The sequence below is a fragment of the Chroicocephalus ridibundus genome, chromosome 7 (genome assembly GCF_963924245.1).
Source record: "Chroicocephalus ridibundus chromosome 7, bChrRid1.1, whole genome shotgun sequence".
Taxonomy (NCBI): Eukaryota; Metazoa; Chordata; class Aves; order Charadriiformes; family Laridae; genus Chroicocephalus; species Chroicocephalus ridibundus.
Genome location: NC_086290.1, coordinates 32,336,149 through 32,480,327, shown reverse-complemented (window position 1 = coordinate 32,480,327; position 144,179 = coordinate 32,336,149). Strand labels below are relative to the sequence as shown.

Sequence of the window (144,179 nt, the reverse complement as noted above, 5' to 3'; positions counted from 1 at the left end):
GTTGCAAAATCTTGTGGCCACTGAAACAAATTTATAGCTTTGTTACTTTTGCAATACTTGTGGAACCAACACAAGGTAGTTTGGTTTTTTTTTGCTGCCACCTTTCTTTGTGCTAGCATTTAACGCTACCAAAAAAAATGAAATACCTGTAACAATAGAAAACTTAGGTTAACTAACATTATCCTGAATCTATGCTCAATGCTGTTGAGATTCTTACTGTCTTGGTCTGACACCACAGCAGTTTGTGAATGACTGAATGGATCAACATGGGAAAAAGTGTGATTTACTCAGAATCAACTTGATCTGCTATACGAATTACACACTTTAAAGAGTCTCAATGCAATAAACATCCACTGAAAGAGACAATTTCTTCCACTTGATGATATTAAGGAACAAGAGTAAATATTAGAAAAAAATATTATCACGTTTTACCTTACTCATCCTTTCCCTACCTCCTCCTTCTCAAATGCTATGAAAGCAGGTTTAAGCCTAGAAGATGACTGAAACCACGGGAAAGCATTTGAAAATCATTGTTCTGAATGTCTCTGACATGAGACAGATATCTAAGTAGGTGACTTACGTATCCTGTCTTTAATGCTAGTAAGTAGCTTTGCTAAAGTAAATTAGGTTGTCTAATAAACCTCTAAAACAACTAAGCTAGCTGTAATGACCTGTCCTGATGATGGTCATCCCTATCCTGTATGAATGGGAAAAACTACTAAAATTCAGAGATACTACACAACATATCCAGTGAGACAGAACCCCAAAAGACTATGAGTAAGAACCATACTATGAAATAAAGTTATTTGATATAACAGACCAGTAAAGACTTAAGAATTTTAAAAAGAAAGCACCAAAAAACTGAGGTGATCTACTAATAATGAGCTAGCAGAATAACGTTTGGTATTAGCATAATTAAACCTATCCAGAAACTTGAGATAGGATGAAGGAAAGAATATTAGGTTTAAACAGGTTCCTATGGAAACCTACACCATTCCCAAATGAAAACAACTGATTCTATTCCCTAAATTAGTTACATAAATTTATGTTACTTACCCAAAAGTCCCATGAAGTTCCTGAAAAATGCCCAAAAAAAGCCCATAAGAATTTAGCTGACGTTGAGTGGTGGTTTTACTTTTAATTATGATTTCAAAATACACTATTACTACTGGATTTAGTCACAAATCCACATTCATGGAATCTGTCCTATCACGAAATCCACCTGCAATAGAGACCACTAATACAGGCTAAAATCTTGCCTAACAGTCTTAACAGCTTTCAAAGTTTAAGTTATGGCAAACCAAACTGACACACAAGTAAGCGGTACAGGCATATGACATCAAAAATTCCAAAGAAAGAATTCTGAGAACCTTCAAGATGGCTGCTTTTGCTCACCGTAGCTATAATATTGTAGTTAATGTTGTTTAACCACATTAAAAAATATCCACTTGAAAACATTTCCTTTTTTTTTTTTTATATACTACAGATTTTTCCTTTCCCACATTTTCACATTTCTGAAATGCAAGAGAGTCTTGTTATCCTGGTAGCAGAAACATGTTTTCCTCAAGTTCATTTTTTCTTGCAATGCTCTGGTCTTGGCCTAATCCACTAGCCTATCACATCAATTAATTACAGTTCTGATTAAGACTGCACAGTGTAGAACACCTTATTTTGTAAATGACCAAAGCCAGAAAAAGCTATATAAGAGCCTGTTATCAATCTAAAGGTCCACTGCAATGTGAAAACACACTTAATGTTGGTTAACTAATTACTTAAAGATGCAATAGAGATATTGCAAGAGCACTCATTATCATCACAGTCATCATCATTATTATTACTACTACTACTTCATTATTTATTTTTTTTCATCATAACCTGGGAACGTGGTCTTCCCAAGTGAAAGTCCAGGTAAGATTTTCCTTGCCCACTCACTTTTCTTTGGAAAGGCATTCTGGATTCAGGTCATTTTAGGGTGTCACAATTTGGAGTATTTCACAGGATTCACCCTTTTCTTAGGATTGATTTCCATTTGCTCTGTTTGAATGTTTTGATTCTCAAATTTCAAGCAGTTAGTATTTCCTGTAACTATACTAATAGAGGAATCCAGTGATGCAACATAAGAATTTACAGACTGTACTCTGGAGGTCTCTTTAGCTGACCTAAAATATGGGGAACCGGTACAGTATCTTCCAGAATACAGTGGCTGACTCACGCTCTCCTGGAGCTTCTTCTGAATCACGTAAAGCAGTCTCTGTTGCTTTTGAAAGATTCCAACATACAACCATGTTTGTATCTTCTTTGCTTACATAATTCTGAAGATATGTTACGCTAATTTGATCCTTGAAAAAATTTTAAAGGATGGCAGACATCAAAAACATTACATATTTTCTTAATTTATCAATAAAAAAAGAATATTCAGACTTCAAATTCAGACAATATACGTATGCCCAAACGTATTTTCTCTAAAATACTTTATCTAGAGCCTGTTGCTCTCTATCTGTCCACTTCTTGATATATCTCCTATCTTGCTAATCATGTTTATTCTATTATTAGTAGTAGTAATAAAATGTAACGAACTAACACACAATAAGGATAGGAAACACATTATTAACAGATTTTACAGGATTCCTGTTAAGCCATTAGAATATAGATAATGGCTACATACTCAGAAGAAGAGGAATCAGTAGGCACATTTTGTTCCAGGATCTCAGTCACCATTGCCCATTTCAGCAGCTCCTTTATCCACAACTTAATTCAACCTACCTCTGGAATATGAAGGGAAGATGAACAATTCTAACATGATAGTTTAGAGTAGAAAGCAAACAGTGTCATACAGGATGAAAATTACACGGAAAATGTACACCAGCATGAGCTAAACAACTTGTCCTGAAAAAGATTGATATCTCATCCCTTCAAAAGTTTGATCTGCGATGTTTACAATGAGAAGGGGGTAAAAAAAGGCTGATTGCAGAAGCCATGTGGAAGCAATATTTGAATCAAGAAAACATTGTAAACTATGGTTGGCAGCAGCACTTAAGAAGCAGTAACAGCAGATGAAACAACAAAATGAAAAAAGCACTCACAACTCAACTGACATGGTGTAGTCCAAAAACCTTAGGCATGTTTTCAGACAAGTTCATCTTTACTAGTGGAATTTCCTGCTATACACAGTAAGAATACTGTAAGCAGAATGCAAGAAACAGAGGGACTGCTGGCAGGGTACATACGTTTTCCCCTGTTTTATCAAAACTTACATGACATATCGGTTAAGAGTATCAATGCTGAGTTTATCTACTACAGTTTTTGTTTTAAAAGTTTGCTTAGTCTACATTCTGATATCAATTATCTTTCTAGTTCTCATATGTTCGATGTGATCAATTAAAAGAAAAATATTCTTACAGGCAGATTTCCTTTTGCCCATGTGAAATATGGAAAGCCACTTGTAGATGAGTCTTCTGTAAATGCTTTCATGGTTTGCGGTAGCCGTTGTTCTGCAGTAGCTGATGGAACCACCACAGACTTGAATGATTTATTTGGCTTGCTGTCATACTCTTTTTCCTGCTCCACTTTCTGATTCAAGTTTTCCTTATTGTGGGAGAACACAGATGATTTTGAATCCTTGGGCCCCACAGTGTGCAATGTTGAAAGAGCTGTTCCAGCATACTGTCCGTGGTTTTCCTTTGTAACATCACTAGATTTCCTTAAAGTAGTTTGGTTTTCCTTCTTAAATTGTGTACTTGTTAATATTTGACCCAAATGTTGTTGGCATGGCATGGCACATTTCTTAGGAGTCTTACTACATCACTTGTATTTGATTTCCAGTCAGGATTTCTGGTTGGCTTTTCTTTTTCCTCATGCTTGGCTTGTAGAAGGATACATTTTGGACAATTTGCTGGCAAGGAGAGCCATGGGCTACGAGGGTATTCTGGTTGAATAATAGCATCGCAAGCATTTAAAATGTAAGAATTTACTGTTTCAGGTATTTCTTCTTGCTCTTTTATCGTGAGACTTTTAACAGTTTCAAAATCTTGTATTGACTGCGTTCTTTCTTTTTTTGCCCTTTATTTTTTCAAAAGCTGTTGTTGGTTGTTTTGTTTGTTTTTGTGGTTTTTGGTTTGGGGTTTTGTTTGTTTGTTGGGGTGGGGTTTTTTTTTTGTTTCTTAGGGTTTTTTTCCACCCAAAAGTACATTAAACTGTTTTTCACTATGTAGGTTAACTACTACATCTATCAGTGGGAGTGGAAATTTATCCACAAGATCTTGTTTGTTTTTTTTTCTTGTCTCTGTATCATTAGCTGTCTGGAGCCTGTCTGTATCAATCTGAAAAGCCATGCTCTCTTCTTCCATTTTAGCGAATACAGTACAGCAAGTCAGCACACGAACCTGCCTTAGCTAGGGAGGACTCTAGCATTTTTTAAGTTTGAAGAAAAGACTTCCTGAATTTAAAATACAGAATTAAAGCAAGTTTTCGTATACAGTAACATATGGTAAGTTTTTTGCTCTTTGACTAGGTTTCCTGTTTCAATTGCAGCTCCTGAACAGGCACACATTGGCTGCCACTAGCAAATAAAGCAGAGGAATGCGGTGCTGGTCCCACTAAGAAAGAAGTCTTTTCATCCCCAGATAAGGCAGAGATGGAAACCAGTCTATTAAGCAGGCAGGCATCCCTCCTTGCTTCCCTTCCACAGGCACACCAGCCTGCAACGACACTCAGTAACAGGAAAGAAAGACCATGCCCACGGACAGCCGAGCGGGATAAAGCGGGACCCCGCTGCGGCCGCGTGGGCTGACAGGCCCAACCCGCCCATCGCCCCGGCTCATCCTCTCCCGCGGCGCCGCCCGCTCCTCGGAGGCCGGCTACCCGCCTTCTGCTCGGCCACCTCCTGCTTGAGGGGGAGGGACTGCAGCCACGGCCGCCCGGCACGCAGGAGGCAAAAGGCGGCGAGCAGCGCGACCCCTAAGGGTACGCGGCCAGCCCCGCCGCCTCCCTCAGGCCGACTCTGTGACATGGCGGCCCCGCCACCGCCCCCCAGCGGCCGTTACGCGCTCGGCGCGAGGGACGCCCCCTGCAGGCGCGGCGCGAGGGGACGGCGGGTAACGGCTGCGGCCTGAGGTCGATGAGGGGCGGTACGAAATGGTCAGGCTTCATCGGTTAATAAACGGACCGGGGAGGGGACAGAACATTCTTAACACCCAGGAAAAAAAAAGGAAAAAGAAAAAAATACTTTCTCTAAAGCTCTGTGGACTTACAGACGAAGTTCAAGCACAGTTGCACTGAGGAATACAACTTCCACAGCGCTATGAGGAAAAAGGAAGAGAAAGGTAAGGCTTAGCAATAAATACCTAACTTGATGATTTATTCTATTCTCCCACAGCCTTCAGTCATTTAAGTTAATCCTGCTGCACATACGCAAGTGAATATGTCTAACTTAACCATAACCCTCCTGAAGTTTACCTCAGCAATACCAAAAAAACTTTTTTTAAAAGATACTTTTCAAATTAATGCCACCTGGCTTCACATTGAGAAAGCTGAGTTGAGAGAGTAACAGTTAAAGGAAAAAAAAAAAAAACAACACTGGAATGTAACCAAACTTTAAATGTCTGCCTTTTAAGAATGAGAATAAGAACAGTGTAGCTTAGAAGGGGCTCTGGAGGCCCCTTGGGTCCAACCCCTGCTCAGGCTGCACAGGACGCTGTCCACCCAAATCGGAGCAGCCCCAGCCACGGAGCTCCCATAGACAGCCCCTATGGGCCACCTCCGTCCTGTGCCAAATCCTCACTGTCAAAACTCCTGTGTCAGCTAATGGTAATTTTCCTAATGCAGCCTGTGCCCATTTCCGCTCATCCTTTCACTGTGCAGCTTGAGAAGAGTCTGACTCCTGTCTTCTTTGTAATCACCCATTTGGTGGTTAAAGACGGCAATCAGATTCCCCTCTCAATATTCTTCTTTTTAAGCTAAACAAACCCCCTTAACTAATGAAATGCACTTGCTAGTTTTCAGGAGTTTACAGTACCATTTCTGACTGTGCAAAACACTAGCACAGCAGCAGGAATCTGATGGAGAGAAAGAAAAGCCATTATTTACAACACTACCCCAAATACAGAAAAAAGTTTTCCCATAATCACTTGTTCAGAGCTTGTATATTATACATAACATTATCATTGGGGAAAAAATTAGACAGACTGATCTATTTTCAACAGACTGGTCATTGGGAAACAGGACAAAGTAGTACAATAATTTCTAACTAGTTTAGAGCAGTTTTTTAATTGTTTCACATATGTAAAAACAAGAAATTGGCACTAACATATTTGTAATTTTTTCATTAACACAAAAATACTGCATTAAAAACAATGGTATGGAACACACAAAGGCATTTCAGTTAAGGCTTCTACCGATATTGCATTTTCTGTAATTAAACATCCATTTTGTAAACTCATTCTAAAACTTTCCAAGTGACTAAACAAAAAAGCTCAGTTAAACTCCCATGCCATCATGAGGCTTAATGGAATAAAAAGTACTTTGTAAAATAGATAGCTAGCCATAAAATTAAGCGTGATTTTAAATGTCAACCTCAAACCTCATTAATTTACATATGCATATGCTTAGACCCTCCCCAAAAGATACACTGGAAAGGCAAGCCTGGTTTGAAATATCGATCCCATTAAGTTCATTAACTTAATCCCTGCTCAGCCATCTAAACCAACCACTGTATTTCACAACGAGAATGAAGAATCTGACTCTCAGCTAGCATTGCTTTGTCCAAAGGATACTTGGAAGGCCAATTTCTAGCAATAATGTCAGAAATCAAGCAAAGATGTTACTCAAGTTTTTCCTGTACTGATTTGATGCCTTAGCACGGTTTTGCCTGAGCTCTGTACTTCATGAGCAAAATTACACTTCTTACCATTCTAAGATGACAGAAATGTCAAGCAGCAAAGAGAAGCCATTATTAATCTCATCTTCAGGAGCTCAACAATTCTGTAAATCAAACATACCACATCTGGAGAAAGTGTGCTGCCAACCTACACGTGAACGCTTAAGTAGTGCATATCTCCCATCTCCTACAGCCAAATCATGACAAGAACCTCCAGTGCAACACTGAAGGGGAGCGGCACCCTGAATCTCTCCATTTTAATGTACAATGCAGTACCAGCCATAATTTATCTCTACAGTTTTGCAAAGATACATACAAAAGAACCATAACAATTTACAAAAAAAGGTTAACAGCACCTTCCCACAACCAAGTGAATGCGCCTGAATGCAGTCAACAGGTGCAGAATGTCTTTTAATTCTCGTAGAACTTTTTTTTTTCTCCCTCTTTGAGATTACCACAGCAATTAAAAATGTCATGAACACTGAATTTTTGAATTACTTACATTTGCTGGATGGGCATAACAAAACTCAAGTCCTCAACAGGGCAGCAGCAGTCCTAGTTATTCATGTTCCTATTCTTGTTCTAAAGCAACTCGGGTAACAGCATAGGAAGTTACTGGCTCTTTAACATCTCCCTTCAAGTGTTTTATCTGGCTACTCTTAACTTCACTACTAGAAAATACAGTAATTTTCCAGGTAACTTTGACAACTGCATACCCTTTACAACCACACTTAGACACACACATTAAATAAAACAATGCAAAATCAATACATATTAAATAACATACAAATAGGTTTGGAGCTTTAGGTGATACTTTCTTGAGATATGGATTTAAAACTAGCTCTTTGTATGTCTACTAAGGAGATTGTTTCATCCTTCAATACATCTGTATTTACTCACATCTGCAATGCTTTCGTTTGGTCACTTCAGTATAAAGGAAAAAGAATGAAAAGAATATTGGCTATCATCATCAAAACCCACCAACTGCCACTATTACTCCTACATCACTACATAAAAGGTGGGTTGCTGCAGAGTTTTTGTTTTGCTTTAGTAAGCATTTTCTTGCAATTTTAAGGAAGAAGTTTCCCATTCCATCCTAACACAAAACAACAAACATGCTTTTGGGGGAAATCAATCTCCATCAAAATACGCAGAAGTAGGAACATTTTTAACATCTGTGAAATCCAAGTTTCTCTAGAAAGACCAGGGAATAACACTTTCTTGCCATACAAGAGAAGGAGAAATCTGAACGCTGCTCCTTTGAATGGCTTTGTAATAGTTATGCATCCTGACTGTCGAGAAATTACAGGACATACATATATCCTATTGGCAACACCAAAACACCCTGATTGATTAAAAGATGTATTTAGGTATTCATTAGCTGACCAAATTGTTGCAACATTAAACCTTCTGTTTCTTGTATCTATGTCAATTTGAAAGAACTTGTTATCATCAAGATCTTTGTCAAGAGAACTAAATGAAGATGAAGAAAAATAAAGTGTCCTCTTTTAAGGAATTATTAAACAAAATCCCTGACAATCTAATCCCCTATTCTAGCAAATACTTTATATGACAACTAAACCCAGATTATTTTATGCTTACTAACTTTGCGGTTTTTACATTTCTTGTTTTGTTATAATCTTTCTTAGACTACTTTCTTCATAAGATTTGTTTTAATCTCTAGAGAATATTTAGCCAGATCAGGTAAGCCAACTGCTATCAGCATTAGTAACAAAAGCAGGTTGTTGAAGACTGTACAGCAGTCAAAAAAGCAGTGAATACCTCATCTTCTGCATCCATCTAGTTTCCTTGGCTACACAGGTAGCAATATTTACAAAATCACCCTGACTTTATGCACTAGAGATAATCTACTTTGTAAAATAAAAAGCAAAAGTATAAAAGTTTTCAAAGACATTTGGAAATTGCAGCATACATAAAAAGATCAAAATAAAATATATAAAATATAAAAATACATTTTTTTCTTTATGAAAGTTATAATACATGGCTATAATACACAACACGTTGAGCCATCAGTCGCAGCTACAATATTTGCAGATGCTCGTTCCACACTACGGCTGGACTCTGGGTATGCTATCTCCCTGGGGAAATTCCTCAATTTCAGCATGAAACATCAGTTCTAAATGAGAAAGAAAAGAATTATGTTTTCTTTTAAAAGTTTCACCTGAATAAGATTTCATTATTCCTGAAAAGTGCTCTGGCATCCCTCAAGCCTCCTGCTTTTCTTCACAATCATAATACCAACAACTCAGCAACGGCAAGGGCCACCACTGTCTTTAGAAAACTATTGTCGACCCCCAAAATTAACAGAATTAGCAATGATGTTAGCAGCTGATCATATGCAGTATCATCCTGCATTCAACCTGGACACTGAAACAGAGCTCTAAAGAAGATTGAGGGATTGTTAAAGTTTTGAGAGTGTCAGACTCAAGAAAGAAGATTTCTGTTTAGAGACTCGTTCATTTATGGATATATCTGCTCTATGTATCACAGCAAAAGTTAGCAACACTAGAACCTGGGATAGGAAGAATTATGAATGATATTGCTCACAGCTAGTTGTCACCATGGCAAGTCAGGCACAGCCTAAGGTCAGCAGTGAAGAGCTTCTTGTGGAGAAATTCAGCCAGGCACACTAAGCAGTTGATGAGGTAGCCCTTACAAAGCTCTGTACTGCTGAGGGTAGAGTTTTCTCATAACTGGGTTCCGTTACATATCCATACTGCACCCTCAGCATAGGCGTACATTCTGTCTTGCTAACAGCACATGCAGCATATAGACCAGCATAGCTTCAAGTCACAAGCTGCATGCACTTAATAGGAAAGCTGAGTTACAATACATCTTTTGGATCCCAGTTGGAACAACAAAAGGAAAAAAAAGCCTAATCTCTAGCAAAGCTTCTTCTAAGAAAAGGGGATGACCTGCTTGCCCCCTCCTCCAGCCTGGACAATGAGGACAAGCAGTCCTCATTTGAAGTCCTGTTCTGCAAGTACAAATCTGACTTTTCAAGGCTCAGGAATTCCCCAAACTACTGCAATGTTCTATTGAAAATAATACTGAACTCAAAACACATTCAGCATTTGCAAAAGGAACATTAATAACATTAGGTATTTCTCTAAAACACAAGCAGAATAAATACATTTCAAATATTCAAAATACTGTTAAAGTAAAAAATATTTTTCCCTTCAATGAAGAAGAGACACACACACTCCCATGTTTCAAAATTCATGTTGCTTCAGCCAGGTCAAACAAGGCTTTTTCTTTTTCCGTTTTAAATTACTGATTTTTCTTTATAAAACCAAACAGAGACACCAGCATCTTAAGCATCACTTTCTTTGAAAAGTTGCTAGGAGATGCTTGTTTTTGCTTAGCCACAAAATTTCTCAGGACTAGTCTTGAATACCAAATTATAAAAGTCAGAACAAACATTTTGACTATTAATGTTTCCTACCTTCACTGTGGTCTAGCTCTGGTCGGTAAGACAAGAAGATCCAACTTGCCCCAACTAGAATTGACACTACCAGATTCACTACAATCCACGGCTGAACAATTTCTTCCTCTGTACCTGCCGTCCTGGGAAAAGCACATGAACCAATCAGTCAGGGGTTCGCTAGTGCATACAGCTTACAATAATAATTTCAACAAAGTCTCATAAAAACAAGCTAGCTAAGCAAGATGTGAAAATAGAACTATTTGTACCATCCTCACTGTCTTGCAAAGGCCTGGTAAAGAGAGTAACTACCAAAGACAGCAACTAGCTAAGAAACCCCATTATCTCACAGAGAACGTCCACTTGTAGATTTCAATAGCAAATTCCTTTTCTTGGCTAACAGACATAAGATAAAAATCAAAATGCATGGTCAGATTTTACTGTGGTGAAATACACCACACAATGTCATCAGTCAATCTTATTTTTAAGCACTTGCTTGTGAGGCAGCAAGGCAAGTGAACAGCAAGTCAGTAAAGTCTGTCTGGAAGCCAGTGCAACGACTTGTGTACAGATGCTGTGGTGTGGATGACATAGGGCTTTAAGAAGGTTATGATTTAAGTCAGCTGACACTGTTCTTACTGTCATAACAGCATCAGGCTGTCATTTTGTTACTAGAATTTAGTTTTTTTAATAAACAACTCAACAAACATTTATAGAAGCCCTAAAAAAATAAATAAATAAAAAAAAAACCCAAGAAGAAAAAATATCTAACTGCCCAAACCAGCAAATTTTCATATAAATGCTTTTGTTCTACTTCTCCTGGACTATTTAAAAAACTCGTGCTACTAGAGTTTAAGTCCATTAATATCTACTTCAGAAAGTAATGGTTTTGGATGGGATCTCCAAGCATGAAAGAATGCTTCATATTTAATGCCAGCTGTGTCTGCTAAGCCCTTGTATCCTGTGGCAGACATACCACTTACTTTGTAACACCATGACATTAATTTCTTGGGGCAGATTAGACCATGTCCTTCAAAACCAGCATTGAACCTCTACAGAATGTCCTGCCCTTGCACACAAAAGTGTTACCTCAGTAGGGCCCCATTTCTCCAGCAAAACAGATTCTTAAGATTCCTGCCAGATGACAGTTCCAGCATCACTGGAATCAACAGGCACTTGTTTGAGGTATAATGGATTTGTAACCAACATGACCAAACCCATCCTTGAATTCTCATTTTTCAGTGAAATTATCAAAGATTCAGGACAAGCTTAGACAAAGGCAGGTTTAGTAATAAATCCTTCATTAATACTTTCTTAAGTATGCAATAAAACCTTTTTAATCCACCAGTTTGACTAAGATCCCTAAATGGGCTAAGTTATAATTTACAGAAGTGATTTCTTAAGTTTCCTACCAGATGCTGCCATTTTCTGAAGGTGGTGTGTAGAGGTTAATTCTGTCACATGTCATCTGCTGGCTTAAGGATAAGATAAGAGCAGCAAAGTACACTGGAAGAAATGGAATTATAGTGTCAGATATAAAGCCCAAAAATGCTGTCTCATCATGACATGATAATTATCACAACTTTGTCTATCCTTTCACTCCACTGCCTCCAATGATAACTTCCTTTAATTCATTCTCTCTTCTTCAACATTCCTCTACCTATAAAAATCTGGTTTCTGCACTTTTGCAATTTATCAGCTACATCAAAAGTGGCATCTTGTGATTCTGGTTTTTGCTAGGTCTGTGTTCTGTATTCAGAAGTGTGAAAAGAACTATCTCACTAACAGCCCCACTAATGCTATTATTGCAAATGCTTTAAAAAATGCGTAGTGAAGTGTTCATAGCCTTTGAATACTATTTTCAACTACTTAGCAAGTCACTTATTCTAAAGCAGAAAATAACCAAGGAGGAAGATTTCACTGAAAACAGTACGTGGGATTTCTCTATTTACTGTCTTTTCTGGACAACTTCCTATCTGCTTCAGAATACTTACAGAAAGAGGATACTGCTGCTGGGTCTAGGGTAAGAAAGCCCCTCAGTGCAACTGATGCTTTCGCCAAATCAATCCTGATTACAAAAACAAGAGTCATTAACACAGACCAATATGATAATCATATTATTCCTCTAACAGTATTCTAACTGTCCTTTTACTTGTTGCAAGATACCTTTTTCTGCCTCTGTTACAGTGCCTTATCCAAGGCAAGAAAGATTGAAATAAGATATTTCAACCCAAGAAAGATTGAAACTAAGGAAGGTGTTCCATGAGGTTTGTAGTTTTCACACTGCAGTCCTGTCTGGAACGGAGAGAACGTGGACAGATCTGTCCCCTCTCTAATCCTTACTGTTCATTTCAGTATCCACACCATCAACTGATTTATGGTTGGTGGTATGGTAATATAACTGCTCTCATAGCTTACACTAGTATGGGAGCAATTAAGAATAACTTGGACCTCCTCCCTGCCACCACTCAATGAAAAAAAAAGTTACAATTTCTTCCGTAGAACAGACTTCTCCCCTGGCTTACCATGCTGCCACGGAAACTACCTGTTACTATAAGAAACATCTATGAATCTGCTTATGGTCTTTTTTTGTTCCTCTCTCTGCTCATTCACACTCTTTAAGCTGTAATACAGAAACCCCAGCTAAGACAGGAAAACTGTTTGCACAGCCATGCTGCACACTTGACTAGGGAACTGAGTCACATGAAAAGTAACCTGACAGAAACATCAGTTGTTCTCCACCACCCCTCTCACCCACAAAAAAAAAAAAACAAAACAGGTCAGCTCTCCTATCTGGTTCATCTCATAGTCACGCAAACAGCACCAGCACATTGAAGCAAGGCTGCAGACAATGGACAGAAATGAGTAACAAAGCTCTGAATGCAAAGGTACACCCTTTATCTGTATAGCCAGCCATGTGTAAAATCATTCTCTTAAGTATATCACATAAAATCATCAACAGCAGATCAAAATGTGCCAGAGGAAGGAGAATGGAACATATTGCACACAAATTAGGTACACCTTTCAAATACAAACATATTTTACCTGTCAAAGGCTGAGACTGTACTGATAGACAGCAACAAATAGAACAAACTTTGAGCTGGGTATGCTAGTGTCTTATACTGTTGGAGCAGATTAGAAACCGTGGAAAGTTGATTTCCTGCCAAAATGTAGATAACAATGATGTTCCATACAGCATACCCAGCAAGGAAACCATGGGTAAAGAGTCCAATCACCCTGAATGAAGAAAAGAATATTAGACAATATTAGAAAAGAATATTAGACACCTTGAATTAGCAGAGAACTACAGCTAGAAAAGGCCTATGAATCCATCTGTTCAACGCTGCTGCCATGACAGGATCCCAGCCTTTCACAGGTTGTTTCTGAATGCTTTTTTCTGATCTAGTTCTAAAAATTCTAAGCAACGGGACTTCTCCTTCTTCCCTTGACAGATTGCACCAGTACCTGAGCACTCAACAAAGAAAACCGAGATGTTTTGCCTGATCCTATCACTACTTCACTTAATTACTGCTACCATAATCAAATACTTCCACTTGCTGCACTCTCCCATTTTGTTTGTAGCTTCCCAAGACCACTGCTCGTTACACTTACACAGTGCTCTTAAACTTGTCGTCAGGTCAGTCTTTTCATTATCTTCATTGCTAAGAAAAAGCTGAGAAGGAAGCACAGGCTTCGAGATAAAATACACCAGAGAAGAAAATGCCTGTTATCTTCCCATTCTGTATCACTAATTTTTTGCTATTGTGTGCAAGCTGATGCCTCAGTCCAATTTCACTCCTCCCCCCTTTTCACTAACCATGATTTTCCTTTGAGAATTATCTGAATTCAGGTATTTTCCTTCTGGTCATATTATAGCTGATGGATGAATCTCATTTTTTAACACATTTTTTCTGTAGGTCTCTAGTATTTTGTTATCAGATCAATCTCTTGCTATTCAGATTTTGTCTTAATCTTTGCAATATGACTTCCTTAGTTATTCTTTTTGTAAATTGCATTTCACATGTGATGTCTAGACTAGGAATAGATATTCTTGACAATATCAGAGGACTGAGAAGCTTTATACCTGTTGCATCCCAAACCACTGTTTCTCAGGAATATCCAAAAGAAATAAAGAAACATCACTATGAGAGAGAAAAGGTGCTAGCTTTCAGGGAGAAGAAAAAACAGAAACCCTGATTTCTGCTTATTTACATTAAAACATTTATCTTTCACCTGAAACTTCGATGCACTGAGAGAGCGACATCTCTGGTAGTCCATGAAGCCTTCACATCCATAAGTACATTGATATTTTCAGTGGTTTTAATCAATTCTGCACGGTCAGCTGCCTGAAAACGCCCTGAAAGGATGAGAAAAGTAGTTTTAGAGAGTACTGTTACCTTCCATCATAATTTCTATGTTAATACTTATTAGTTGTAAAAAGCTGTAAGCATCAGGAGTTCCATCAGAAAATTTTGTCTCCCCACTTCCTGCCCTTTGTCAGCCTACACTCATATCAGGATGTGTCTGTCAGTGTGATGCACCCTGGTGGGTCAGGCTATGGGTTTAAGAATGTTGAAAGCACTTTGGGTAATCGCTCAGTGTTCCCTGGTACAAAAAAAAAAAAAAAACACCAAAAAAACAACCCAAACCAAAAACCTTCCACTTGAAAGATTTTTTGCAATATAGTAAATGATAACTTTCTTCTCAAGGTGCTGTGACAGTATTAGGTCAAATAAGCTCATTTGAGTACTATCAGACAGCCTTTTTCACCCACACCACAGAAATCAAATATTCAACCAAACATGCCAGCATGGCAACACTAACATTCACTGTTGAAAAATTATAATGTGTATTTGTTTTGAAATAATTTTTGTGCTGGAAAACTTCTTTTTCTTTAATTCTGCCCAACAACGCAGTATTTGGATTTTAAATACAATAATGCTTCCTTTATTTGCAATAATGTCCTTACTTAAATCACAAGATGTACTTACGATTTTTTTCAACAAACACTTTACTAACAGGCTGGCTAATTCCAGTGGGAGCAGCAAACACAGGCTGCTGATCTGGGCTCCTTCTGTGCTCATCTTCAATGATGTCCTCCTCCTCCACTTCCAACTCATTGGAACCATGTGTTTCGGCTGGCCGAGGTTTCCTATCAGCACGGAACATACAATGGGGCAGAGAAAGAACATGAAGTAGAATGTAAAAGCTTAAAGCTCCTATAAGCATTTAACATGTCTACCTTGATTGATAAGAACCAATCAGGCTACTGACCTGTATAATATTACCTCCATTTATAATTTTAAGGACTAAAGTTCTCATGGAGTTAGTTCATTAAAACCATAAAGCTAATTCTTGAATCTGGGGTTTTTCTCTTTATTTAAGTTCTTTCTTGTGTCAAAACACAATAAGGTAGGAAGAAATACATATCAAGAGATTAACACCAACCCAAACTAAATACAAGGCCAAGAAAGTGGATGCTTTTGGTAGAAAGGCAACTAAAATGATATAAAGGCATAGTTCTTGGCGAAAAGGCAAACAAAAAGGATGAGGAAGCAGTTTAGTTCCTCATAAAATTAAGAAAAAGATACTAAGAGTGGAAGAAAACAGTTATACGTTCTAATTTTTTCATGAATGTGACTGAAATATTAGGCTCATGTAAATATATTCAGAACTGTAATGCATCCATGTATGCATAAAATAATCACGTGAAGAAAGCTAGATCTTAACCCTGGAAAGAACCGCACGCATACTATTTATTGCGCAAGCTGAATTGTATCGTGGGCTTCAAGATTTTACATCTCTGTAATGTGACAATGTAAATTGCTACTCAGCCACATTGTCTACCACAGTTATTCTGAATTATGAGCTATACTAGTTTTGTCTCACTTTGTTTTTTTTCTCTGTTTGCGGATCACTGTTTCTTCAGCTTCAGGGACATCCATGCCATTTCCATTCTGAAATAAGGATGCAACATTTTGCTGGGTAAAAGAGGTCTCAGTATCTGAAGATTTAAAATAAACCACATGAAAGTTTCACAGCTTTCATAAAATGGAAGAACATTCACATAAATACATAAATAGTTATTACAGAAACACAGTGGCAATAAAGTGATGCTCCTCTGAGCTTTGATTGATATAAAGGATCTACTTTATCACTTCCAAAACTGTATTGCCATTATTTGCATAAGGGTTTGCATCCTATGGAATCCGAAATCAGAAACTGAAACTCTAAGCTACCATTTACTCAGAGATTACTTTCATCTGTTTTAAGTACAATACCACATTATTTGAAATGTTTTAAGTCAAAATACATGTTGGCCAATTGTATTTCTGCGTTACCAAGTTTTATTCAGTGCTCTTTCCAACCTAAAATTATTTCACGTACCAGCAGGTGTTTTCTTCTTCTTGCGTTTCCTCTGAGGAGGGGCATCATGAGGTTCAGGAGTTAGGGGCTCACTGCTTTCAGACTGCCGACGAACAGCTGCTTGGACAATGCCATCTGAAAGAAAAGATACAGAAACCTTAATTCAGAGCCACTGAGAAACAGACAAGAAAAAGCTGCCTTTTGCTACATCATGCAGAATGTCCATATTTGCCCATCTTACAGCTGAGATGAAAACGTATTGGCTAGAAAATAGAAGATTTGGGAAACAAATGTGATAAGTAAGAATATACAAGGTGATAACCAACAACTCGCCTTTCACCCTGACAGGAAATTTAAGTATCCAAGAAGCAGCACAATTCCTGTTTGGACATGCAACAGAGGGCTGACTGAAAGGAATCTACCACAGGAAAGATCTATACCTCTATGTTTTTCTTTTCTACATGCAAAGATTATAATGCAAGGAACAAAAAAAATTAACAGTTTGTTACAACTTGATTCACACAGATAAAATCGTGCAACATCAAAGGGAAATTTAAATGCTAAACAAAACCCACAAGAATAATGGAGGAGCAGAATAGAACAACACTGAAGGATGTTTATGCCAGTCTGAGAGATGAATTACTACACTTCGGAGGAACTACATTTCCATGAGAATTTAACATGTATTCCTCAAATATTTTAGCAGCAGCAGCATTGATTTGCACAATTAGAAGCAGAAAGACAAAGCTACTTCTCCATTTTACATCACATTTACCTTTTTATAGGTCTTCCAAGTACTGCAGTTTTGTGATAACAGCTGAATCTATCTTTGTTTTCACTTCAAGCACCAGTTTTCCCACCTTTTAGAAAGGTTTTCTGTGCTAAAATGCAAAATTAACCAGCAAACTAATGGCCAAAGCCAAGGTGTACTTTGCACCGTCAATCGGATCACTGAAAACAACAGTAAACAAAACATGATCCCTGCTAGCAACAGTTCTGCTTGGTGCATTTAAATGTCTTTCAGTGATTCCTCAACTGTACATTCTTTGAGCAAATAAAGGAGGTTTACTCATCAAAGTATCATACAGTCTCAAGTCAGCTGGTTTACACAAATCCACCAGATTCTATCAACACATTCGGCTTTATCAAAATAGATCAGACTTGTAATCTTGCTTAAGCCAAATCATTTGTTCTGCAGATCCACTTCTTGTAAAAATATAAAGCTCTGGTGTTAGTCATATTTTAGGCCCTTAACTCTTTGATGGCGATGGAATGATTAACTTGTGACTTTATTTGGCCAAGGACTGAAATTGAGCCAATTTGTTAATTGAGTTTTATCCTAGTTCATTCAAAAATGTAAGCACTTAACACATTCAACATAACAATGTTCAGTCTCACGACATGCTGTATTAGCAGTACTGGGAATGGATCTAGGGAGAAAGAGCAGAGGATGGAACAAGTAATTTCAGTTACAGACTTGATCTAAAATGTCACCACTTTGGGAAAAAGTCTGCAGTCATTCAATACCAAATCAATTGGAATAAATTAGCTGAGAACACTATTCAAAATAGAGTACAAGACCGAAAACTGTATCTGTCAGGAGCTCGGCTACAGCGCGGGTCTCACCCAGGATTACAAACAGAGTTTCCAGTCTTGGCATGACCTTACCTAATGGAGTCTTTCCTTTGGGCTTCCTTTTTTTGGGACGACTGAGTGGAATTTCATCTGCAGAACATAAAACAGAAATATAGGTGCACAGCATTGAGAAACCTCCATTTCCCTTTTTTAACAGCCACTCCATTGCTAATTAAGAAAGGGATTCCCTTTTAGAAGTGAAGACATCCCGCACCTTTTACAGTTCAGATAACAATTCACCAATTCACACAAGCAGGAGTACAGAAGATGGCAGGAAAATAGGATAGGAAATCTGTCTTAAGTGCAACAGAGGCTAAATATGCACATACACAAGCGTTATGTGAAAAACTGAAATACTCTGAATAATGTTCTGAAGAATAAGCTTCTTGTTTAGAGCACAGTGACTACCTTCCCATTACCTTCGATACAGAAATAGCAAACAGTAAAGAGAAAAAGAAAAACAACAGACAGTTCTAGCAATAGCAGCACAGGTATCCATGCAGTAAGGGCCTATCTTTAAAGACAGTATGAAGTGACACCAAAAGAGACTACCAATGTTTAGAATTCTTTTTAATGCTGGAATAACTCACCCTGGTTTCCACTTCACATTTAAGGAGAAAAGGTGTTGAAGAGCAGTGTAAAAGGAACAAAGATGAGAAGAAAGTTAGTTTTGAATCAATTACAATTCACAGCAGTGAACTTCAAACTGCTGCTTTTGTGATTAATTTCCTTATCCCCATTCCTAGTTCTCTTTATGAGCAGTTGCGTACCACAGGGTTAAGGGTACAAAGCAATCGTTGAGACTCAACACTTTGTTAGTGACTATGCAGAGTTTCTTTATTGGCTAGCTGTGGATCAGATTAAAAGCTTTAATCACCTGGCTAATTAAAACTTGTCTTACTGCCTGATATGTAACAAAACAACAAAAGTTATGAAACATCTGAGCGCTTACATTACTGAAACCACACTATCATTATGTCATCAATCATGAACACCACATTTGCTTTTGGGTACTTTAAAGGAATTCTGAAGTACCATGTCATAAAAACTATGTAATTGCCTTTTCTTCCATACTGCTCACTAGGGCACTGAAAGAAAGCCCAAATTTCACCCTATATTATGTCAAACTGGTATACACCTATACCCCTATTCAAGAATATCTAGTCTAATTTCAGAAATTCCTGTTCTGAAGGATCTGTGATTCAAATACACTAAATAACAGGAAACAAAACAAAGAGGGAAGGAAGAAGAGATTGAAAAGAGGGACATCTATAAAACTAAAGTAGATGTTAATAAAAACAAAGCAATTATTTGTCTGAAACTTTTTAAAGGGGTTATCTCTCAGAGTATTAAAACTGAGGTAATGTAGTCAAATTTCTTGGCCTCTGTAAAACTTTAAAATGCTTTGTATTCCTTGTAAGGGGTCCTGGGACAACAAATTAGCAAGAAAAGCAAGTATTTTTAAAGCTGTTATGACTACTGAGATGTTTATGAAACGTACTTCTCTTAATTTCTTTACTATTAAGAACACCGCAGTACAGAACCAATTCCATGGAATTAACTGATCTTACCTTGGCACTGGAGGGAGGGCACGAGGCGGGCACTGAAAGACAAGACAGGGACAAAAGTCAACTTTTGTAAGTCTGAAACCACCTCTTTTCTGAGCACCTGTTAAATCACTTCACAAAACCCAGCTATTTCCAGATACAGTCAGAATACGCTAAATATGTTTTGCTTCACATGACTCTCAGTGAGAGACTCCTGATAGAGAGGTTACATAAAAGTGCTCACCGCGACACAGGAATAATATGCTTTTACCAGGGTTCTGATGGGCGCTGTGTTAGGGACATGTACCTAACAGCTGTGTGCAAGGCATAGCTTGCATTTCAACTTCACTTGAATAATTTGCACTTTTCATATAAGGCACTGCTTTCCTTGGAAAGCTTATCAGTCATTTTATTTAAATATCAAAATACTGCAATAATTTATGCATTAAATATACACGGTATATAGCGTGACCTGAGTATTTTCTACTAATGAAGCTGTAAATTCAGAACAATATTAAGTAAAAGCAATAAAAGCAAAATAAGCTTATTTATGAAAAATATTTTAAAATATGATAAAACATTAACTTTCATATGATTTTGAAACTATTTACCAGCAGGCCAAACACAACTAAAATCTAAAAAATAAGTATCCTCTGTTAACAATCTGAAACTGAGCTCTTGCACTTTCTCTCATCTAGAAGGCAGCAGACAATTTACTTTCAGATTTTGTATTATATAACTATATTGAAAGAGTACACGGGAATAAATATTTCCCACTCTCCAAAAATTCAGTTGATATCAGAAATAAAAAAGGCTGTAAATCTGATAAGACTGCTAAGACTCAAGGATCCACAAACTTACCACTTGTTTCTTTCCCATATCATTTGATGCTGTTCCCTGAAAGAGGCACTGTGAACTGTTCCTCACTCCCTCATGCTGCTCGTGCTGAACCTCAGCTAATTCTAAACTAAAAATAAGCTTCTAGCAGCCAGGATTAGCTGGACGTGAACCTTCCTGTCCCTGGGTTAGGGCCCAGTACTACCCCTGTTTGAAACAACAGTGGTTTGTTCGGTGGCAGCAAATGTTACTTGCACTGAAAAAACCCCATAATTCCATATACTGGTACAGGCTCCAGTGAGCAAGTTTTACCCAAAACAAATGAGAGACGTGCAAGGAAGGGTTTGCAGGATTAGGCCTCAAATCTCCCACCTGGATTTTGGCCATGCTGAAGACTGACAGCATTTGCCACTTACACAGGTAGAGAACAGTGCACCCTAAGTGGCATCCAGCAAACTGGTCAGGACCGGTCACACCATCCAGGTGCACCACCGTAAGGGAGAAAAAATATTGATAACAGTCAGAGCTCATTACTTTTATTGTTTCCTGTGTTCCTGTGGCACTAATTATTAAATGTTTAGGATAGTTCATTTTTTAAAAAACTAAAACCTAAAAAAAATCCTAAAAACTAAAAAAAAAAAAAAAAGGCTTTTATACAGTATTCACTGCCTGTGCAGTAGTACACCTGTGTTCTGCTGTACCTCTTTTTTTACCATCTGTGAAACAACTGAAAAGTGAATTAATTTCTGTATTGTTTATTCCTTCCATTCCAACAAAGGAAATCACATGCAAGCAGGCAGGGGTGAATACTCATCTGTCCCATCTGCATCAAAGCCTTCAGCTCTGCCATACAAATACGGGCTTTACTCTATTAGTTTCCATTACTCAGAGCCTGAAGGCATTCACTCCAAGCCGCCATAGAAAGGCTCAGTTTGGGCACAGGTTTCCCAGGGACGTTTAGTTTCTGACAGAGGAGCTCCTGAGTGCTAACGCAGCCATAGTGCCCTGAAGCCAAGAGACTCCCACAAACCAGGCGGCCGCTGCCCTGTGTCTGTGCACATGAGCCAGGCCACGGGACGGCGGGACAAACTTGGGAACTCTCATGCAGGGGGAAAATGCCGCCGTCACTCCTAAGCGCGGCTCGTATGAAACGGCACCAGCAGATACATTTACCCCGCAAGTGCTGAGCTGAGCTGCCACCGCCAGGCCTCGGGGGCGGTACCCAGGGGGCAGTTCCGCACAGACTGGGAGATTTAAAAACACTTAACCAGCCTTTACAGATTTAAAGCTTTGCATACAGGATTTTTTTTTGATACACACACATATATATATATCTATATGAAAACGCTGAGGAGATACTTGCTTGCGCCCCACCAGCAAAGGATGATCAGAAGCGCGCAGCCGGCTACATCCCCCCACCCGCAGGCACCGCCGCCTCCGCGCCGAGCAGGGATGGAGGAGCCCCGCTGCCGCTTCGCCTCCGCTCTCCGGCAACAACCGCCGCCGCTGACAGCCCCCGTACAACTTCAGCAACAGCCCTCCCGGCGGACCCAGCTCCCGCCGCCGGTGCTCACAGCCGGGCGCGGCGGGCTGCAGCCCCGCGGGGCCGGCGCTGCCGTGGCCACATTGCCACCGGCACATTGCCGCCCGCTGCCCGCCCGCCCCGGCCCCGCCGCGCCCTCACCCCGCCAGGGCCCGCCCGCCGCGCCGCCATGCCGCGCCCGCCGCCGCCGCCGGTCTCCCAGGCGCCGCGGGGAGGAGCTGGCGCTCGCTTCCGCCCCGCGCCGGGGGGCGGTAGGCGGAGACTGCGGCCCCGCCGGCGGCGGAGCGGCTGGGGCTCCCTCGCCCACCTGACGCCCTGGCCGGCGCCTTCCTCAGCTGAGCGAGTCCGTGTCCTTCGGACTGCGGTCGAGGAAAATCAGATGCACGTTAGTGGCAAAACAAGGTTTCTAGCCTCCTGTTTAGCTCGTAACCATAGACGCAATTTGCAAAATGAAGTTATACGCAGTAAACGGAAAGGGAAAAAAAAAAGTAGAAAATAAAAGTGATAAAATTTTGTTCCAGCATAAATGGACACGAAGCAAACGCAACTAATGAGAGCATCTTTCTTCTCTAATAGTGAAAGCCAGTCTGTCTGTAAGCAAACGCATGAAAAACAGGCAAGGAGAAAGAATGGACAAATACTGGACTAGGCAGCAGAAGTGGACCAGCAGCACAGAGCTGACACTAGTCACCCTGCACTTGTACTTAGCCCACACTGGTAACATGTTGGGACTCTGGGCTCTCCAGTTCTACCTCTAAACAAGGAATACTAGGCCTGACTCTAGAACAAGCAGGCATGCAGGTAGCTACAATATTTGGCTTTGAATAATCTCTTTTTACACTATTTAAATTGCTTTTGTTGATTTTCTGCCAAGGTGAGGTAGGCCAACAGAATAATCATCTCTGTTCCTCAGGGGGCAAGACAGCTGCAATGCGAGGTGAGGAGAGTGAGGAACTTGTTTGCCACAGCACTGCACTGTTTGATGAGGAAAGCATCCTACCATAGACCAAACCAATAGGAAAAGGGGCTTCTGACTTTGTTTCCCTCTTTGGTAAGTCTATGTTCTGTCAGTTTACTGGAGTTGATGGAACAAAGGAAAAATGACATGCTACATGTATTGTGAAGACAACTGTGGTATCTAGAGTAATTTTTATTGTGACAATACCACTCTGCTCCTGTCTTAAAAGGTAAAAAGGATAAGCAGCAAACCAATACCTTCATAAAAAGCACTCTTTGCTCAAAGACAGCATGCTAAAAGAGCATGCTCAGGTCTGAATATCGTTTGTCAGTAAGGCTTCCAGAATGTACAGGGATCACAGTACCAGAATGACCATAATAAAAAGAAAGGAGAGGATTCTTCCATAGCTATGTACAAGTAAATTACGCAGATACATGCAACAAAATAGATTTTTCTTTATTCTTGTAATTGAGCGCTCACAATATTTCCTTTTTTGTACAAAAGTGGATGCAACTGTACCATAAAAAGCTGAAGAGCTACACAGAACATAGTATGATTACATCTCCTGCAGCAGCTTCTTTCCTAATCCTCTTCCAAATCCCTCACATACAAAGATAAATTCTTGCAATCCTGACATTAGGATTATTCTTGAAGTAAAACATAAGCTGTAATCTTTCTGAAGCCGCCTGCTGCTCAGAATTAGGGCTGGGTGTCTGAGCATATCCATATTGCAGGGACCCACTGGGGCTCATCCTGTGCACGATGGACTGCAGACAGCAGCTGTGCAGATGCTTCTTGTAAATTGTCATTCACAATCACTTGATCAAAGAACTGACCAAACTGAGCTTCTATTTTCTTAGCTGAATCTTCCATCTCCTGTAAATCTTCTTCCTGTGAGACACAAAGTAAGAAACTTTAGTGTTGTGAAGAGAAACATACCTGTGTGGCATCTGCAGAACACCTTTGGCCATGTAAATCAGAGGTGAATAGATAATGCCAGTGTACTTTATGTCATTTACAGTTTGTTATAGTAAATTACATCTGCTACAGTCCGTTCCAAGTCTCTGAAACAGAGCTGGCTGCCATATCCTTCCCAAGGAAATAACTTGTGTCTTGGTATGCTCCATTTGCCCCAAAAGGGTTATTCTACTGATGAGTGCTGGCAGAGGATGTAAGGGACTGGAAGGCAAATCCACTAACACTTGTGTTCTCATTCCACATTTTAGTTTATTTCCCCAATGTTCATGTTTCTTTCTGCCATAGCAATCATGATTCATTCTCATATACAAGTATGGATGGAGGTCTACAAAATTTTAAGATGCTAAACTTGATTATGATTTGCATCAAGACAATTGTGACAACGCATTAGACACATTATAAATACAAGATATGCATTTTCCTACAAGCAGAATTTGTGTTTTATCTTTAGAACTTAGTATAAATTTGTATTGATACTGTCATTAAACATACGTGAAATAACAATACATTCTTACAACTACACGAAAAAAATATTTGATTAAATTACTGAATGAAGCACATTCCAGATATTTCAGTGCAAACAGTAAATGTATGTGTTGACTCAAATCTTGACACAAGGCAGTTATTTTAAACAAAAATATACAAAATAGCCTCTCCTTTTAAGACATTTTGAAGCAAAATGCCTCAGTCCCCCAGGTACAAATTACAACTCTTTTGCTTCAAAGCAAATCTGGAGGGGGAAAAAATCCCAACAAACCAAACCAAAAAAAGACAAGAATAATTTAGATTTGATCTGAGACACAATAATCTTTTAAAGAGTTAACACAGTAACATAGCAGAATGCATTATGTTCTAAACACAGAATCACCGAATAATAAACTAAGTCTTTTCTATTCCCAAATCTCACCTTGAATTTCATGTTCACGTAATAATCCGTAATGATCCTGGCATTTTTACGAGTCTGCCTCATGCAGCTTATGCTGGATGGCTTGATGAATATAATGTAGGGCTTTAATTCATGAGTCCGGGCTACTTGTATGCCCTGCAAATTAAGAGTAAAAAAAAAGCTAAAGTATTTCAAGTGTATTCATCCCAGATTTACTCCCATAAAAAGCCAGTTGTTATCTCCAGACCTATCAGTAATCTTTTTCAGGAACACCTACTTTTAAATGACCTCACTAATAATCCCTGGACCAGACATTATTAAGCAACTGTAGCACACCAATCACTTAATTCTGCTTGGTAACCTTACTAGGAGATGTTTTCAACTCCAGTGAGTGACTGGACATTGTCATTAACAGATCTCTGCAATCAACAACATTCAAGATGGATCTGCAATCTTTTTTTTTTTTTTTAACTGCTGGGGGGCTACCTTTGGAAAAAATACACTGTTATTGCTCCATACTGGAAGAAAGTATCCTGCTTTCAGAAATCTTTGTGCTGTGTAACATTCTCTGATACTAATAAGCATTTTTAAACTACTGCAGAGCAGTGGAGGGAACTGGAAAAAATAAAAGAGAAACAAGAAAAAAAAAAAAGGCACAGCACGTAAAGTTGGCCAAGGCACCAGATTTAAAATACAAGTATGCAACTCGGCAGTAATTCTCCTACCTCATAGCAGTTACTGAAGAGTAGCTATGTGCCATTACTTCATATGTTTCCCAAAACTTGTCCTTTAAACTCACACCCTAAAAACCTGATACTTGGCACATCTGTTCAAGTAGGAAGACTACAAATGCATGATATAATTCCCTGCTTTTGCTTGATTACTGTAATAGTTGCTGCTTTTACAAAAGGTTGTTCAGAGATTGCCAACGGAAGGGCAGAACTCTCAAGTGACAGGGCTTGCAGGAGGAGGAAATCCCATGCAGCTGTCTCCACAGGAAACCCATTTCTGCACCATTCCACCTGGTAGTGCAGATGCTGACTTGGAAACAAATGAACTATACTGATCTGTACGCACTTGCCACTGTAGTATTCCCCCCCACCAAGACCCATGCAAAGAATAATCTATTATTAACAAGCACCATGAACTAAAGTGAAAAAACAAGACCGTTACAGTATCAAGAATGTACAGAGAATTATTCTTCCTTCCAGGATATACGAACTGTTGCCTCCCTGCCCCTTTACAGCTCACCTGTGGTTCTAAATCTATTACACAGATCTTCCCTTCATCAAGGACTGTTCGCACAGCATCAATACTGGTGCCATACAGGTACCCTTTGTATTCCCCATATTCCAGCATTCTGCAACAGTGGTGAAGAAGAAAGAGAATGAAAGAGTACTTGAATCTCAAAAAGTTTCCATGTAAGGGTGAAATCTTCAAATATGATCCAGTGATTAAGACTGAATGATCATAAAACACAGTGAACATTGATGAACAACCGCCACCTTTGCTCTTCCCCACTACACTAGGCACAAAATCAGACTCATTACAATTCACATCTCCAAAGCTCGCATTTTTTACTCATCTTGTTACAAATTACGTGTTTAGACATTGTGATTCTAATGATAATGATTTATATAGTACCACATAAATCAGAAGATGTCAAAGCACTTGGCACAGCTCAAGGAGTGTAGCTTCTGATGCTGAGCTGGTCTGTCTTAGAGGGATTACTGATGCCTAAAAAGGAGCAGACACTTTTGAAAGTTTGGCCCTTACAGTTCACCTGCTTACATGGAGATGTCATCACTGCAGAGATTCTTAGATGGAGTTGTAGGCCTGTCTCACTACTTAATTTTAGAAAGCAGACCAGTTTGCAGAAGAGTTAAACTCATAACTTACAAGTACATCACGTGAGCTCAGGACTGGACATCCCACCTTTCTTTTAGAAGGATTCTGAGATTAATTGCAGAGGAGTTTATTTGCAACCACACAAGCACAGTTTTTGAAGCAATGGGCTCAAGTAGTTTGACCAAAGTTTACACCAAACACGTGTAGTAAGAATAAGTATGCATAATCTCTGGAGGAGTCCAGACTTGGGACCTAACTACAACACTGTCTTTTCTTGGATCATATTGCATTTTAAATAACGAAAGTGTAATATGTTTCTCCTGCTTACTTGTGGCTATACACCATGTTTTCAAAAGTTTCCTTTGATACATAGTGATATTCACGACCATTCATTTCATAACTCTTCTGAACACGAGTGGTGTCTGAAAGGAGATACACACACACAAAAAAAATGAACTGCAAGTAAATTCTTGTAATTTTATAAATGAAAATGAGACAGCTTTCATGAAGGACTATAAATCATTATTTTCATAAGTAATAATGAGTTGCTTCCATTTGTTAATCCAGAGCAAAAACCTTGTCTACTCTACTGGTTGCTCAGTGGCAAGTCCTTGAAAATTAGCAAAGCACATCTGTATTTCTTGGAATGGAAGGAGAGCAGTTTAATCCAAATCTCTGTGACTCAAACCAACCAGGAGCTGCTTTGGAACTGGTTGCACAACTGTTTTTACTCCACTGAGGTCAAATGGATTGAAGTTAATTTGGAAACATCCCACAAGCCTTCCCACACTTGCACCTTACCCGTATCTGGGATCTTAAGCACAAAAGAATTACTGAATTTTCAACCAGCTTCAGATTCATACATTTCCTTTTGGTTATCCGAATCACAAGAGCCAAATAAGCACAGGTAGAAACAATTTCAGTTATTACGTCAGAAATTAAGCTGTGTAAGTCTCATCTGAGACTAGAAGGCTAATAAGGAAAGCTGCAAAGCCTATTAAGCACCAACTTCTGTTGCCTTCATTCTCATATCTGATCACTTAAACATGATGAACTTACAATATCCCTAAGAAACATTCTTATTTTTAAGTCCAGGAAAAGCAAACATCAAGAGTAAACAAAATAATGCAGATAATCTACGGCTACATAAAGGTTTAAGCGTTTCAGGAGCCATAACTTGTAAATACCCTTGGCTGATTTGCCAAAACAAGAAGATAGTATTTTAAATTAACCCTTATAAAAGCAAATGAGTCTGGCGTGCGGTAGAACTGAAAAAAACCAGCCATACAGCAAAGAGTGTACGAATACACAAAGGCAAGAGGGAGGCAACTTGAAATTTCCTAATCAGGGGGTTGTGGGGGAAAGATGAAGAACATTACATACGAGGTACAGCACTTTGAAACTCTCTTGGGTTACTTGCGATAAGCCTTCGCCTTAGTTCATTCACACCAACTCCTGCAGGACCTTAAAAGTTGGAAAAGCAACTAATATTACTGACAGAGGCACCTTTCACATACACATCCCTCATTTTCTAACACATGGCATACACATAAATTAAATGTAAATAAGTTCCCAAAAAATGTACCAGAAGTGACCAAAGGATCTTGATAGATTCAGGGTACAAATCACGTACTAGCAATATAGTCATACCCAGGAGGCAACTCAGCAATGCCATTTTAAAAGAAAAAAATATTATCAAATACTTCCAGACTTAGAAAGGACAATGGATTTGCCTTTACTCAGGTTGCTTTATCAGGATCATGGAACACTGCAGAACAGCAGCTTCCTTTCAGTCACTATCATTAAAGACTAACTGAGAGCCTGCAGCCCACTTATTACAATATTTCCTATAGCAAGCATTATTAAATGCATCTTTTTAGCCCTACTGCCCACGATTGAGATTTTTCTAGTCTGGAGTTCAAATATTGTTCTTACCATTGCCATATCCATGCATTTAACACTCAATGTGTGCATGTTTTCTAGTAAGTTACAGATATTTTCTCATTGCTTTCTGTACCAGTCCCAACTGAATATAAAACTTAACCATTTCCCTAATAAAATCCATTATCAATTAGCATTCATAACTATATGGCTTTTTCTGAGGACTTAATTTTTAATTCTTTTTAAACATTCACTGTCTCAAGCAAAGAAGACAATACACACATTAAACTTACTTTACAACCAACAACAGGGTCAAATTACAGACAATCGCTCTTCAAATGTTGCTTTGAGAGCTACTTGCACAGTCTACAACCTTAGCAGTCATCAACAGGAAACCTCGGTGGATCAGGCCATGACTGTTTCCTCCCCTCTGTTACAGGTTGTGAGATTTGCATGAGAAAGTAATTAACTTCTTACCAACTAGTATAATTAGTCTGTTCCGGTCAGCTGGGTGCCGCTGGTACCTAACCACCTCTTCATATGGAGCTGCAAGAGTGCTGTAACAGCTGCTGGGGCACCGAGCATAACATGACTGCTGGTTGGTCCGGGATTTCCTGCGACACAGACGCATACTTCTACGGAAACCAGCTGTAAGGAGCAAAGACATCAGTACTGGAAAATGCACCTGAGATGCCGGCAACTAGTGCTTTAGCCTAGAGTGTCTCTTTCTAAGCCACACAACATACTGTTTTTTTTGAGCTTTTTGCAGGGTGAAAGTTAATGAATTTCATTGCTGCACTTAGGTGCAGGTTGGTAGAACCTCTGAGCATTAAAAGACAGCTAAAGAAGAGGTCGAATCTCACTGAAAGTCACCTGAAAATTAGCCCAGAATTAAAGGCCCCCAAAAGATCCCCAAAACAAGCCAAAGGAGAAGTTTCGGGCCACATAAACATCACTAGGGTGAACTGTTTTTTGAAAGCGTAGTAGGTTCACTCCCCTAAAGCAAATCTGGAACATTTGCTCCAGCCTCCAGAATGAATCCAAATATTTTTGGTCACTATGATTTAGTAACAGGGATAGGTTTGTTGCTTCACCTTACCATCCAACTCTGAAAAGCTCACTTCTAAGTCTATTTTTGTAATGAAATCCCTCGTGATTATTCTTAATGGGTGACAGACAACAGAACATTAAGTTCTAGAAAAATTAATCGTGAAGTAAGGGAAATCTTAATAGCCAGTGAAGTTAAAATAGTGGTGGCCAGGACTCAGTAGAAACCTAACAGGAAGAGAGATTTAAATGGAGAGAACAAGTGTTAGAAGGAGGAAAGCAACTTCTTCAAGTTTGGAAGCAGAGCAAGTAGAATTCAATTCAGTAAGTCTTTAGTTGAAATAAACAACAAAGCATTTTATTTAATTTCAGACAGGCGCTTAATCTACAGGAAGGCCCAAACATCTTACTTATCTTTAGTCATTGCGTACCAATAAAGACTCGTTGACCAAATTCACCAAATTCTTCCTCTTCTAGAATATGAAGAACAAACACTCATGAAATAAAAAAAAAGAACAGTGAAAGTTTAAGAGCTAGAGGGCTAACACTTATTGCTGATCCCAAATGAGAAACAGCATTTCAGTAAACATATGGAAGTACCACGCCTAATCTCACCATCCAGAGGGACCTTGCCAGACTTGAGAGGTGGGCCCATGCAAACCTCATGGAGCTCAACAAGGCCAAGTGCAATGTCCTGCACACGGGTTGGTGCAATCCCAAGCACAAATACAGGCTGGAAATGGGTGGAGTATGGATTGAAAGCAGGCTGAGAAGGACTTGGGGGTCTTGGCTGATGAGAAGCTCAACATGACCTGGCACTGTGCACTCGCAGCCCAGAAAGCCAACTGCATCCTGGGCTGCATCAAAAGAAGCGTGGCCAGCAGGTCAAGGGAGGCAGTGCTGCCCCTCTGCTCTGGTGAGACCCCACCTGGAGTACTGCGTCCAGCTCTGGAGCCCTTAGCACAGGAAAGACATGGACCTGTTGGAGTCGGTCCAGAGGAAGGCCACAAAGAGGATCAGAGGGCTGGAGCACCTCTGCTATGAGGACAGGCTGAGAGAGTTGGGGTTGTCCAGCCTGGAGAAGAGAAGGGCCAGGGAGACCCTTTATAGCAGCCTAAAGGGGTATAGTACCTAAAGGCCTACAGGAAAGTTGGGGAGGGACTCTTTATGAGGGAGTGTAGCGATAGGACAAGGTGTAATGGTTTTAAACTGAAGGAGGGTAGATTTAGATTAGATATTAGGAAGAAATTCTTTACTATAAGGGTGATGAGACACTGGAACAGGTTGCCCAGGGAAGCTGTGGATGCCCCATCCCTGGAGGTGTTCAAGGCCAGGCTGGATGGGGCTTTGAGCAACCTGGTCTAGTGGGAGGTGTCCCTGCCCATGGCAGGGGGGTTGGAACTGGATGATCTTTAAAGTCCTTTCCAGCCCAAACCATTCTATGATTCTATGATAATAAAAAAAGCACAATATTCCATAATATGAAATTTTCAAATATTTCATATGACCAATTCAAAGGACCGCTATTTCTGTAAGAGAAAAATTAAACTTAGAAAGTCTTGGTATTTTCTAAATTAGATTTGAAACTCGACATTTTATTTGTTTCATTCCTAAGATAACTAGATGGCAGACAATGTTTGGAAATACTTATAGTGAAAAAACCTCCGCATAATTTAAGCTCCTCGGCTTACAAGAATTCTTTAGTTATTATAGCAACCAACATGTGATTAGCTCAAAATCAGAAATAAAAAAATTATAACTCAGTTGCTGCCCAATAGCATGCTTGGAAAATGCAACATGTATCTGCTCAGATCTTTCAGGCAGAATGAAGACCTGAATGTATTATTTCTTTTTAATCATCTTTGGATCAGTGATATCTGTGCTCGAACTTCCCAGACTAATCTGTTTCCTCCAATTCTTTTTGTCCCCATTCTCATGCTGTTCCTTGTGAAGGCTCAACTATTCAGGTGAGCCTTCTAAATCTCTACATGTATTTTTTTAAATTAAATCTCTCCTATTATCCTCTTATATAGTATGGAGTGCAGTATGGAATCCTACAGGGAGCAAGCAATTCAGCTTCTGGGTATTGTAAGAGGAGTGGTAGTTCCTAGTAATGCAATAAACACAACCAAATTCTGATAGATTACTGCTTACAGGAGACATGGAGAAAAAAGTCACTGTTACCTTCTTTAAGCTCCTCTGCAGGTTCAGATAGAGACAGACATAAAACAATTAGTTTTGAGAAGACAGCCTATACTAAGATTAAAAAAAAAAAAAATCCAACCAGCATTGTCCAATACATTTAAGAAATGCGGGAAACAGGTACCGCAGTGTTTAAATCTTAAAATATGCCTGTTCAAGCCTGAATTCTCAGTTTCCAAAGAATGAGAGACTCAGCTACAGCATCTGTGTCAGTATTGTACTTGCAAAACACATCTCATAGATGTTCAACTACTGATTAATTTAAAGTAAAATGTAGGATAGCAAATATTTGCACCTTTATTTCTCTGACTGTCTGGATACAGCAGAGAACTGACTCAGCACTGAGTAGTGAATGGGATTTGCAAGAGTAATCCTCAAGTGCAGTTATCAGAAACATAGCCTGAAAACAAAAGCCTGCCCTGTAGATCTGCCGGTTCTGTCCAAAAGCTTTGGGCATTGCTTGAGAGGTGGAAGAGAACAAACCACCTGTGATAAGAGAAGGCCCAACTGGCACTTAGGAACCTTGTGGAGAAGGGCAAGTGTAAGGTGGAACGACATTTTCTCTGCAGGATTACCAGGTATCTCAAACAAGAAATTTAGCAGTAGTAGATTTATTTTAGTGGAAAAATGATTTCTTTTAGAAGACTTCAGTTTTGTAGAACTCTGAATATGCTGTAAATAGGTAGCTGTTCCCTAAAAAAACCCACCAAAAAACAACAAACCCCAAACCAGCTTGCTTAAAAAATAAAAGCACTGGTTGATTGTATGTCTTATACATAAATCATTCATTTTATAAAAGCATTTCTGGTTTTTATGTGCCAGCCACACACATAATCAGTAATCCAGAACAGCTCTCCTCTTTACCGCATCAACTCCTACAGGCACTGGGGGTTCAGGCTTCCATTACTCTAAGGTAATCCAATTGTCTGCTGACATCAGTGCAGCCCCTGCTGTCACAGCTTGTATAACTGATTAGGATTTGATAAATAGATCTGGTACAGATGCACGAGAAGAAACACTCACACTTGTGGGATAACAGGACAAAAATCTTACTACTAAGGTAATCAGAGAGCAAGAGGAAGACTTAAGGCAACAGGATTTTACATAATGACTTTTCAAGTCAGAATGACTTCTAAAGCTAAAATGGCATTCTGTTTTTTGTCACCTGCTTGTTTTTAAGACAGTTGTTAGTCTCTGGACACCTGTCTCGCAGCAGAACAATAGCAAGGAATTTGTAGTTAGGTGAGAGGAACTTACCAGACTCAAATGTTTCTTCATCTTGTTTAGTAATCCAGATAGCAAAGATATTAAAATAAATTCAAAATTTAATTCTTTTCCTCCTATAGAATTTCAGAATCAGCAATCAGTTTTCCAGCTCCTATCCGTCTGTCTTACTTTCCCCACTTCCCTCTACACTGAGGTGGCAAAATACAGCTCAACCATGCTTGAATTAACTGTCTGGTCTCTCTCCACCCAGTTCTACAGGATCACATCCCTCCATGAGAGCTTTCTGAATTACTTTGGGAGAAGGAAGAATGAGGTGTGCTGCTTTAGGGACCAAGTCAAGCCAGCAGTCTTCATATGTACTATTTACATGTGAAAACATATTCTTGCTCAGTGCCTAAAAATGTATTCTCCTGAGATGAGTTTCTAACAATCAATTGTCTGGGTTCTCCAAGACTACAATCCTCTGTGGCATTAAATCTACAATAGGCAAAAACTGTGGTAACATTAGAGCCACAGTCCAAAACATGTATCAAAAAGGTTGGATCTCACTCAGGCAGATATTTTTGGGGTGGTCTCTCTTTTCGGCACAACACTTCACTATAAGCACTGTACACCATAACTGCAAATGGCTCATTTTAATACACTAGCATAGGATAAGATTTCCAGGGTATGAAAAGCAGAACGAGTAGTTAGTTTTATCTGGGAAACAAAACCAGGCTTTAACTAGCTACTGCCCTGAAGCAAACAGAAGAATCTCAAGTGAATTCAGTTACCTGTTTCCACACACTTCTCATCAATCTGCATGTCATCCTCTACAGATCAACACAAGGAAAAAAAATTCATCTGCATCAGAAAAACACTGCGGAGGGGAACCTTACAGATCTTAGAAGACTGAACTCAGACATCAGAAAGAAAATATTTGAAGCTCACATCAAGCTTTAGACATCTGTAAGGATTTTAACACTGTTAACTCCAACTAACTGATGTTCCCTGACTTTAGTGAGCAAGAGGCTCTTCTTAAACCAGTGCTCCGAAGGCCTTGTGGCAGAGGCAAACACGTCTAACTTGAATTCTCCTTTAGAAACAATAAAAGGTTTAACATGGCTGTCACTCTGTTTATCCTGTAGATACCTATTTATTAAGTATTACTGTGACAGAATATAATTTTCCACTCACTCTCTTCTCTCTTGTAGCTTTTATAAGTGTGTTTCTTTCCAATATGCTTCACTCAAGGGAACTGTTTTGTTTGGTTGATTTTACTATTTTTACAAGGAAGAAAAGGATAAGATTGATTCAGCTCCCTCTCCATCCCCAGACCACATCAATTCACGTTCCTGAAATGCAGTCTCATGGGCTCAGGCAATCTCATGGGATCACAACACTGCACTGTTCGTGTGTTCTGTTCTTGACTGCCCCTCCAGATAGGCCCAGTATGACCTATTTTCCAGTTACAGGGCAATTGTCAGGGCATCTGTCAACCATATTCTGCCCATATGTATCCTTTAAAGAAATACTCTCTTGGAACTGCTCAGGTCAGCTGTTGAAGAGGGGAGAGAAAGAAGGAAAGGAAAAGAAAAAGAGGAAAAAGTAGTCTTTCCTTCCTCCAATCAACCCATCCAAACTGTCAGTTCCCTACCAGATAATGCAGAGCTTAAGTTTCCACTTTAAGACAATGTAAGCTTCTACTATTTCAAGTGAAAAAAGACTTGATTTCAATTATGCTAAGCACACAAAATGCCAAGAACTTGGGTTTCTTTTGCATGCATTTACCAAACTGCCTGATTTCTGACAACTTTTAAAAAAGCCTATAAAACAATGTGCTATATTGATTCCAGGAACAGGAATGCAATGTTGTCCAGATATGATCTCCTACCTTCTTCCACAGTGCTTACTGCCCACAGCATATCCATTGAAGCAGTTAAAAGGCAATAAAATTATGGTGAAAGAGTGCTCCAGCTCTAACAAACAAAGCAGTAAGTGTGAGAAGAATCCTAGGCAATGAAACACACTCAATCTGGGAGTTATCAAAAGAGATATTTTATACTAATATAAAGAACCATGAAGAAAATGGAGAGAGAGAAAACAGGAAGAATGTTCTTTGTCTGGGAATAATTGCATGTTTACAGAAAGTTACAGTTGGCAGAGGATAATGTTTCTGGATTGTCACCATGAATAAACTCATGTGCAGCATAGGTTGTCTTAGACCTCAAGGAAAAAGTTCTGTCTTTCTCTCAGTAGTTTTGATGACAAAGAAACATTCTAAACATATTGCAGGCATCTTCCTATGCAGAACTGTTATCTGTGTTCCTCGAAAGCCAGGCTAGTACAATTGTCACCTCAGACTTATTCACACCCAATTCTCCTAGAGAGAACTGGCTCTCCTAGAGAGCTCCTAGATCTTACAGACTTCAGGAGTTGAATTCACATGTTCTCTCACAGTCAGATCCCAAGTACACTAGAAAAAACAACTACCTCCACCAGTACTTCAGGTACAACTACGATTAAGTATTTGTTTTCCTGGGGATAGTTAACACACTTCTGAGGTTACAATATAGCTCCAGAAACAATGTCTTTAAATTAAATTGAATTGTATGACCTTCTATTTCAGTATCCCTGGAAACAGAGACAAGACTGACCTTTCTTTCCTACTCTACCATTCAAATAACTTTTCACTCACACATTGATGATTTGAGACAGAGATGGGGCTGGAAAGGCTGAGACCACCAGAATTCTCGCTGCTTCCTACATAGAAATAAATTTATCACAGTTAAACAAAATAGTCCACAAGCACATTATGCTCCAGTCAGATTGACAGCTTACAAATAAGATCAATCAGTACTGAGCTGATAGAAGACACCGAGAATGGAAACATTACCTATGTTTTAGCCCACTGCAAAGTCCTCAAAGAAAGCCGACATGCTACCAGAACTATTTAAAGAAAATTTCCAAATCATCAGCCCAAAAGTATTTAGAGTATTTTGAGTTTATATATAAGGACAGGAAGATAAGCCATAATGTGGTACGGACTCCTGGAAGTAGGAAAGTGTGCTACTGCTATGGGTAGTAGTACTACTGCCGCTGTTACTACACAGAGCCTCTTGCTTGCAGCCCCAGTCACAACCTAGTTTGATTTCCACCTTCATTAGACAGACCACAGCTAGGTTTGGATATAGTACAAACCAAAGTTTATCATCTACAATTGCATGGCCTTATGTTTTCCTGAGGATAACACAGACAGGACACATGGTTAGGGGATCAAACTGAAAAGTGTCCTACAGGAGTTTTACCTACTCCATTTCTGAAAGCACGTAGTGTAAAAATAACAGACTATTTATGCAGAAAATAATAGGCAAGGGATCCTTGTTCTTCCTTCAGCATGTTTTTTTGTTTCTCTCTTTTCTTTTAATCTGGTCTGCTCAGTTTTAACCAAAGCTGAAGAGGTTGTTCATGCCACACAGGACATTGTTAAAAAAATAGTTTCTTGATACAGCCGTGCCCTTATACTATATGTTTAGTATCCCACTCTTCTCGGGTGTTTTCAAAAGCTCGTTCTCACATAGGCACTCTTAGGGGAAGGAAAGCAAGAAGTCAGAGAACAGAAAGGACAAAGACGTTTGTCAGATGTCACTCTGAATCATACTGCTATATAACTTCTGAAAGTTTTAAACAGCAAAGTCTGAATAACTGGCTACTTTTTGAACTGGAAATCAGAAAAATTAAGACTTCTTTACCTTTTAAGAAGATGATTTGAGGGTATAAGACCAGCACAGGCACTGAGATCTGAAACTTTCCTGGCCTGCCACCAGAGAGCATCATTCTGGTCCACAATCTGGAGTATTTCACCCTTCTTAAAAGGCAAACCTGCATCAGCACATGGTATAGCAGGATCTTGCAAGGGCCAGTAATCTGCCATTGCTCGCACATAGAGCTGGTAAAGAAAATATACATGAGTAAGTGGAAGCCATGTTTAGAACAGCTACAACATGAGCTTTATAATCACAGGGCCAGATATTGCTGCTACTTAAGTCTATTTGTGATGAGGCAAAGTTATAAAAACAAGATCCAAGTCCCAAACCCTATCTGTTCATTAAGGGAGAAAAGAAAAGAATCTTGTACATTGTGAAAAGAATTGACCTTCAGCCTGTAGGTCACTCTGAAAATGTCTTCATTACCTTTAACACAACTGTATTTCAGCTTACTATCTTTACTGTCTCAGCAGTAGCAATAGCATCCTGTTAGCTGAGAGGTAGCCATGAAGGCGAGTAATGCTTTAAGGATTGCAATAAAATTCTAAGTGACAGCATTTCTTTGTATCACACCATTAGACATTATGGGGGTAGCTGTTTGCAGTAACAATTCGGAAAAAAAGAATGTCTCTTACTGTTGTTTGGTTGCTGACAGGCCGATCAGAAACTGGAATTAATTTGAACATAATTGTCCCCTGAGACAGGGCCTAAATGATTAAAAAAGGATTGAAATATGACTGGTATTCAACTCAAATAACGAAACATCGGCAGCACAAACTTAACACAACATGGTTTTGAGGTTACTATAATGTCTATATTACAAATAGAATTTAGGCAGACAGGGTCAATATGATAATACTGTATTTTTTTCCAAAAGGAAACTCAAGAATGAAACTTCAAATTCTTGCTAAATATTTTTCATTCAATGAAATCTATGTTTCATTATAAATATATACAATTTCAACATTAATTGATACCAAACTTTTGTACTGAAATCTAATTTAAATTAGCGGCGGGGTCTGGTTAGACAAGTGATGTAAAGGGGGGAGGAAAAAAAATATTTAAGAATTAAGCTTTCCAATGCAGCTTATATTTCTTATACCTAGAAGTAGTACAATCAACGAAATAACACATAGAAAGACTTGATACTGGTTACATATAGCAATACCTTACTGACTGGCACTAACACTTTGCAGTGAAGAACCCTGAAAGACTGTGGGTAAAATGATGAGTAACAGGGACAGGTCAACAGATTTCTTCATGAGAATTCTGACAACAGTAATTATCACTGCCCTTTTTTTCAAGGCGAGGTATGTAGCTTACAAGCTTATTCACTCTGCTTTAGTGCATTTTGTAACATGGACTCTTATTAGAACACCACCTTTCCATGACTTTCTTGTGGAATATTAACTGAGTAGAACTTCCAGAAAAATTAGGAATCAGTACAGTCTGAATAAATTAATATTTTCCCCAGAAGCTGTAGGTGAAATTAAGGAATTAGGCCACAATTAAGTTAATTTCTGTGCAGAACAGGGGTTAGATTGAATTCTGGTTTCATACATTCTGATTTCATGAGCAATTGTGAACTTCACCCACAGTAAGGAATCTGAATTTTCTGTTAAAAACGTCAGACTTTCTCTTCTAAGAGTGTGAGTGAGTGAGTGAGTGTAAGAAAGAGAAACAGCATATAGTTACTCTTAAGGTACAAAGTAGAAAAAAGATTCAATACCAGAATATTAATAACTTGCTCAGGCTCAAGTCCCTCAACAGGAACTCCATTTACTTCTACCAGTTTGTCTCCAGCATACAGCAACCCTACAGTGAAAACAAAGATGAAAGCAGCAGCAGAGTTTCAGCCACAGCATGGATTATCTTGGGTAGGTGAGGCGGGGACACACAGATATACCACAGCTTTGGAAGTCAGCATTAAAAGTTTCCATACATCAGGTATGCAGGAAGACATTTTGGATTTAGGCTATATTGCCCCTGGATAGGACTGCAGACTTCTACGGGTCACAAGAAGCTTGCATGCTGCAGTTTTTTTATTTCCTCCCACCTCCCCCATACAACATGTTTACAATCTATTGATGATTTGCCTTAAAAGCAGCAGAAACATTTTAATATAGCTCCATTTCCCAAAGTAATTTCTGAACCTATTCTAGCTAAACCCATTATATTAATAGACCGTGAGACTTGCAGTCAGACCCTTAAAAATTCCAGACGCAGTGGGAGGCCTTGGGACTCCTCTCTGTCCTTTACAAAGTCTTTACAATATTGTTTACTTCTACATTTTCCTTCAGCTCAATTAAAACATTAATCAAACCAGGAAGTTAATCATCTATTGTCTACAGTTTGTGTTTTCTTCTTTATACAAAGGCCAGAAAATACTAAAAGGAACTATTTTATAATGATTACAGTTCAATTTTACTTCTGATGTTTTACATTTTAGTTATGTTACGTTTCCCAAGGAGTGTGGAACACCTTTAATCCTAGGATGACAAAGTAGTAACATTTCCAAGGAAACTCCTTGGAAGATTGCTTAGCAACTAGTGCTACCAAAGTGTTTAATAGACTCGTGCCCTGAGCAGACAAGGCACTGAAGAAGTAATACTACATATTCCTTATCTTACAGAATCAGACTACTGATGTTTTCCATTTCTCCATTAGGGAATGAGCTGCTGGTATTCATACTACACTGCAGTTTGGGATATTCCTGATCGATCTCATGATCTCATTTATCCAGGTATTGGTGCCAAGAATACATAATGAAAACTGGATTTGTACCTCAACTCAGTCTCAAATATAGCACATTCATATGAAAATTAATGAAACCAGAATCAAAGTCACTGCAATGTATCATTATTTACAGTGCTGTTCAATGTACACATCTTCTTGCTCTATGATGGAAGACTAATTGTAGAAGCGAAGCTATTATCTTACTTCAAATATCTTATTTCAAATTTAATTTTTTGTATTACTGTGTTTCAAATTATACGTACCACTTCTGTCTGCTAGCCCACCATGGATCACACGGGCAACCGTTATGTCACCTGTTATCTCATGGCGTTTAATGGTGGCACCCTGGCAAATAAAAACAAAGAAAAAACACACTGATCGCTGAAGAATGTCCCCACAAGTTTCCTTTCACATCACAAGTCTGACCTTCGCAATGATAAAAAGGCATTGGAAGATACAGCCTTTTTAACAGCACACAGATCTAGTGATAACGTATCATTATTAGTACTAAGTCCTTCAATGTCTTCAACTTCCATCATACTAAAATAACCTCATTGACCTACTGTAAGAAATCTTTTCTGTCTCAAATATTACAGCTATCTTTTCCTAAAACAGATTAGTTAAGCTGTACGATGTTTTCCGCCTATAAGCAAAAAGTATTTCTAAAGAACCTTTCAGAGTCTCTCCTCCCTTCCTTAGTACTTTGGCCAAGGGAGTAACTCTCAATCCTATTTGCATTTTCATGATATGAGATAAAAACATCTGCCAAATGTTCAAACCCTGAGCAGACAAGGGTTTGAACCTGCTCTAGTTGCCCCCACACTGAGCAGGGCTGCGTGGTCTGCTGAGGCCCTTTCCAAGCTCAACAATTCTTGTCATTCTATAAAACAATCTCTGCACACAATCTCTGCGACGTTTCTGGAAAGAAACCAATATGCATGTGATGCATTATCAATGCTTGTGTAAGTTAGTTAAGATAATTTGACAGACATAGAAAGCTCTCTCACCAGAGGCTGGTTGTTTTTCACTAAGCAGACAATCCTCATAGCTTCCTCATTTTCAGGTATGTTGTCTGGCAGTGGTGGAAGAGTTGGTTCAAAATCTTTCTGGGCCACAGTATCATGAGCAGATAGCAAGGCCTGTTACAAACAAAACCAAGCAAACCAACCAACCATAAGCCAAGATCACACAATAGAACAGCTTTAAATGGTGACTGGACAGAAAACAGAAACCAGTGAATAAGTTCCTATGTGAACATAGATCCCTTTCACACATTGACATTTTCTTCTTTCCACTTGGAAACTCAAACTGAAAAGTTTTAAGAACAGTTCCTCTCTCTGCTTCTGGAAAACTTACAAAAGATGAAACTTTTTACCCTACCCTTTTGGAGCTGTAGGGTAAAAAATGCAGATTTTGCAATTAGAAAGAAAATTTGGTTTTATATGTCTGCATCAACTGCTCAGAATTTAACTTTGTAAGAAAAATCTCTCTCAAACATAGCCCTTAAAATGCAGTCCACATCTGACTTCACAACTAGGTTAGCACATGACTAGGAAACTGTCTCTTGTGGCTCCTTTGCCATTTCTTGTGAGCAGCTGGCATCTGTTTCCATTCCCATTGCACACAGCTCTGTGAGCAAACCTTTTTCTTTCCTTAAGCAGGACTTGCCTTTAAGTGTGGAGCTCGCAGTAGTCGTCTTAGCTCTTTGATCTCTCCGGACTGAGGGGCTTCACGCAGTAACTCTACCACCTGATAAATGTAAGAGAGAAAGCATGGAGACTGGTTCTGGAGGACAATTAATTTAGAAAGCTCTAAATTGAATTTAGAGAAATATGCTATGGTGAGAGTATTAAGCCCCCCATGTTGTATGACTCAAAGCCTATCCATATGGTTTGCTCTAGAATTGGGCAGTATGACCACAGCTGCACAACACTCAGCTAGGCTTAATTTAGTTTGGGCACAGTACCATGTGCTCTAAATTAGTTTTTTTTCCTATGCCTCAACCAATTTCATCACTAGTCTCAGTTTCTCCACTTAGTCATTAACTCTCCCACTAATTCAGAAAATTAAGAATTAATCAGCTATTATGATTAGAAAAAAACAAAACGCTTTTCAAAATCCATATGGTTGTAGCCATAACACTGAACCACACCGTTACATGAGAAGAAAAATATATGACCAGTGGTTAAAAAAATGATGTATTCATCACACTGGGCAGGGCTCATGCAGTCTAGTGATCACAGCTGTAAGCATTTCTCACGCTCCCCTCTCAACACAGTAACAGTTATCAAGTAGTTTTCCAAACGTGTGAGGAGAGAATATGTCAAGTTTATATAGTGCACTCAGACCTGAGACACAAAACAAATACCAGAACACACAGTGCAGCTAAGCTGACTAATTTGGTATGGGTAAGTAAAGCAATACACTATTATACAGAGTCTTACCTCACGAGTCAATGCACGCGCCTGCAGCGTGACAGGAGCTGGCCTTTTTCCGAGGTAGTGTTGGAGGCATTCATAAATCTATTGCATGCCATGATAGACAAGAACATGATCCGTTCACATCATTATATAGATACATACATAATACACAACGGACAATATTGTATTTCTAGGAAATTGTGAGTCCAACTAGAGCCAAAGAGCTTGCAATCTCAATCTTTAATGCCTAATGCATCTGGAATCAAGTCTATAATTCATTGTCATTCATATTATCATCCAGCTAGCCCATTATGCTGTAGTTTTGAATTTTCCAATAAGAAACGCTGATTACATAGGACAATAGCCTGATACCATCAATTCTCTGACTTGTTTCCTTCCCCTAGTCGCAGGCCTGATTAACAAAGTAAATTTAACTTAAAACAAAATAAATTGCTCTATTTAAAATTGCTTTATGGACAGTCTTATCCACTGCAAGCTTTTCTTCTTTAAAATGTAAAGATTTAAAAAATCCTTGTTAGAGGAAAAGCAGAAATTGTACAGAATTTGTTTCATAGATACAATACTGCTCAAGAGAGAAACACCAGCTAAAACTCTGTTCTATAACAAAATAAAATCTTCAACTACACATCAGACCAGCGTGGGCAAAACCAAAAAATATAATTTCACAAGCATCCATGCCAAATAGTGGGCTGCATAGCCATACAGAGATTTAAGAATAGAAAAGACAGCTGAGCGGTGCTGTGTTCAGCCTGTCTCCATCTCCCTGGCCTTAATAAGGACGTGTAAAGTAGGAGAGCTTTAATGTCTAGGACGTTACGAAAGATAATACTTTTTTTTTTTCTTTAAAGCAAAGGTGGTTTTGTTCACCTTGACTGCTCACGTTAGGATTGAAATTAGGACTATCAGCACTTAGTGTAAATAAGCATTTATTGTCCTGATACGCCAAAAATAAAGTAGCTATCCCCCTACAGATTGTTCTCTAGGAAACCTTTGCCTGCACAGGTGAATATTACTTTACCTTTAAAAGTGCTTGCAGCCAGCGAGATCTGAGCAGGTCATATAACATGCCAACGCCATTGACATCTCTTTTACAGAGCAAACTCAGTTCTTGTAGCACTAGAGTCAGAACATGAGATACACCTGAGCCCAAGAAACAGAAAAGCGCAAGACATTTCAGTACAAACAGAAGACCAACCAAAGCCAAAGAGTGACCCAGGCCTCTGAAAAGCACCTTTCCTCAGTTTATACTTTGAAAAAACGCACCCATTTCCTGTCTGCTTTGCTTGTTTCCTGCAATCGACTCTGTTGCAGAAGAGCTTTATTTTATTATGTTATTAACCAGCAGGGTTAGGTAGCAACTTTCAACTGACCTGTGAGAAAAACACACAGGGAATCTCACACATATCAGTCTGGGTTCAAGCTCGTACCTCCTACTGAGAAGAGGTAAACATAAAAAGTTGCCTAGTTCATTTTATACGCTTTTCTTTTGGATGACCCACACAGCGGGAACCATCTCTTTTTCTTCACTCTTGAGAAATGCAGACATTTTGGAGAATATCACTATTGAAAATGCAAATTCCTGCCAAATGCATACCATTGTCACAGACACCCACAACACGTCCTAGGAAAGGGAAAGAACCGTTCTTACTATTAGAAGCAGCACTTGATCTGTTAGGAACAGTATTCTAACACAGTGGAAACCCGAAAAATCCAGTGTCTTTCTAAAATCTCAAGGAGGCAGAAACTGAGAGGTGACAAATAGATAAGATGTTACACAAAGTCAGGCCTAGATACAAACTGGAATTTTGTGAGTGCATGGAATTTAATTTTACCTCAGAAATGACAACAGATCATTCCTGGCATGTGGCAACTCTTCCCAAGAAATACAATGTTTATAACAGCACTAGTACAATACCATACCAAATGCTGGGAGTTGGATTCATTAAACTACATGGGTTCTTAAAAAGACCATAAGAGTTGGATGCCGGACTCCCACTGAATGTCAAGGGAAAGTTCGTTCTCAACTCCTGTGTATTTTGGTAAGCACAAGCTGTCTCTTTGTTTTTTAGTGCCAACGGAATCACACACTATGATTGTAACTGGAGACTTTCCTTTATATTTATTGGATACAACATTAAACTTGTCATGTTTCAGTGAGTAATATTATAATACAAGAAAAATGTTGAAATAAACCCAAGACACTAAGAGCTTCTAAAGTTACATCAGACAAAGTCGAAACAATAATTTCTTAAAATGAAAGCTCATCCAGCAGACCCAGAATAGCTGAGTACTCTCCACTGCTGGCACTATCATCAGCAGCTATCATCCAGTCACCACAGCTAACATAAACATGGAAGCCCTTCTTTACGTACTTCTCTCCTGAGAACAATATTTATAGGCATCAGCAGTCAATTGTTTCCTGTATCAGCTCTAGACCTCGATGTTACCAACGCTTACGTGAGATCTATCTTGAACTTTAGTTTCACTGAGGTATTTTCCTTATGCATGAATTTACACAGGTACTTGCCTGCTAAGTTTCTGCAGGTGGGACTTTTGCCTCAATCATCAGTCAGCATTATTGAGTATCCAAACTGGGAAAGCCTGGAAACGTACCTCATTATCAAAAGCAGCAGCTGTTTCTGGAAAGCAGACACCTAAGCACTTACAAAAATGATAAACTCGGTGAACCCTGATTGTGAGCCCCACAGGGAAATATCTCCCAAAACACTGTTAACTTAAAAGGATTTTATTCTACAGGAACTTCCTAGTGCCTAATAGAACATTACCTTTGGTAGAGACACTTTTTAAGATCTTTTCCACATTACTGGTTGCCTCTTTTTGAGATGACTTGTACTCACTATCTCCTGGAATGCTATCCCTACGTCAAACTGGGCTCAAATAGACCGAGATGTTCCATACAGAAGCACAAACCTTCAAAAAACAGCAAATCCTTTCCTTAAGCAAAAAAAGCCTTGCAGTTATTAGTAACTCTTGATACAGCTGCAGAGACCCTGGACTTTATAAGCCAGAAACAAACACCAGGTATTCTCTTCTGATGCTCTCTAAATTAACTGCATACCACCATTAAACATCAAGAATCATTCCAGTTATTAAGTAGTAATACTTCTAGATAAGTTAATCCCTCTCATGACTCAATGGAAGAAGAGTTACAAGGACCAAGGAATAAAACTTTATGTCAGTTTTCCTTCTCTTAAAAAAAGACGTAAAAGTTATGAGTACCATTATCTTGACTGCAGACTGCTGGCACCTCCATTTCTTCCTTTATTCAAGGAGATTCCACCCACTTCTTTGAGTACTGCATTCACACCAAGTAGGCTTCACAAAGATAGATGCTGAACTAGGGAAAAAAGCACACTCTCATCAGAATACTGTCAGGTATTTTAGATTGATAAGAAAGCAGAATTTAAAAGAAGGGGGCAACCATTCATATTTGAAGTGCACAGCTGGTTGCAAGCATAAGTTAAATACGAGTCCCAGCTGTAAATTCAGTCACCCACCAGCATCCAAAATGCAGCCAGACAAACCTCACCTGCAATGTGACATTTTATTTCCTTCATGGAATTGTCATCGGTTTGCTTCATTAAGCCATATAAAATAACAAGCTAGTTGGTACATCTTCTGTTCCCCAACTTTTTAAATGCGCTACCATGGAAATGTATAATTTTTTCCAAAGACTTTTAAAGCTTGTTTTATATAAATATAGCTTGGAAAATAATCACATTCAATAACATATTACATTTAATTCCTCTTGCTATTGACAAAATATTAAAATTGAAAAACACTGGAGTTTCTACTGAATTTTCATTGAGCAAGGACACGATTTTATCACTGTTTGTTAGAATATAAGGTCTTTGAAGGATTTGTTCCACAAAGATTTTGTATTTTCCTCTATTTCCTCACAGAATTAAAACACAAAAAAACTCAAATCCAAATAAAAACCCCCCACACCTTACCTTACTGGTATCATCATTTCTCTCAGGCAATTTATAGTTGGTTGTTACTTTTAAAGATAAGAGTCAAAGAAGTTATTTGCTAATCTGAAAAAAACCCTTCTATATTATGTTTCATTATAAAAAGCAGCATATACTGCCTTACTGGGTTTTTTTCAAATTTTAAATTTTAAAGTAGGAATTTTTAAGTAATGCAGGAAGCCAACACTTAACACTAATTAATCAGTAGCCATGTTGCACTGAACTTCTAAATTTTCTTCTAAATTCCTTCCCTCCCTTAAACTTCTGTGACAACCTGTCACTAACCTGTAATGTTCCCTTAAACTAAAAATGGAGGGAGATCTCCAATCTACTGCTAATAGGAAACAGTGCAGTGCAAGATTGCTTCAGAGAATTCTCAGAACGCTTCTCTGCAAACAAGTAGGGAAGTTCCCCAGGGAACACCGTATGGTGCATTTACACCCCAAAGCATCAGGATATATGAAAGATCTGAAGTAATTCAGAATCTTCATTACATCCTAGTTGATCTAACTTCAAATCACATTTGATACAAGTTTGAAGATACTGTCAGGATTACCAGTATTGTAAGATTACTCTTAAAAAGCTAAATACTTGAACTGGTCACCCAAGAGATGATTTAGGGTGCAAGTTAAAAAATCTGTAACATCAGGTACCTGAGCACCCAAGCCAAAAGGAACCACAGTGCGACACTGCATGCACAGTGAATGCCTTACCAAATTCTGTTAAATATACAGTAGTTTACCTCCTGGATTAGTAAAGCAAAAAGGCAGCCATTTCCCTCTAGGTTGTTCTGTGGGCAGAAAACATCAAAGGTACAAGCAGGAAAAGTATTATCTCGATCTGCTTATAAAAGCAGAAGGCGTTACTGTCACTTTTACTGCACTCCTTACTACTTATTTTTAGCACATGCTTCCTCTCTCCTGTTAAATCATAAAACTGCTTTCAAAAGGCAGTGGAAATTAAGGGGGGGGAATCAGAAGTTATGAGATTATGATTCAAACATTTTATTACTGTGTATTGCTAATTAATTTCAAATTACCTCTACAGGATACTCTTATTGAAATTCCAATCCAAAGATTCCTTTTAAAATTAGGTTTTCTTCTTTCAAACACTAACAAAAATATAACAAAAATATAGTTTGATCCTCCCCCAGTACCCAATGCAACATTTCCATTTCAGTGTCACATTACACTGCACATTCATTTTTCCACTGGGAACAACTATTTTTCATATTTTATGAATGTAACACTTATTCCTTCTACCACACATCCACTGGGAACTGGGGTTTGAGCTGCAATTACTTCATTTTTTTCAATAGTCTGAATTCTGTTCCTTTAAGAGTTTGCCTTCCCCTTTGTTAAGCTTAGTTGATCTGCCTAATGATGGATTTAAAGCAGGCCATATAAGTCTAGTCATGAATACCTGTTTCTTAATTACTGAAGACATTAGGAGCAGGACAGAAATCTTTACTGTGGGATGGTACAGACATGGAAAGAGGAATCCCTATGTTGCAAAGTACATTCAGGACAGTGGCGCTCCTCGTTTTCACTGAGTAAGAGGAATATGAGAACAAGAACCCCCCGTTTTGGTTGATCTCTGCCCTGCCTGCCCCTCTCCCCTTTTTGGAAACGAAGAGTCTATAGCTCCACATCCAGTTGCAGAAGCATTTACATAGAGATGGTTCTCAATCTGTGAGTTATGTCCAAAAGGAAGCTTCTTCTCACAGCTTATCTCATAAGCTATGCTTCAGAAGCCTATCATTATTACTAATTCTAGAGCTTCTCTGGCTTTTATAACTATTTTTTTCAGATTTTTCAAGAACTAAAGAGGGACCCTGCTGACGTCTGTGGGTTCCCAAGTACAATGGCTGTTTACTTTGCTTTATATTCCACACAGACACCCAACAGCATACTCCCAATGGAAAATTCTGATCACAGTTTTGTGGTAAAGGATGTTTGAAGACAAAAGAAAAGAGCATGTCGAAACATTTCAGATGGACTATATGGGAGGCAACTCCTGATTTATATGTTATATTTCACATACTGACCAAGTCCAGATTAAAAAAATCTCATCAGATACATCCCTCAAAAAAAAACCCAAAATAGCCCAACTTTTTTCCCCTTAAAAAAGAATAAATGAGTAAAATCCCTGTTATAATACAGCTGGGCTTTCTGGGACAACTCCCCTAACCCTAGGTGAATTTGTTTGGCCAACTCACATCTACAAATATATTCTGGTTGTCAACTGTGATCAACTTTACTTATTACTATGCATCTGTTACCAGATGTATGATTTCATAGCAGTTGGTTCACTCAAAGCACATACAACTTTTATCTATAAAAATACTCAGCCAGCCAGAAGGCTCCCAAGACATTGTACTTACAGCACCTTCCCATTCAACAAAGACCAGTTCTCTCCAGAATAAAACTCCAGTTATTTTAAGCCTAGATCAGGCTTTTCCTATGTTTTGTCCTATTTAGCTTCAAAGCATCAGACTGCGTGCCCTTAAAGTAGGGTGGGATCCTGCAAACACATATAGGGAAACGTGAAAGACTTTTTGGTTTAACTAGTTAAAAGAAAGTTTAGAAGATCCCTTAACCTCAAAATAGACAAGCAAAGCCCCTCAATTTTTCTAGAAGACTCCTCAGATGCATACTGAAAACTAAATCTCATGTGATAACTGTAGTGAAATTACCATAATCTTAAAACCTGCTTTGTTCAAGTAGTGTTTTCTACCATTCCAGCATGTCACCATATTGACAATTAGCATTGCTTATATTCTGTTACAAAACAGAGAAGTTTAAAGGAAAAGAGAAAAAAAAAAATAACCACCACCGTCTGCAGTGTAGCCTTAGGAATACCTTAATCAAGGTCCCTTTTAGCCTTTGGGAGCTGGATCATATTTATTTCTTCTTAGCTAGGACAGATCTTCCCCAGCACAGTGACTTGGAATGGGAAAGACATAAACGAAAGCAAGCAAGTCACCCTGTTGCTGTCAAAGGAGTAGTATTCTACAGTCTTCTACTGAACAGTTATTTCATTTTTAAATACACCACTGAAAATCATTCTGCAACCAGGGACAAAGAAGAACGTTTCTAGAGATGCTAAAATACTTCCAGTTCTGCTAAAATACTAACCAATATTGTTACCGCTTTAAAATACTCGTGAGATTAATTTATTTTTTTTTCCACAGAGCTTCGTAGCTCCCGGTATCGCTACAACTTCTGTAGAGAAGAGATGTGGGATTAACTTGAGAGTGTTTAGAAGTTTTAGACACACTGTTTGTTGTGAAGGTTGACCTCAGATTTCCAAGAAAACCTGGGAAAGCTACTGAATGCTGATAGCTTGCCTTTTGGGGTGAAATCCTTGGAAATAACTATCAGAGAGCCTCTAGGGTTAATAATAAACACAGAGTTAGAATTCCATCCATTGTTGCCTTTTTAAGCTACAGAGTTTATGCTCACACTGACAGAAGCAGCATTTCAATGTGAAAATCTGTCAAGTTATTAGCAAACACAGCTCACCTCATTCATAAAGTAGTAGCTGTTTCATGTTTTCACACAACAAAAGGAAAGCCACTTCCAACCGTGAAGCCTGGTTTCAGCAGCTGTCAGCAACAGATGATGAATAAGTCCTTACCAGAAGAGAGTAAGAATAATATCTTGCTTCTGTGCAGTTCTTTAGAGAAAGACCTACTAAATTGCTTGCTCAGGGGGAAAGGTCAGAGTTCAAACAAACTTATAACTACTACTGTGCCTTCATTTCCCAAGACACATATCTACACAGACTATAAGGCCAGAGCCCAGGGTCTCCTCATCCCAGGGATCTAAATAAATTAGATGGAAGTTCTTACTAAAAGGCTTACTTGACTAATCTCCCGGCCAGCGTAAGGTCCTTCCCATTCACATGTGTTGCACACAATTACAGACGCTCATTAGTAGAAGACGTTTCTCTTTGCCCGTTATTAGGGGCAGAACTGGATACCCATGCTGAGCGTGCCAGAATTCAGAGTCAAAAGGAGTCTGTCACCTCATGTCTACAAACATCAGTCATCCCAAATTTGGGCTACGGGGCTTACTTCCTTAAGCAGTAGAATATGAAATTCCTTGAGCCTATTTGTCAGACAGACCAGAAGGTCTTATTGATAGAAGGCTAGAGCTGCAAGGGAACCCAAGCCCTGCGTTTAATACAGTTCTCAGAATTGTCTTCAAATGGACAATTTTGGATGCTGTCAAGCCTCTGAAGGGGACAACACCACAGAACCCGACATTCAGAACATCAACCCTCCTGCTGTTATAAGCTTCTTTGGTTAAGATGCTTGGCAAGGTTATTGAGCATTTTTAACAAGGAAAACTACTTGTATCTTTAAATTTATCAAAATTAATGATTTGGCTTATTGAAGACTGGGAATTAGCTTGAGGGCAGGGAACACTCTGAGGAAGCTTTTATTGCAAATTAGCCACTATAAATCAGCAAACCGAGTAGGCAAAAAATAGTACTGAGACATTCAGCATCTCTTGAATGACATGCCCCATTCAGCACTTTTTTGTTCTGCATTAAATAAACTTAATTAGGTTTGTCTCATCACCGAAGTCTGTCAGCTTCTTTTTCTAGTCCATCTTGCTTTTTGTATACTTTTTGAGACTTGAAAGTGTTTTCATTAAAAAAGCAAGCCTAAATATTAGGGGAATAAAATGACACATTTTAAGCAAAGGTTGAGACGTATCCTTTGAAACCATAGATCCTTATCTTGACCCAAGAACCACTTACTGCAAGTCTGAGGTGGTACAGGTTAAAAAAAGACTGATTAAATTTTATGTTCGTGTAAGGCATTCTGTGACATTTGGATAATCACACCTGCATATGTAAGGTTGCCGATGGAACAAGTTATGCTATTACTCTTTGTAATCAGATATATTCAGCGATGATTCATTCTGCCTCCTGCTAAAACAAAAGCGTACAGCTCCAGTGGTGGTGCGAGTATCTTATTTACACAGGGGTAACTGCCACTAGCATGTCGCCTCCTAAAAGAGCAGCGCATTCCAAGAGAATGGCCAAGAGACGAACACTTGGGAGCAGCGCACCAGTCATGTGAGGCAGCCAGCTTTACTTCCAGCTGTTTATTGCCAACAGCTTGGGCTTACTAAAAAAAACAAAAAAAGATCCAAACAACAACCACCTGACAACATCAACACATTGACACTAAATCAACTTAGAAGTACATGGCTAGGCGGTTCAAAGAAAGGATTTATTTTACAGTCCCAGATCAGTCACGTATCTTTCTTCAACGTTATCTCTCACCATACCAGAACAGGTAGATCCCTAAACTGCTTCTAACAAGTACAGTTAGAAAGTTAATGTACTTTCGGCACAATAAGTCAATAATGTATAGCATCTGGCATTCAAGTCAGAATACTTTGTGAAGATTAGGAGTGAGGAAAAAATTCTCGTTTGAGCTCCTGCTCCCCATTCATACATCTCTCTAATATTTAGCTAATGGGAATTAAACAGGTAACACAAGTTGAATTAGCTTTGCCATGGCTATTAGAAGAAACTAAATTTCGCAGTTGCATGGGGGAAATGCATCCGTGCAGTACAATGGTTTCAGTAGGGTGCGTATTTTCTTACCTGCAAACACTGCAGAATACACCATGTTCAGCTCCTGCAGGATTTCCAGAGGGAAAGAGTATTTGTGGGATGTTAGTAAGCAAGTAACCTCACTGCCCGAGCTAATCTATGCACATCCTCTCCTTTCTAATCCGCAGAAACCTAACCTTAGAACTACTCATTACCAGGGAGAAGAGAACAAATCCCCTTAACCCTTTTCTTGCATAAAAAGCCTACTTTAAGTTGTCTCCCACTTAAGTAGTTTCTTATTCTCAGCAACTTTCCCAGTCAATAGGGCGCTCAGCTCTTAGGGTCTGTCTTCAGCTACCACGGCTGCAATTCCAATGAGAATCGGTAATACCATGACATTGATCTTCCGCTGCTGGGTACGGGATTTCTGCTGCACCACAAGAAATATCCGGCTTTCAATTTCAGGAAAAAAAAGAGGTAAAGATGAGAAAAAAGTAATTACCATGAAGCGATACAGACAGAGGAGTCCTGCAGGTTAACTAATTTCTTTGTTAGCTACAGAAATCAAAGCTGGTCTGTACTGATTTCCTAATGCATCACAGCCCACGTAGGCTGTAAAGTGGAATCTGTGTCAGAAGCACATTTAATCCTAGGATTCTCTTCAGCTAATAACTGCGCTATATATCAGAAAGGCCAAAAATAATCCAGGCCAGGCTGCCTGCTTCCATTAATCAGCAAGCTAAATTTATATGCTATATCACTATTTTTATGAGAGGTTGCGTGTGTTTATATATACATATCTATATAAAAATATGTAAAAGCTGTCGTATTCTTTTAGTTCTCAACTTTGCAATATTCAGTGAATGAAATGAAACATTTGAAGTTGCTACATATCAGGTAGATACACTTCCTTCTTGAAAGGCAGAAAGATTATAGAAAAACTTCCCATCTCTAGGACATTCTCAGTTGAAGGCACAGAATCTGTGTGGGAGTAAGGTCATATGAAACAAAGCTTTTGGCATATCAAAGCTGAGGATTAAAATCGTTCCTTTCTCCCAAAACATCTGAAGACAACAAACACTGACCCTGAACAGTTGCAGGAGAAAAAAAAAATAGTTAAAAAAAAATAAACCTGTTTTTACTGATTACACTTCTACAAAAGGTGAAATAAATCCTGAATTCAGATCTTTGCAGATGAAAATGATTGCCACTGATTTACTCAGCTGTTCAGCATCGCTCCTTTTCAAAGAGCAGTTCTGCTCCTACGCGTTTCAGTTAAATATGTTTTGTACATTGACTTTTAAGAGACGATTGCACAGAAAGGCTGCATCTAGCACAAAAGAGCAACTGTTCGAATGTTGGGAAGCGTCAAAAATATTAAGTGTTGGAATGTTGGAAGTTCCAAGTGTTGGAATGGAAGGATACAGACTCTTCAGGAAGGACAGGCAGGGGAAACAAGGAGGGGTGTCACCTTCTATGTCAATGACCAGCTGGAGTGCATGGAGCTCCTTCTGGCGATGGACGAGGAGCCCACCGAGAGCTTATGGGTCTGGATTAAAGGGAGAGATGAGGTTACGGTGGGGGTCTGCTACAGGCCACCTGATCAGGAAGACCAAGTGGATGAGGCCCTCTATAGACAGATAGGAGCAGCCTCACGTTCACAAGCCCTGGTCCTTATGGGGGACTTCATATTGGAGGGACAACACAGGAGGGCATAAGCAATCCAGGAGATTCCTGGAATGCATTGATGATAACTTCCTTCTCCAAGTGATAGAGCAGCTAACGAGGAGAGGTACCATGCTGGACCTTATTCTCATCAAGGAGGGACTGGTGGGGAACGTGAATGGACCACTTGGTGGATAAGGAATCAGCTGGATGGTTGCACTTAAAGAGTTGTGGTCAATGGCTTGATGTCCAAGTGGAACCAGTGACAAGTAGCGTTCCTCAGGGGTCAGAATGGGGACTGGTGCTGTTTAACATCTTTGTTGGTGACATGAACAGTGGGACTGAGTGCACCCTCAGCAAGTTTGCCAATGACACCAAGCTGTGTGGAGGGGTCAACACAGTGGAGGGAAGGGATGCCGTCCAGACAGACCTGGACAGGCTTGAGAGGTGGGCCCATGCAAACCTCATGGAGCTCAACAAGGCCAAGGTCCTGCAAGTGGGTTGGTGCAAGCCCAAGCACAAATACAGGCTGGGAGGAGAATGGATTGAGAGCAGCCCTGAGGAGAAGGACTTGGGGATCTTGGCTGATGAGAAGCTCAACATGACCTGGCACTGTGCACTCGCAGCCCAGAAAGCCAACTGCATCCTGGGCTGCATCAAAAGAAGCGTGGCCAGCAGGTCATGGGAGGTGATTCTGCCCCTCTGCTCTGGTGAGACCCCACCTGGAGTACTGCATCCAGCTCTGGAGCCCCCAACATAAGGAGGACATGGACCTGTCGGGAACAGGTCCAGAGGAGGGCCACAAAGATGGTCAGAGGGCTGGAGCACCTCTGCTATGAGGACAGGCTGAGAGAGTTGGGGTTGTTCAGCCTGGAGAAGAGAAGGCTCCAGGGACACCTCACAGCAGCCTTCTGGTACCTGAAGGGGGCCTACAGGAAGGATGGGGAGGGACTCTTTATGACAGAGTGTAGCGATAGGACGAGGGGTAACAGTTTTAAACTGAAGGAGGGGAGATTTAGATTAGATATTAGGAAGAAATTCTGGTGAGGCACTGGAACAGGTTGCCCAGAGAAGCTGTGGGTGCCCCATTCCTGGAGGTGTTCAAGGCCAGGCTGGATGGGGCTTTGAGCAGCCTGGTCTCGTGGGAGGTGTCCCTGCCCAGGGCAGGGGGGATGGACCTAGATGATCTTTAAGGTCCCTTCCACCTCTAACCATTCTATGAATTCCTGCCTTATTCTTCGTTATACTCCCCAGCATTAGTTGTACTTTTTTCCCCTCCTTCTCAAATTAACTTCTTGTTATAGCTTCCCTTTTATTCATACTATTGCTTCTCTCTCCTGAAATTATTCAGTGTAATTTAAAAAATTTAAAAAATAAGCTAACAAAAATTGTTTGCAAACACAAAGTCTCTTATCTCTGTTTTCTATTCTCTCTACAGTCTGTTGTGAGTATAACAAGTACAGCAAGTTTTAAACCATCTTGTTGCCAGAATTACTTTCCCCTTCTCTGATAAAGCTAAAAACAATTTCAGAAAGACCAGTCTTTTTTCCTTTATTATGAAAATTGCTACATTACAGTCACTGTTTAAAACAGTATTTTGACATATGGTTTCTTTCCATTTAGGTGCCGATACACAAGCCATGATTACTATTTCAAAAATATTAGCATTATCTATAGTAGTTTGATGTAACTTAAGCCGTTATAACATTCTATAGTCTGTTTCTCCCTCCCCCTTTTTTGAGTCAGCCATGGTAAAGAACAGCACCTACAATACCCAAATTATCCATGAGTGTTATTGATATAAATAAAGTTAACCATAAACCACAGAAGAACACACACACGAAAATCCTCCAGGGAAATTACTTGTTCTCTACATGATCAAAAATACAACAAGGTTAGTTTTTTTTCACTCGGACAATAAGTTCACAGGCAAAAGTCCCAAACCTGATTCATTGTCAGCTTGTTCAAGAGCACATTCCCCCTTCTCCTGTCACATGGGCTTCCAGAGAAAGTGCCTGTCCTCAGACCTCAGGGCAGTGCAACTGAACACTACAGATTTTGAGCATTTAATTCAGTGCCAAAATGTGAAGCGTCAGTGCCATTTATTTACTTCATAAACAGAAAGAATGGTGACTGCCTTTATATTTATAATTCTAGTAAACAGGGAAGCCCACAACAGTGTGATTATTTCCACAGCAGCACATTAATACTGCATTCAGCAATTCTGTTCAACAAAGACGCCTCAAAACCTTTACAGCCAAACACACTACAGGTTACCCATTATAAATACAAACAATTTTCTATTTTTTAAATAAACAAACATAATAGCTTAATTCAGGAAGACTGAATGGTTCTGTGGTGCAATTAATTCTCTTTAAATGTCTCTGTTGACAAACCAGGAATAATAAAAACAAACCCACTGCTTTAGAAGCCATGCGGTCCAGACTTTCACATGTACTTTATGTAGATGCCATGCCTTTTTGCAGCATTTTTAACTGGAAAGTAGTAAATAATCTTTCTGTTAGAATAGGAAATTATTTCTTCTTGGCAAATACTTGACAAACCAAGTCTCTTGCTTCATCACCACTTTGTAGATAGCTGCTGGATGCAGTTTTCCAATCTTAAAACTGTCAGTTCAGAAGAAACTGAGTATTTTCATCCGTAACAACAGACCTGTAATAGAGTATTTTCTAAGTGCCATTTCAGGGAAGAAAGTGGGTATTAGTGAAGTTCCACTGAGTAGATTATCCCGCAGAGCCAGGTCATAAACGATGGTCTAGGTAAGCTTTTCATGTTGAATCTGGTAGTAACATGCCTGAATTAAAACAAAGTTCAGTTTAGCACACATACCAGTTCTCAGCAAGGTGATAAAGCATCATACAGAAAAAAGGTTGATTTTTTTTTTTTCCTGTCCAAGAAAACAGGCTAGGCTTTCTACAAGCAGTGATGGTACAGTGACACTCAACACATGAGAGCCTTCTGATATGTGAACTAGCAAAAACAACAACAGGAGATTTTATGTCAAATTTTTACAAATTATGTCCACCTCTTAATGAAGCAAGACAGCGTGATTTGGCACACTGAATAGTCTTTTTTTGCCCTTAGACAGAAGGGCTCAAAAAAGAAAGCATTTTCTTCCAGGATAAGGATGCAGGGATCAAGCATTTCAAAAGCACTCAGACTGAAAAAGCAAAGGTTTCTACCATCTGGATAAATACCCTGACCTGCTGCTTGATAGCTCTTCACTCCTTAATGCTAGTTCAAATATGCATTGGGTCAGCCATGACCAGAAACTTAATATAAATGTCTCTGACAACACTTGCACTCATGGAAAATAAGATTCTGCTTCTACTACATAGGTTCTTTGATAAATTTTAACCAACTCAAACCTTCCCTTTCTGCAGCACTATACAAACAGCAGCTATGAAAAAACCTCTGCACCCAGCTATTTCCAGTTTGCACAGGCAGAAAATACAATCATGTTCACCTGGCAGCTCAGTTTGAGATTTTTAAGTTTCAGGTTATCAGCCTCCCTCCAAAAAAACCCCACAGAAAAGCTCCACACAACTCTAAGTTTCCTTGCTCATCCTAGGTAGAAACTTCAATAAAAGCGTCAAAGTAGTTACAAACTGATGTTCACACAATTGTCCTAATCTGATCATCACTGCCCAAAGCTGATCGATTTCCAAAGAAAGCTTTTAATAACACTGAAAAATTTTCATACCTTCAAGGTAGTGAACATGATTCCTTGCTCCCCATGCTGCAGATAAGGATCCATCAGGTCTTCAATTAAGTGCACCTCAGACCCCAAATTCCTTATCCTGTCACATGGGGGAAAGAGAAAGAAAACAGGTGAGAAAAAGATACCATTATAATGGTTTTGCTTTCTGTACACGGCGTTATGCAAAACCCATGCTTTTCCCTAACCTCATTCCAACGTCACAGCCATTTCACAGGTTACTGTTCAAACATTTTTCAGGCCAAAGCAAACAGGCAAAACAGAAAGTTTAGTAAGTTACAAAAAGCCAGCAACGAGAAGCAGGAGCGTTTAATGAGGTAAACGCGCTCATACTGCCTATGCTCAGCTTATGAGTGATGCCACTCATAGTGCCTACCTGGCTCGTAGCACCACATAGAGAAAAACAGGAAATAAGTCATCCATGGACCACAGGAAATCTTCCTGAAGAGTCTCAAGAACATTCTGAGAAATCTCTTCGAAAGTCTGCTGGATCACCTTCAACTTGTCAGCTGGGGTAAATGTGGTACTGTTTGGAGAGCAAGAGCAAACCCGGATAACAATAACAAGTTACATATCTGCTTTTTGCTGTGACATTTTGAAGACAATTTGCTCGTTAGTGTGTCCCCCTGCCCAAGAAGATAAGCCAGGTTGTTCACACCACAACAAGGCACGCTACTGCAAGCGCGACTGTCTTCACAGTTTTAAGATGTTTTAACACAGTGGTAAAGGGGGAAAAATTCCTTTCTAAAACCCTTTTAATTTCTACTTATATTCTTACTGCAGAATTCCTTATGTCAGCTAACAGACACAGAAAAGATCCCCATACACAGGCCATTTTGCCGTAACTGTTTAGAAATTCACATGCATATTTGATTAACCATCCTCACACTTTTGATTCTAAATAGTGTCCTATGGACCCATCTCTCAGCCACATCTGTGAGGCTGTATTTCATTCCTCTTTGGGAGAATTTGCTGATGTTTTTAGTAGGAACTCGGAAACTTCTTGGTGACTTCTCTTACGAAGGTGAACAATGAAAATGTGACAGGTAAAGGATTATAATCAAGTAAACAAGATGCAACTATAGCAGGAACAGTAAAACACTAAAAGACAAATTTCAGAGAGTTACCTGATTTGCTGTAAACATTCAACTGCAGAGGCAAAGCAGGCATCTTTTGTATTTGATGATACCTGTGTAATCACAAGAGGATTCATCTGCAGGTTTAACAACCTCGCTACGCAGCAGCAGCAGAAAGGCAGTGTATCATGCAACACTGGCATAAAAGACTTTTCTTTCCAGTTTTCCAGTGCAAAGAAGTGTGCTTAGATGCAAAAGTAATCTAGGAAATCGGCCTACATATAATTTGTATGAGTTTCACTTAAAATTCAGAAAAGCCTGTACTGAATTCCTCAGTATGTTATGAGAATCAGTGAGGGGTCTGGATATCTTCCAGGTCAAGTAAAACTAAGAATCGTTAAATCTTAATGGTTAACAATCAAGAGGGAACCGTAAGACTGAAATGGCTGAAACCTAGAAAAGTCATAGCCGTCAATAATCAGAGACCCAGGTTTGGAGCAAACAGAAAAGAACAAATATTTAGCTCTTAATACACAACTGAGCCCAAGTCTTTCTGAATGGAGCAGGTGGATCCACAGAAATGAGGAAACTGGACAGATGAAAGAAACAGATAAACATTATGTCTTGGCTAAAAAAATCTGTTTAATTGAAAGAATGACCCAGCAAATAAGGGAAATGGCTGCAGAGAGCATCATACACTGCATAATTCAGAGAAGACACATGCCACATAGTACTTCACAGTGGAGGGGCTCTACCCTATAATCAAAGAAACCAGTTGGAAGTATGAAGGATTCAGACAGCTGTTAAGAATTTTGCCCAGTACTTGAAAATACAGAAGATCTGAAGTAACTCAAGAAACATTATTGCTGGATTTTCTAACATTTGAAGTCTGAGTGGAGGTTTGTATCATGTAAATCATTTGAATCTTCAACCTCATGATTTGGGAAAAAGGAGACTTGTCTTGCTGGGGACCCATGGCCTTAGGGGTGGGGTTCAGCAGCAGCTTTGGTTACGATTACAACCTTGTAACCCTCAATCTCTATCACGGAATATCAGCTTGTCCATGTGCAGCAACTACTGTGATGAAAGCCACGCTTCCGACTATTACAGACTTTGCACAAGCCACAGTTATAAGCAGGGAAGAGGTGATTGTAAGGCAGGAGTATCTAAATAACTCGAAGAAATTGAAAGTTTCAAAAAAGTGTACTCATTCATAAACAGACATGATTTAAAGTATACTGTAAACATTCAGATTGTTCAAAGTTATGATTATTAAACCACTATTACTGGAGCACAGAGACTGAGTGCTACACTATTACCATCCAAGACCAGTGTTCAGCCACTTTCAGCAAGATAATGATTAAGAATAAAAACTATACAATTATTCTCCTAATCAGAAAGTACACAATGCTATGACCCTCTTAAGCAACCAGCTTGAAAATTTCCTTGGTAGACTTTTATTCTCCCACTGTCATAATTGGAGACCAAGCAAATGTCCTTCTGAATTAGAATTCATTACAGAGTAAGACAGCAAGTGACAAAGCTGGACTGACAGCTATTGTAAGAAATCACTAATGTAGCTTTTAATTAGCTGGCAGATTTTAGGGAAACAAGATAGTATAGCATCTCTTAAGCAAAAAGCCTGGTCAAAAATTCTTTGACCGTTTCTTCATGATTTCAGCTTCTTGAAAGAAGCACTGGGCAAAGTATACTAAGTAAAGGCCCAATGAACATACCTTTCTACTCTCTCCAAGGATGGATACAGTTCCTGGCCAAAATTTCCTGGAAGAAACCCAACATAAGTCTATTGAGAGAGCAGAGCCTTAACTTCACTTTCATAAAGTGAAAAATGCTTTATCATGTTCTTCTATGAGATACAGCAGCTTTTTCTACAGGATCAACTACATCTAGCACAAATAGCTGGAAAACAGCCTAGTTTGAAATGCCTCACTCTGGTTTTTGTACCAATGCCAATCTTTTTTTCCTCCGCCCCCCCCTCCCCCTTTTTGGAAGAGGGAAGTTTTGATTCACTCTCTCAACCATACTAGCGAGCTCAAAGATATGTTTGGATGCATTTTAATCAAAGAAAAGCACTTTAGACAATAGGGGTTTTTTAGCTGCTTTATCTAATTACATGCCATAATCTTTTTCTAAGTTGTGTTTTATTGTTGAAGCATACTCACGCTTGCACTCCAAGAAAACTTAGAAGAGCCATATCAGTTTGTTTGTTTAAACGTAAAACACATTCCCAGTAAATATCTTCCTCACGCTCGTTGTCTAAGGCATACAACATAAATAGAGGAGGATAGAGTCGTGGCAGTAATACAGGGAGCAGCAAGCCAAAACTGGTCACCACATAGCTATTAAAAAAAAAAAAGAGAGGGGGTGGTTTGAAGAGGAAGACATTTTAAAAACCTGTCTATAAAAATTGAATAAAAAAGAAATCATTGGAACAAAACTTTAATTTAGCATAAGCCTGTTCTATGAGGGAGAATAATAATAAAGTAAGTACAAATCCATCAAACAGCATCTGTGCTAAGAAATATTTAGGAGTAATTTTCCTTTACAATCCACATACAAGTGGGTTTGGGGCAGGGGTTGTGGTACAGGCTTTTTGTAGTTTATGTGTTTTAAACAGAAGGTTAACGTTCTTCCTTGTATAATGTAAAAGCTGAATGCTGTACTATATTATAGTTCAAGTTTTACTTGTATCTTCATGCTAATCATTTAGCCCCCATTCTGAGCCACTCTGCTGACAGCTGAGCTTTATCTTCAAAGCACAAGCTAGAAAAAAGGCTAAAACCCATGAAGTTACCTGACCTATCTCCACACACTGCCGGCTTCACAAAGTCGGCAGTTGCTTGGCATCAAGCTATAATCCTAATAGGGAAAGCTGAACTCAAGGTGCCTCCTAATACCATCTGCGCAGGCCACCGGAGCCTGTCTCAGAAGGATCTCTCTACTGGTCCCTCTTCCTTGTTTTGACCACACCTGAGGCTGCTGCGGACAGGACAATGATGGACTCAGGGGTGAGCTCCATGTGACTGTCTATTTGCAGTACACGTGCACCAGATCTGCATTACTGCCGTGCTCATATGCCAAACAGTTTTCTGAAGCCCAGGCCCAAGCCTGAACTTGTTTACCCACAACAGACAAAAGCAAGTCTGGGTTAAAGTAACGAATCATTGCATGGAACAGGGATGAAATGCTTATTGCAACCATCATGTGGAAGTTTGCTTATCAGAATCTGTCATCAGAACCAAAGGAAAAAAAAATAATCTGCTTATATCCATCAGTTAAACACCTGCTTATCTTTCATACCCCACCCAAGAAAAAACTCAACAGAAATAAAATGAAGCCTTCCTTAGTTCAGTTTTTTTCCTTCATGTACCCCGGCTCAGGAGATTCTGATCTGGAGTCAGATTTCCCACTGCAAAATGATCGCCTTCCCTTTGTCTCTGTTGCCAGAAATGGAATTGTGCTGCCCTCTTCCGGAAGATCAGGAAACAAGAACCTAAATGGCAATACACATAAATAACATATGATTTCATTTCATGCAGTTTCTACAAGTCACAGCATTAGAAGGCAAGATTGGAGAGAAAAGAAAAGTCAGCTGAAATAATACACGGTGGACTAAGACAGCATAGCTGACAGATGTACAATACGATCTACCTGAAGGGAAGCTTATGAAGGCCAATTCCTCCAAAGCCAAAGATACCCTTCCTACCTTGACATCACTTCCCTCCAGACAAGGCTTCTAATGGTTAACAATTTGGAGTACTCCTGCTTTCAGATTGGCAGGACTCAATTAAAGCTGTAATTGCTCTCAAGAATCTATGCAAATACTTCATAAGAACATTGCTCATCCGTGTTGGTAAGAACTTCAATGGAATACACTGGGAGTCCCCGTCCTTGCTATTATTCTACACCCTTTGAACACCGCCTTTGCACAGCATGGATACCCAGAGACACTAAATTGGAAATTCACATCGAAGGCGAGCTTCTTACAGCCATATTTTAAAGTACAATGTAAGATGCGTGGTGAAGATTTTAATTTTTCTATTTTGACAGAATATTCAAGGACTCCTTAAAAAGGTTAAGGAAATAAAAGCAATTCCCAAAACAGAGTAAAGATACTAGTGCACTTGGACTGCATAAATACTAGACAGTTTCAGTAGATGAGACATCTTTAATTAACCCAGCAGTAGTTTGACTTGAAAAGTAAAGTCTCCTTACCTAACCAACTGGAAGATGCGTTTGAGGTAGGACTTTATCTCTCTTACAGCCTCCTGCAGTAATCGTCGATTAGCTCCTACTCCAACATAAGTCATTCTGTAGACGGCTACTAGTGTTTCCACCAGCTTGCCCAATGGATGGAGAGGAGTATCACAAGCCTGAGGTGAAAGTTATTAATTGGTCAGTCAGATAGGTCAATGTCAGACATACACAAAAAAATGGAATTCAAGAGAGATGGGTCAGAGATCCAACAACAGGCTTTGAAAAAAAATATTACAAATACATCAAAAAGTGAGCTATATTAACAAATTGCCATTTGGATTATAAAATCTATGTATTAGCTGCATACGGCTCAGAGGAGTCAAACAGTACAAGAACTTGCACTACTACTAAGACAAGTCATCTGTCCAGTACTATTAAAATCAACAAGCAATAATTGGTAAGTATTTCAAGATGCTTTGCTGTGATCCAGTGTATACGAACTAAAGCAGTAACTAAGCAGAAACTGACTGTAAGGCAGTATCCATTAGGTATATAATGATTCTGGTCTTACCTGTGGATTTTAATTCAATAGATTAGTAAATTATGAGCAAATATGAACGATTACAACATGGATTATAAGAACGCAAATACGGAAGGAATTAAGGAAAGCTATTACAAAGTGACATTGATATCATACCTTACCAACAAGCTATGTGAGCATTTGAGAGTGACAATACCTTTATCAAATATTTTTTTATATTTTCATATTTTTCCAGGGTGAAGGCACCAATGTGTTGTGGAATGAACTCCAAACTTTCCAGTGTCTGAGTATGCGAGCGGCTCAATAATTCTGGACTGTAGTTATAAAAAGGACAAAGACATTGTACAGATTATTTATTAAGACATACAGTAGGAAAAAAACTTGATGCTAACAACTTAACTAACTCTAGATATCAGTATGTTGCCAAACGGGTTTATAGTGCAGAGTATTACGAGTTCTGATTTTGTTTAGGATTTGTTGTTGTTTTAACTGAACTTTTACAGTTAGAGTTACTAGTCTAGAGTAGAGTGAGATTCCAGGTTCTTTCTCAATACTTTCTTCATCTTGCTGACGACATTGTCTGGGAACCAACCTGTCTCTGTGTTGCCGTCGGTTGGTGGTCAGAGCCACCGCAATGTTGTCCCAAGCCTTCCATCTGTCCCCCTGGCCCGGGGTCTCACAACCTAGCTGGTTCCAGCACTCTTCAAATACTGCCTTCCATTTCTCATCAGGAGGCACTGCCAGGATCCCCAGTTTCCGCCTAATAAAATGACCCGTTAGTCAAAAATCGAACAGTCATGAAACAACACATTCAACTCTGAAAACCACCCATGGCTTATATCAATCTAATCTCTCATCCTATTTTACCAAAAGCTGATATACTTAACAGTCTCTACTGTGAATCAAGTTTATCACTATGAATAAATCTAGAATCTATTTTATTAACGCCTTGACTTTCAAAACCTTTTAAAAAAGAACTTACAAAAAGTTGTACTGATCCTTAAATTTTTCTTCCTTGCTAACTAACATACATTAATCCATGTAAAATATTATGATGTCACAAGATTAAAATGTTTTTAATACCTACATGTGGTAACAACTATGAACCTTATTACATTAGACAAGTCAGTCTTACTCTTTTTGTAGTATTCCAAGAAACGTATTTGTTTAAACACAAAAAGGACTGGTTTGATTTCCAAGAAAACAGAACATATTGCACTTAACTGGGCTTATCTTCACCACTGGTATTCATTCAGAAGGCTCAGGACACATTCATATAACAAATACATAGTGCGAAAATGCCCCAAATATCTCACTCTCCTGGAATGTACAAATAGCATAGCTACACAGTAAATACCAAGAATGGATATATAGCTTCTGTCCCTGAAGTAGAAACTACCTCTGATGTTGCATGCCATGTTTGGGATGTACTAGTAGAGAGTAAAACCAGCTCAGGCATCTTTTCACTGACAGCCAGTGCTCAGGCATCCTCTATAGCCAAAAGGAAAACCAAGAACTGTCGTCCTCCCCACGTATATACAGATGTCTCAGACATATAACAAAATTTGGGGCTTTGAAAAGATTTCATAAAGCAAATAAATGCTGTCAGGGTTAACAATTCTATCTTGATTTAAATCAAGTGTCAGAAATTGTCAGACCTTTCATTAATATTTTTCCACCATGTTTGAGATGAGCGCTAGCAACACTGATATTTCCCCATGTTTCCAATTTCACAAAGCAGAAAAAGTAGGCTCTAAGCCTTTTCACAAATTTTACCAGAAGATTTTCAACTTCAAGAGAGCCTGAAAAGGGTAGATGAAACCCTTATTTCACAAGCAATCTTCACAAATACGTACATACATTTATTCATAGACTCCCTACTGGGGTAAAAAGCAGACAGCTGCTAAGGTTGCAAGTGTTCAGTTCAGCAGGGAGGCCTGCTTAACTTTACATCCTGTTGTAGGTGTCAGCACTGTCAAAGCAAATTACCAGTGAATGCTTCAGGAAGCATACTAAGAAGTAATCTAGGTAAAAACATTAGAGCTGTGTTTCCCATTTTAATCTGAAATTTGAGAGTATGCTTCAAAGATACTGAATCCTGTACAAGAATTACTACTATTGTAAATCGGTATATAGTGCTACCAAATAGTGAAATTTCACTAACTCATTAAATTTACTTAAGTTTCTTCTACTCAAAGATATCTCAATTATGACTTAAATAAAACAAATATGTTTTTTCCTCCCAGAGATAATTACGCAAATTGACCCAATGCATCTGCTATAAATAAGGTTATATGGGTACTTTTCAACATTATCTTTGCCAAGGTGTTGAAATGCTCTCTTTTGCCATTCAGCAGATTTTTCTACTATTTTCTTATGAATTGTTTGGAAGAGGTGTGATAACTAGCTAATTCTGTCCAAAGGTACTCCTACTGGCATTATTAAATGACACATTAAAGGAATTAATTTACCAACAGAATAACTGGCAGAAGGCAGGGAGGTCTGCGATTTGACTTTATCACTCAAATGTAACTCAGTCCTCCTCCGCATCTCAAACGTCATCAGCAGCTGAGAACTCAGGTTCTAATAGTCAGATATAAATACAAAAATCTGAGACTGCTACAGGACAGTAGCAGCATGTCAGCTATCCTGGAATTTCATGCTGTTACTTGCATATTCGAGTAGTAGTTAAAGCAAGAACAGCCATAAAGAAGATTTTTATCTTATTTTTTTTTCCTATGCAGGAGGGAAGAGAAATGAAAAAGAAAAAAATACTTTCAAAATCTCACTGTTTCTTTGGAAAAAGTATTTTTAACTGGCCTTTGAAAAAAGACAATAGTTATGTTCCGAAGTATTATTGAACCATATGAGAAATTATTTCTTATTCAACACTCACAATGCTTTAGGTTTGTCCTTCTCATTCTCATACAAGCTAGGTTTGAAGTAGGTTCCTGTGATTTTTATCCCAGATCCCCATTCTCCACTGAAGATACCTTCAATATAATCTCCATTTGGCAAGGTCAGCGTTCCCTTAAGAGAAGATAGTAAAAAATTTTAAACTGAAATCCATTGGGAACCAAATTACAAGGAAAGAGACTCTTTTTTTTTTTTTAGATGTGAAGAGTTTACAAGCAACAACTGTAATACCAACCTTTCCACTCAGGGTCCAGTTATCTGAAAATTCCCCTTCATAGACTGTATCATCCTCAGAAAGCAGAATTCCAGTCCCCTATAAAGAGAATCATAAAGAACACAAAACAGTAATTATAACAGAAGGCCAGACCGTAGATTTAAAGATACACTGAAAAACCTGCTACTAATTCTTAGCTAATAATAATTTTTTTTAAAAGCAGTTTCTGAAGTAGTCCTAGGTGAAACAGAGCAGGGATTATAAAGACAGTTTAAAAAGCCAGGACAACAGGAGGTTAGAAGAACAGAGGGTTTACACAGCCTAAGGTACACTCAATCTACCCCAGGAAGCTACCACACTTAGAGGCAAAGTCACTATAGCAGAGTCTGGTGTCAACTCACCATCATTTTGTTGGTGCTGAAGGCTCCTTCGTAATACAGTCCAAACTGAGTAACCACAACACCATTGCCTTGGCAAAGATCGTCTTGCCACATTCCCATATACTTTTCTCCTCTGAAGAAAAATGAAATAGGAAGAATATAGTCCAAGTAGTACATTTATATCCTTTCTTTGGCTTTGCTGCAATATTTGACCATTACAGATACCATTAGGAAAAGAGTTATAGAGCACTTGCTTCAGGTCTGTCAATCTAGTTTCATAGAAATAATCTTTTTGATAGAAATAAGCCATAATGAACTTCCTTTCACAATTCACATTACAAATTGGCCACATCCAAGCAAACTGTTCCTGATAATCTGAAACAATGCTGAAACCTAGTTAAGACCAATTCCTATCCAAAGGAACCCGAGCAGTAGCTGTAGCACATAAGAAACAGGGAAACTTGTTAGCTGATCTGCACCAGCTTTATCTAAGATGTAAATTGCATATGAAAGGATGAAAGGGGATCTTTGGCTTCATCAGACATCTGATGTATTTAATAGTTTAGAACAGAGGTAAGAAACTTATTTTAGGCTTTTTTTTTTTTTTGCTAAAGCTTTTAATTTCTTTAGCTAAACTCAGATGACTCAAATTGAGAGGATAATAACTGAAAGAAACCAAACTGTTCTACTTGGGGGATAGGAAGGAGACCTATGAAGTCATACATGACATTCTGAAAACATTAGAGTGCAAAAATTGTAAAGAAACAGATCATGTTGTTGAAAGTTTCTGGATAATAGCCAAACAAAGATCATACCACAAAAAAATTATTAGACAATTAAAGCTTTCTCCTAAGTAAACATCAGCCTCTTTAAGACTACTATTTAAAATACTTTTTTGTGAGTCTAAGTCCACAGAGGTCAGGCTAGAGTGCTTTAAACCAAGTGCAAGTATCAAATATTTTGAAACTATTTTCCCAGTTTTTCTGAAAAAGAACATGATGTTTTCACCATACAAGTAATAAAAAAAATCCCTTTAACTTGTCAAGGACTTTTTTGTTTTCTTTTAGAGGGAAACTAGCATTTCATTTATTAGAACTCTGCTTATTACACAGCGTTTTCCTTCTAGTACCTAAGAGAAATTATGGTCATAGTAAAGAGAGCAAGCCCAGCCATTAGTCTAAATTCAGGGGTATCTTCCAGCTGATGGACCCATAACCTAGCAGGATGCTGGTCTGATTCTTCATACCAGCTACAGGGGACTCTGGTGGGTGAAGCGTTCTTGAAGAGACAGATGCACCATACTCAGTTACCAGGATGGAAACATAACAGTAAAGTCACATTTGCTCAAATAACTTGTTTGGAAATAACAACAGCAAGTTATAAAGAATGTCTGCAGCTATTCCTTATTTGTCTGGGATGAAGAATAAGACGTGAAGAAAATGAATCCTTAGGCCACAAACGTATGTACATATCCTTCCCTAAGATCAGAAAGAAAACTACCATGACGGCAGCTCACTCATATTTGAGTAACTCTGGAATAGAAAGTAAATGTCACACTCCTCCCCAACCATGAATGCCACTGCCTTTACAAACGTTGGAGGTGAGAGGATCTGTGAGGAGAGCTGCCATCTCTTTAGTTTGTCCTAGGTAAATAAATTAATAAAGTATGTGGTGACATGCTGACACTAGAGTATAACAACCACCACCACTGAGCAAGACAAGATGCAAAACCTACATCAGGAAATACCTAGAGATGCTACAGTAGCTCTGTTTCAGAAAAATATCTGCATACACACTCCCAAACACACACCCCCTTCACCTCCAGACTTTTTACTATTCTCCTTTATAAGTGGGATTTCAGTTCAGTTAAACCAAACCCAGTTTTCTTGGGCTCTCGACAAAAGCTCTCTTTTTCAGGAAAAAACAGCATAAAATCGGTGACTGAAAAAAACCACTGCTCTGTGCTCAGACAGGATTTATTTAGTGCACATATCTAGCACAGTGCTGTTTCTGAGACCATCATTTTGCTAATCTGCCCTGAGAGAAAGCATCTTCCCTCCGCCACATTTACAGAATAAGTCAATGGAAAACATGAGCACGAGCTGAAATTTAGCTAGTCCTGTATAGCTGATCACTGAACAACGCAGCCTCATAAGCCTGAGATGAAAGAATACTCCCCACATGACATTCATAAAACTTTGAGCACTCGCACAACAAGATACCTCAATAACATACCATATTCAGTGCTAGTTTTCAGGCAGGAGTATGATAGGAAAGCAAGGAAGACAAAAAACAAAGCACAACAAAACCCCCCACATTTACTCCAGAAGCAGTACCAAAAAGCAGTCTCTAGACCCAATTCTTTAGATCATTAACCCAGAAAGCTTAGTATAAAGACAACAACAAAAAAAAAAAAAAGGAGGATATTCATTACTGCTGCTACTAACAGATCAAATCCTTTCCTGCTCTTTTTGCAATTGTACGTCATACCAGTGTCTAAGGATTTGTGGAACTGAAGCATTACCTTGTGATATCATCAAAAACTCCATAACCACTCTTCTTATCCATTGTCCACTGTCCAATGAACATACTGGGAGAGGAAGAGGTCAGCTTCCCACTGCGTAGCAGACCGTGCCCATGACGCATGTTATCCTGAAAACACCCTTCATAGACCTCACCAGTAGCATAGCTATAGCGAAAAAGAGAATAAGTAAGATTCCTATAATTGACTTTTCTGTTGTGGATTTGTGAGGGGATTTTTGGTTGGTTTTGGGTTTTTGGTTGGTTGTTTCGTTAGGTGTGGGTTTTGTTTTTATGTTGTTTTTTGGTTGTTTTTTTTTTCTTTAGAACAGATCAATCCTCTATTTTTCCTTCTAGGAATTACAACATTACAGCCACACCAAGCAGGAACTATAGTAAAAGTATCTCTGGGATAAAAGTGAGCCTTTATTACGCATCTTTTGATACTTTGTTGTTTTAAAGCTACTCTCTCCACAACAAGCAAGGCCATTTAGAGGTTATGTTTATTTCTCAGAATCCTCTATTATTGAAAGGTGTTAGCAACATTAGAATATTTATTAATAATAGAACACTGTACAAGTAAGCATTGTGAGCAATTCACCAAAAGCAAAGCAGAAAATAAGCCATGCTAACTATAATCACAAGTCTAAAATGTAACAAGCAAGCTACATACAGAGGCTTGGTAAGCAGCCTGCCAGAGCGTCAGCCCTGCTCTCCCTTCTGCAATGACAGCAATGCAAATGCTACATGTTACCTGTAGACTCCATGCCCACACATTTTGCCTTCCTTCCAGTACCCCACGTAATGGTCATCCTTATTCAATGCTTTGTTTGGCGCTCGGTATTCACCATACCTGTCAACGCACAGAAATGGAACGCAAGCAGCTATAATGCTAATACATTTCATTAAAAACAGCAGCAAGTACGTATCACAGACCCATTCTAAAATCAGAATGCTATACATAATTTTTAGCACATCTCTTCAACTACAGCAGTTACAGATACTTTTTTTATTATTATTCTAAAGAGAAAGCAGGAATTCCAGCATCACTAGGTCAATTTAATCTGTACTGCTTTTTTCCTGTTTGATTGTGGCATGTTGTTAAGTCTGCCTCTCTCTCACACTATAGCATTTTTCTCAGCTTTCTAAAGGCCACAAGTCTTCTCACATCCTAAGACTGCTTCTACCTTTGTTGTCTTCTTTAGGTCTTGATAATTCAAGCACACCTTTATTCCAGGGAAAGATGAGAACATAGATTGCTACAGAGAATATTTTTTTAAAAGATGCTAGCTTCCAATTATGCTCAAGCAGTGGCATAGAATTGTTCACAATTTAAGTATGCCTGAAAAGAACGAGACACACAACTTCTGTTTATTGATTTTAAACTTCTGAGGAGATTAAAATACAGTTATGGAGGTTTTCCCAAGAGCATGTCTACCCCAAGACGACATTGCTATTGTTAACTGTTGAGACTATAGCATGCATGCTGAAATACAAATATACGCATTTGGTAATCCTAGCAATTACAGCTAAATACCAATCCATTTATTTCTGGTGGGGATTTGTTTGCAATATTTCCAACAACTCTAAAATCACCAGTGTAGGTTACAAATGACCAAAGCGCTAATCTAGTTTTATAGTTTGACATTATACCAATAGCTAAGGTGCATTTTAAAAAGCTGCCTGCAGCTAGACTATATTTCAATTTCCCCTCCAACTCAGTACTTTGAAAACAGATTTGGAAACCAATAGGACTCTTCATATATTTTTATCCTGCCCAGTACCAACATGTCCGCTCACAAGATTCATACAAAAATGCCTTTGGAAAAAAGTTAACCTCTTAGCCTCAATAGCGCCCTAAGCAGATTCTTAGCAATGAAATCCATAGATTAATTCAAAGCTGTGTAATAAATTACAAAGTTACTTTCAAGTGGTCTTACTTGTTTCACCAGATAACTTTGTCATGTCTAGGACTTCCGTTCATCCTATTTTTAAACTCCTCTGTACTAGTTATCTCAATCATCAGGATCACATACTCTCATTAGTTTTATTTTAATCACCTAAACCCTGAAGTCTTGATTCAAGATTTTGTTGTCTCCTTCCTGAATTATTAAACCTTTGCTCTACCAGAAATACAGCAAGGAAAACATTAGAGAAGATGCATCATTACATTGTATGAAAGGCATTGTGTTTTCTAGAAAGATTAAAAAAACCCAAAACACAATAGCAGAGCTTTTGAAAGAGCACTGCAACACATAAATTTAATAGTTAACTCTATAGCAGAAAGTTGACTGCAGATTTGGCTTTCTCTGCTTAGGAGTTCACACCCACCCACCCAATCTTTCTTCTCAGCTGTTTTACCATTTCCTTCCTCCATCCTACAGCTGATTGCCCCAATTAGTTTCAGTTTTTATGAAAGAGCAAGTTTTTAATCACACAGTTGCAGAGTCTGTTGTGAAGACAACTAGTGTACCTCTGGATAAATGAGAGATTATCTGTATATCAACATACAGATATAATCTTGTTAACACACATAACCCTGAGTCAGTAAAATTCACTGCAATACCTTTTAATTAAAAGGTTTTTGTTCTTATCTCCTACAACAAAAGGTATTTCTTGCCCTCTGGCTCCATAAGAAGCAAGAGGATCTTACCCATCCTCCAGCCCAGTCCGGAAAGTCCCAGAGTACATTCTTCCATCTGGCCACTTTAGGATCCCTCTGGAAAAAATACAAAGCCGTACATGTGTGTAAGATAATCAGTTCACTTCGCACTTCCCAAATAACTTCTGTGAGTGAGCCTGCTTATTGATACAGCAACCACCTCATTTTGTTTTCGACTGTTACGTTCAAATGCTTTTACCTGCCATGGGGTTTTCCTGAAAGCCATCTCCCATCATAAACAGCATCCTTAAATCGAGGGTCCTTATAGAAGGTGTATTTGGCACTGCGAGAAATAGGAGGCTCCTGTCTTGGCACATTCCCACCAGTTCCATATAGAATTAAGTCAGAAGTCCCTTTAAGGGCCTGATCCACTGCTTGGCTTATTGCCCTCAGCCACTTGGTCTGAAACAGAAAGTATTTCATCACAAAATTTAGTTAACGTCTGCCTTCACATTGAATCTCACCTTTACAGCAATTATAATGATCTCCTTTGCACTCCTCAGTACAGTGCTGTAAATTGGAGCACTGCTACAATCAAGCACAGTGTACAGTCAGCCTGCGTACCAAGTTGTAGGAATGCTTAATTCTTGGTGAATACTTAAGGTAATACTTCTCCCTATTTGGTTTGACAGTAGAAGATAAAACGTCATTCCTATCACTGAAGCCATGCAAAATTTGTAGATATGCATACCTTTTCCTGTGGTGTTGAAGAAACAAGAACAAACTGTTCTTCTGGTGTTGTAATCTTCAATCCATTCCTACATGGGGGGCAAAAGTATGTTAATCTAGTGAAATTTCAACCTGAAAAAGGCAAGGCTTCTTAGAGCATGAATATTGTATCTTCCCTCCCCCAACCCAGCTAGCATTCACTTTAAGTCAGCAGTGAAAAGAAGCAGCAGGAAAGACTACTCACTTTCCTCTTGACTACCTTATTCTTTCTGATGTTTATACAACTTTTTTTTTTTAGGACAGAAATACATTAAGTTTTCTGAACCAAGACAGACATGATTGCATCCAGCCTATTCTGCTCATAGTTTACAGTAATTAGTTACAAAATGCTCATCCTCCCTCCCAAGATATCTGACTATTTCAGCATCACAAGCAAGAATACTCACACATTACCAGCTTCTTCTGAAAGAGCTTCTACCCACAGTGTAGACAAGGGAAAAATATGGTGCGTTGAGAACTGCAGGCAAGGAGAAGGAGAAGGGAAACTTCACCGGGTACTGATCCATTACCCCTGCCCCATGCTTTTTCTGAACAGCTTTTTTCCTTTCTTTGAGGACTAGGGAAAACTGAGCATTACAGGCTCCTTATATGCACCTTGCTCCAAGAAATAGCCGACAGAAACCATACCAACCACAGGGCAACAGCAATTAAACATTAAAAAAACAACAAAACAAGAAGTACATAATTTCAAATTTATTTGTAAACATGAAAAAAAAAATATCACTTTTAAGTGTTCAAGGAGCATCGGAGTGAGTGGTGCAAAAAAGTGACCTTCACGATATGAAAAATATGTCATGTTGTTTAAAGCAGAAAAAAGGTTTTTTTCCTGGATACAAGCTGGCTTACCTGAGCATGTACCAGAGCATCGTTAAAGAGGATGAACCAATTTACAGAGAATCTTCCAGCATGCTGGAGGGACAACCCCCGATTGCTGCTTTCACAAATTAAACGACGCTCTGGCTTCCGCAAGGAATCCTACAGGAAGGGTTAAAAATAAAATTACAGAAGCTTACTTCTCACTGATTGTGCCTTAAGGTCAGTCCTATTTGTCTTTCATAGTAAAGGCCCAACCTTTCTAAAGTTTAGAGTTCTACAGTGTCCTGGTTTGAGGTAAAACAGAACCAACTTTCTGGTCAGTAATTTTATTTCTTAGCCAGGCCTCTTCTACCTCTCTGAAATTAACAGCATGTTGTGTCTAAAACGGTCGTTCAGAGTGATAAGACAGTTTGTGCCAAGGAATGGTATGCAGAAAGGCTCTTGCTTATACTTATTGCTATAACAACCAAGGTCAGCTAATGTCATTATTTGCCCTGTTGGAGGGTCAGAAGCAGAAAAGTGTAGAGGGGTCCCACCTGCAGGGAGGAGCGGACAGGACAGGTGACCCAAAATTGACCAACAGGGGTATTCCATCCCATCTGCCCCATGCTCAGTATAAAAGCTGAGGGATCAAAGGGTCAATTCTCTTCCTCCAATGGCTGATGTCTGAGGAGGACCCTGTCTGTTCATCTGCCTTTGATCCCGATCTGTGTGTTCCTGACTCCAACTCTGGAACCTGGTTCCCGCTCGTCGCTGAGTCCGATCTGGGACCTCCCCAGCGCCTGCTGGTGATGTCATCCTGGGAGCTTAATACGGTTTTGTATATCCTGTATCTATTTCATTATTTTCGTTTTTATTTTGTTATTAATATTTCATTGAAGTAGTTTAGTTTCTTCTAAACTCGTAAATCTCTCTCCTCCTCCTCTCTGTGCACGAGAGGCTGAGGGAAGCATCTGTCACTGGCCATTGGCCAATTTGGCCAAAACTATGACATACAGCAACACAAATTAGAAAAACGAGAAGTGCAGCCAGACAGTAGCATCAGTAATAGATAAGATTATAATGTGAACAGCAAGAGATTCAAGCTGCTAATGGACTGACAATTGTCATTATACCGTCATTTTCCCAGGAAAGGTCTTCCAGAAGCCAAGCGTGTATTCTGCTTCTTTCCTTTTTCTGCTAAGATGGACAGCAAGGCTCTCATAACAAGAGCTACAGTCATGTAGCTTCTGGTATTCTGGAGATGCCTGTAGGGCAACAAGGTAAGACAGACCTGAGAGTGTTTCTGAACACCTGTGCCAACAACATTAACCAAGCTGCAACGCAACAGCTCATTCTATTCAATCAGCACCAAACGCATGACAGTTGGTCTGGTTAATAAAGTAACAGGGATAGTTAAGTTATTTTCTTGGTCACATGTTCTGTTGGTGTGCTGGGAGTTTTTGAAATCACAAAAGTTCCGTGAATGTTAAGAGGAGAATGATTAATATACAGTTACATGATCTTGCATCTTAACAAGCTGTAGCAAAAGTAGTGCTAATAATTGCAGGAATAATACTTTAAATTACTATATTGGAATAAACATGCAAGTAGTTGTTCCTGTTTAGTCATCTTTTATTTCAAAAGAATGCAATTATTATATCTAAATGGGTGGTAAAAGTCTACCTAATATATATGTAGTATTTTTAGTAGAGTATTACAGCCAAGGATAGCTACAGTAATGATGCCAGATGGAACTGAAAAGCAAAAGGCAAACATCAAAATAATATATTTGCAGTTAAGCATTCGGGCACACAAACAAGTTCTGGCAGGGTAACAAGTTTCTACCTGTCATGTGATCTGTGCAGGTGTGGAATAAGATTGCGCAAATAAATGTGCATGATCTTCCCTGCAGCAAATACAAGTCCAAGGTAGCTTCTCTGAGGACTTAAGCTATTTCTAATTACCTGGCATTTGCTTCACACGGTTACTTCTGAGCCGTAAGTTTCATGTGTATATTTATTCAGATAGAGATATCAAAGCCAGCTTACCACTTCAAAACATGTAGCAAGCTTTAGCAAAGTTCTAGCATAATTATGAAGTCGTCCAAATGGCATGAAAAACAGAGCATTCAGAACTTCCACTAGCTGGAGGTTTTCCTCATTCTTCTCAGACAGTTTCTGTAACAGCTCCTGGTTTTTACTCAAGAAGTCTCTAAATGATGGGATCATTGGGGAACAGAGGGAGGAGAAAAGAAAATAAGAGAGCAAGACATCAGTGATGTCTTCTATAAATGAGCTCAGAATGCCCATTTTTGGATTATCATAAACCAATAAAAATTATAAAGGGAAATGCATGCCGGTTATTAATCCATTCCCAATTTAGTTTAAGGAAGTACAGTAATACAGACATGTAGCTCTCTAACAACCACAACACAGGACTTTTTTTACTTCTACACTCTCACATACTCAGTCATTGAACTGGTTGAACAAAGTTGACTGAGTTGCCCCCACTTGGAGAGTAACCAATTGCCTTCTTCCCCTTTAACACTTGATTAGTAAAAGAGCTAACAGGTGGAATGACTTCCCCATTACTGTTAGAGTAGTAATTTTCTAACACTGTCGATTCATACAAGAAGGCCTGAAAGAATCTTATCTTTGGCTCCAGTGCACTTCCCTAAATAGATTCAAATATATTCTTCCCCACCCCTGCTGTTCAAGGCAACTGACCAGGTCTTCCCCTAACTAGAAAAATTACATCCTACCTCACAGAAAGGCAGGAAATCTGTTCAATCCTCAGTCTGATTTCCAAGAGGGAGAACTAATCTAGTTCAGAGAAGAAGAGGGAAATGACTCTGAAGACAATGCATTAGAACACAAACCCAGGATTTCTTCATTAAAAGGAAAACAAACCTACTTTTCCCTCTCCTTCACCATATCTGTGTGCACATGTGTACTGGCACATATGACACATCTGCATTAAAACACATCCAGCTGGGAAGCACTGAAACCACAAGCTGCAACAATCAGGTGAGGCTGAGAAAGCAGGTCCCAGGGACAGCAAAACAGATCAGAGATTTGCACAGCAGGGTCCCTAAGAATTCTATGTGATTAGTGAGATGACGTTTCACATCAAAATAACGTACCTTGCTCAAGTCTGCTAATGATGTTTAAGAAATCTTTTGTTCAACAAGCCTTAGGAATAAAGTCTTCTTTATAGAGAAGACCATATTTCTTAATTTTGAATTTAACCATCTGGATGGCCTGCATTTTTAAAGTGCCTTGAGATCCTCACGTGGAGGTGTCTCTGTAGAAAAGTGTCAAATAATAACAGATTCATCACACTGATATAGCTCATCTACTCTTTCAGAGGAAATGCTCAAAAAACTGCCAACAATGGAGACTTTGACTGAAGCTAGCTCTTTTTTTAAAGTTAGAACTACTTCTAATGCATCCATATTGCAGAATATCCATAAAAGACAGGCTGACATTGTTAACCACTGACTTAAGACAGTATCCCTCAGGGAGGGAGCAGGGGGGAAATTCATCATTATCAGCAAAGATATTCTTGAGTTCCCTTTGCAAGTAGCGGGACAAAACTAAGACTCACTGAAGTTTCAGAACCTGAAAAAGTATTATTCACCTAATGAGACCCTGGTTGCAGTAGGAGAAACTGTCACACCTGTCAGTGACAATTGATGTGAAGAATTCAGTACCAGTAATTTCATCATCCAAAACTTTTTAGTACTAATTATAAATAAGCTTAGACTTCAATTAAGATTTCCTGTAAGTCGCCCTAAAAATCTTGACCAATGCAGAAAGATTCTCAGTGTCTCTCTGCAGTGGGATTTTGTCTTAGTCTGTGCTACTGGTCCTCAGGTGCAGACTTCTTGCATTAGGTACCCTGGTCTTTCAAAGAACTTCCAATACCATCATTTATACTACATTCAAAGTACTCCATAAATAGCTGTAACAGAACACTCCCAGATTACAGAATTTAGGAAGAAAGGAAAGCTGGCAACTTCTCAGATGAGTTAAAAAGATACCCTCATTGCAACAACTTCTTCACAACACTAGAGTGAAAGATGCACTTTATTTCCTAGACAAAAATACTATTGAACCAAGAAAAAAGCTCTACTTTATAAACCTCAAAAATACTGTCTCAGGCCTTAAGGTACAATTCTTTCCTCACATTCCAGAGTGCAACCTTGAGAGGCAGAGAAGATACACGCGCAGAAGTGTTGTTTACTTTTGCATCATTTTAAAGTGCTTCCATAAACTTAAAGAAGTCAAATGAAAGTGAATTCACATTACCTATTCTTACTAATTCTTAAAGTTTGCTGTTCTTTATTTTCCTGACATCAACATTTGAAAGAATGAGATACTAACAAATACTGAGCAGATGAAATTTAATCTCAAGACTAAGCTTTCAAAAAAATCGTTATCTGAAATATATTCATGTTTCTTTCAAGGAATTTACAGCAATTTATGCTTTTGTCCTCCTTTCTCCATCTTCAAGATAAAGTAACTGAACACATTCAGCAGCATTTTAACCTAAGCTTTTATCACAGCTGAAAGGAAGAAACTTTTTCTTCATCTGATGGAAAAAGAATTAGGGTACTCAAGCAAGCTGAGAAAAAGTCTCTGCACGCTCATTACTACACACATACACACACACTACTTTAAAGTACAGTTCTTTACTAGTTGATCAAAAACTCCAGAAAATGGTAAAGGTTTGCTTACATTGCTGGCTTTGCAAGGAGCATAAATCCTCCCATTACGAGGAAATTTGTCACTGAAGCACAATACCTAAATGGGGAAGAGAGAGAGCTTCAGTTACAAAATAAGAACAACCTTGGAAACAGCAACTGTTGCAATTTCCAACAGTTTACCAATGAGATCTGTAATATCTTTTATTATACAAGTAATCTAAGTAATTGAGAAAGTATTAAACAGTGAAATACTCAATATTACTGGAATACAATATGCATTGCTGTTGCACATTTTTGCTGCCATCAGCACAATGCAGAGGGCTTACTTCACAAACAAAATTATTTTTTTTTGTTTGTTTCCCCCAAATTTGGGCATGTACAGAATAGGCCATCGGTTTCAATAGTGTAATACTGCTAGCTTCTAATTATATTCAAGATGGAAATTTCAAGATAGGAGTTTCTCTTTTCCTGCTACCATTCTACCTTTCACTTCTCCCCTACCAAAAAAAGAAAACCATTCAAAAAGACCATGTTTCTTAGACGGAAGAGGCCTCACCTTAGCCCAATTAACAGATAATACTTATGTTGCCTTATAGATCCTTGGAAGATGCTCAAGGCATTATGCTGAGGAGCATGCAGCTTCTGATGCCATACACAGAAAAACATATAAAGCATCAGAAAGCAAACAGGGAGAGCAGAAGACAGGCAGTAACAACAATAACAGAAATTAAGTATTTCAGTCTTTGACAGGGAAGAAGAACAAATTAAGAAACTCTTCTAATCTGAGTAATGAGAACCAATTCTGGAAATCCAGCTTACAAGAAAAGCCTGAAGTCAAGAACTCAGAAAGAAAGGGAGAAAATACATATTTACAATTATGAACAACCTATTTGATAAACTGAGAAGAAAGCTTCTTTTAGGGTGATATGGCTTAAATTTATCACTGACCCAGTAAAAGTGGTAACTGTTGTGCTTGCGTTAGAATGAAGTGCAACTTGCTGCACATTCAAAATGCTACTGCATAACAACTGAAGTTGATGATCTTGGAATTTTGTTCCCTTAGAGACCTTCAGATGTCTGGTAACCAAGACTACATTCAGCGAGGACATTTTTAGACTCTCTCCTCTGTCAAGTCAGTATTTTTCACAAAAGCCTATAAGTATTACGTATGATGAGACTTCTGCTACATTTGGATGAAATTATCCAGCAACTACTAAAGTTATTGAGGAGAAAGACAGCAAAGAGTGTGACTGCATAGACTTACTCTCCCCAAAAGCATCGAGCTAATAAAAATAATAACCAGGATAATTCAGACTTAATTTTGAGCACTAAAGCAGCTCTGTCTTTTGGGTGAAAGTTGTAATGCTAGCTATTTAGCAGCTATCAGGACAGAAGCATTGTTCCTCTGGGAGACAGTTAATGACTACTGAAAAGGCATTTTGTAGCTACAGTAAACTCCCAAAGGTAGCTTTACTTAGTAGCCTAGCCATGGTAACTCGATTACATTATATTACAAGATCCTTACTATTAAGTAAGGAACATGTTGCTTTTCAATAGGTATATACACAGCAACCAAAGAGGAGTTTGTATGTAGAATTTTACATTAAGGAAGCTGAAGCTGTCCAGTGTTCTCCACTGGTGAAGACCTTGAAATCTATAGCTCACTACAAAGCGAATTAGTTTGTGTAAAACTCTCCATACATTTTAAATTGCAAGAATGCAATTTGCACAACAGTTATTTATGTAACTTCCCTTATGATCTACTTTGCCTATCTCAGGGCTTGTTGTGGTCAGTAGATTAAGCCTGCAGAGACTCAAGATGAGAGGGAATCGGATACTTGCTCAGTGTAACTATCCAAAAAGAGACTGGAATGCTTCAGGATGGCCAAGCTTCTGGCTTCTTTTACTCCATGAAGAAAGCTACTTAAAGAAGCTCCATGTTGACCGATGAGATAGCATAGCTTGCTGAACCTGCTTGCCATTTCCTGCAACAACTGGATTGTATTTGCATTGCCCAAATTATCTGGAACAGACCAGAAAGCAATTTAGCTTACCTTACAGCACCTGTTAATAAAGAGAATTACCAGAAGGTGCTGTTTAGATATTTTATGAGCAATTTCACCTCATGGATACATTACCCAGAATCAGGAATTCAACAATTTTAGACTAAATACAGCTCAAATAATTAAGTTATTTCAGGTGAAACAGTCAGGAAAAGTGCAAATACTAATAACATAATGCAGATGTCAAAATGCAGCTATATTTCACCAGTTCATCCAAACAGGGGAGAAGGGTAAGACTTTAGCTTTATCTAAAAATATATAACAACTTTTAGATTTTGCATAAAGAAATTTGTTGTAGAATGTAGGGGAAATAGCAAAGCAAATATTAAAGCGAGTTCTTACCTAAACCTAAGAGAGGTCTAAGAACCTGAGATTTGATCTCACTCAGTCTGAAATAAAACCTTCTCTCAGTAGAAGCCAACTCATGCAAACTGGCGATATATCCCATTACGTTTTTGTCTACTAAGACCAAACAGTTGTCACCACCAGCTATCACATTGCTTATGTACCCTACCTGAAAGGGGCAAAAGAGAAAAGAAAAAACAGCAGCTTTAATATTTTTTCTTTTTACACTCCAATTTAAAAACAGGGTGATGCAGAATAAAGCGTATCTTTAGGAGTACTAAATGACAGTAAGTATTAATTACCTACAGTGACAAACAATCCATTCAATACTGGCTTAATACAGGAATGATAAAACTAGAATAAACATTTACAGTCAATGCTGTTCATTTTCCTGGTACTGACAGAGCCTAAAAGACAATAAACAGACCATCTTTTAAGGTCTTTAAAGGAACAATGACCTTAAGTTCAGTCACTTTTAGAATTGCAGAGCACTACATGCTTATATCAACAATGTTGATATTAAATAGTATCATTACATCAGCTATTTCTCCTATTAATTAGGAAGTGAGAATAACAAGGCTTTAATATTATGACTGTGCTCTGAACTATAGTCCTTTATGGATCTGAAAGATGTTTATTTATTGATAGAAGTAATATTACAGTACTGGACTAATACTAATAACTACACTAACACAAGTGGTATTAGTAGTTGTTAGCTTTCCACAGTAGTTGGAAGCAAAATTCTTCTCCAAGGTCAGCACAAGTAGCCCTGATGCATTGTGGCTCCTCACTAATTCTGGTTCACATGCAATACTGTGTAGTAAAAAGTAGAGCTCAAACACTTAATATTTCCTTTGTTGTTAAGTAGAGGATTCCTTAGACACATTGAGCCAGAGTTGTTCAACAAGCAACTCACAGGCCAATTCTGATATGCAAGAGCCTACAAGTCACCCTACAAGAAAAGAGAAGAGAATGGCTAGCAACAATCTTACAGAAGGAATACAGGTGTGTGTGTGTGCACACACATACATGTGTGCACATCCGTGCACACACATGGACCCAGTGTCTAAATCCCTGTCCCTCCTCAAAACCCTCTCCAACTGCTATTCTGCTCAATCTAGGGAAGTAGCAATGAGACACAGAAGAGCTGAGACAAACAGCTGCTTTCTACCCTCAACCACATCTCCCACTAGTAATGAGCCTAGGGATAAAGGGCCAAGGATGGGGGTGAAATCAGTAGCCCAGCTCAAGTGTGTCTACACGAATGCACATAGCATGGGCAACAAACGGGATGAGCTGGAAGCCATTGTGCAGCAGGACAGCTATGATGTAGTTGCCATCACGGAAATGTGGTGGGATGACTGTCATGACTGGAATGCTGTGATGAAAGGCTATAAGCTCTTCAGAAGGGATAGGCAAGGGAGAACAGGTGGGGGTGTGACTCTGTACATTAGGGAGTGTTTTGATTGTATAGAGCTAGATTCCAGTGATGATAAAGTCGAGTGTTTATGGGTAAGGATGAAGGGGAGGGCAAATAAGGGAGATGTTGTGCTGGAAGTATGCTACAGGCCACCTGGCCAGGATGAGGAGACGGATAAGGTATTCTATAAGTGGCTGGCTGAAGCCTCACAATCGCCAGCCCTTGTTCTGGTTGGGGACTTCAACCTGCCAGGTATCTGCTGGAAATATAACACAGCAGAGAGCAGGCAGGCTAGGAGTTTCCTCGAGTGAATGGAAGATAACTTCCTGACACAACTGGTAGGTGAGCCTACCAGGGGAGGTGCCTTGCTAGACCTACTGTTCACAGAGAAGGACTAGTGGGAGATGTGGTGGTCAGAGGTCGTCTTGGGTTTAGTGATCATGAAATGGTCAAGTTTTCAATTCGTAGTGATGTAAGGAGGGGGGTTAGCAAAACCTCCACCTTGGACTTCCAGGGGGCGGACTTTGACTTGTTCAGGACACTGGTTGAGAGAGTCCCTTGGGAGACAGTCCTGAAGGGCAAAGGGGTCCAGGAGGGCTGGACGCTCTTCAAGAAGGAAATCTTAAAGGCCCAAGAGCAGGCTGTCCCCAAGTGTCTCAAGTCTAAAGGGTGGGGAAAATGGCCAGTCTGGATGAATAAGGAACTTCACATGAGATTTAGGAATAAAAGGAGGGTTTGTCACCTTTGGAAAAAGGGACAGGCTACTCAGGAGGAGTATAGAGATCTCGTTAGGTTATACAGAGAGAAAATTAGGAAGGCAAAAGCCCAGCTGGAGCTAAACTTGGCCACTAACATTAAGGACAACACAAAAAGCTTTTATAAATACATCAACAAAAAGAAAGCCAGGGAGAATCTCCATCCCTTACTGGATGTGGGGGGGAAAGCTGCAACCAATGACGAGGTGAAGGCTGAGATACTTAATGCCTTCTTTGCCTCCATCTTCAATAGTCAGACCAGCTATCCCCAGGGTGCTCAGCCTCCTGAGCTGGAAGATAAGGATGGAGAGCAGAACAACCCACCCATAATCCATGAGGAAGTAGTCAGTGATCTGCTTCTGCACCTAGACGTACATAAGTCTATGGGGCCGGATGGGATTGACCCAAGAGTACTCAGGGAGCTGGCAGGAGAGCTCACCAAGCCTCTCTCCATCATTTATCAACAATCCTGGTCAACGGGGCAGGTGCCAGATGACTGGAGGGTGGCTAATGTGACACCCATCTACAAGAAGGGTTGGAAGGAGGACCCAGGGAACTACAGACCTGTCAGCCTGACCTCGGTACCAGGAAAGATCACGGAGAGGAACATCTCGAATGAGCTCTCACGGCAAATGCAGGACAGCCAAGGGATCAGGGCCAGCCAGCATGGGTTTAGGAAGGGGAGGTTCTGCTTAACCAACCTGATCTCTTTCTATGACCATGTGACCCGCCTTCTGGATGCGGGGAAGGCTGTGGACGTTATCTATCTGGACTTTGGTAAGGCCTTTGACACCATCCCCCACAGCATTCTCCTGAGAAGCTGACAAATCATGGCATAGACAAGTGTACTCTTCGCTGGGTAAAAAACTGGCTGGATGGCCGTGCCCAGAGAGTTGTGATTAATGGGGTGAAATCCTCTTGGTGGCTGGTCACCAGTGGTGTCCCTCAGGGCTCAGTTTTGGGGCCAGTTTTGTTTAGTATCTTTATCAAGGATCTGGATGAGGGGATTGAGTGCACCCTCAGTAAGTTTGCAGACGACACCAAACTAGGTGGGAGTGTTGATCTGCTTGAGGGTAGGAAGGCTCTACAGAGGGACCTGGACAGGCTGGATCAATGGGCCAAGGCCAACTGTATGAGGTTTAACAAGGCCAAGTGCTGGGTCCTGCATTTCGGTCACAACAACCCCAAGCAGCGCTACAGGCTTGGGGAAGAGTGGCTGGAAAGCTGCCTGGCAGAAAAGGACCTGGGGGTGCTGGTGGATGGCCAGCTTAACATGAGCCAGCAGCGTGCCCAGGTGGCCAAGACAGCCAACAGCATTCTGGCTTGTATCAGGAATAGCGTGGCCAGCAGAAGCAGGGAAGTGACCGTGCCTCTGTACTCGGCACTGGTGAGGCCTCACCTCGAGTACTGTGTTCAGTTCTGGGCCCCTCTGTACAAGAGGGACATTGAAGTGCTGGAGCGTGTCCAGAGGAGAGCTACCAGGCTGGTGAGGGGTCTGGAGACCAGGTCATATGAGGAGAGGCTTCAGGAGCTGGGCAAGTTTAGCTTGAAGGAGACCGAGGGGAGACCTCATGGCCCTCTACAACTACCTGAAAGGAGGTTGTAGAGAGGTGGGGGTTGGCCTCTTCTCCCAGGTGAATAATGACAGGACCAGAGGAAATGGTCTGAAGTTGAGGCAGGGGAGGTTTAGATTAGATATTAGGAAGAATTACTTTACTGAAAGAGTGGTCAGGCACTGGACCAGCCTGCCCAGGGAGGTGGATGAGTCACCATCCCTAGAGGTATTTAAGAAATGTCTAGATTTGGCACTTCAGGGCATGCTCTAGTGGCAGAGATTGTAGGTTGTTTGGTTGGAGTCGATCTTAAGGGTCCTTTCCAACCATGAAGATGAAGATTCTGTAAGTTGCCCTGCATTGAAGGGTTTACAACCTTATGTATATTTGATTTTTTTGTTACCTTAAACTGAGGTTGATCTGAAATCATACAAACAACTTGGAAGAGGATGTGCAATCAGAGTACACACTCCCCCCACCTCATGCCAACTTCAAGGCAGATATGAGATTCAGCTTGATGAAGAAAATTGAATAGGAGCAACTTCTTTCTCTCTCCCATAAACATGCAAATGCACATTTTGGTGCCTTTGCTCAGTTCCTCACTTCACACCCATGACAAAGGGAGGGGAAGGGAAGGAGATCATGCAGAGCTCAGGGGGACCTTCTGCCCACTCACAACCAAGATGCATAGGAAGCAGAATGGAATCGAGCAGGCAGTGCCCTCAATCACTTAAGAAACAACAGGAAAATGAAGAACAATAGCAGCGAAGAATAAACACATGAATACTGTGTTGAAAACAGAGCACAATATAAGGCTGCACTTCTGCAACGTGCACACATGCAAGGAAATGGATTAGACACGCTGGAAACACCTCCTTGTCCCTCAAGCAGAAAGAAAGACCAAGAAACAGGCACGGAAGAGAACAATACTAATTAAGCCTCCTCTCTGCCCTCCATAATTTTACTGCTCCTGATTTTACTGCTAGGAACCAGTTACTTGACTTGACACCCTTAAAGCTAGTTGAACAACCGGCACTGTGCTATTTCCAAAAAGCATCAGTGTGATTTGCGCTAACTTAAAGGAAATACCACTCACCTTACTACAGGATAGTAACAAAACTGGACTCTTAGTACAGCTATTTTCATACAAATTTTTTTCTGTAGTTGTCTCCTGGCCACTGTAATATAATCCAGGTTGGAAGTCTTCCTCATCTGCTAAGAAGAGGGAGTAATCTAGTCCTGCTGCTGTACTCCAAACACCATCACCACACACCTGAAATTCATAAGGAAGGAAAAGACGTTAGAAATTATCATCTGAAGCTGGAAGAAGAGAATACTTAATTCTTCTAGCCACACATGCACATAATATACTTGCCAAGAAAAAGTATTGCAATAACTGGTAATTTTTCAACTTCAGTGTCTCATAACAAATACATTTCTTGCATGTATACTGATAATTTTCTTTCTTTCCAGTCTTCTAATGGCCGATTTTTTTTGCCTTTAAAGTATAAATCAGTTTTATTTTTAAATGGATATCAGGTGAGCTTGATTTAAATTGGGATATGGGATACTATTCTCCCCTCTTCATTTATCTGGGAAATCTACAAATTTGGGATAGTTAACATGCTGTACATTAATTTGTATAAGTCCTAAGCAGGAAAACCCTGCAGCTAGTTTTCCCACTAAGACAAGCACCAGAGAACATAAGCAAGCATCTGGTCTAATCCAAAAATCATTATTTGGCTATTCCCTCAGTGTGATGAAACATGCAAAACAAACAGAAAACCCTTGCTAAACCAGCTCTGCAAACACAGAAATGGTCATGGTCTAGCAAAGCTAAAAATGGTAGAAGAAAGTTTACAATAAAAACAGTGTTCCAATGTATTTAAAAGTTTCAGCACTGCAACACTGATATCAGAGAAACCAAATATAAAGTAGAAGTGAAATTTAAGAAGACACAACCAGTCACATTTCTCAGTTTTACAACTTCCATGTGGTCAAAAACCAGTGGAAGTCTGTGTAAAGGATTTCTTGGGTAGATTTTCACAAGCTCATCTAAGGATCACATTCACAGTAAAAGTCAAAGAAATCAAAGGCTCTATTAGTATACAGCACACAGATATGTAAACAAGGTCAGTTTTTAGAAATTACTTTTCACTCACTTGTATAAGAGACCCTAAACTAAAAGAGAAATACAGAAAACAGAAAATACCTTTGTGAGACGAGGGACTGTTGTTGGGGAGTTCAAGTGACCAAGCTGGCCAGAGGTATTACTGCCCCATGAATACACCTGTAAGAAACATAGCTAACCATGAGAATATAAGTTTATATACATGGACACATACTGAATTGCAGTGGTACAACACATCAAGTATGCAAACACACACAAGTCAGCGGTACAAGATCGATGTACCAAGAAGCACTTCCCTAATTTCCAGTCGTCTTATGTTCTCAAATTGTCTTCTCACATAAAGAAATGGAATGCACCAAATCAGGTCATTGCAATCTTTAAATATAATGTTGATGCATGCAGAACTTTGGCAGAAATAGAATTAAGATTCCACACTGCTTCCAAGTTGCCTCCCACAAATGGAAACAAAAGTTTAGCAGCAAAAGAAATAAAAACCTAGGAAACACCAAACATGACTTATGTCACAGATAAGCAACAAATAATAACAATCACTTACCTGGGATTTGGCAGTGAGTGCTAAGGAATGATGGCCACCAGCAGAGAGGTGAATCACTTCTTTACCATCTAGGCTTTTCACACATAGTGGCTGAAGCCTGTCAATCCCCAGAACCCAGGGAAGATGGGGGTGAGGCGGAAGAGATTAAAAAAAAAAAATTATCAAAGGTATTCTTAAGACAAAAATAAATACTAAGTTTTATTTTTTCCCCAAAACAAATTAGAGAAAACGAACATACACAGAGTCTTTTGGCAATAAACCAGCTTAGTCAAAAAGGACATGAAGGGTGAAAGTTTATGATAAATTTCTCCCCAATTTGGACAAAGTCAAAATACCACCAAAACTCTTAGTGAATACAAGGGGAAAAGTCATAACTTATTGATGTTCAGTAACAATACAGCATAAAACACGTAACTTGGAGGAAATTAGGTCACAACACAAAAGAACAAGAACACAATGCAAGGCAGTTGACCAAATCTGAGAAAGTTGAATACTCGAGATTTCCTAGTGACCTACTAAAAACCTTTATCAAAGAAATCTCACCTTGGCAGAACATCACCATGTCCTAGCTGTCCTTCCTTCCCCTTTCCCCAGCTCCATACCTCTGTTCTTAGAGAGGGTAAGAGGGCATCAGCCTCACCACTGTAGGTTGGAGTCAAAGCTACAGTCCTCATTTTTGCACGCCCTACCTTCCGTAAAAGCCTAGGAGAAACTGAAAACAGGCCAAGAAATAGAAAAATTGTTCATCATTTTAGGTAAATATATCACTCAGACTGTGTGTTACACAGTAACAGTACCATTTGAGATAATTAAGACCTCTTTAAGAAGTCTTGATCAGTTAAGATTGAGAGCAAAGGCTCAACACATAAGAAGATAGGATACTGAGACACCGAAGTAACATATGTGCTAAGAGTAGACAGATCCCAACTAATTTTTACTAGCTATTAAAGGATAACAGGCATATGAGAACTATGCAGTTATATTGCAGCAAATAAATCAAAACAAACTACACATTTTTAAGAAGTATGTTTTGAAAGAAAATATATCCTTGCAGTGAACAAAAGATTTCAATGCTTCCTAAAAATCTCCCCTCAGATCCAACGTCAATATAGAACTAAACCATGTACCCACCCACTCACAACAACTAACAACACTAAAATCTATCAGGGAAGGTCATTAACTTCGACATTTGGCAGTGGGAACTGGAATATTTCTAGGTCCCTGGCTCAAAACCAGGTCAGTGCAGTAGGGATTACAGGTCACAGAGATTTTTATCTGCTATGCAACCTGTATGAAAGACAGGTTGCCACCACCTTGCAATAAGATGCCCAGACTACTACAATGTGCCTGCTTTACCTTACTTTACCAATAAAGAGCATCCCTAAACTCACTATGCTCTTGGTTTTCTTAGGACGCAGTATCTGCTTGTTTTAACTCCCCTCACTGCCTTCAAGTCCTAAGATACAGTTTAAAACTCATAAAGACCTTTGGTAGACGATTAGATTTATATTAAATAAATATGGTTTATTTTCAGTTATAAAGCTCCACATTATTATAACTTTTCCAGTCTCTTGGTTTTTCTCAACGTTCTTTTTTACCTTGTGACAACAAGCCAGGCAGGGAAAGTCTTCGACTCCCTCCTTCAGATTCCTCCTCTCTAATGTCTACTAAACTGGAACTCTTCTTCCCCTGCATGGATTCCAGTTTGACCTGCTCTTCCCGACTGTCTTTCAGAGCTTCAGGCCCTGGGGAACCACCACCAGACTGAGAACCCGGTTCACTTGAAGGTGTGCCATAGAAGTTCATTACTTTCTTCAGAGACAATGCTCCAGCTTCATATGTAGCAGCTACTCTCACACCAACTGCTGACGCACAAGAGGCCACCAAGCTGTTCAAGGCAGATGTGCTAGTACCTGGAGGGCCAGGGATACAAGCACTGAGTTGTTGTTCTTCTTGAGAAGGCTAAAACCAAAGAAAAATTGAAGACTATCATACCAGACAGTAAGTAACAGCTGGATGATGATATACACATTCATTATTCAAACTAGGTGCTATACTGAACAAGACATTATGAAGAAGCTTTTTATACTTAGGTGTACATCTATTCCTCAGAACCACATTTTTTTAAAGGTGGGACCAAGAACCATTTCTACATGGACTGGGCTTTGTCTCTTGCACTTGTCTTGTAGCTCATCCATAAGAGACCGTGGGTCTGGTGTTTTCTTTTGTTTTGGTTTTTTTTTTTTTTTGTTTTGTTTTTTTGGGGGTTTTTGTTTGTTTGTTTTTTGTTTCTTAAAACCAAAAAAAAGGATCTTTGCAAACAAATATAAAAAGGGATTTAATTTTAGGCTTATTACCAACTTTGCCACCAATTAGAATGCATCAGTGAGCATGCTGTATTTACAGAGAGATAAGTTCTCCCTTTGATATGTTAAAAGGAAAACAGTTATTCATGGATTCCTTTTGCAAGGTCTATCTTAAGACCATTCTGGGCTGTGTGTCCCCTTACACTACTGTTTTATCCATATAAAGCTTCATTAATAATCAAGTCACACCAGGGGCAAACTGACTGAAGGCAATTATTAATACCAGCACATGATTACCTATAATAGCAATCAATTTACCCACTAAATAAGAAATAATGCACAAGATATTTGCCAAATAGTTTGAATGTTAGAACAAAGACAGCAAAGTCCCATTTTCACACCTAATACATAGTGGAAAATAATATTTTTATAAAGATTATAGCTCATTTTATCCTGCCAGAAGGAAAACTGTCTTTGACTTCTCTTTTTGCTGAAAAATTAGGCTAAAGAATTGGGATTGGTCCTATTTGCTTGTACTTCATTCCTATTTATAAAAGCCATGCCTCGCATTACAGAAAAGCAAACTCAATTTGTGCAGGAAAGCAGAGAGAAAAGGGATTTTACTCACAGTGAAAAATTATTTTAGAGTCCTCATCTGCTCATCACGTGTATGCTCAATTGTGTTAAAAGTCAGTGAACAAGTTCCAGGCTTGTTTATTCCTGGAACTGTGTGAGGGGAACAGTACTCTGGAAATATTCCAGGAACAAGGATTTGAGAAAGGGAGCATGAAACTACGCGTTTCAGTCATTTCCTAACAGCAGGAGGTCTTGCACGAGTCTGAGAGGCCCGCAACTGCTACAATGCATATGCATTCGCAAAAAGCAAAAGGAAGGACAACTGTGTTCACACAATGTTTATTTCTCCGAAATAAGTTTCTCTCAGAATAGGAAAACATAACTTGCTGAATCACCGAGTTACTGGACATTTTGTTTTGGTTTTAAAGTATTCCCCCGTCCCCCTTCTTCCAATCAGAGTTGATAAAAAAAATCAACTACTTATTAGGCACCGTGGAATTTATCTCCCAGAACCATTGTGGAAAAACTTCTTACTGACCAATAAAAACAGATTGAAAAAATTGTTATCTACACAACGCTTGAAATGACAAGAGAAATTTTCAGAATTCTGCTCTGAATTTTGTGTATAGGGCCACAGAGTGGCAGCTTTTCTTACAGACGTTACCTTTACCATAAACCATCCAGTAGGACAGCACTTACATAGGGACTGCCAGACCACACTGCAAGATTTTTGATTAGCTTTCTGTCTAATAGCTTTTGGGTTGTATCTTCTTCCCCCCGACCCCAAATAAGATTTTTTTCAAAACAGTGGAAAACATAGTATTTGGCAGGGAGCTGGGAACAGATCTTGAACTTTCATATCAAGCATTTACTGATGCTTATTAAGAAATTATTACTTTTCTGTTTTGCCATAGCATCAAAACAGTAGTGTTGAACCATTTTCCACGTCACACAAAACAGATTAGTACTTATGTATTTCCCATCCCTGTTTATAAGTTTATGCAACGCCTACATGATTAACATTAGAAGCCTTTGGGCCAACGCTTTAACATTCCCTTTACAATCTTTACTTGCAGTCCAGAATTTTTAACTGATTGAGAAATTATCTGGTAATAATCTGACAGCCTTCTACGATGGCATGACTGGATGGATAGATGAGGGGAGGGCAGTAGATGTGGTCTACCTTGACTTAAGCATGGCGTTCGACACAGTCTCCCACAGCATCCTCACAGGGAAGCTTAGGAAGTGTGGGCTTGATGAATGGACAGTGGGGTGGACAGAAAACTGGTTGAAAGACAGAGCTCAGCGGGTAGTGATTAGGGGCACAGAGTCTAGTTGGAGGTCAGTGACAAGTGGTGTTCCCCAGGGGTCAGTACGGGGTCCAGTCCTGTTCAATATATTCATCAATGACCTGGATGAGGGGATAGAGTGCACCCTCAGCAAGTTTGCTGATGACACAAAGCTGGGGGGGGCGTGGCTGAAACACCAGAAGGCTGTGCCACCATACAGAGAGACCTGGACAGGCTAGAGATCTGGGCAAAGAGGAACCTTATGAAATTCAATAAGGGCAAGTGTAGGGTGCTGCACCTGGGGAGAAATAACCCCATGCACCAGAACAGGTTGGGGGCTGACCTGCTGGAGAGCAGCTCGGTGGAAAGAGACCTGGGAGTCCTGGTGGACTACAGGATGACCATGAGCCAGCAATGTGCCCTTGTGGCCAAAAAGGCCAATGGCACCCTGGGGTGCATCAAGAAGAGCGTGGCCAGCAGGTCGAGGGAGGTCATCCTCCCCCTCTACTCTGCCTTGGGGAGGCCGCACCTGGAGTACTGTGTCCACTTCTGGGCTCCCCGGTTCAAGAAGGACAGGGAACTGCTGGAGAGGGTGCAGCAAAGGGCTACCAAGATGATTAGGGGACTGGAAGACCTCTCTTATGAAGAAAGACTGAGGGATTTGGGTCTCTTCAGACTGGAAAAAAAGACGGCTGAGGGGGGATCTTATCAACACTTACAAATAATTACAGGGTGGGTGTCAGGAGGATGGGGCCAGGCTCTTTTCAGTGGTGACCAGCGACAGGACAAGAGGTAATGGGCACAAACTTGAGCATAGGAAGTTCCACCTAAAAATGAGGAGGAACTTCTTTACCCTGAGGGTGGCAGAGCACTGGAAGAGGCTGCCCAGAGAGATGGTGGACTCTCCGTCTCTGGAGACATTCAAAATGCGCCTGGATGCGTTCCTGTGCAACCTGCTCTAAGGTGAGCCTGCTCTGGCAGGGGGGTTGGACTAGTGATCTCCAGAGGTCCCTTTCCAACCTTATGATTCTATTAGATTTGCGAGGGATTCATTCCACATATAGAAAAGAAAGTTTTACCTTAAAGGTAAATTAGAGAAGTACCAGCTACTGCCCCACACAAATGGGAAACCCGTGCTTCATAAACAGCTAGAGAATGGGAAACTGGCTTATATGGTTCTGGTACTGCGGACCACAAGAGAAGAGACTACACCACTGTCAAGGCCGCTCACATTAAAGGCTTACAATTGAACAAGGATGGAGGACAAAAACTCCTCCACTTAAAAGTTGAGAACCATCACAGAGAAGAAACACTTCGAAACTCCAGAAACATCACAGCTACATTAAACTAACAGAATTTTTCATTTCTGAAAAGAGTAACATTGACACATATACAAGAGGAGTTGTAGCAAATTGAGAGCTAGTGACTAGGTACCAACCTGCTCAGGTTCCGTGCAGATGTTTTTCTCCAGGCTCTCATTTAATGAGTTATCTGCTAAACTGATTAAGTACTCTTTCACTTCTTTTTTGTCTGGGAACAGAATATTTCCAGGACTGGAAATTCCACTGTCTTCCTGTCCATCATTGCTGGAAAGCATACTTGCTCCATCAGATTCTAAAGCAACAACCGTATGTTCTTCCACAAGTGGTTTCTGACAGTCTTCACTTTGGCTACCTGTTATACTTTTTCCTTCTAGAGTCTCCAACGAGGGACAGAAGACATGGTTTTCTGGCTGGTTATCAGACAGGGTTACACCCAGTGGGCAACAGTGACTATCTGAAATGATTACATGATCTTCCTTGTCCGTCATGGTAATGAGAAGTTGACTGCAATGATTGCACCTCTCTGGGATAGGCTTCATTTCCTGCACAGGGAGACATTGTACCAGAGCCAGGCTGTGGTAGGCTCCACAAGCAATCTGGAGCACAATACGTCCTGCCAGGTGCTCTACCTTCTGTGGCTTTGTCACTGGGAACGTTGTTGTTATGAGACCGAGCTGGCAGCCGCTCCCCCAAGCCCATATCTCTCTGCTTAGTGACAGTGCCAGCGTGTGTTCCTCTCCACATGCCAGCTGCAAAATCCTTACTGATAACAGAGGACTTGTTTCAGAATCAGAAATGCTGATGGGTTGTGGCTCTGGCACACATGGCTGATTAGCAACTGCACACTGGCCAGCAGAATTGTTGCCCCACATGTACACCACACCACTTTCTGTCACGGCTCCATTATGAAAGCTGCCAGCTGCCACTGTAATAACATGATGCCCAAGCAAAGTATTTTCTAAGATAGGACTATTAGCACATGACTCCTCTGGTCCTGATTTCCACGGCAGTTTTCCAAAACTGTAGACCTCTCCACCTGGTGGGGGGGGCGGGGGGGGAAACAAAACCAAAAACAAAAACCTAGCATGAGTCTAATGAAGTTAAACCAATACAAAAATTTGAAGACAGATTCAGATAAACACATACTAATTTTTAGTTTGCTCCAGGCTTAGCAAAACTGTGACTATTGATACATGACGACTGCTGGTTGCTCTCTGCTACTGCTGCTATTAAGTTCTATACCTCATGCTAATGTTACCCTGTGCATGCACACGTTGTTGAACCAAGTAATGCTAAAAATTCTACTATATTCAAGTGTATTTATTGGTCCTTTCTATTTTAAGAACATACAACATACTAAGGACATACAACCATACTTAAAGAGCATGACAAAGTACAGACCTCATCTTAACATACAGAGATCTAGGATCAAACTGTACCGTCTGCCACCCTACAGTAAAACAGGATTGACCTAGGAGGTGGAAAGTGGGAGGGGTGGACAAATCTATCTTGCCACTGGTTTGATGTTATACTGCAGCATCTCCAAAATTTCATTACCTTTACCTGAAAAGACTGCAGCAATGCCAGGTCAAGTTATTTTGCTAATTCTAAAGAAAAGCAGAAATCTATTTTTAAAAGGAACAGTTGTTCTCACAGTGACAGAAAAATAGTAAATCATACCCACAAACAACATGCTTCAGGGTGCAAGGACACACGTGCAAAAAGTGCTTTTAATTATGAAAGAAACATGTTCTAAAAAAAAAAAAACCAAAAAACCAAAAAAAACCAAAACACTGGAGCTCCATGACTCCAATAGACAAAGAGGTGCTTATAGCAGGCTCACCAATAACCTGGAATCTTTCTTTCAAAAACATCAGAGAAAAATCAAAGGAGCAACTTCCAATTTAGTCTTTACAACTGTACGCCCATTGATCAGTACAAGTAAGGAGCAAGCTATGCAAACACTTAAATGGACTGGCTTTTAGAAATACTTTGATTCACAGTGCCAAACTGCTCACAAATCAAGACTCACTCTAATGCATCTATTAGCTACACGTACTTCCAGAAGCACACAGAAACTAACGCTCTTACACATTAAGAGAACCTCTTGCTGTATTGTCTTTTTTGAATGAAAAAATATCACAAGAAATGTCATTGTCAGTTAACATAGTTCAGATTACATTACCATCTTTAAACAGGAAATCCAGAGCCATTGTTAAAAGATGAAAAAGTATGAAAGAATACACTATGCATATAATTTCTATTCCAACACAGTTAAGTAACTTATAACTAAGAAGGAAATACTGGCAAAGTTAAACATCTAACTGTTTAAAAGCTGTATACGAAACACAGATTGAAAGGAAAAAAAATTCTAAAAGAAGAAAACTTGACAATAACTAAAGTTTGTTATTGGCTCAAATCTTTACAATTAAGGTGCTTATTACCTTCTGTTAGAAGTAACCCATGATGTATTCCCAGGGCTGCCTGTAATACAGTTTTTCCACTGAGGCCTGGAAGCCTTTCTGGAGTTACAGAGCAGGAACCAGCCTTCCAAACATAGACCAGGCCTCTCTCTTTGGCTCCTTCTGCCTCTTCTGAGCTACAAAAAGATTGGAGGAAATAGAGAATCAGCTTGAAGTTTTCTGTGCTTCAGTAATGCATAGTTTGCTTTTCACATATGTAGAAAAGATTTAGTAGTTTGGGCATTAGTTTTAATTTCAGGAAATCAACATATTTCATTCGCAATTTGATAACCTTAATTTAAATGTTATTTAAATGAAAAACAAGTATCTTCTATTTGAAATCATTAGCTTTCTTTTTCATTTGTACTTTACTGCCTGAAAAGCAGCTGATCTTGTCACTAGTAAACTTAAATACACATTTATTCACAACTGATATAGCCTTTATATTATATATTATATTTGTTTCTCACAGCAAGGACATCAAATTCATACACAACTCTGCCACTGTATGCTAAGGGAGATCATGGCATCAGTTCTACACACATTTAAGCAACTCTGTCCCCATCTGAACAGTGATATTTATAATGTTAACTCTTCCTGTGTTAGAAAGCAGAAGGAATATTTCTGATTTATTAGGTTTTATTCATGTTTTGATTACTCAGCTTTTGGAAATGAAAATGCAGGGAAAAAAAGCCTTATAACCATGTTTTTATTAGTTACGTAGGACATCAAGTATACTGGAAATACACATAAACATCTCAACATTTGCTTTAAAAGTAATTAAGCAAAGGATGTGTTGTGTGCAGATTTTACTGAGAACTGATTGCTCCCATTCACAGTGTCTTCAAAACATTATACCTGTAAGAACTCATCCTTTATACTCTCACTTCTACCTTTAGAGAGAAAAATGAAGTTCTGGTTGGGTTATTTTTCCACTTTTAATTGTTAATGAGTTTCTTAGATTCAAATGAGCCAGTCATTCAAATCAATTGAACCAAGAAAAAAAAGGAAAAAAAAAAAAACCCAAAACCAAAGATCCTGAAACACAATAGCAGTATCTGGGCTTGCAGAAGTGACTGGAACTATCCAAAGCTGGTTTAACACTTCCAACACATTCTGGTTTAAATGCTCAGTCAGAAACTGCTCCCATTCAGCACAAAGAAATTCCTCAGAAGTTTGACAACAAGCACAATTTTAACAATTTGTGGAATCACTTGATTGAAACAAACACAAAAACTACTTTTAAACATCAATATAGACTGACAGCATTTCAAGTTAAGTTAAGAGTTTTCTTTAAATTGATTTAAAACTTTATATAGAATAGATTGTTATCCACCCTGCAGGAAAAAAGGAGGTTTAGCTCCTCATTTCTCACCAATCAAATAATTTACTCCCCATATAAATCAGTTCTTGCAGCTTTGCACGAACCTGTGAAGCTAAATACGTAAGGTAGCAAGAAGAGCTTTTGACAAAATGGCAATCTTTGTCTAGAAGAAAGGGCACAAAACCCCAAATGCATTCCCATACTGAAGCAAACCCAGAAAAAGCTGGTCCGATAGGCTGCATTGTGGACAACTTATGCAAGTAGCAGCTTCAAAAGCCATAAGGCCCTATTCATGCAGACTCATTTTTAAACTAAAAGTTTTGCTAGTTTTGGTGTGTAGGACAAACAATACCTTTGCACTATCTGCCTCTGAAACATTCAAAATGCAAATAACTAAGTGATGGAATTATGTGTGTCTCAGCTCCTGTGCTCATCCCCAATCTCTCTTCTTTTCCCACATAACAGAAGAAAAACACAACAAAAAGGTGACAGTCAAGAACTCTTATATAATTCACAGAAGTAATTTAATCCAAACAACATATATAATATTAAAACACAGGGTCAATCTTGCATTTTAAATACAAAGAACTTGTGTTTAGAATAGAAGTAAATTAAAAAGAAACCAAATGAGTAATATATAGGCCAGGAAAAAAAAGTTAGAAAAATCCAACATCATAGGTAGGACATTTAGCTAAAAATCAAAATACAGATTTTACTCAGATGGGCAAAGCACACCAAAGAACACAACCTGATAACATACTGTGCCTTAAATTAAGTCCAAATCCTAATAAGTCTTCAGAGAACCGTGGAAGACAAATTTGGACAGTGCATATCTGGATTTATTACAAGACATTAATTTTCCACCTCCAAAATATGTGACCTCTGTCAGGTATCTTAGTGGAAGAAATAAGGAGCAAAAGAACAGTCTACTGCAGGGCTATTGGTCCAGAATCAAAATTCACAGGTGCAGGTAACAGATATGACTTACTGTTTACCAGAGAACGTTACTTTCGAGTTTACAGCCTACAGCTATCCCTCCACAAGTTTAAACAATCAACTTTAAAAAAAAGTTGCTGTTGTATTAAGCTGAGTGTTCCAGACATAAATGAAACTCAAGCTAAGTTACTCCTCTTCCCTTTAGTGTAAGTTACATAAAGATTATGCTGAAACTACTTAATCATTTTACAGGATGATCATGAGCTGGCATATTTCAGGGAGCCTCTGTGGCTTCACCTAGCTGCTCATTCTCACCTTCTTTCCTGTGAGTCCATCTGTCAGTGGCAGCACTCCATCACCACAAAATCATTCCTCTTTCAAAGGGAACAATATAACTTCCACAAACTGTAAAACAGAAAAAACAGCTACTTAATTACAAATAATGTTAAGCCTAAAAAAAAAAAATCAATAAACAAGCGGCAAAGCTTTAGATCCCATGTTAAATAAATAAGCAGTTCCGCAACACTAAAATGGTTGAAATACTTAGTGTACTCACACTGAGTTGGCAGACAAAAGCTAAACAGCCAGACTTGCCCTACCTACTCATCTGACAATAGGTCTATTGTAAGGACAGACTGAACAAAACCTAGTTCAAAGGCAGAAATTAACATCGATCTCTCTCTCTAATTCTCAGTACACCACTCAAGAAACATCAAAGCAGGATAACTGATCCATTGTCAGTCTAATATAAGATAGAATTCTACGCTCAAGCTAAATCTATAAGGTAAACAGATTTGTATGAGCAGAAAATGGTTGAGTTGAATTCATAACCGTATTCCTGAACCAAAGCGTGTATTACCGTTAACAGGTACAGTTCTATTAAAGCCGGTGCAGAAATGCAAAAAGCCAATTAAGAGTTCAAAACATTTCTTCATCAAACTGGTAGCAGAGTATATATGAAAATATGTTAAGACCACAGAAGGCAAGGAGAAAGAAAAGTGGCTGCTCTATTTCTGCTTTTATCCTTTCAGATTTTGAATTTTGCAAGTTCACTTTCACAGCTTTCCATCTTCATGAAGATACCTTTGTATTACTTTTCTTGTAATAAAACAAAACTACATTTAATCTTTGTTTCTTATAATTGGTTTGGCTTTTTACTATTGAAATAATTCTAATTTTTCTTGATATACTGCCTTACTAGATGAAGTATTAAAAATTTTAGTTACATTAATGTATGCATGTAATCATACTTATCAAAATAAAATAAGTTTCATGGATAAATTCTTTAGACACTTTTGCTTTATTATAGTTGCTGTCCGATATCCACTGTAATAAAATCAGGAAATAAATTACTTAATAATGGTCTTTTAAAACAATATATCTCCAAGAAAATATCCAGAATGAGTAGACTGAAGCTCTTACATACAGAAAATAGAAATAAAACATAGCTGGTCTTGATTACGAGAGACAATATATGCAAACCTGTAAATTGCATGCGGAAGTTTCAAATCGCACGTGGAAATAGTAATCAAGTTGATAGATAATTGAAATAACTAACACAAATTCCAACACTTTCACTAGACTGCTCTGAATAATGAAGTACCAAGCAGACCTTTATAGACAGAAACAGCAACACATCACACCAAATGTTTTCAGTTTTCCAAATACAGGACACTAAAAATAAGTCATTTGGGCTTCAGGGTTGGCAAAGAACTTATCACAAAAAGATAAAGAGCCACAAAAATATGAAATCAAATTAATATGATAGAATAGTATTGTGATAAGTCATATGTACCTTGCTCTTAAAAAAAAAAAAAAAATCAGAGCATACTTTCTAGGACCAGATATACACGAAGCCGCAGTTGTCACCAGAAAGATATTGTTTTGAAGACACTTCTGTCTCTCCTTCCTCAACTAAAAAAGAAAAAAAACCACAAAACAAAACACCACACAACTAAAAAAACCCACCTACAGCTATAAAAGTTAACTTTTAAAATATTAACAGAGGAAGTCTCACTAATAGAAGGAAACTGCCATGCAACACTTCAGTAACAGAGGTGTTGATGGAACATCAAAGGAAAATGGAAGCATATTTTTGGAACTTCTAACTTTGTGATGTGTTCTTTCTTGGAGTAAGTATATTTGAGCGGTTTTTTTAACCTACTCAAAACCACCTAACCCTACAATTCATTTTCTTGAAAATGCTGGCACTTCTCTGTGAAGAACTGCAGCTTCACATATAAATATCCAATGGATCGGTGAATCAGACAAAGAGATGGGAGTGTTGATAGAGTCATCAAAGTATTAAACATATTTACATCATATATACTTATTTAAGATCAGGGAAGTGAGGCTTAAAGTTCTTGACTTCTATAATGTAGGGATTTTAAAAATAATTTTTATTATTTTTTTAAGGGCTCAAAGAATTTCTTACGTTTTCATGAGCTTCGACCGCACAAAAATTCACTGTAATTCTCATGAAAACTTCTGATTATAACAAAACAATGTTAAAGGCAGGCATCTGATAAGCTGTTCTGCAAGATCTTCCTTGAAGGCCCAATTGAAAAATTAGTGGTGTAATTATCAAGTAAGAAACCTGCAATACTGGTGGACTAGAAACTAAGAGAGTGATATGATAACGGAGACATTTTCTTTACAAAAATCACACTTAAGGTTGCATTGCTAAGCATTTATGTATATGAGGGAAAATGATAGTCAAACTGTTTTCTTTTCAAACTGTTTTTTTTTCAAGTTCAGTGCAAGTTTCCATTCACTCCTAGGACAGCACAATATTACTTTCATTCACAGCTAATACAGGTCATTTGGTCACAGCTACAAACGAAGTACTTAGAAATAGAAAGTTTCTTCCTCCCAATAGGAATATTTCCTTTTCCTTCACGATCTTCACCTAATTTCATATTTATATAATATTACATTGCAGCATTACATATATGTTATTTCTTTTCCACTAAGATTACCTGAATTCTTTTTAGGTTTAATGTTCATAAGAAGTGAACAGCCAGGCAAGATACATCATTCTCGTGGTATGGAAGATCAGCATGATAACAACAGCTGCACTGCATTTACTTTCTACACGCATACATTTACTTTCTACATTTTTGCTTCAACACTGCAAGAGGAAAAAAGCAAAGAGTGCCAATAGTGCCAAATTATGAAACGGATTTGTGTTACAGACAGATGGTCACTAGCATGACGCTGATGTCATACTTTCCACTTACAGAGTAGAATGCTAAATCAAATTCTCCAGAAATCAAATACTACCACACCATAATAACTGCTATGGCAGGGAATAAAGTGGAGTAAACATTACTCTTATTACTATGGGACTGTGTCCTTCACTGGACATTGACCAGTCAGTAATAAGCATCATAGGTATAAAAGTAATCTTACATTCAATACCGAACAGGAACAACTGGCGTGCCTCTGGTTTTCAGAAATACTAGAACTCCCACCAGCCTCATGTGCTTATTTACCTGCTACAGTTAATAAATGCTACAAATACTTCTACAACATGTTTACTTAAATATTTAGAAACACATTTTTCCTAAATTTGTTGCACCGTATTTAGCAATAACTTACACTACCAACACCGCAAGTTTGTTATACAAGTTATCTATTCAGGTTCTGAAGGAGGTTACTTCCAAACTTCCTAATTCAAAACAGGTGTCAACATTAGTCTTGTCTACTACATACATATCATCATTTATTATTACTAACTATGGTTCACCCGTTCAAGAAGACCTTGTGTTTTGGTCAGCAGTGACTAGGTACAACCACTGTTTGATTAAGATCTGTTCAGAGCAGAACAAAACAACTTGCTACTGAAAGACAGCAGCAATCCCTTCAGGTGAGGCCTCAAAGCTTTTAATTCCAGTTCCACTAGATGAGTGACAGTAGCAAACAAAATATAATAGTAAAGGAGTCGGGAAAAAGGGCTTAGTATCAGCTAAAAGAACACAGCTGAAAACTATCTGCTATAGCATGTAATTAATAATTTAAAATCTACCAAAGTTGTAAGAGATTAAAAAATTTCTTAATATTCCTTCCTCCTTTTTCTTTTGAAATTACATCTTCTCAATTTAGCACATATCCAGGTGCTTCCCCTTCTGAAAACAGTTAACTCCACAGAAACTGAGAGATGATAAGTATAGCTTCTGTAAGTTGCTGCACTACAACAGCAGCAGCAGCAAACTCTTGACAGCAGAGATCAACTACCAGTCATCTACCACTACTCTAGTTGCTCCCCAGCATCTCACCAAAACACATTTGTGCTGGAAGAGGAAGTCTGCGAGAGTGACAGCATGCTACGTCATCTGTAAACAACATTGCAACCACGCTAGGATTTTCACTCAATAGACTCCAAAAGTTGAAACAGCATTTGCTCACGAGCAACCAAGTCATGCAAAGAGAAAGGACTTTGAAACAAAAATGGAAGGAGATTAAGGGCATACTATTTAAAGTTCAGGTGGTCTCTTCCCATCAAAAGGGAGGAGTCCTTTAGGAACCTACAGAAATAAACCTCAACATCTCTGCCCTACCAGGCTCTCGGAGAATGAGAGGAGTCGGACAGCCAGCACCTTCAGAGCTGTCCTTTAGCCTCTCCCTAGCTCGTCAAGCCCAGCCCCTAGGCGAGAAGAGGCCTGTTCCCTGATCACCAGCGCGGCACAACCGCACACCCCCTCCCGCCACAAAGCTCAGGTGTGGGAGGCGCAAGGGCCGCGACGGGCCGGCCCAGAGCTCTCCGACCAGCCAGCTTCCCGCCACGGCGCTGCGCCCCCCGTTTCCCGTCAGGGCAGGGCAGCCACTTCCCCCGCTGCTCCCCTTAACACCCCCCCCCAAACTTTCCCCACCTGTTGCCCTGCAGCCAGGGCAGCCCCTGCCCTGCCCGAGCGGCTCCCAGCGGGGAGGCCTGAGGGGAGGGATGCCCCAAGCAGGAGCCGGGGCGGGGGGAAGCTGTGAGAGGCCGTTGGCGGGCTGAGGGAGCGCGCGGGTGACTAACGGCTGCGCGGGGCCGCTGCGGGTCGGCGGAGGGTAACGCGTCCCCGCGACACACACCCCCCGCACGGGTCGACGCACCGCGTGACTCATGCTCCGTGCTGCCCCTGCCTACCCACACACCGCCCTGCTCACCCCTGGGCCACCATCCGCCTCACCCGGCACCGCACAGGATCCCGCCGCCGGGGCGCAGATCAGCTGATTCACGCGGGGGCGCGGGGCGGGGCCTGGGCCCTGCAGGGGGCGGAGCCCAGCGCCTGCCAGTGCGCGCGCGCGCGGGGGCCTCAGGTAGAGAGGCCGCTGCGCCCGGGGGGGCGGGTCCGACGCCGGCGCCGACGGGTCCCTGCCCGGGACAAAACAGGGCGAGACCCGCCCGCGGGGAGCGGAGCGGGACTGCCCGGCCCAATCCGCTGGCCCAAAAGGCGCTTGGTCGGCGGTGGCTGTTCCCGGCGCCTTGAGGCCAGTAAACAGGAGGGCGGGGAGGCTGGTTGTGCGCTAGCGCCAAAAGTGCAGGAAAGGCCTCATGAACTTCGTGAAATTCAACCAGGCCATGGCAATCCCTGGCACAAATACAGGTTGGGCGGAGAATGGCTTGAGAGCAGCCCTGAGGGGAAGGGCTTGGGGTGCTGGTGGACGAGAAGCTCAACATGGGCCAGCAATGTGCACTTGCAGCCCAGAGAGCCAACCACATCCTGGGCTGCATCAGAAGAAGCGTGGCCAGCAGGTCGAGGGAGGAGATTCTGCCCCTCTACTCCGTGCTGGTGAGACCCCCCCTGGAGTACTGCATCCAGCTCTGGAGTCCTCAGCACAAGAAGGACATGGACCTGTTGGAACAGGTCCAGAGGAGGGCCACAAAGAGGATCAGAGGGCTAGAGCACCTCTGCTATGAGGACAGGCTGAGAGAGTTGGGGCTGTTCAGCCTGGAGAAGAGAAGGCTCTGGGGAGACCTTACAGCAGCCTTCCAGTACCTGAAGGGGGCCTACAGGAAAGCTGGGGAGGGACTCTTTATCAGGGAGTGGAGCAATAGGACACGGGGTAACGGCCTCAAGTTGAGAGAGGGTAGATTTAGATTGGATGTCAGGAAAAAATTCATTACTGTGAGGCTGGTGAGGCACTGGAACAGGTTGCCCAGAGAAGTTGTCCATGCCCCATCCCTGGAAGTGTTCGAGGCCAGGCTGGATGGGGCTTTGAGCAGCCTGGTCTAGTGGGAGGTGTCCCTGCCCATGGCAGGGGGGCTGGAACTAGATGATCTTTAAGGTCCCTTCCAACCTGAACCATTCTGTGTGTGAAAGGCACCTGAAGATAGATTTTTAAAACATTGGAGGCACAAGTAAAGAAGGAGGCTGTGACCTACACAGGAAGCCTGACCAATAACTAGCAATAATACCCAGCTGGCCTTTCTTGCTCCATAAACACACCGAGGTCGGGTGCTGGTTTAAATGGGAGCACCATGGCTTTCTGAGAGGCTAATCCAGAGCTTTCCCACAGGACAAGCCACCTCTAAATCTAGAGTTATGAACATGGACATGTACATACAAATGGCACACACACACATTTTATACATGCATAAATTTTACAAAATGTGTTTACAATATGTAAATATATGTTTACAATACGTAGATAGACCTCTATCTGTATATGTATATACACACTATATATGCTTCCACGTGAACAAATTTTGCAAAATGCACTTCCTGTGTTATGTCAGCAATGAGTAGACTATTTCTTACCTTGCCGGAAGCTTTCCTTTAAGAACTGTGGTTCCAAAGACAGGTATAGACTCTCCTTTATAAACTCTTACATTAAACATTTACAGTATTAAACATTTCTATTGTAGCATTTCCTCTGCTAACTGAAATGAATGCTTTTTTTCATATTTTTTTTTTCAATTAGCATGCTTTCTTCATTTACCAGCTCTTGCTAACTAGGAAAAGTTGGATGATTTTTCTTTGTAACGGAGTAATTCCCTCCTACTCCCTGACACAGAATGTACCTATGATAATAATCTTCATAAGAATTAAAATGTAAAATTTTATTTTGTGTACTTCTTGTGCATTTATCTTTCCATTCCTTTAAAATGCAAGTGTTATTTATGCTTAAACACATTTTTAAAGTCCATTTGTATAGATATGGTCATAACAATAAAAAATATTTTCCAGAATAAGAAACTTTGTACAGATGTTCAAACGATGCTTGCAAAACCAGTTTATTACCAAGTATGTGGCATCTAGACGACCTTTCTCATGCCTGGGCAGCACATCCAAATTCCTGCTGTATTCTGATGGCTCAAAGAATACATGGAAAATAAATAGAAGACTGAAGTCCATGGTGATAGATATATAACAAATTATGGCTAACTGGGCACTGCAAAAGAAAATCACATAAAAGAAATCAAGCCTTTCGGGTATGTTAGCTCCTTCTTGCCATGCAAAGGCTGCGTAATTTGCTTGCAATAAAACAGAGGAATTGTTCCTGCCTTCCCAGCACATTTTTGCTTAAAAAATCCCTTTGCTCAAAGAGTATTATTCTTAGCCACCAAAACAGTGAAGCAAAGGGAAGGTTTCACCGTCATGCATTCAAATGACAACTAAAGCACCTCAGGGGTCAGTATAAAAACTCCACAGTACAACGCTTGTTCCCTCACCCCTTGCCAGCATTTTCCTCAGCCCTTTCACAATTACACTAGTGTGAGTTGGGTGTTAGTCCTAGGAAGCTGCTCAGCGAGTCCCACTCATGGGGGATTGAAAGGAGGGGACTTTTATCTGTCCACATTGGCACAAGCCCATTGTGTGTTGCCTAGCCAGTAGATAATTGATGAAATCTATTTTGGGCTGGATTCATCAGATGGCTCTGGCTATTTTGACCTGGCGACAAGACTACTTTCTATCAGCCTCAACTCACCGCATCCCTTAGAGAAGTGATTGAGCAGGGACAGAGGGCTCCCCACGCTGACACTGCCACCACATCATGGCTAAGGATGTAAATGCTGAAGCAAGGACAGTCAGTGTACAGCTCCAGCTCCTGCAGAAAGCATGACTCAGCCACGCTCGGACAGCTCAACTTAAAGCCTAATGGCATATAGAATAGTAACTGCTATAGGCACGGAGGGAACTCAAGGTCTGTTTCTGTATGAAACCTATCACTTCATTACCTAACATCTTACACCAAGAGTTGCTTAACTGAAAGAAATCTGTACGCGCAGAAAGTTTGGATTTATTGCTTAATTCTCCATCTTTAGGTATGAAAAAATGCTGCCTGTTTTTGGAGGGCACGTGCGAAATGAGCTGAAATCAATGGAGCTGCTCCAGAGGTGAATTTGGATCACTGCGTGTTGGACTTTCAAAGAAAAACTGTAGAAATCACAAGACTGCTTGAGGCAGAGACCTCATGCAAGTCATATGAACTGTTATTACAGACAGAGGGATGAGGAGGAGCAAAGGAGAGAAGAAGAGATAGATTTTAATCAAAACAGGACAACATGGGAGACATGTTGTGCGTATGTGCTGTCAGACCAGAAAGCTGCAGCAGCTGTTCAGAGAGAAGGGGATCCCAACATATCCTTCAGCACACGGAAGCGGCATCTACAGCAGAGGTATTTAATATCACAGCATGATACTTCTGCATTGAGGCAGGTTAAACCTGGGTTCTTCCACTTCGTGCGGGAGTGCAAAACATTCATATTTGCTTCTAACCAGAGAGCATCAAACTTTGCAGCTTCAGGCTTGTGCAGCTACTGAAAGAGGACTCGGTGCCTTAGATAACAATAAATGCCTTTGATGTGATGAACAGGGAGAAGATTGCACTCTAGCGAGCTCTATGCCAATGAAGGATTGTAAAACAGGGAGGGAGCCAACTACCTACAGTTCTGGAGGAGGCAGAATGCCATAGATTGCAAATCCTGTTACATTTGGGTCAAATGATAATGCAGGCACCCATCCAACGTAGCTGCTCAGGAGGAGCTTGCAGGCTGCCTGCCATTCATTACTACTATTTTTATAGTTTATGGCACCGTTATGCTCTATGGGCCAAATTAACAGGCTGTGTAAATTAACAGTGGTGAGGAAGGGGGGAGGGGGGGTTAAGGAGGAGAAGATATAAATTTAAGCTCCCTGAAGTTTCACTCCTGCATTTGGTTTTTAGTCCCTGCCCTAACAGATTGCTATCTAGAGATGAATAAATCAACGGTAAGAGAGAGTAACGTGCACTTAGAATTATACCGGTAGAAGCATCCTCTGCAGTTAGGGCAGTTTTATCTTCACTTCTTCAGAGTGAGCGCTACCATTTGCCAAGACAGGAACATACAGACAGTTGCTCCCCTCACAGACAGAGCTGAGAAACTGTACTGGACATCCATCACTGGTGGGGAGGTAGATGAAAATGATGTGAAGTGCCCAAAGGCAGGACGGTCAAGGAGAGAGGAAAGAATCACATCAGTAAAATGGTGGTTTGCCAGTGAAATAGTTTGCCTTCTTTCCCTGTGCCAGCCGTTGGGTGTAACCAGAGCATCCCTTCCTCTACCCTCACTGCAGCCCCCGCGTCTCCACACCCTTCGGAGCTGGAGGCCTTGGAGTTATGCTGATCCTTTGCAGGAGCAGGATGGTGTGGAGAGGTTCAAATGGGTGAGTGTGCAGCAGCCATAGAGGCAGACAGGAGACATTTCATCCTATGATTATTCCAGCCATGAATCAGTATTTAATTACTGAATGACATGCCAGTAGCTTCTTGTTCTACCCAGCAATCTAAAATACATATAAATTTCTCCATGAAGCAGAGACGAGGCATCCCGTTTGGAGCTGCCACATCCTATGTACATCTGGAGAAGCTGTGTGAAGGATCCTGTGCAACTGTGTACAAGGGAATCAGCAGGTGAGCAAGTACCACCGGTGCCATTATTGCCTTCCCAGTGCCTGCTGAAAACACCCCTTACAGGAATCCAGAAGAATGAGCTTGAAACTGGGCAATTCAGAGTACTTACAGAAAGATAAAGGCAAATCAAAACCCCAGTTTTGTCTTTAGCCAGGATATTCACAAAGCTCCATCCAGGTTTTTCAGGGAACTCCCCCACTACAGCCATGGAGGCTCCACAAAGACACTTTGCTCCACATCAGCATGCCATGAGATTGTCTGCACCAGCGAGGGAGTGAGGGTTTTCCTTGGAATGAGGGATTGCTGCATGATGGAAAAATTGGAGGTGAGGCCATGCTGCCGTCACATGGGGGCAGGAAAGCTGTGAGAGGGCAGGGTGGGAACACTGCCCAAAGCCATGCTCTAGCAATACCTGGTCAACAGAACCATGCTACTCTGTCCAGGCGGGCTGGCTCCTGTTTCCCTGCTTATGAAGACAAGGTGGAGGTGGTTTGCAATTCCTTTCTGAGCTTGGCCTGGGTGGGGTGTGAGCCCTAGAAATTTTGCTTGGGTAAGTGTGGAGCACCCCAGGAGACTGTTAATGTTGTTGTCGTGCCAAGCACTGAGGTGCTTTGTGTGACCTTCCACTCTGACCTGACAGGATCAATGGCCAGTTGGTGGCATTGAAAGTGATCAGGCTGGAGGCAGAGGAGGGAGTGCCCTTTACAGCCATTCGTGAAGGTAAGCCATAAAGAGCTTCTTCAAACATTGGTGAAGAGCAAGGGACATGACTCTTGAAGAGCGTTTGTTTAAACCTGAAAAAGCTCCATGTGATGTCTTCCTAAGTCCTTTCTTGCCTGCTTAATGTGCCAGCTGTCCTTCTCCCAAAACTCTTGGTTTCCTTATCCCTTCATGAAGGAGATCTTTGTGCTGGGCTGGGTGAGCATCTGATGGGCAGAGGGTGAACCTGCTGCCTGGTGTATTCCCTAGTGACAGATGCATCCGAGTTTGTGATAAGGAGAATGCCGTCTGCAGCCAGAGCACGTCCTTTCTAGCAGTGCAGGACCCTCTTACACTTCCTGCCTGCCGCCAGCTCTGTGGTTGCTTTCTCACTCCCGTTTCTATGCACTAGCCCCGCACCACAGTTTTTGCTGCTGTTGCATCGGGCAGTTGTGGACTGGAAGTGCCCTTTGCACCAGGGTGTCTGCTTGCTGTTATTACAAACAGTGACACTTTCCTGTGTGATGGCAGCTGATACCTGAGCATCACAGATCCCAGCCTGAAAAGAAACACTTTTGATAAAACTGGTGTTTCATACCATCTATCATTGCAGTCCAGTGAGAAATTCTTTCTATTGGTCGACTTTGTAGAGCACTGGGCAAAATGTCTGCAGCTTTCTCAGTTTCTTTGAGAAAGAAATGTTTTTGTTTAAGTTCTTGATTTTGGCTGAATGTATTTATATGTCCCTACAGACTGAGTTCACAAACTGCCTGGTTTATTAAGGCTTCTATTTTTGTCTGCTCTACAATCCCAAGAGGATCGTAATCTGGTTTCTCCCTTACACAGAAATATGCAACCTTTGTGCCAGTCTGTTGTCTGGTATTTGTGAGAGCTATCAATGTAGGAGGTCACACATATTTTGTTTTCTACTTCTTACTGCAGTTCAAAACTAGGGTTGATTTTGTCACCACGGGGATGGAGTGTCAGGGACCAGATGTGCCAGCTTTCACAGAGCAGCCCTAGCACACGAGGACTCTCATACCCGTCAACTCAGAATAACGAGAGAGGGCAGTGGATCAACTCCAGGTTTATAACAGTGTAATAAAGATAACAGAGTTTACAAAGTCCTTAGTCCAATTCTGGGTGAAAGCAGAGAGATACCTAAATATGCCTATCTACAGAATGGCTTGTGTTACAGTTTCCTATACACTCATTTGCTGTGGTGCTTTTGCTCTGCATTTACATTTGTAGCCCACCAGTAAAATAAGCCTTAAAAGCTTTATCTGCATAGAACTAATGATGCTCTAAAGATCAGCACCCCTTTAACATGCTCTACTGGACAGGCTGAGAGCCTTAACTTCATTCATTCTGGGAGAAAACAAGAGTGATCCTATGAAGGGTCTACTTTAAATAGATCTTTTGTGTACTGCTGCTCTTTGCAGCATCTGACACCTCAAATTTACAATGTAAGTCAGTAGCACAAACAAAGCACAAGATTTATTAACGCAGCACATTCTCTGCTACCCTGGAGGAATGGAACTCCCCTGACAAAGAGCCACTTCACTCCAGGAAGCGCCACAGAGATGAAATGCGTTTAAAGCTCAGTTCTGGCTGTAGCACCTGACACCCCAGCAGGGGGTCGTAGAAGCAACCAAGTGAGGAGCAGTTCCCAGAAGCCTGATTCGGGCACAGGGGCTGAATTCTCCATTATTACTGTGGACCCTCTGTACTACTCCTCTGGAGCAACAGCTCTGGTCATATGGGATTTCTGAGGTATCACAAAGACAGGTCAGCAGCCCCTTTCCATAACAGATGGGATCTAGCCAGAGCATCTTTACTGGGTTCACAGGCCATTAGGTGCAATGCGGAGCATGTTTAAAGTTCATACTGCCATGGACCGGAAACATACTGGTGGGAGCTAAATGGACTAGCATCAGTACTAGAGGGAGTTTAGCTGCAGCAGCACCAAGCTCTGTGCAAGAACTAATTTACAATTTGTGCTGTTTCCAGTAGTTATGCTGAATTGGGCATCGCTTACTGCTCAGCAGTCTCAGTATTGACATACGCTTAGGCCATGGCTGTGTAATACAGCATATCTGGCTGTAGGTCTTTTAGAACCAGGTGAAATTGTTATGGTCACAACAGGCAAAGTGCTAATCCAGTATAAATTTGCTTTGCCAGCACGAAACTCTTCAAATATCTTTTGCAGATTGTTTGAAAAACAAAAAGCAGCTTTTATCCAGGACCAAAACTCATTTGGCCTCCCACGGCCAGCGCAAGCTCTGTATTGTGTGCTTTGGCTAATTCAGCAAAAACAAGATTGTATGGTATCTGAATGAAATTTGTAGCATTGTGTGGTCTGACAGTAAACTAATTTGGTTTTAATCAGCAGGGAAAGGCGAGTCTGGAGCAGCTCTGAGGCTATTCTGCTGTCAGAAGATGAACTAAAATCTGGAGTCAGGGACCCCTGTTTTTGTTGAGCTTTGGGGCTTCAATCTGTGCACGGTTTCGGTGTAACAGCTGGCTTGGATTCTTCAGTAGTGCCAGGGATCTACAAGCAGAGCAATCCCAGCTCCACCACTTCCTTGCGTCCCTCCTCTGTACGGAGCTATGGCAACTATTGTCTCGAACCTATGGTAGTAAATGATGAAGCTGTGCAGGCTCTTCCCCCATAAAGGCTGTCTTTGAGTCCTTCTGCTGAGAAGCTACCTTCATGAACGTGCTGGTGGAGCCTGCTCTATCATGAGAAACCTAACACAAGGCTGAAAGGCTCAGAAAGCTGTAGCTTTTGCCTTCGCATCAGTCAGCGCTCTGTGGTCTATATGGAGGCAAAGACTCTTCTATGTGCTGGCCCCTCCATTATCACGCTCTAGATGTGCTGAGGCTTGGCGAAGGCCCGTCAGCACCTAAGGACCAGGGCCACACAGTTGCAATTATGCTTTTAGATGCTTAGGCTGAAAGAAAAAATGTGCCAAAGTTGTATAAATACAAACAAGTTACTGTTCACTCAGTAACTTCATCATCTCTGGTCTTTGAGTTTTAAACTGGAGAAAGTAAGCAATATGCTTTATCCAAGCTAAAAGCAGAGAGCTAAATTCAGAATTCAGCTTAGCATCTAGAGTGTTTTCTTTTGGCAAATTTTTACATCCTGATATTGTGAAGCTGGGAGCTGACAGAAAACTCAGCTTTCCCCAGAAGTCCCCTAAGGGCTTTGCTGAGGGCAGGTGCCAGGAGGTGGACGGGAGAAGGATGGAAAGCTCAGTGACAGGCCAGGGGTTGCTGCATTCTGGCTCTGGGAGCTCTTGCCTCTCGGCATTTGCCTTGAAGAAATTATTTCTCCTCAGTTGAGAAGCTGACAGCTGGGAACTGTGAACTGCTATTTCTGACAGAGGCAAGATCCCACTTCTGAGAGATGGACGGGTTCCTGCCAAGCCCGGAGCACTGATGCTTGCTTCTCTAAGGAGCTGTTCCATCCTCCTCGACTCGTAGCTGCTGCTTCTTACAGGACTGCCAAGTTTGGACTATTTCTCCCCAGTTTTTATTTTCACTGCCTTGCTGTGTGCGCTGTCTCCTTCCACTTCCAGCAGCAGCAGCAAAGTTAATCTTCCTTTTGTGTTTCCTCAGCTTCTCTTCTCAAGCATTTGAAACATGCCAACATCGTACTGCTTCATGACATTATCCAGACCAAGGAGACACTAACATTTGTCTTTGAGTACATGGTGAGTTGATCTTTTTCTAGCTCCTGTGGAGCTAGTACTGGGAAGGAGTGGGAAGTGGCTGCATAACAAATTTACTTCATTATGAGACATCTACAAAGAAAAGAAGTTGTAATCCTTTAGTGTAATGATTTATTTTCCTTCTTGATCTTCTGCTGTCTAGCCACACAGCCTTACTCTTTTCTTTCTGTATCTGCAACAGCTGTATGCAAAAATGATTTCACATCTTTTCTCCACTAGGGTGGCAGACGCTCTTTACTGCCATTTCTGCCTTGACAACACAATCAAAGTACTGTTCTTGAGCCACAGCAAGGATAGGAAATAATGATATGAGCTCACATCCCAGTTGGGGTCAGATTTGGCACTGACCCCAGTGGCTCACCATGACCAAGCTGTGCGTTGCTCTCATGGGGAGGGCAGGATGCCAGTAAAACACCTCTCAGCATGAGTCTTGCTACTTCTGTTGCTTTTGCTGATAGCTATCAACCAAATTATAAGGAAAATAGAGGGGCTGTGTTTTCTTAATGCAGCTTTATGATTAATTCTGGCACAAGTACGAATTCTGTTAACTATCAGCTTCGGGTCATAAACTACTAGGGTGAGATAACAGGTCAGCCAGGTCCCTGATTGGACCCAGCACATAAGCACATCCTTGTGCACTGCATCAGATGAGATGTTCGCCAAGGTGAGAGACATCTTGGTAGTGGTTGCACATTTTTTCCATTTACAGAAAAGGTGTTGTTGGTAGTAACATTTTACACTAGTAGCTTCGCCTCAAGTTCTCCTCTTTTGTTTAGCACACAGATTTAGCACAGTACATGGGCCAGCATCCTGGAGGACTTCATTCATGCAATGTTATGGTGAGTTCCTTAGAAGCCTAGAATCCCTTAGTTATTTTCCACTATGTATGGTCACTGTAAATTGCTTACAAATATTTTTTTGTTCCATATATGAAAGACACTTTGGAGAAAAGCTGCCTTTGATAAATATGTAACAACCTCCCTCTCAGCCTGCAAAACCTTTTTTCAGTTAGTCCCTCTTCCCATTTTCTGAGCCCACAAGAGGACATTCAGCTTTTGTGAACAATGACATCTTGTGGCAAACAAATCTGTCTCTACACAAATTTGTATCCTGTTGTCATTGGAATACATTATTCATCTCTCTAGTTAAAAACTCTCAAATCTCACTCTCTCCTCATCTGGAACTAGCTTCATATTTGCAGTCACTTAAATCCCTTTTGTTTCTACTGCAGCTTTTTGGGATTGACTGGACCTCAGCACAGCTGAAGATGTACCCTTACTTGATAGACTGATGTTCTAATAGTCTTCTACTCTTCTTTGTACACATCTTCACATTTAATTAACTTTCAGGATTGTTGCTGCACACTGACTTAAGGTTTCAGTGCAGATGTCCTCTGTGAATGCCTGGGTCCTTTTCCTGAGCAGCTTCAGTTAATTTATCTTACAGCTGTCAACAATAACTTTGTATCTTATCAACCCGCCTATTCATCTGACTTTGTCAGATCTCTCTGAAGTTCCTCACTGTCACTTCCTATCACGGCTAATCTAAATACTTCTGTCATCTTCAAATGCTGCCACCTTGTTCACATCTTTTTCCAGATAGTTGTTAAGCAACACCAATTCTAATGAAGTTTCTTGGGGGCCCAGATTTTAAACATCTTTAAAGCTCAGATATGTCCAAGATGCAGTGTTGTAGTCTTGGCACAGATCTCAAGGGCTCTGCTACCAGGCGGGCTTGTAAAGCACATGGAGCACATGGCTCTAACATGTACTCACTGGCATTTCTGTGAGTAAACGCTGGCCAGCTGCTCCGCTTTCCTGTCTGAAATCCTCCTTGTCAGCAGGAACTGAACTGCAAAATGATTTACTGCTCCTTTAGGAGGGTCATCTAGCTTGCTTCATTTTTGCTGGCAAACGTTTGTTTTTTCTCTGAGTGATTCCTATCGAATGTGATGCAAGTACGCAGAATATTACAGGGACACTTTTCTGGTACAAAAATGACCTATGGGTGTCACTGTTTTTCCTCCTCTTCAGATTAAGTTTCTGGTGAAAAATATCTTTTCTCTGGTGAAGTCTGATTGCTTTTGCTGTGTTTTGTTTCTATCCACTGTCCGATTTCATACCTTGTTTCAGCCCAATTTATTTTACCCCAGGCTTATTTACACTGCCATGGTGGTGGACATCAGGTATTTCTTTCTTGCTTGCTTCATTCATCATATCTTATTTGCTGTATCTGTTCAAATCAGGTCCTTGTGTTTTCTCCCAGCTTGAAGATAACTCTTCCCATTGTCAAGTAAGTCAGTTCACTGGTCCAGTTCACACTGGTGGTGTGTACAGCGGCCGCAGAACTCCCTCTGCTGGTGTCAGCTGGCTCAAATGGGAAAAACTTCCAGCTCCTTAAACCTTCATTTTGCTGGGCTAGGCTGTATGTCTTTGTCTTGAACACTGAAATCAGAATACCTGCTGTTCTGAAAGGTGGGTCTGTGTTTTGACAAGTTGCGCTTGCTCCTGCAATCAATAGTCCATTTCTAAAGAAAAGTTAAATTTCCAAAATGCACACTGAGGGACTGCACTATAACTGCCCTCATGGCGAAATATTCCACCCCAAAAACCTCAGAAAGCTGCAGGGCAGTCATACCCCACTGCAGTTTTTCTCAGCCAGCATTACTCATTTTTTGGATTTTTACTGGCTTCTTACTCGCTTTGTCTCTGCTTTGTTCCAGGAGTTCTCCTGAAGGTCAGAGTTAATGTGTCAATGCAAAGTCACACAAAATCATTTCAGTTTTTTGCTGGCTTTTTCTAGCTTTTCATGTTCCAGCTTTTGCGCGGCCTGGCTTACATCCACCAACAACACATTCTTCACCGTGATCTGAACCCCCAGAACTTGCTCATCAGTTGCCTTGGTGAGCTCAAATTAGCTGACTTTGGTGAGTCACAGTTTGGATACTGCTAATATATCTGCTCAGACCGAAGCTTTAGCGTGCATATAGATCTGTATCCTCAGCCAATTAAGGCATAAAAGCAAAACCTCTAACTGAACTTCAGGAAACTATTTCTGTGGTGAGTACAGCCTTTCTTGCCTTTATACTGATAGGTGCAGGGAGTAACCTCATTTAAGTCAAAGCAATTACTGCCACATAAAACTGGTTCAAGAGAATTGAGAATCAGCCCCTCCCTCTCAGAAAATAATGTAACATGCCGAGTCCACAGCAATGTGCTGAACCAAAAGGCTTTCTTGGCATTGCTTCGGGATGGCTGCTTCAGTCACAAATGGCTAAGCCCTGCAAAACATAGCATATTGCTTTATCTCATCTGCCCCAGAGGTATATTCCAGACCCACTTTCTTTGTCAATTGCTTTTAAACTGCATTGGGATTGCTTGTGTTTAAAGATCCAAGATAATATAATGTCTTGTTTCCAATTATTATCATCTATGCATTGTACAGGTAGAAGAACTATCCTAATATAGCAGTCTTCTTTTTTTTTTTTTTTTTTGCAGGCCTTGCTCGTGCCAAGTCCATCCCCAGACAGACATACTCCTCTGAAGTGGTGGCACTCTGGTACCGTCCTCCTGATGTGTTGCTTGGAGCTACAGATTATTCTTCTGGTCTAGATATCTGGTACTGACCAATTTCAAAGCATCTGGGGTCCCGTGGGAAAAATCATCTTTATCTGAATTAAATTAAGTCAACCAAGTTACAGCAGATACAGTTGTAAGTAGAGGAATTAACACCTGAGCAGTGGGGAATTTTGTACTCCTGGGTTCACAGAAGTTTTTATGAATGATGTCACTACATCTCAGATACAGATTTATATAAACTTCATCTGATAATATTTATGAGATATGTACATCTCATTTGGTAACATTTATTAAGCATTTTCAGGTCTTGCAACAGACCACCTTTGCTTAATGCACTTACTATTTTGGATCTATGTGGTCAGCTGAGTCAGTGGTAGCTCTCTACAGCAATGGCTTTGTGATGAAACAATGGATCCAGTCACAACTGCACCAACAATGACTTTGGCCTTGGTAACAAAAGGTGGCACTAAAGGGTTTCTGAATGGGTCTGGAAATAGAAAGGTGTCGGAGACTTTCATTATTTCTGTGATACTTTGCCCTTCTTCTCAAAGAACATGTCTCAGATGCACTCTGCATTTCATACAGGAGAAGGGCTGTGTTCTGATAAAGCCTTCTTACCTTACGAGCTCTATCCCATAGAACCATAGAACCATAGGGTTGGAAGGGACCTCTGGAGATCATCTAGTCCAAGCCCCCTGCCAGAGCAGGCTCACCTTAGAGCAGGTTGCACAGGAACGCGTCCAGGCGCATTTTGAATGTCTCCAGAGACGGAGAGTCCACCACCTCTCTGGGCAGCCTCTTCCAGTGCTCTGCCACCCTCAGGGTAAAGAAGTTCCTCCTCATGTTTAGGTGGAACTTCCTATGCTCAAGTTTGTGCCCATTACCTCTTGTCCTGTCGCTGGGCACCACTGAAAAGAGCCTGGCCCCATCCTCCTGACACCCACCCTGTAATTATTTGTAAGTGTTGATAAGATCCCCCCTCAGCCGTCTTTTTTTCCAGTCTGAAGAGACCCAAATCCCTCAGTCTTTCTTCATAAGAGAGGTCTTCCAGTCCCCTAATCATCTTGGTAGCCCTTTGCTGCACCTTCTCCAGCAGTTCCCTGTCCTTCTTGAACCGGGGAGCCCAGAACTGGACACAGTACTCCAGGTGCGGCCTCCCCAAGGCAGAGTAGAGGGGGAGGATGACCTCCCTCGACCTGCTGGCCACGCTCTTCTTGATGCACCCCAGGGTGCCATTGGCCTTCTTGGCCACAAGGGCACATTGCTGGCTCATGGTCATCCTGTTGTCCACCAGGACTCCCAGGTCTCTTTCCACCGAGCTGCTCTCCAGCAGGTCAGCCCCCAACCTGTTCTGGTGCATGGGGTTATTCCTCCCCAGGTGCAGCACCCTACACTTGCCCTTAATGAATTTCATAAGGTTCCTCTTTGCCCAAATCTCCAGCCTGTCCAGGTCTCTCTGTATGGTGGCACAGCCTTCTGGTGTGTCAGCCACCCCCACCCCCCCTGCCAAATCTTAACATGTCTGGGGACCACAGGAAACAAGACGCATTTTGGCAGAGCTGAAGGGAGAGGGGTCTCTCAGACCAGGCAAAAAGCAGGAGAGAACGAGGGCTTCACAGGGGTCCCACTGCTACTTTTGGGCTGGGCCCTAGGGTTCATTCACCTTCTGGCTCACTTCTGCACCAGCCTGAGCCCACTTCAGGAACACAGTCCAGACTTACTCATGGACAACATGAAGCTCATGAAGTTGCAGGAGACCACCCTTATTCTGGGCAATTTTATGTGTGTAGATAGCATTGCTGCTTCACCCCTTCTTCAGATCAGTTAATTTTCTGCCTGTGCCTGTCATACCAGGACTTTTCTTAACTGCTCTGCAGAGTCAAAGGCTGGGAAAGGGTGGGAGCACAGCAGGCTGAAGAAAGTGCAAGAAGAGGGCTGGGTAAATTGACAAACAGCAAAGCTCCAGATCTTCTCACGTTGTATCCCCCTCCAGAGATCTGCGGCTTATCAGAGACTCCGATGGCCTAAGTCTGGAGGGCAGTTCAGGGAAACAGGAGTTTTTAGTTTGTTTACTTCCCTAGACCTGCTGCTAATTTAATTGCATAAAGATTTCTCCAAGGAGGAAAACCTTGCTAAATTCTAATGGCTTCCAGCTGCTAAGCCAGTCTAAATAGTCCTGTCTTCTCTCCCACAATACCTGTCACCTCTCCCCTCCAGACAGTCTCTCAGGAACGTCTGCTGAGTTTGAAGAAGATGCCTGCCTAGCAGATTGGACAGTCTGTATTAGGCAGATGCTGGTATAAGCCTGTGGATTTTTTTTTCCTGAAAGCTGACCTCTGTCCAAAGCCCCAGCTACGCACAGACAGCCTCGCATTTCTGCCTGTGCAAAACCAACATCCCCACTACATAACTCTGCTCTAATGTAATGAATGGCAACATAGGAGTAGTATACAAAGATCCCATCCAGCATTCTGACCAGCTCTAACAGCACAGTACCCTCAGTCCCACTGAACTACATTCACACTATAGGCACCTTTGTTATAACACCTCCTTATAATAACATTCAAAGTGTTTGCCCTAAAGAAAGATGTCACGCTGAGAGAATAGAGAGTACTTCAGTGAGCTCTATTCAGTAACTTCCTCTAACAAGAGTCATTTATTATCTTGATGTACACTGCATTTAAGTTCAATTTTTGTCTATTAGGAAATAATGTGAATTCACACAGATGTTACTTGTCTATTGGGAAGAAAGGAAAAAAAAACCCTGTGTCTTTTGGATGCTGCAATTTACATGAAGGCAGGTCAGAATGCCCTTGGTAATGGCATGAGACAGTGGGTGTTAAAGCCTTGGTTTAAAGAAACCAATTATAACAAAATAAAACATTATGGCAATTCATGCATAGTGTGCTTGAGCTGCAATACTGTCAGTGGGAGGCACATGGGAAGTGAATGAGGTCTTGAATAGATGAAGAAAGAGATATAGAAGGAGACCGACTTGCTCTTGGACTAACTAGAAAAGCTGCTTTAATCTCTCTGTATCTTTTTTCTTCCTCTTTCTCCCTCACTATCTCTTCAGGACTTTAAAAGATTCAATTAAGGGATTTCAGGGAGACTAACATTTCAGGGAGATTACACTGCATATCAGAAAGACTTTTTTTTTTTTAAACACCAAGTGTTCTATGCACGTGCCGCACTAGTAGCTGCTAACATCATGAGGGCCTTAAGTCACGTCTTCTTTTCAGTCAGGCTTTCCTTGTATAATCTTCCATTAAAAAAAAAAAGTCACAGGAGTCTTCCCAGGTAGATTCAGGAGTTCTTGTGCAGTCATTTAACGTGGACCTGCCAGGCCCACTACAGCCTTCGCCCCAGCCTGGTTTGCACTGCACCACTGTGCCAAACTGGGAGATATAAGCTAAGGGCTTCATTATACAGACCACGCTTGGTGAGGATCAAGAGAAAGGATGTATTTCTGGTTAAATATAAAATTGCAATCTCCTAATGCCAGAAAAACTGTCGAGAGGGAACTCTGGGATTCCGCAGAGTCATCTTAGATCTTAATCCTGATGAAGCCGTCTCTCCACTGTGTGATGCAGGACTGCAAGCTGAGGAGCAAGAGCAGTGTTCAAACCTGCCGCAGGGATTGCAGGCAGAGGCAACTGTGCTGTCTGAACCAGATCACTGAAACTAAATATCCTCTAACCAGTTACACCTCTCCTATTTAGCAGTCACTGCCTTGCTTCACGTGCACATCTGGCACGTGCTGAAACATCATGGCTGGGCCTCGTCCTGAGAGAGCCCTCCCTCTGCGCTGGCTCTTCCCAAGGCAGCTATATGGGACTGAAACCCTCGGAGAAACTTGTGGACTTGAAGGGCTAAAAGGACCTCAGAAATGAATACCAGCGGGGTAAGAAGGAAAAGGGGAAAGCGAAAACAACACTAGGTCTAAATCTTTGGAAATATTCAAAAGTAAATGTTTTTGAATCATCCTCATTAACAGAAGTACCCTTGTAATGCTGTCAGAGCAGTAACTAAATCCCGTATCTTGGAAGGAAAGCTGAGGCCTCTACTGAAAGGCTGATATGATGACTAGCACTAGTTTCTAAAGTCCTGCTTTAACAGGTAGACAAAAATACCTGGGAAAAAAGGGGGGTGCCAATACATCAGTTTTTCTAGCTACTTCTGGCCTTTTTTTTGTCAAGAAAAGCGTATTTCATCTGGAAACATACAGAGATATAAACAGTTGTAATTGCCACTGGTGAATCAATACAGTATCAAGCAGGCATTAAAGGCAGCTGATCAGCTGAGTCTCCCTCTCTACAGGAAACAAAAAGCCCTTTCTTTCCAGCAGTTGTGGTTGCTCTGATAGTTTTGTCTTTATTAGAGACACTGAGGTTTAAAGGCTTCTAGAGATAATGAGAATAAATCAGGAATACAAAAGAGTGCTCTCCCAAAGGTGCATTTATGACAACAACCCACAAGTTGTTCCTCTCCTCAAACCGACAGCTTGTCCACTAGTGAAAAGACTGTTTCATTAGATTTGAATTTTTGAACTCTTTGCTCATGAGTAATTCTTAGCAAGTGCTAGCTGAATCTAGGAAAAAACCCAGCTTTCTCATTCTTACTTTCATTTATTGCTCTGTCTGGATTTCAAGCCTTCTCAGCAGTAACAGAAACCACAGCAGATCTGGTTTTCTGTCTGCCATGAACTCCGTTGCCTTAGACCTTTGTAGCAGAGCAGTTATGTCACAAGGACCATGTTTATAGGGCACTTTCACTGTTACTAGCCCCTTTTCCTTAGTAACTGCTGTGTACCTCCAGTCCCCAAATCCTCAGTGTCTTAAATTCAATTTAGGAATCAGCACAGCCAGCACTGTTCATTAGAAAGAATCTCTGTAGAAGGTCTAGTTGCATCCGTCTCGTTTGGGGGCTGTAGGGAGTTCATACGAAGTTTCTGCTGTTGCCAGTTTAATGTCCATTCCTAGCTAGGATATCAGAACCCAAACTGTGGGTGAATGTTAGGATCATTTGCTCCAAAACCACATAGAACTGATTCTCTTCTCCCTACAAACCAAGAGTACCTAAATCGCTTTGACCACATACAGTTAAACTTGTGCAATGGAATCAGTGGATTATAGCAATCCCTGTGATTGCAAAATAGGGTGAGCCAATTGGGCACATACATGGGCTGTGAAAACAGAGGGTTGGTATGACACCGGTCTCAGCAGAATCAATCTGTGGGCACCAGAATAATATCTAGTGATGTGGTAGTGCGATGAAACACAAAAAATCTAAGTTGCAAAAGCTGTGGTTTAAGTTTCATGATGCCTGGACCCTGTAAGAACATACTAAACAACTAAACAAGCTCACAAGACCCAAGGTTAGGGTACAGGACGCTAAGGGAAAGTGCAGCATAGATGTTTGTGAAAACAGCATTAGATATGGATCTGCAAACAGGCTTGGCGTCACCTGATGCGCAAGGATGACCAAAAGGAATACCGCAGATTAGTTGCACGTCAGGCTTACAGCTGACCACAGCCAGGTGGGAAAAGCATGTACAGTATTGCAAAAACAAGGTGCAAGGCGCAACATAGCAGTACAGATGACCAGAAGAGATTACTAGTTGCAGCTTGGCAAGTGAAAATAATACTTTCAGAGTCTGTTAGACAAAGCTGGATTTTCAACACTTGAGCTAGAGGACTCAAATTTACTATAACCAAAGAAGACTGAGACTGAAACCTAAAAAGTTGGAATGGGGCGTACAGGGAAGACATGAAACCTAGAAAAAATCTGGAGGAAAAAGATTAAAAAGTAAATGAGCAGAGTTTTACACCATACAATAAGAGATGGAAATACTTGCAGATAGGTATATCTACCCTGACCACAACTATCTCATCATTATTGCCAGCAGGACTAATCCATCTTAGTAAAATTAAGCATTTTTTACAGAGTTTGGTGGAGGTTTTTAAGCTGGCTGGTTTGCTTTGGCACAAATGCAAAGCAGGGGATGGCATAAAAATAAGAATACTTGCCATTGTCACCAAGTTCTTTATGCTATGAAACCTTGCCTTCAGTTTTCCAGTGAAGAGCTAATGGCTTCTGAAGGAAAAACTGCTCCAGTGGTTAGTGCCACAGTGTTCTTTCTGCATCTACTGTATCCTTCAACTACTGTATAGTAGTTCCCTGTTTATCTTCCCTACTGTTATCACTCAAAATTTGCACCTTTTTCTCAGGGAAAACAACCTAGTATTCCACAAGCTTCTGCCACAACTATCTTTTTTAGATGGATTTGTAATGGGATAAATTGAAAGAGACCTGAAACAAATTGTTTGATGCTGGAAAAAAAGATGGTGCCTAGTGAGTTTATTTTTCAAGGATATCACCTGTCTTGTCTTGCTTGTGAAGGGTGGGGTTTTTTAGTGGATGGAACTGATGAGAAAAGGAGATGGGAACAGACTTGTATGGAGTTTTGACTGCTTTATTTTTTTCTAAAATCCTGGAGGGATGCAAATGTCACAAATCTCTAGTCTGCTCCCACCTTATTGGACATGTCAGCTTTTTAATTCAAGTGTTTCAATCTGTAGAACTTGGATAAGGTTAATGATATTACATACGGCTTGCAACACGGGCCAGCTGCAGGTGCTTAGAACAATGCTGCAAGACCAAGGATGTGTAAGACGGCCCTTCCCAAAGGAAACCTTCCTGACTTCCCACAATCAGTAGGGTTTTTTTATAATGCTACATGCTGCCTACCACCATACTGTAGAGGTATATCAGCGTTTACTGATGCCTGTATTTATTTACGTATATACAGACAACCCACATCCTGTGCGCACTCTCGCTAGATGACATGAGGTGAGTATACAATACCTACACATCAGACTGATACTTTTCAGACTTGAGCTGCAAAGTATATAGGATTTACAGCTTATGTCGGGATTTCCGCATTTACAAATCAGGATTTCTAAATTTCTATTCCAACAATTACCTACCTCTCTTTCTCCCCTGCCCATCCCAACAAAATCATGTTATTTATGTCAGGTACATGAATGAGTTAATACCTTGTGTTTCTTGCAGGAGTGCAGGCTGTATATTTGTTGAAATGATCCAGGGCCAGCCAATATTTGCAGGAACTTCTGGTACAGAACAGCTGGCGAAGATCTGGGCGGTGAGTAAAATATACCATGAAATGGGAGAGAAAAAGAATGTGTTACTCCAGCCCCCTACTTAATTTTGAAGTCCTAAGCATAGGTCCTGTGAATAGCAGAAATAATTTGGTCCAATCTGACAAATTCATAGGAGACTTTGTAACCCATGTTATATTTGGCAACTTTCTTACAGGCACACGAGTAAATCAAATGACTTCCCTTTGATGTTTGTCATCTCATCAAAAATTTAAAGCCAATTAAAGTGACATCAAATTGAAGAAGGCATAAAAGGTGTGCAGGTACTGCAAATTCTGTTCCTTCTTGTTAAATCCTTTACTTACTGTAGGATACAGCACACCATATTCTCACAAAGGAGCTCTAATACCGCTCTTAAACTGCCTTGAAAACGGCAAGACCCTGAGGTTTTTCAGAGATCCTTCTTCATTTTAACTTGGAACATTTTGTATCATCCAGTTTATGGTGCAGCCCTAGAGACTGCTTTGGCATAGTGGAAAGTGTGAGATTACTTTATAAAGGCAGCAGTGAGTGAGAGCAGACATATTCAGGAGCCTCTTAAGCCATTTTTTCTGCTGGGGAAACTGAAGCAGAGCCACATCCTTAGTGCAGCTCGTAGAATTGAGGCAGTTACCAGCACTAGCGGATTCTGTATGTTCCTTACTGCTCACTGCTGACCCTTTTACTGACTCTTCAGGAAGATCAGCCTATAGATTCCTATTGGGTTTTGCTGTAGGTGTCTGCCCTTTCACATCTCCTCCCAGGGATTTGCTCTTCTGCACAGAGTGTTTCCCAAACATGGATTTTCAAAGGATAAAGCAGAGGAAACTGAAATTTGGAAAGTGGTGAGGAAGAACTTTATAGCCTCAAATCTGTGTAAGTCAGATTTTTCTTTCTTAATCCCTTCATCCAGAAATACTCATGCCTGGTAGGGTTTTGCTCTCTGCTTTTAGCTAAAATGTTATAAAAAGACAGACAAGTGGGTCCAGTTCTTAGACTTGAGTTCAGTCCATTTAAATAAATGCTGAATTTCTCTTTCATAGAGTATGAAAAAAGAAAAGAATTATTATAGAAAAAAAAAATCCATACTTGGACAATTAACAGGGTTCAAAGCCAGGGCAGGGCCCAGTTTCCCAGAGTGTGAATGAAGGGTATCCTTCCACTTACAGCTCTGAAATCTCTGGATACATTTCCTGTGGTTTTGCAGTTGGAGGGTTATAGCCCTATCTTCATTTCTGTGGTATTATAACTAATACCGTGATTAATAGGATTTGTGCTACAGAAGGCAAAAAAAACTTATTTAAAAATCATGAGGAAGCTTTAAGAGCCATGAAATAATTAGTGCCTTTCACAGAAGGTTTTATGTTATTATACAGCCTGGAATGAGGCTCTGTGTTAGGCCAAGATTTCAAAGCTCCTTAGAGGCTTTCGATGCCTAACTTGAGACATTTTGCCAAGTGTGAGGTTCAGAACGGGGATTCCTACTGTTTTCTAATAGTCAGTTCCTTTCATGTACTAATAATAGAGGCACCCTGCTCTGGTTTAGAGACCGTCTGCATTTGTGTGCATAAGTCTATATCACCCAGCATGCTTATCTCCATGTAGGACTGTTGGTTTAAACACCGCATAGCTACATAGCTGCAAAATCCCCATTCTGTGAAATGTGTTTGTCCTGTTGAATCATCAAGACTGGCCAACTGTCATTTCACCAGCATTTCTTCTAGAGGCAAGTGTCACCCTAAGCAGTCTCCATCCCCTGTCTCTATGCCTGGCTGCTCATTCCTTCTCCTGTGTTACCCCCCACATGTGGGGCTATGTGAACTGGGGAACCTATAACTTGGTTTTCTCCCTGGGTTACTCTAAACGACAACAGTTTATTTACCCAGTTCATCATCTGGCTGCACAAACAGTAGCACTAATGACCGGTAGTACCCGTGAAGGGATGACACAGGAGCAGGACCAAATGGGAAGGGGGTGAAGAGGAAGGCGCTACTTAGGCCGGCAGTGCTGGTTATGGAAGTATGGCCTGAGTGAATGTGAACTGCGGTGTCTCCAGTTCTCCCACGGCATGGAGAGTAAGCAAACCTGACAAACATAAGATCCATCATTCAAAGTTCAAGAGATAAGGCATAGGTTTCACATTCAAAACCTCCACCTAACGTTAACATTGTGCTGAGAAGGACTTCACGTGGGCGGGATTAGGCTGCAGCATGCCACCAGTGTTCTTCTGTGGCTGAGCCGAACACGTGACAAGCCAAACAAATGACTACAAGGCCTTTCCCTACATAAAACATAAAATATAACTTCCCAACAAAACTAAGCAAAATCAGCTAGGTTGATTCCTTCAGCTGGTTCATCACAGGAGAAGCAGGCAGTTAGAGAGCAGAGAGAGAGGACAATGATTTATACCCGCTTAAAGCGCTTGCTGAAATACGGCCATTGTAAATATGTTTCTGGCTGAAACTATGCCTCTTCCAAAGTGGACTGAACTGAGCTGCACCAGGACCTTTCACTAGAGTAAAAAGTGCCTGCTTGGGGAAGCATGGCAGAGCAGCAAGTATAGAGAAGCTGGTTTGCTTTGTCTGATGGTGTGGACCAGAGAGTTAACAGCTAAATTTAGGGTGGCTACACAACAGAAATATACTCTGGGGATTGTTCTAGTTAATTGAAATTAATTATAACTCATTGTCTGATTTGGCAAGGAATCTCATTACAGGTCAGGGGGGAGGGAAGTTAAAAAAAAAAAATCATCTGCCACATTACCTTGGAAATTCAAAAATAGATCCAAATTCATGGGTTGGAATAGCATCTTTTGTAAAGAAAAGACTCAGAAAAGATAAATATAAAGCCATATTCATATGGAATTTAGTGATTGGTCCTCTGAATGCTTTCACACCTCAACTCAGCAAAATTTAAGCATTTGCTGAAAAAGCTTATGTAGCAAAGTACAACCCTGCACAAATAACTATTTTCTTAAACTTCCAAAGGAAGCCAGAATGCTGAGCTGACCCTGGAGAGTATGATTTTACTATGTACTGAACTTCCCCAGCTCCCTCTGATGCTTTTAGGACTGATGCCCGGTGGCTCATAAGAAACCTTGAAGAATGAGTGCCCAGACGAATGCAGGCATGGCACTTCAGAACACACACATGAATTTTCAATGCAGAATATTTCAGAGGTTTTGCTGTGGCTTCCTGGAAAACTAAGAGGATAGCAAAAGAGAGTAAATTCTGGACTCAGATTCAGGTTCCAACTCTCTTTCCTGTGCACACAGAGTTTGCTTTGGGCAGACCTGCCCCATTTACATGATACACCAGTCAAAAATGTGTCCTCATCCAGACCTGTCAAATTACCCTGAGTGTAAGCCACCTTCCAACATCCTCACATTGGCTGAACACTGCAAGACACCTTCTCTTTGGGGGGCTTTCAAGCTTCCAAGACTGATTTTACAGGTGAGCAGAGACAAAGGTCCTACCCCTTGGTCTTTGCTGTGGCAGGCTGAGTCCATAAGCAGTTTGGAAACATGGGCCACAGCAAGCCACCCTGGCTTGCTTCCCCCCACAGACCACCATGCTAACATGTGCCAGCCACAAGATGTAGTTCCTGCTTGTGGCAGTCTTCTCCAGGTATAATTGTCCTCACAGCTGTTTCCCAACTGTGAGTGAGAAAAGCAATCAGCTACCAGATGCATAACCACTGCAACACCCAGGCTTTATATTCATTCCTTCTTGAATGTATTTTTTTTACTGATGCCTGTTTTCTTGCAATCTTATCACAAGTCTCTGTGAGACCAAGTTCCCCATATCCTAGATCTCAGCTTTCATTTTAAGGAAAAGGAATTGTCTATCATATGCAAAGTGTAACTAATGTGAGACAAATCTAATGTTGAAGAAGGGAAAGTGAATAAAAAACCCTGCCATTTTTCATGTTGAAATTTCACATTTTTTTAAGGAAATCTGATAATTTTGGGGGTCGTCTAGATGATAAGCTTTGAATTCTTGGAGTCAGCAGTACTGATTTATAATACCATATCACATGCTGTGAACTATTCTTAAATATGTGGCTTTACCTCTTTAGCACAACTCATCCGTACCTATAGGCACAAGGCACTTTGCATGTGGCAAGTAATAATAGTAACACTAAACATCCGCAACTGCAGCCGGCACAAAAATCCAGATATGCTTGATCTCACACATTTCAGCAACGAAAATGAGGCTGGAGGAGGCTTTCCTGGCCCAGACTTTGCTCAGTGAGGACCCGCTTCTGAAGCCCACAGTTCACAATAACGGCCAAAGACACTGCTGAAGCTCTGGACCCTCAGGATGAGACACTGGACTGCTTTCTGGCACCTGCCAGTAGACCCGTCTGCCAGTTTTTCACCTCAGAACGGCAGGGGTTCTATCGCAGCTCTCAGCCTGTGCTAACACTGCTGCTTGCACAAGTGGGCTTACTCTGCGTCCCCAGTGCAGCTCTGGCACAGGAGGACAAATTCAGCGTCAAAAGGGGCTGAACAATGTGACCCCTGGGCTGGCAAACACATGCAGGAGTGGCACCTGGCAGTGCAGTTGCATACGCCTTCACTGATGTTCCCAGCAGCAACAGCATTCAATCTCAGCAGGATTTCCTTTCTGCTACAAAATCAGATGCTAAAATGTCAGTGTCCGTTATGTGCAGTGGTAGATCCAGCACCAGCCAAGGCAGTGCGAATCTGCGCTGATATACAGTAAAGGCCACAGTCTCTCTCTGTTGAGAACAATTCCTCCAGCTACACACCAAGGCAGGGCATTGGCCAACAGAGGTTATTGCTCTTCTCACTCTCTTTCTTCTTTTGACAGGTGTTGGGAGTCCCAACTGAGGACACCTGGCCAGGACTTTCCAAGCTCCCCAACTATAACCCAGGTAGGATTTAACTCACAAGAATGCCAGCTTTTTCTCTGAGGCACCAGCCACTTAATTTTTGGGTCAGTAATCCTCATTATGAAAAATCCTGTGCTTCAGTGTTACTAAATCCCTTGAGCTACTTAAGGATGGTGTTGTTGTCGGACCTACAACACTGGGATTGGCCTAGGAGACAAGCAAAGGTACATGCACGGCAAAGTTGCCTCACTGCGTGCTGGGTGTATCTTAAGCTGATGGAAGATTTCACTGCTGCAAGCGCTGACAATTTAGTTAGTCTCTACTCCTCAATGCAAAGGACTGATCTTTCCTGGTTTAGACTGGAAAAGCTGACAGGTACCTGGAGACACAGTTTATCTGAACTCTCTGTATTTTTATGGAGATTGGTTTGGGGGCCTTTAAACCTCAGTTTTAAAGGTCACTGTCCCTGATTTTGATGTGGGCAAGGTGAGAAATCTGTGTGATTTATAAAGCTGGCTTCTTTTATTTCCACATGGGCTGGTAGAGAAGTCTGTGTCCTGGACTTCAAAGGGCCAGTTGTCTCTTATTTTGATGTGGGCAGGTTGAGAAGTATGCTTTGAAAAGCTAGCTCAGTCACTCTCCCTCGCCCCCCTCTCTCTCCCTTTCTCTCTCTCTCTTTTTGTTTAATGTTTTCTCTTGGGAAAATATATTCAAGTGTCAGTGAGGGGGAAATGATGAGCACTGATTCTCAGCCTCTCAGCAGGATCATTCTCTAAGAGAAATATAAAAGTGAAATATTAAAAACCCTAGAATGTGAAATCCACCCATCTACAATCTAGCTATTCTCTCTCGCTTGTACCCTAAGAGAGTGGTGGGGGGAGCCTGTCTATCCAGAAGGGGGGAAAAAGAGCAGGGGGGAGAGGAGGAGGGAGAAGATGTGCTTTGAGCAGGAGGTTTACAGGTTTAGTAGAGCATAGTAACATCTTTTCAAAGAAGTGGGTGTTGCTCTGTGACCCAGTCCAAGATGCCCCTCCTTTGATTCTGGTGCATGAACACTAAACAGCCTCCATTTTCACATGGTAGCCACGATTGGCTGAACAATAACCTGGTCTCACAGCCAAAAGGACTGGAATCCTTCACACAATTAGCTGAGACACATTAATCAAACCAGCGTGAAATGGGAATGTGTCGCTGTCCACAGCAAGTTTAATTTGGATAGGGAGCAAGCACAGAGCAGACAGCTGGAGGAAGCACTTTCTTCTCTGAGTTGCCGAAGGCTTGGCTGGGTAGTCTACAAGTTGGGAAAGGTAGTCTGGGAGGAAAGAAATGCTTGTGTTTGGGACAAACTGATCACAAAGAATTTTTTTTTATGCCAGTCATCTGCTCATACAAGGCCAAAAACTGTCAGTGATGATGATTACATATCCCAATGCTATACAGAGGGACAATCTAAAAGTGCAAGCATTAAGGCTACACTAGCAAAGAAACTAGTACAGACGACAGAGAGTGTGTGAGTGCCCAGAACTCCCCTGAGCAGCGACTCTGGCTTAGCTCTATTTTTTCTGAGTAACAGTGCTGTCCTCTGCTGCTGTGGATGGTGCCAGTGGCGGGGCTGGGAGGGAGAGGACAGGCACCTAGGCAGCATGGAAATAGCTCCAGTAAAGACAAGTCTAGTTATCATAAGCAGTTTTCAAGTCTGAGTTGCTTTCAGGTTGATAGAATGGACTCCAGCGGGGCAGAATTGACCTGTGCTGTGCTGTTACCCTGTGATGCTGGTGCCTTTTGTGGCTGGAGCAGACAGAAATGCAGGAGTTAGAGGACACCTTCCTGTGGGAGCATCCCACCATGCCAGCAAACAATGGAAGAGGAGTGCTGAGCCAGTGCTGGGGTCAATAGCTGTGCCAGCTGGAGACGCAACATCCCTTTCCCCACCTCAGAGCCTGTCTAGGGGGTCTGAGCTGCTTCAGCCATGTATGAACCAAGCATTTAGCTCACACCTGGATTACACAAACCAGTCTCGATAGAAGAAGGTTAGTCATATGAGGTTGGACTATTTGCCCTAGTCAAGAACTAAATCAAGTCAGTTTTTGAGGGGGCTGCTGGTGAGAAGGCAAATTAGTCTCTTTGTTTAAAGCTATTTGCCATTCACATGCTCCTGCGCACTTCCCCTCTCTTCCCTGAAGCACAAGTGCTGTTTCCCCCCTCCAGGACATGCTCAGCCCGAGTGGAAGCTGTGGAGTCTGCCTGAGAAAACCATCTCTCTTGAGGTTATTTCCAGCCCAGTTGTGTGAATCTGAGGGCCTGGGATGGTTCAGATAAGCAAACAAACTTTGGAGCACTTCCCCAAATCTGATGGTTTGAATGCTTTTAGCTAGTCCTATTGATGTTCGCAGTGAGCGCAGGCAGCAAACAAACAAACAGGTTCCTGCCCGAGGCAAGGAACGAACACGGCAAAACAAAGCACTGAGGTGTGATCCTATTCTCATTGAAGTTGATGGCAAAACTCCCACTGGATTCAGCAGTGTAGGCTCAGCCCCAGACTGAGGTTGTTACTGGAAGGGTTCCTGGGCCAGGTGGGTTAGCAGGAATCTTTGAAATGAAAGCTGGAAACCTTTAGATATTTTCCTGTCACTGCTGAGGGCTCAAGCACATCCTACTGCAGACTCTGAAGAGGAGATACGGCATGGGCTGTAGGGTCTGAGCCAGGCACACGCAGGGCAGCTGGGGGAAGAGCAGCTCCTCTGCCCCCTTTATGAGCAACTGGCAAGGGGTGAAATAGGCAAAGGAATATTTGTCCACCCTATGCCCCTGTGTCTTCTTGCACAAAGAAGTTCAGAAATGGGCCTCATCCCCATTGCCTACAGTTTGCCAAAGTCTCAGCCTGTGCCTGACCTGGGGTGAACAGGAAGGATGGGTGAGCAGCTCTCCCTCGCCAGCCCTGCAGCTTGTGATCTCTCCCCCTCTTCCTGCGGGTGAGACGGTTGGGGTAGGGAATTACACACAGCTGTGGGGCCTGAAAGCACGGTTTTATCCCAGCCCTGGCTTGAGAACCAGTTCCTGCAGAACATGAAGGGCTGGGAGAGCTCCTGCCCCATGTCTCAGCACACTCGCTGGCCCTCTCCCTAGCTCCCCAGGCTTAGGAGCCCTGCCCGTAGCGACAAGGCTTTGCCCTGTGTTTGTTCATTTGTTCTGTTCCCCTCATTTTGCTTCCCCTGAAAGAGGCAGTTGTAGCTCTGTTAACACTATTTTTGAAAGCTCTCATGCTGTGTGAGCTCAAATCCTTGCATTAATCTACTGCTGTGTTCATTTCACTGCGCTGAAAAGCAGGGAGTTTAAATCCCCTCTAAACACCATTGGTGACACCAGAAGGCCAGTGTTTTGATCCAGCCCCATTAATGGTTACAAGTTTGAATCTAGACAGCAGGGGTCAAGGGCAGGAAAGGATTAGGAATCACAGCCCGTGACATTAAGCTAGTGCTTTCGCCAAACTGGGAATACTGGAGCGCCCAATGCACCGAGTTGGTTTTTGTTTCCTTTTTCTGACATTTGGGTTCCAAAGCGTTGGGGACAGTGCTTATTTGTTTATAACGTGATGAACTCACTACAAGTGAGCTTTACTCCTCGATTTATCACACAGGCTAATGAATTTTCCTATCGCAGGTAGTATCATCTCACTTAGCAGATGCAGGTTTTACACTGGGCTTTTTCAGATGCAGCAATGACTTCTAAATTAAGCCTAGTTTTTCACATACCTGCAGGCTTTGCTACGCTGAATGAGATTTAAAAGCTTTCTAGAGTCAACTTCTGCTCCAGAGTACAGATTTTTAGTCTCTGTTGCGCTTCCAAAATGTCACCAGCAGATGGAGGCAACAAGCAGCAGGCTCAGAACCTCCAACTTTAAATGACATTTTTGAGAATGCAGAAGTCTGCACTCCGAGTGCTTTTTTTTTTTGCCTTTTTTTTTTTTAATCTCACTTTTTATGCTGATGTTTCATTTAAAAAATGGGATGGTTTGAAACTGAATTCTAAAACGATGAAATTTTTATTGTCATAGTAAACTGCATGTGGCTTTGATCCCAAAGGGAAGAGCAGCACTGTAACTAATGCGCAGTATATGCTGTCCAGGCTGCAGGGAAACTTCCTATCTGTCTGGCACTGGGCTCGGACTGCAGTTTCCAGCCTGCCACACAGGCAGAGCTCTGCTTCTGTCCTGCAGCTACAGAGATTTCACTAATGAGAGAAATTTTCTCTGCAAGCCTGCAACCCCAGTGCCTCCATCCAGCAGCACTTGGCATCCTCTTTCTCTCTATTCATCAATTAGGAAAGTTTAACTTTTGTCCTCTGGCTTGCTTGCCTCATTATCAGTTCATTAGCCACTTCCACCTGGGTTTCCATATAGGAAGGTATTTCCTCATTAGCACACACTGCCTTGCATACCGATAGAAAATAACAAACCCAAGTGCTACCTTTCAGATCTACTCGTATTGTTAAAAAAGCCAATCAGCCCTACACAATCCTATCATTTTATGTCTATATCAGCATTCTGAGATGATTAAATCAGTAGTTCATCCACTTTTTGGAATGATATCCAAATATTCTTTATCTCCTACCTTTAAGGAACAGCTGCTTACATTGTTTTACAATTTTAGATTGGTCCTAATTTTTACAGTAGAGAAAATATTTACTGCTATGTTCTTACCCTGCTCGACACAATGGGGCCTCAGCATTCTCTAAGGGTTTGTCTATATGGGGTCAGTCAGGAGATTAATCTGAACTGATTTAAAGTGGATTAGTTAACTGCATTAAATCCTTGAGCAGAGACACACTGTTTTCTTACCCATATCTTCCATTTATAATCAAAGCTTTGGATACTGAAAGTGGCAAGTTTGGCAGTCCTCACTCAAGCAGAATTCTCTACTGAGAGATGTGTTTGGACAGGGGCAGCAGTATCTGGCTCCCTGGCGCTTACACTACCTCTTGTAGATAATTATTAATCTCCATGTTATATAAATGAGAAATTCAAGTCAAGAGACTTGCTCGAGACAGCAAAGACTATAATTCAGGTATTCCCTCCAGTTCCATAAGCAAGCTGATATTTCTATCTGTAATGTAAAGAAAATCCTATTTCCTCTTTGGAATGTTAATCCTGAAAATGCACTCCACAAAAACAAAGTGACATTTCAGTTAGATATCATTGAAACATTTTGCCCTGCTGTTATCAACTGAACGTGCATTTTTTAACTTTTATGTTAAACTCATTAAAGAATATTAATGTTAAAAGATTTCAGTAGAGTTAAAGTACAATATTTAAGTCATCTTGACATTTTTATTAAATATTAAAGGAAATTGAATGGAATGTTTCCATCTCACAAATTGAAATTTTCTGGCAGAAAGTTACAACATCTGAAAGTTTTTGGCCAGCTCTATTAAGAGGTAAAAATTTCTACCTCATACAAAAAAATGTTATGCCTTTCCAAACCATTTTTTAAATTGCTTTTCTTCTATTCTGCCTGGAAAATTTACAATTCTACTCAATATGGACAATTTATTTCTACACTTTTATTACAGTCGAGGGGGCAAAATGAAGGAAAGAGGATCCATAGAGAATGTTATTAGTGATCCAAGAGGAATGTTCTGCCAGAGTTAATCTCAGTGACTGATTTGGGAAGGGGTTATTTGAGATACTAATATATAACCTCTATATATTGGCGATAATTTCAGTGCTCTGGCACTTAAACAGTCATGAGTCCCATCCCAGATTATATTGACATTTATTGCTTTAGCAATTACCTTAGTATTTGGGTGTAGGGCAACACTTCAATTGTGAACTGTTACTTACCCGGTGATAGACAGGTTTAACAACCTGCTTGCCTGGCTTAATGGTGAAAGATTGCTGTTGGAAAGGTTAAGTACCGAAAGTCCAGTCATTTGCACTTTTTCTAATTGTCTGTGCATCAAGTCAGACACTGAGTGACCGAGCCCCAGGGCCTGGCACTCTGCAGATGGCTGTGCCAACGAAGGCAGCGTGGACTCACACTTTGCCCACAGACGGCAGCTTCTGTCCCTGAATGATGTGGCTGGTGCTCCCGAACAGAAAGGGACGGCAGATGCTCTCGGATGGTGCAGCTTAAGCCCCAGCCGAGTTCTGGATCTACTAGCAAGAGACCAGTGGCGCTTGCCTCCTGGTGGTCTCAGTGCCGCGAGGAATGCTTGTCCAAGGCTGGGCTGGAAGAGAAGTCTACACCACCCTTCCTGCTCTCCTTTCCATGGCTAGAGCACCGTTCATCTCTGCTGTCAGAAATGGTGCTCAAGAAAATGTAGCTGGGTAGAAATTGCAGCCTTTCTGATGCAAGAAAATGTCTCCGTTGATCAGCTCTAAGGGGAAATCTTCCAGGCTTAAGCCGTTCATTCATATCTAAGCCTGAGAAAATTCATGCTTCATAAGAAAACATTTAAGGAATGTATTCCTCTACATTTTCCACAATGTTTAGAAATGTGTCCTTGACAAATGGCAACAACAACATGGCCTTCCCAAAACTGCGAGCTCCGCAAAGTTCCAGTCTGGTAGGGACGTTTGAATCAGTAAGTGCAAAGGGTGCATGAAAATGGTTAACTTGATAAACGCCAAACTTAGTGAGGGATTGACAGCAAGAGCAGTGGGCAAGAAGAGAGTGGGACCCAAGTGCCTTTGCTCCGTCCCCAGTCTTTCTGCCAGATCCATGCACAAAAGCCCCATGTGCCCACAGGGCAATACCCGGGGCTCCGCAGCCCCTCGGTAAGCCAAGACAATTGCTGGGAATTCAAGCCTGCAAACCTCTTTCTGCTTCCTTCGTGTGAAGGCTTTAGGGACTGATGCTGCTTTTATTGAAGTCAAAGCGAAGACTCGCACTGTAACAGAAGGAGGCCCAAGGCCTATATTCACAGATGCATGAAAGGAAAGGGTTACAGAACTGGAACAGCCTTATTAACATCAATGCTGGTGCTCAAGTCCTATAGGAATAATGTATATTTATAAATACTAAGATGACAGATTCTATAGGGCCCTTTGAAATTCCGAGCACGTGTCTTTTGTAAGGGCTCAAAGAATGGGGTTTGGCTTGATTTTCATTTAATCCTGTGATTGCATATTACACTTTCTAGAACTGGTTGCTTCCAGGAGACCTCAGAGACTCCGAGTCATCTGTGACAGGTAAGCTACCTGTAACGGCAACGTCAAAATCGCCTCTGGGTTTATTTGTTTCTTTATGCAATCATTTAACTTGAAATGAGCTCTTTTGGCACGCTCAGGAAGAGCTGGGTGGCTCTGTAGTAACAAGCAGATCTAACATCAGTTAAGCAACTGATTTTGAGAGATCGCAGCAGAGGTAGGCATACAGTGGGTTTATTATTCCCAGAGGAGTAGTGATTATTCTCAGATAAGCGGTGATTCAGTGACATTATGGGCAGCTTTTTGCGGGGCAGAGTTCGCTTCAGAAGGTTGTACTTTCCCAGGGCCTCTTGCCCAGACTGAAGACAGACTTTGCACTGTCCCAGTCTTCATTTCTAGAAACAGACTGTAGGAATGTTGCTCAACAGTGGTAAGGAAGACGTGCTAGGACAGCATTTTTACGAGACAATGAAATAATCTTGTGATTAGTTACGAGGGGAAAATTCACATTCTTCAGTGGCCAAAAGCTATGAGACTAGGGCCACGGTTACATACCTCAGCTTGACCAGGCACACCAACACCACCCAATGGCTCCCTAGTGTGCTAAGGGAAGGGAGTATTTTTCAAGCATATATACGTGTACACACACACACACATCATGTACATATGTATCAGTGAAAGAAATTTTTAATCAGGTAAAGTGCCCTAACCTAGCTCAGAGAGTCATTGAAATTGAATCACACACACACACCCCCAGTACTGATTTTAAGGCACACAACAGGCTTTATAGTTATGTAGGAAAAGACTAGAAAGGATTTGTTCTCAGGATTGTATTCATGCACAGGTCAAGAATCAAATATTCTTTTGAGGAGGTAACCACAGTTTTCATCACTGCTGTTTATTATCTCTTCAGCACATGGCCTGGGATCCAGGCCTTCTCAGAGGGAAGTGTGCGGCCCTTCAGAGCTGGGTTTCTGAATGGCTGAACAAACATGCTGAAGTTTTCAGCAAAGCACAGGTTGCTGAAATGCCAGCCATTGTCATGCACGTCTTCAGAAACACACAAAGCTCAGCAGTCCCAAATCCTGATAACACAGGCCCTGGAAGAGAACAAATCCTCTCTCAGCCTGAACAAAGAAATAACTATATTCCTTGCAACTCTGCTGTATTGTACTTCTGCTTTTTGGCTAAAATACCTTGACAGGCCCCATTACAGCCCCATACCGACGGGCTGGTCGAGCCCTCTGTGGCAGAGCTCTGGGCTGCACGTGGGCCAGCTCCAACTCTGCGTTACAGAGTCCTTATGCCAGCATGGCCGAACGGCTGCCTTGGCATGCTCGGCTCTTGAGAAGGAAAGAGCTGCTTCATGCAGACCACTCAGCCATGACTCTCCATGGCCAATTAAGAAATCAAAGGGGAGCTCTGTGCAGAGCTCGGCCACCACCAGGAAGCCTGAGCCATGGTGGGAAGCACTGAACCATGCTGCTGCCCAGCGTGGGTGCCTGCAGCATCAGGGACTGAGCGGGCAGAGGGTCTCCAGTAAGACCCTGCCATGGCAGGGGCAGCATGTGGTGCAGCCCTAGCAAGCAGCCTCAGGCTGGATGCTTTGGCTCCCTGTCCTGTCCCTGCTCCCCAAAGCAGCAGGGGCTTGAACCGTTTTGCTGGAGGTGAGAATTCAGCAGTTACCTACCGCAGTGAGGCCAGATACCTTTTATAAATCTGTTTCTCAGGATACCTCTCTCTCTCTCTGTGTTTTTCCCTTCTTTTTTTTACATTTTATCGCCTCAAAATGAAAATGTCAGCATGTCAAATGTCCTGTGTAGGGAGGGGGAGTGCAGGGGAAGGGGGATACCGGCGCCTGATGTCACTTGGAGGGGAAGCACTGGTGGGGGCCGAGGGAGGAAGCACAACAGGCTCTGATGGGCCTCCTGATGCTGAAACAGGATCAGAACAAACAAACAAACTAAAAGCTGTAAAACTGAATGACTATTTTTATTTGTTTCCTTGTTGGTTTGTTTTCTCTCTTCCACTTCCTTGTCCCCAGCTGTTTGCTCCTCTAGAAAGCAGCCACTTGGCATTGCTATTTGCTGGGCATGGAGCATGTGTGTATTACATCTGTTTTAAGCACTCATCCTGAGAAACAGATTCATCTCCATGAATCCCCAACACGTTTTACAACCAGCTGCACTACTGTTACTAGAGTAGGAAAAGGGGAAACGGTATTTCCTTTATTTTTTTAGTTTTGATCTCTGGTCTGCTCAGTGGGCCAGTCAGGTTATCTTGTTCACTTGCATTGTCACTGTAAACTGGCAACCCCAACCTCTGATATTCCAGTTACGACATATAAAATACAGTCTTCCCAGCAGTTTTTTGCCTTTTACTTGCAACCTTCTTTTTACAAAATAGCAATTTATTTTCAAAATTCCTCTGAAAACATAAGTTTAGGCTGAGATCCTGGATGCATCTACTCCAACATAATCAAACTCACATGGAAAAGCAAAAGTCCTGGAAAGCTATACAGCTGGTATGGGTTTGTCCAGCTCCCCTGTGTCCCTCTACTATCTCTGCCTCAAGCTCTGAGAAGGGCTGGGTCAAGTTCTGGTTCCAGCTTTCTGGCTTGTGCTCATCTCTTACGCTATTTTTCCTCCTGTTTTCCTAGGCTGAGCAGGATGCCAGCAGCAGAGGATTTGGCCTCCAGGATGCTTACAGCCTTCCCTCGAGGCCGGATCTCTGCACAAGATGCGCTTCTTCATGGCTTCTTCAGCCCTCTGCCTCCTCAGCTCTATCAGGTTTCTGCTGGTAAGTTAACTCTTGATTTCATCTCACCAAGAAAGCGCTAATTCACATGCCAATTATTACGGGTTTCTTCTATACTTTGAAAGTCTCTGCCATTCACCCAGATCTCTCTCTCTTTTCTGCCTGCCCTCCCGTCTCACTCCCATATGCTGCAAATACATCCCATTGCAAATTTGACAGCTTGTTTTTCTGTTTTCTTTCACTTGACCACGGTGTTAACACTAGAAGGGGACCTGAATGGGCTGCCGCCCTGGTACATTTGCAAAGCGGAGGTGTATATGCTTTGACAGGTCGTTTCTCCCCCATTCTGTAACCCCAGGGGCTCAGAGCTTTCCCTCAGGCTGGCTCACACTGTATATTCAGTGTAACTCACATGCCAGTCCCTCCTGATGTCCTGAATTCCCAGCTGCTCAGAATGATGTGCTAGCCCCAATTCCCTTGGACCGCTCCTCTTGCTCCCTTTTGATGTTCAGAGACAACAGCTGTTCCCCATACCCTGTCGCACCAGTTCTCCCTCAGTTTTACCTGCTTTATTTTCTTCTTCCCTTGCTCCCTTCTCTTTAAGCACACAGCTGCATACACACAGATCTGCGTCTCCTGCCCTGAGCTGACAATAAATACCAGGTCTCTCAAGCTACCGGTTCTGTTCCTTAATGGAAAAAGCTCCCTCCTATTGGGCAACAGGCCAGAGAGCCCTGATACTCCCCATTGCCTCCTGGGCACCCACTACATGAGTTAGTTTGTTGGGTTTTTTTAAGATAGGGGCAATTAAGAAGAAGCCTTCTTGCACTGTGATGTCAAGCTATTTGAAAACTTAATTTCTGGCTCCTGCGACACATCCCAAGTGAAGGAGCAGCCAGCTAGCATCTCTCCCAAACCGCCGCCCTTCAGAAGGTGCTCTCTGTGCGTATGTGCATGAGTGAGAGACATCTGCATTCCTTTTCTGTTCACCCAGCCACAGAGCACAAATCTACTTTGACACTTTTAGAAAAATGAAAAGATGGAATCTCGCAGGAGCCTGCCTGTGCCGGGGGGGGAGGAGGGGAGCACGCACAGCAGGAGGGAAGTTGACTTTTCTTTATACATATAGGGTTTTTTCCATGCAGAGTTTAAATTATGCCTGATAAAAGGAGTTTCGTGGATGTTTCAGTTCTTTCAAACCCTCCTGGCTTCCTCCCAATTAAATGAGGTTTGTCAAAGCCACAGGGCTCTGCTGCTGCCGGAGAGGCGGACAAGCACTTCCCGCAGTGACATCTCCAATCCCCAAGGGAGAAGATGAAAGTGTCAGTGCTGAGAGAGAGAGAGAGAGAGAGAGAGTGTGGAAAAAAACAGGTACAGAGACAGACAATGTGAGAGAAAGGGAGAGAGTGAGGAGAAACAGAAGGAATGTGAAAACAGATTGGCATAACGTGTCAATCTCTCCAACGTGCTGCCAGAGAGGGGACAGATTCATTTCACCTGGGTTTATGCACCAAGCCATATTTATTATCCCCCATATTGTGGCGAGAAGTACCTTGTGGACAGGAAACTGCATGGTGTTATCATAGCAACCAATGTGTTGGGAACAGAATCAAAGTGCATAGGGCTGAAACAAGTACAGTATGATCATGCAAGACCATATTCATGAGTGACTCATTAAGCCTGTAAAAATTAGGCAATTCTGAATAATTTCCCGTGTAGCCATCCCTATTCCTGTAATTGTATAAGACATTTGTTCTCTTGTCATTTTGGCATCACACTATTTTGGAATTTAACTGTATAATTTTAAAATTCTGGTTGCTATGATAACATGGTGCAGATTTAAAATATATTCTGTTCCCACTTTGTTCTGGAGGATGCTGGCTATCCTCCTCTGAAGGAGAAAGTTAAAGCAGAAGGGCAAAGAATGAGCTGGAGATGAAAGGTGAAAGGAGGACAGGGTTGATCCCAAGGTATGTGAGAGAGTAAGTGGGAAACAACATTTGGAAAAATAAAAGGTTCCCGTAAGAAATTTTTTTCTATTTTTATGAAATAATTATAGCCATAACTGCCCTTTTTATAAGTTGCTATGACAAGCTGGAAGCCAGAGGATGTTTTTCAAAGGTCAATTCCTGGGAAAAAATAATTGGAGAAATCAGTGTTTCAAAGATACGTACCCCTCCAAATAGCATGTTTCTGATTACTAAGGGAAATGCTAATGACGAGAGGCTGGCTGCTGCCCCTGGGAAGGGGGAGAGGGAACAAGGGGCTCTTTGCATCCTGGTGGTCAGCTCCTGCAGAGGGGAACAGGCTGCTGGTGCTTATGCCCATCTGGATGCAAAGCACTAGAAAAAAAGAGTAGCCCGCGCTGCAAGACTCTCTGTTCCCAAGTGTGGCTGATCCAGAGATGGGCCTCTCCTACAGCTGCTCGCTCCTGTGCCTCTAGTGCTACAAGGGACTGCTAAGGCCTAGGTTCAAACCCTAGTCATCAATTTGGTGGCCTTAATTCTCTACACGCCACCAGCACATCTGGATATGGCAACGAAAGAGAGGAGCATGGGACTCTCCAGTTTCCTTCCAGTGTGGCTAGTAGCCTAAGGGGTGGCAGTGATGACCTTTTGTAAAACTGGAGCATTTGCTGTCCTTTTTCTGGCCTAAGCCAATCCCGAGACAATTATCTTTGTGCAGTGCAGCCCTGCACTACAGCCGCTCTGATAAAACTTCAGTCTAACCCTTTGCCACCTGCTAAAGCAGAATGTTTTCTGTCCAATTAATCACTCCTGGAAGAAAGATGAGATCCTTGAATCAAGGAAGCGTGAGCTGTGCTCTCAACTCAGTGTCAGTCCTGAAGTGCAAAGGGCCTTCTGAGGAGGTATCTCACTCTGCTGTCAGACAGGTCAGACACAGTAACAATTGCAGCTTATTATTCTTAGTTATAGATTTGGTTTATTTTCCCGCTCTTTTGCCCTCAAATGCTTTAAAGCAGGCTCGCAAGCAGGGAAGGTGAGCAGTGGGATTTGGGATTAGTATCAGTGTGCTCCCAAGAAAACGTATTGCAAGAAGAGTTCTGGCCAAACAACCCCAGCATGTGGGCCAGGGATGCCTGAGCTGGCACCTCAGATCCTGTCCTCACCGGACTGATGTCCAGGCACAGTACAGGCCTTTCTCACAGTTCAGGAGACATCTGACCCTGGGCATACCATCGGCACAGCAGTTAGTCAAGTCCAATTTGTGCTCCGTGAGGAGGATTGTGTGTTGAGTGAATGTGATCCTGGCTTTGACTAGGAGAGACTTACTCCTTTTGGGTACGGTTGGTCTCTGGTTGTCTCTGGTCATCTCTGGTCTCCCTCCAGCAATTCAAAACCAGTGTGCCAGGTGGTGATGACACTGTACTGTTTCTCCTAAAACAGCCCGCTATTCGGCTTTTCAAAGACAAAGAGGAGGAGGGAGGCTTGGTGTTGACAGAGCACTGTCATTTAAATGCCTGTTCTGTCTAAACTAATGCAAAGCGAATGTAGGCAATGCTGAGGTTAAGGCTGCAAGCCATTGCCTACCAAAAATCCCATAACTGCTGGGATTAGCCAGTGCTGGTAGATGTTATCACAGGGCACATATAAAGAAGAGATGACTTTCATGGACATGTTGTTTGGGTTGGCTGCTTTCCCTAGGTTCTCCTACATAGCTAAAAGGTTTATATAGTCACATTTTTTTACCTCTGTGCTTTGCCACGTCTGTATACAGCAAATGGATTTCCTTCTCTGCAAATCAGATACAGACACCTAGAAAGTGAAGTTCCCACCAGGTGTATGAATCTGGTTTATAATGTGTCTTAATAAGGGAATAAAACAAAGTTGGTGTGGAGCAGCAAATCAGCTGTCATTCCTGAACCAAAAGCAGTCTTTTCTGTGAGGTGATAAAGCACATCTTCACTTAACTCAGGAAAAACATCCCTCACTTCAGCTGGCCCAGTCTCCACCGTGGTGGAAGGTCTGCTTGTGTAAATACTGACAGGACACTCAGATTTTGTATTATGTTATTAAGCCACCACCCTAGGAAAGAGCCATTGCAACATCACAGTGGATGAGTGCCAAGGGCACAGGTCTCTGGAAATGCTGCCCTGCTTAAGCTCTTCCCCCGTCGCTGGCCCGGAGCAGACATCATGCTCGCAGGTGCTGGGCCCATTTAGGAGCACAAGGCAAAGGGGAAGACGGGAAAAGAAGGAAGGTTTCCTTTGCTCACTCCCCAGCTCGTGCTCTTGCAAAAGCACAACTGGCGCAAAGTTTGTCCCACATGACTTGTGGAAACAAAGTCCTACAGACATGGATCAAATGCTCTGAATCCCATTGATCTCAGGCCAGAGGATCTCTATAAAGGTCTTATTGTTCAAGGAGATGAACTGCTCTTGGGGGGAGCGCTGTTAACACCCTTCATGGAGGCAGACGTTATTGCATCAGAGGTTAGCAGACATTTTTCCGTATTTTGTCTAATTGCAAGTTATATCTGAGGTTTCTTTAACTTCCACTTTCCCTTTAACACTCTTAAATGCAAATCTGAGAAGATTTAGTTGTCTTGTTTGCTGTGAAAGACATCTGGACTGGAACTCCCCTGTAGTCATTTGCCATCCTCAGGTGCACTTCTGCCTTCACCCAGTTATCAGCAGAAAAGAGCAAATAGGGATGTAGTGATCAGATTTCTAAGGCACAAAAGTTAAAGCTAAGTTTGAGATTGTGACAGCAAGCAACCATGAGCCTAGGAACTCAATTAGCCTGAAAGACAACTATCTCATTATCTTTCCTAAAATGATATAAATACATAAGAATATAAAAATTTAAAATAAACTCTCTCTCTATTGACTGTCTAGATGACTGAATTTCACTGCTCAATTTCTTTAAACACCCACTTTAGTATTTATTTATTCTAAGCGTGAAGCAGCTACGATAATTAGACTGTCAGATTTGGTAAGTTAATGAGGAGTCACTGGAGTGGAAGGTTTTGCATTTGTGAGATTGCTGAAGGAGAGAAGCTCCGTGCCTTCGCTCTATCTCTTTTTTCTTTTTCTTTTTTCCCCCCTCCACTGGGTGGGAAGGAGAGAGCTTGGCAGTGCGTAGATCCATTTGAATCCTTTTGATTAGTGGGTTGCATTCCCACCACTGTTCTACCAAATAATATTTTGCTGGTTGCTCCAAGAAAACGAAAAATAAAAAAGAAAAGAAACTGTAGATGAGATTTCTAGAGAAGGGTGCCTAGATTAAAGAAATCATTTTCCAATAAAAATCAGAAGGAACAGAGCTGTGAGAAATAGGATCCTTTATTAGTTTATATTGTGGCTAATGTCACAGAGAGCATTCGGAAAGTAGCACAGTGAAGGAAAGAGCCGTTCTGCAGCTTTCTCTTTAACCTGATTTTTCCACAGGACAATCAGTGCTCACAGTTCCGGGAGTGAGACTGCAACCTGAAATCTGTGACCTGTTTGCTTCTTACCGAATAGGCCATCTCTCAGGAGGTTCAAGCAAGTTTTGGTAGAAAGCAGATTGACTAATTCTTGGGTAAGCATGTAGTTCCCACTGTCAAAGCTGCTCCTGTCATCCTTAGCACATTAATTCCTTTTTGTATTGAAGATGGGAAAACAGAACTGATACCCAGGGCTGGATGACCACATCCCAGGCTGTGGACAAAGTGGGAAATCTCACATTCAGAGAGAAGAAATCAGCAAGCCAGTGGCCCTCAGTGCACAATGCTCAGTGGTATCATGAGAGATTTGGGTCTGTTTCTTCATATTGCCAAGCCTCAGACCACTGCCCTTTCCTCTGATGCCTCCACAGTCAAAATATTGCTTCATTTCCCCGTTGCTTAAATTGACAAAATTGCTTTGTTTGCCTTTGTCCTTGTCTATTGAATTCACATTTTATAGCTTGCTTGTTTTGGTTTCACATGCAATGGAACCTAAGCAGAGCTAGGCAAAAATCTCCTTAGCTCGTAACATCCTTGGTTTTAATTAATCAGTATTTTAATAAGACACACCTCAAAATGATGCTTCAGCATCAACATTTTCCATGTCCTTTTTGTTACAGAAGACCAAAAGATCACTTAAAATCACTGTTATTGAAAGAAATTACCAGAAAATATTCTTTTATTATATCCTGTCTCTTTGTTTACTTTGTGCATTTGTTAACAGCATGTGTCCAGTCAGTGTCACCGGCTGGGTCTGTGCTTGCAGGGCAGACTTAGAAAGTGATCTTGAGGCCAAATCAGTTTGACTGTCTTATTGTTTGCCAAGCTAAGAGGCAACCTAGCTGTGATAGCAGGGCAAACCTCAGCTTCCCGTCTGTGCTTTCAAATGCGTGTAGATGGCATGTATCTGCTATAGGATCAGGTCCCAGCACTCAGTGCCTGGTCTCACAGCCTCTCTCTACCCCATCTGTCCTCATCATGCAGACAACAGCAGGCAGACAGGGCAGCCTTGAGTCCTTTCGAGAAGGACCTGACATTGCCAGCGCTCTGGCCAGATTGGGTTTTGGAGGCAGCCCGAATACATTCTCTGCTCACCTGCTCAGCTAAGTGCAGACAGGGTGGCTGCTCCCTCTCTGTCATCAGAGAGGAACTAATCCTGCCAAAAAAGCTGGCTGTCACTTCCACTAAGGCTTCTGGGACAACTCAGTTGAGGAGGGCACTCATGCTTCAGTGTTCAATGAACTTCGATTTGGACAGTTTTAACTGATTTTGAGAGTATGTCACAAATATATAATTTAAAATAGTGAAACCATGGAAATAGCAGGAGATACTCTTAAACATTTTCTTTTTCTTTTTAACATTAACCTGGCCTCAAAGTGATTGTGTCCCTTTGTTTAAGCTGCTTACAAAACATACTAAACAAAATGTCAACTCAACATTTCTTCTGCACTTCATTACAGGAAAAACATTCTATAGTGATGGTGTTCATATTATTAATTCTCTTTTTAAAAAAGGCATCTGGATTCAGACATGCAAGCAAGGTTATAAATGAAACAGTAATTTTTTTGTCATTTTAATAGGCTACCAATGGAAAGCAGGGGGTTATGTATGTTTTTTCAAGTCTAATCAGAGGTAGATAGGCATCTAAAGCACAACAGCCTCATGCTGGCACATGAGAGAATGGAATTTCCTGGGAACATAATGAAACTGGCCAGCCTTCCTTCATTGGCCAACCTGAGTTAAGTTACAAAAATAGACAAAACCAAAAAACTAAACATACCAGGCTCAGCCATGAATCCATGGGCCTTAAGTGACATAGCGAGGAAGAAAACATCATTACAGTCTCCTCCTTGTTCTCCTTCTGGTTTCAGGAAGGAAAGAGATAGTGCCAAGCATCTATCCCAGGGTGATACACACTCCATGCCAATACTTCCATTTTCTACC

The 144,179-nt window shown here is 40.9% G+C and overlaps 4 protein-coding genes and 1 long non-coding RNA gene across 8 annotated transcripts in view; 1 reads left to right on the top strand and 4 right to left on the bottom strand.

The window, feature by feature from the left end:
* The window catches only part of LOC134518155 (uncharacterized), an 11,299-nt gene extending 9,361 nt beyond the window's left edge, over window positions 1–1,938 (bottom strand). Inside the window, exon 1 of the long non-coding RNA XR_010071885.1 lies at window positions 1,057–1,938. This is a non-coding gene — a long non-coding RNA (uncharacterized LOC134518155). The remainder of the gene's footprint in view (window positions 1–1,056) is intronic.
* Window positions 1,939–7,114: 5,176 nt separating this feature from the next.
* TMEM237 (transmembrane protein 237) lies at window positions 7,115–22,418 on the bottom strand. 2 transcript variants are annotated; one of them, XM_063342183.1, is made up of 13 exons: window positions 22,389–22,418; window positions 19,892–19,923; window positions 18,911–18,921; window positions 18,354–18,410; window positions 16,707–16,820; window positions 16,209–16,323; window positions 15,311–15,471; window positions 14,553–14,676; window positions 13,365–13,556; window positions 12,314–12,387; window positions 11,732–11,825; window positions 10,341–10,462; window positions 7,115–9,011 (listed from the first exon to the last, which is right to left on the bottom strand). In XM_063342183.1, the coding sequence occupies exons 1-13, from the start codon at window positions 22,416–22,418 to the stop codon at window positions 8,944–8,946; spliced, it is 1,194 nt and encodes a 397-aa protein (XP_063198253.1). In that variant the 3' UTR covers window positions 7,115–8,943. The 2 variants fall into 2 exon arrangements, with proteins under 2 accessions (XP_063198253.1, XP_063198252.1); XM_063342182.1 differs by lacking the exons at window positions 18,911–18,921; window positions 19,892–19,923; window positions 22,389–22,418 and having other exon boundaries at window positions 18,354–18,486.
* A 1,157-nt stretch (window positions 22,419–23,575) lies between these two features.
* MPP4 (MAGUK p55 scaffold protein 4) lies at window positions 23,576–45,518 on the bottom strand. The gene is made up of 21 exons (XM_063342364.1): window positions 45,438–45,518; window positions 43,216–43,337; window positions 42,201–42,278; window positions 41,425–41,505; window positions 40,764–40,895; window positions 40,020–40,101; window positions 38,750–38,835; window positions 37,656–37,727; window positions 37,006–37,202; window positions 35,952–36,016; window positions 35,148–35,165; window positions 34,048–34,086; window positions 33,305–33,325; window positions 32,030–32,044; window positions 30,277–30,318; window positions 29,276–29,446; window positions 28,301–28,381; window positions 27,246–27,339; window positions 26,321–26,429; window positions 25,091–25,225; window positions 23,576–24,096 (listed from the first exon to the last, which is right to left on the bottom strand). Exons 1-21 carry the CDS (start codon window positions 45,469–45,471, stop codon window positions 23,905–23,907), a joined length of 1,866 nt encoding a protein of 621 aa, XP_063198434.1. The 5' UTR covers window positions 45,472–45,518; the 3' UTR covers window positions 23,576–23,904.
* Window positions 45,519–54,966: 9,448 nt separating this feature from the next.
* On the bottom strand, window positions 54,967–102,213 carry ALS2 (alsin Rho guanine nucleotide exchange factor ALS2). 3 transcript variants are annotated; one of them, XM_063340607.1, is made up of 35 exons: window positions 102,122–102,187; window positions 99,949–100,100; window positions 97,286–97,375; window positions 94,693–94,847; window positions 92,365–93,284; window positions 88,354–88,717; window positions 87,299–87,467; window positions 86,756–86,852; window positions 86,281–86,358; window positions 85,165–85,341; window positions 80,338–80,509; window positions 79,775–79,955; window positions 77,964–78,029; window positions 75,273–75,435; window positions 74,358–74,489; window positions 73,273–73,401; window positions 72,813–72,883; window positions 72,389–72,455; window positions 71,897–72,099; window positions 71,689–71,754; window positions 69,790–69,888; window positions 69,040–69,204; window positions 66,537–66,648; window positions 66,157–66,234; window positions 65,902–66,035; window positions 63,598–63,765; window positions 63,202–63,319; window positions 62,483–62,640; window positions 61,638–61,760; window positions 60,430–60,606; window positions 59,983–60,028; window positions 58,298–58,359; window positions 57,547–57,696; window positions 57,156–57,252; window positions 54,967–56,246 (listed from the first exon to the last, which is right to left on the bottom strand). In XM_063340607.1, exons 3-35 carry the CDS (start codon window positions 97,303–97,305, stop codon window positions 56,208–56,210), a joined length of 4,956 nt encoding a protein of 1,651 aa, XP_063196677.1. In that variant the 5' UTR covers window positions 97,306–97,375; window positions 99,949–100,100; window positions 102,122–102,187; the 3' UTR covers window positions 54,967–56,207. The 3 variants fall into 3 exon arrangements, with proteins under 3 accessions (XP_063196677.1, XP_063196674.1, XP_063196676.1); XM_063340604.1 differs by lacking the exon at window positions 99,949–100,100 and having other exon boundaries at window positions 102,122–102,213; XM_063340606.1 differs by lacking the exon at window positions 99,949–100,100 and having other exon boundaries at window positions 102,145–102,210.
* A 3,250-nt stretch (window positions 102,214–105,463) lies between these two features.
* Window positions 105,464–142,307, top strand: CDK15 (cyclin dependent kinase 15). The gene is made up of 13 exons (XM_063340608.1): window positions 105,464–105,578; window positions 106,516–106,605; window positions 106,755–106,852; window positions 107,493–107,572; window positions 111,176–111,270; window positions 112,065–112,127; window positions 114,091–114,214; window positions 114,786–114,906; window positions 121,941–122,031; window positions 126,862–126,925; window positions 134,024–134,072; window positions 136,690–136,829; window positions 142,198–142,307. Exons 1-13 carry the CDS (start codon window positions 105,465–105,467, stop codon window positions 142,305–142,307), a joined length of 1,239 nt encoding a protein of 412 aa, XP_063196678.1. The 5' UTR covers window position 105,464.
* The last annotated feature ends 1,872 nt before the right edge of the window (window positions 142,308–144,179 follow it).

Coding starts and splice junctions, on each gene's coding strand:
- CDK15 (XM_063340608.1), top strand. CDS start 105,465: ATGGGAGACATGTTGTGCGTATGTGCTGTCAGACCAGAAAGCTGCAGC. Junction 114,215..114,785: donor GCTCAAATTAGCTGACTTTG/GTGAGTCACAGT, acceptor TTTTTTTTGCAG/GCCTTGCTCGTGCCAAGTCC. Junction 136,830..142,197: donor GCTCTATCAGGTTTCTGCTG/GTAAGTTAACTC, acceptor ATTTTTCCACAG/GACAATCAGTGCTCACAGTT.
- MPP4 (XM_063342364.1), bottom strand. CDS start 45,471: ATGGAGGTGCCAGCAGTCTGCAGTCAAGATAATG. Junction 41,506..42,200: donor CGCGTGCATTGACTCGTGAG/GTAAGACTCTGT, acceptor TACATTTATCAG/GTGGTAGAGTTACTGCGTGA. Junction 29,447..30,276: donor TGGTCAACGAGTCTTTATTG/GTACGCAATGAC, acceptor TGCTCCTTACAG/CTGGTTTCCGTAGAAGTATG.
- TMEM237 (XM_063342182.1), bottom strand. CDS start 18,486: ATGGAGTGGCTGTTAAAAAAGGGAAATGGAGGTTTCTCAATGCTGTGC. Junction 13,557..14,552: donor TCAGTGCATCGAAGTTTCAG/GTGAAAGATAAA, acceptor TTCTTCATTCAG/GGTGATTGGACTCTTTACCC. Junction 10,463..11,731: donor TCAGAAAATGGCAGCATCTG/GTAGGAAACTTA, acceptor TGCTTTTCCCAG/GACGGCAGGTACAGAGGAAG.
- ALS2 (XM_063340604.1), bottom strand. CDS start 97,305: ATGGACTCACAGGAAAGAAG. Junction 85,342..86,280: donor CAGTCCCTCGTCTCACAAAG/GTATTTTCTGTT, acceptor TATGAATTTCAG/GTGTGTGGTGATGGTGTTTG. Junction 74,490..75,272: donor TTGCTACATGTTTTGAAGTG/GTAAGCTGGCTT, acceptor GTTGCCCTACAG/GCATCTCCAGAATACCAGAA.